General features: G+C 29.5%; 2 protein-coding genes and 1 long non-coding RNA gene across 4 annotated transcripts; 2 read left to right on the plus strand and 1 right to left on the minus strand.

The window, feature by feature from the left end:
- Positions 1–14,652: 14,652 nt before the first annotated feature.
- On the minus strand, positions 14,653–75,243 carry LOC142325083 (BTB/POZ domain-containing protein KCTD3). The gene is made up of 12 exons (XM_075366407.1): positions 75,055–75,243; positions 61,774–62,087; positions 61,230–61,565; positions 55,224–55,317; positions 50,165–50,355; positions 47,048–47,251; positions 42,704–42,820; positions 34,561–34,700; positions 33,256–33,442; positions 29,557–29,653; positions 27,601–27,782; positions 14,653–16,688 (listed from the first exon to the last, which is right to left on the minus strand). The coding sequence occupies exons 1-12, from the start codon at positions 75,114–75,116 to the stop codon at positions 16,489–16,491; spliced, it is 2,124 nt and encodes a 707-aa protein (XP_075222522.1). The 5' UTR covers positions 75,117–75,243; the 3' UTR covers positions 14,653–16,488.
- A 152-nt stretch (positions 75,244–75,395) lies between these two features.
- rasp (protein-cysteine N-palmitoyltransferase Rasp) lies at positions 75,396–102,028 on the plus strand. The gene is made up of 9 exons (XM_075366409.1): positions 75,396–76,069; positions 78,598–78,770; positions 80,942–81,133; positions 83,780–83,998; positions 87,108–87,248; positions 91,843–92,060; positions 95,909–96,113; positions 99,468–99,606; positions 101,863–102,028. Exons 1-9 carry the CDS (start codon positions 75,958–75,960, stop codon positions 101,979–101,981), a joined length of 1,518 nt encoding a protein of 505 aa, XP_075222524.1. The 5' UTR covers positions 75,396–75,957; the 3' UTR covers positions 101,982–102,028.
- Positions 102,029–107,840: 5,812 nt separating this feature from the next.
- Positions 107,841–118,183, plus strand: LOC142325085 (uncharacterized). Of its 2 annotated transcripts, none has more exons than XR_012756486.1 (3): positions 107,841–108,303; positions 113,322–114,169; positions 117,820–118,183. It is a non-coding gene; the product is annotated as an uncharacterized LOC142325085 (long non-coding RNA). The 2 variants fall into 2 exon arrangements; XR_012756485.1 differs by having other exon boundaries at positions 113,322–113,650.
- Positions 118,184–121,896: the final 3,713 nt, after the last annotated feature.

Below are 121,896 nucleotides of genomic sequence, written 5' to 3' on the forward strand. Positions count from 1 at the left end.
CACTTAATTTTGTTTCAGAAAAATCAGTCTGATCATCCCATAAGAAATTGTCATCTAATAAAAAACACAGAAATTTTGCTTTGTAAGCAATAGAGTTTGTGAGCATTTTGCTTTGTGGGCGTTTATGGGAATTACTATCATTATCATTAATGGAAATTCTATACTGGAATTAGCAATTTTATGTTTACCTCAGAACCACAATGCAACAGTTTTATCCATATTTTAAGTTAAGACGGTTACAATCCATCCAGTGAATAATTTTTTAAAGCTGCACTGTTACAATTTTCAATTCCTTTTAAATAATTATCTTCAGAAATAGATACAGGTGTGTCATCTGTGAAAAGGGTTACAATGAATGGTTCAAGATTTTGAGGCAGATCATTAATAAACAATAAAAAGAGCAAAAACACTTCCCTGAGGAAGACTCAGAGAAGAGGACCTAATTTTGTAAGTGTAATCTTATTAAATGATGAAATTTCAACTGCTTGTTATTGTTTGTAAGATGACTTAAGTTATAAGTAGCTCCTCTGATACCACAGCTAAGTAAGTTATTCCATCAGTATGTTTTTATACTGGTAGAAAAAATCAAATGCTTTACTGATATATCAAAAAATTGAAAATGGAATATTATTGTTACCTAAGGAATTTAAAATATTTTCCAAAAATGGGAAATGGGTGTGTCAGTGACTTTTTTCCTAAAACCATGCTGAAAGTTTGTTAATATGGTGCACTTTTTAAAAAAAATTTAGTCAATTTTTCATTAGTTTTTTCCAAAACTTACAGAAAATAACGAATGGTCAATAATTTGGTGAATAATACATCTTGTAGAAGTGTTTACTATCAGATAAAAAAAAAAAAATAGAGTATTTTATCAATATGATAGTACATCTGCTGTTAAGCTGTCCATCAGTACCCTACACAATAAAGTCTATCACAGAATAAACATAATATATAATAAACATGAAATAAATATACGTATACCCACATTTTTTTTTAATTATCATGTGTTTTTGAGTATATTAAGTAGGTTAGAGTGCACATCTTAGTACTCAGTTCAAGGAGTAATCAGGGAGGTACAGAAAATACTTTAAGAACCAATTCAGTATATGAAAAATAAGAAAAAATCTGTTAATAAAATGAACCATTATATCTGTATTTTCTGTCTGCTTGCTTTTTAATTTTTTTTAAATTTATTTCTCAAGAGTAGTTTTGTGGTATCTTACTAATATGCAACACATTTGCTACATTCACTGATAAAACTACTAGATCTGACAAATACACCTTCATTTTGAATTGAATTTAACAATAAATTCAGCTCGAAAAAGAAATTTATTAAGTGAAAATCAAAATAAAGTAGTATAAAATGGAATTGTTGACTGTAATTGGTTGTGATAGTACTGTAATTTACATACATAATTTATAGTAACAATATTGTAAGCAGTACAGAGAAGTTACTTCCAATGTATCCCCACTTTATTTGTATTTTTTTTTTGTACACAAAAGATATTTGAAGGTAAAATGATAAAATATAGATTTTTAAGATTAAGAATTTAATACAGTACTGAGAACAAAATAATGCTATACAATAACAGAATAAACTCAGAGATAAATGTTAGGCTTAGAAGTGTAAAAAAAAAACATGAAACTGTATTTTATGTGAAGTTCCTGAGAACAGATTAGTGACAGGTGATGCTGATGATAGGTTGCATCATGAGGAGCTGGAAGATGAATTTGGTTTTTCAGAAGTTATGGCTTAATAACAAAAACTTTCCCATTACTGTACCTCTCCTGGAACTACATTACAATCACCCAAAGAAAAGCATACAAAGTGCCAAAAGATTGATTTAAAACAGGACCTTTCTTTAGCAGTCAATAATAAACATGTTAATTTTACACTGTTATGACTTTAAATCATTATTATCTGTTCACCTCATAATTTCTATTAAAATTATATTCTATGGCTTAATTGTTAAGAATTTTATTAAAGTATAATTTCAAACAATTAAGTTAAAACAGAAACTATGAGAATATACTGAAATAGATACAGACATTTTTTAATGATCAGATTATTTACTTCCATAATTTATGTGTAAGTTCCAATAAAAAATCAAACCTGAAAGTTATTTAATGACTAAATAATGTTTTCATATTGGTGAGCTTTATTCTCTTACATTTATTCATTAATAATAATAAGTGATATTTATATCAGATGAAAATTTTGTAAATACTGTACAAGAGTATCAGTGGCTGTAAATATTATTTACCAACAAGACAGTGGGAAGATATCACTTCTATCATTATTATATAAGTAATATTATTTTAAAATTTATGTTGAACCTGAAACAAAAACATACACAAAAGTACATTTAAACATCCCTACAGGGAAATTCCTATCAGTGGACCCTACTGGTACTAGGAACCTCCTGCAATTTTATCTTAATATTAATCATAATATCAACTTAAGACTATTCAACTTAATTGTAACATGCAATTTTATAATATTAAACAATAATAACAAAAGTAAGTACCTTTATTATAAAATTATCCTATTGTAAAAGAGAGTACCATGATGTAAGGAGGGCCACTTACATAAGAGCTCTCTCTTAGATTATTAAATAAACCATTGAGTTACCTGAAACAAAACAAAATAAGACAAATTCTGTTAGTGGCTGTTGGCATTAATAGTTTTTTTTTTTTGTTTTTTTTTTTTTAATTATGAAATTCATTTTAATTATGATAGTATGAACTTTTTCTTACAAAAATATTTACTTATTGTCTTAGGAATGATTAGATGGTTCATCAGTATTTGTTAATTCAGCCTGAGGTAGAGCTTTTTATACAGATACTTTTTACAGAAATACAATCACTGTCTAGATAGATTCATAAAAAAATGCCATCCCTCTTCCAAACTAGACAAATACTAAGGATACTGAATTTCTAACATCCTTAGCACATATCCAATGAAAATTCAGCCAAAACACAGAATAGATTGAGGTAGAAGGAAAAAGTAGAAGCTAGAAAAGAGTAATCCAAAAAGGACTGCTAAACAAGACAAGGTTGCTCAAAGAAATGTTTCTAAGCTCCTTTTAAAGCAGTGGAGATCCACCTAGCTCACAGACTCTTGAGAGATGAGACTGCTTTTATTACCAAGAACAGTAGCGGGAAAATTACTGATTAATTATTTTGGATTAAACATTTCAGATAAGGATGGTGACAGATTGCTTTATTTCCAGATACTAATCACTTTAGAATAGTATCAACTTTTTCTGACCTTAGAAAGAAGAGGGACAAAAGAAAAAATTGTTCCTTATCCCCAGGAATGTGTGATATATGAATGTACCCAGTTGAGCTAAAAAATTCTCAGGTGAAAGGTAACAAAAGTCCATATCAGTACAGCAACTGATCTTCCCCTTACTACTTTTCCATATTCTTTGTATTTTTTTTTTTTTACATCATACTTAAATTTTTCATGTTGTAAACTGCATTGTTTATTATCCTGGCATTTTAAAAATTTTACAATTTTATAATTCTTTTGGTGGCTTTGTTTGCTCTTGTATTTAAAATAATGACATTTTTATGTAGTATGTAGTTTGTAAGTATATTCTATAACAATTTTAGACAAAGAGTTGTGAGCATGGTTTCATTATATTTTCAAACTGATGCCAGTTGAAAAATTCATTTACCTTATTTCCAGAGCAAGCAAAACAACAGTGGTCTAAATAAAATTTCAATCTACAAAAAAGAAAAAACTGAAACCCGTTTTAAAATTGTATTTACTTCATCTATTAAAAATATGTTAAATTGAGATATTGATTTGTTTCATCTATCAAAACCCTTTCTCTAGCAGTAAAAGTAAGTATATAAAATTTGAAAAGATCCTGGCATACCAATAATTTGATTCTTATTTCACCTTTATGTTATGTGATGAAATCTCACAAGTCAGGAGCTTTTCATAGTTATTCTTTACTTTGTAAATAAATAATTATTGGCTGCCAAAGAGAATAATGTAGTTAAATAAGTATATATTACACTTCAGTTTTATTAAAGACTTGATGAAAAAAATCAAATGATGTACTGTTAAGTACTCAAAACTTTAAAGGTTAAAAATAACAATTTAAAATATGGATATTTACAGTCTTCTTGAAATATTATAAATGTAGAAATGTGCAAAATAACTGATGAAGTTTCATTGTAGTAACTAACAAAATTATTGAAAATCTATACATACAACATACATGTACAAGGTATATTCATAAAATAAAAGCCGTTTGGCCACTAAAAAAAATTAACTCATGAGAAGAAGTTTTTACTTACAGTTTTAGTTTACTACATATTACTTCACTGTTCCACATAATTGCCATTCAGTTCTAAACACTTTTTGTAATGCTCCACCAAATTCCTTAACTGTGTAGAAGTTAACCGCCTGGGAATTGAACCATACAGTATTGAGTTGCTTGTCATTTTCAAGCTGTTGTTCACCAAGCCACTTTTTCAAATAAAAGACTAGGAAGTAGTCGGTAGGGGCAAGGTCGGGACTATATGGAGGGTGATCAAAAAGATTACAACGGAAAGTCTTGAATCTTCTTCTTGGTTAAGACAGATGTGTGAGGACGAGCGTTGTCGTGAAGGAGGATTACGCCCGACGACAGTTTTCCGCGTCGTCGATTTTGGATCGCACGTCTCAGTTTGGTGAGCGGTTCGCAGTACACGTCAGCTGTAATTGTTGATACACGTTCCGTGAAATCATCCAAAATGACGCCCTTAAAACTTTTTCGGTTTTTCACAACTGCATTGGCTGTTCTTTCGATTCTGCTTTGGTGCAGGATATCCACGTCTCGTCGCTCGTTACAATGTGGGAAAACAAACCATCTTCATCTTGTCGATAGCAGTCCAAAAACGATCGTCCACTGCACATTCTTTGCTCTTTGTGATGGTCGGTGAGCATTTTCGGTACCCACAATTTGTGATATCCGAGCTTTTCTGTGATTTTCGTGTAGATAGAGGTGCGACCAACATGCGGAGATTCATCAACCAGAGAACTAATTGTCAATCGCCGATCACATCGCAGTTTTCGGTTTACTTGTTCTACGATTTCGTCGGTCTGAATACTGGGCCTGCCACTCCGCTCTACGTCATGCACATTTGTGCGGCCATGTTTAGTCTCGACACCACTTTCTAATCTTTCCTTTACCATTACTATAGGTCCATACACTAGGCTAAACTCCCGATGAACTACAGCAGTTGAAGATCCTTTTGCACACAAAAATCGAATCATAGCGCGCACTTCACAATTGGCGGGAGAAACGATTGTCGCGAAATTTGCGATCTGCATTCACCGACAGAAAAACGACTATCGAATCAAAACAACTGCAGTGGCTTCGTAAATAGCCGATAGGTGGCTCTGCATACGTGAAACTGCGTTCAGACCCGCTAATATTTAAATATAAGTCGACGGCCCTTACTTTATGAAAGCTTCCCGTCGCAGCTTTGTCCGCACTATTCGGTTGCTTGCGTTTACCGTCACTATAATTTTTTTTACGATTATTCATCAAGTAATCCGGAGGCAAGTGCAGACCAACCCACGCGGTTGGTCTAGTAGTGAACTCGTTATCACAAATCAGCTGATTTCGAAGACGAAAGTTCTTAAGTTCAAATGCTAGTAAAGGCAGTTACTTATAGGGATTTGAATACTAGAGCGTGGATACAGTTATTCTTTTGGTGTTTGGGTTTCAATTAACTTCACATCTCAGGAATGATAGACCTGAGACTCTATAAGACTACACTTCATTTATATTAATACATATCATCCTCATTCAAACTCTGAAGCAATATCTTATGGTAGTTCCAGAGACTAAACAGAAAAAGAGAAAGAGGTGCAGCCAGTCACACATATTAGCAGTGGCTGTGTTGACTGCAAATACCACATTTGAATTTTGAAAATTCGAAGATTGGTTGCAAAGACAATATTTCTGAATAACCGTGATCTGTTAAATCGAAAGTGTACCTGATGCATACAAAAAAGTGAATCTTCATCCTACTAATACCCTGATTGAATTTTGAAAATTGGACGATTGTTTGTAGAGATATTAAAAAAAAGCCCCAAGAACATCCCATTTGTTAGCAGTTTATGATGATGATTGTTTTAGCCTCCTACGAGGTGCTCTCATATCTATCATTCTAGCCTCACACACAGCGCCCAGGGGAAGCCATTATTGTTACACAGAATTTTTTAAAATCTATTTAATATTATTTTAACATAAAGTTAATTCTATTATTTTTGTAATATTATTTGATTGATTCGAATCATTCAGACCAAACCCAGCTCACACAGCTATAGATTCACAGTTCACAGTTCATTAATTCAATTCATTAAAGTTTGTGCTTCAACCAGCAAATCTCCACTAGTGCACAATACATATATATTTTTTTTTGAGATGAAATATATCTAAAAACCTTCTCACTTGTGCCAAAAAACATGGATAAAAATTTGGTTATGACTGATCAAGTAGGTTTTTTTTATCCACAACAAACAAAAATCCTTTTCTACTTTCCACAATAGTATATATAAAAATTTATATATGTCAGAGATAAATTAGGCATTGATCAAATACTGGCATTTCCTGATATATTACACAACTAAATTTCTTATTATACTGTTTCCTTTATTATATTGATATTGTAATTTACCACATAAAATTTCTGTGGCTTATATGACATTTAATGTCAGATCTGGCTAAAATTTAGAAGAAAAGTTAGAAATAAAAGTAACTGCATTATCAAAAGGGAAAGTTACTTACCAATGATGTACATTGGGGGTCTTCTAGTGCCCTGGCCCTGGCTCCTGTTACAAGATTGGTAATACTGGTTGGTGAAGCCACAGAGTAGGAGGCTCCATGAATTGGTTGCTCTAATTGAAACTAATCTTTCACTAAGAGTTGGTTGGTGTCAAGTGTCTGCAGCGTGGTAGAGATGGTTGTACCTAAGGTCCATAATGAATCCCAGAATAGATCTACCCTAAAAGATATCAACTGTTCTCAAGGCAGCACCAATTATCATTTGAGTAAGTATGTAAAAATAATGTTGTGGGAGACAAGCTATTGAACATTGAACTTTTGTTTGAAACCTTAAGCTTTTTCTGATAAAGGAGAACATGTTAGCATAAGTCATGGAGACATTACATGAATGGATGGAGTATTTTAATGACTACAAATATTATCATCATTTATATATAAAATGTAGTAAAGCATTAGTAGCACCTTAATTTTATGATATTTGGCTGCGGAACTTTACTCTTATCACCACAGCTAATCCAAAAATCAAATCCATTAAGCAGTTGAATGAATGAGTCAACCTGGTACTCTGAAGTTAAAAGATGCCATCAAGTGAAAAGTTGTAGATATCTTGAATGTATAGGAGTAAACAGTACAGTTTTACATAGCACATTTTTATTTATCGTTTGTATATTTTTATAGTGAGGAAGATAACGCTAATATCACACTTTGATCTTGATCACACTTTTTTACATCAATCACTTTATTTCCTGCCTAATTTTAAAATACGAACAAAATAGAATTATAAAAAACCATGATCAGCTCATGCCTTTGTAATATGCAAGGCAAATCTATTACTAAAAAATACTACATTTATTAAAAAAAAAATCAAATCTATTAAAAATGATTAAATTTTGAAGTAATTTGGATTTCTGTTGTACTAAATGTATTTTTTCAAATAATCACTCTACTTAAGTTTTTGTCATAAAATAATGGTAAAATATACCTATGTTGCAAGTAGGTTAATGTTTTCTTTAATAAAAAAATTAGTGAATAAAATGAAATAATTTATTATCAGCTAAACCTGGTTTTGAAAAACTAAACTAACATGCAAGCATGGCATGCTTTGAAGCAGATACCAGATGGTTGAATGCAGGCTAGGGAAAGCAAAGGGGCATTCAAAATTTAAAATATTTTAAAACAAATTTTTTAAGATTACAATTAGATAAATTCAGAATTGCTCTGCGATACCTTTTATTATTAACTAACTATCAAAAAGATGTAAGAAAAAGTGTAATGTAAGTAAAATAAAAAAATGATATCAAAGTAAAAAAAAAATAACAAAAAAAACACTGAAATTTAATATAAAAACTGCAAAATAAATATTTTCATAAATATATAAATCCTGTCTGAATGAGATTTAAAAGTCTGGATTCTACTTTTTTTTAAACACATCTATCTAATCAAGAAACTGAAATAAACTATATCTTTACTTATTTTTTAAATTTCTTGAAATTATATTTCCATAAGTGGCTAATTTATAGTTTTCTTAATGAAGTGAATAAAATTTAAATAGTTTTTAAAGAGTGGTCATTTTAAAAGGTCAATGATCATCATTTCAAACAAAATTTAAAAAAAAACTTTAAGTAAAAAATACATTTTTAAGTATTATAAGTAAAACTATGAAAAAATAAATAAATGAAATAAATTTAGTGTAGAACTGGAGGACTTCAGCCATGGTAGTGAAGTGATGAGCTGAAAAAACAATGACAAATAAATATAAACATAGAATATAAAGTTAAAGACAATATAAATATAAATAAAATGAAAACAATTATTTGAAGCATCAACATGCATATATCGCACTTATATTCACCCCTCAACCACGACCTGATACCGATATCAGGAAGATGAAAGATGGACACGACGCAGTTGACGCGGTACGAATAATTTGCATACCTAGTACTCAAGAGAACTATTTATTGCATACAACATAGATATATACAATAACAGTAATAAATAAAAAAATATGTATTTATAAAAAAAGTATATCAGATATGATAAACTTTTTCATAAACCTGATACTATTTCATATCTGATATCTGATTAGCAAGTATGTGAATAGTACACTAGGAAATACATCACCGCATGTAGAATTTGCTACCTAGAAAGCTTGATTCTGAATAATATACCCTGATTTAAATCAGAGCATATCAAATTTGCTATCTGTTAAACAAGAATATGAATATCCTGAACTGTGCTAGAGCATATCCACTTTGATACCTATTAAGCAAGATTCTGATTAATACACCCTGAATTGAGTCAATGCGTATCAAATTTTCTACCTATAAAGTTAATATCTGAATGATACACCCTGAATTGTGTCAGAGCATATCAAATTTGCGATCTATACAGCGAAAATCTAAATGACACACTGAAATTAATCAGTTATCCTTGTCAAACAACTTATTAAACAAGAATCTAAATAAATAATACACTCTGAACAGTCAGAGTGTAATACATTTTCAATCTGTCAAATTTCTCACACAAAGTTGACCTAAGGGTTGCTTGCCAGATTCAACACCATTTCTTGGAGCCAAAAGTGGATAAAATTTACAAAAACTCCCTCTCTTAAATTTGGAATATTCAACCCACTTCCAGGGGTAAAGCTATTTAAACTGAAATTGCTGATTTATCCTTCCTTTTGTTGGAAAAACAAACTCTGGATTTGGTTCCCAGATATTGTCCAAGATATTCACTTTTTTCATTAGACAAATCTTTTCCTACATAAAAACCAATATCATAAGCGTGTGGTTCATTCAACTTGAAGATGTTAAAGCTTCCAGCTTCCAGAACCAGAACAATACAGTTATCACTTCTAAACGATTCAGTGGGAAGGTCAACATTATTGAGTGATGTTGATGTACATTCAATACCAGCCAAGTTTTCACAGGAGGATGTGAAACTAGTTTTGGGAAGAATGTTTGCATCAGCATCGTCACATTGCGGCAGCGAACAAATATTTGGCAATGTGAAATTTTCACTAACATTACAAGAATCACTACCAGATGCAATGTTTTGCTAAAAGATTGTAAAATTGAACTTTGAGGTTGCTTAGACATATTAAAGAATACAGAACAATTATGTGAATTCTCTATTTAAAAATATGAACTGTGAAATGCACAAAATGTTAAACAAATGTTCCACAACAAAATCTGAACTTAGACTATCGAGTAAATACCACTCGACAATATACAATATTTCATATATGCATTACTGCCACTGGGCTGTTCCGACAATATGTTTCACAAGTAAGTTTATATGATGTCGGCCTATTTTATTGCAATGTCAGTATTATTATCATACCTTGTTAACAAACGGCACAGCTTGGATGGTCTTTCTTCTCTTTCAGTAAACAATGAGGGAGGGGTATACAACCTACCATGCCAATGAGAGCACTGCCGCCTTCTCAGAATGCTGAATGACGGCTACTGTGTCGCATGTTGAGTGATGTTCTGTGCATGTCACAGCACCGAGTACGGGGATTAAATTATTGAAGAAGGAAGGGCGGTGGAGTGGATCGTATTATGACAGTTTTTGTTACTCTGACAGTGAGAAATTAGTGGAGAGATTATAATGGATTTTTAAAAAGATACTCAAATATATGTGTAAATTTAAAATATGTTTATTTTGTTAAGGCTTAATATTAAAAAGTACTTAAACCTTCAAGGGGAGGAATTCAAACCTGGTTACTCCCCTTACATATGCCCCTGATTACACCATCATCAATGCCAAATCTTAAAATTGATACTGGTGTTTACATAAAAACTTGTCTAATGAAAAAAAACTGAATGCCTTGGACAATATCTGGGAACCAAATCCAGGGTTTGTTTTCCAACAAATGTAAAGAGAAATTTGTGATTTCAGTTTAAATAGCTTTACCGCTGGAACTGACTTGCATATTCCGAATTTATGAGAGGGAGTTTTCGTAAATTTTATGCACTTTTTGTTCCAAGAAATGGTCTTGGATCTGGCAAGCAACCCTTAGGTCAACTTTGTATGAGAAATTTGATAATAACACTGGAAGGAAGCCGTCTCAGTGAATTTCAGAACATGAGAAGTGTCTTTATCACAAAGAAAGTTTGGAGGTAGCCGTATTTTGACTGAAATCTCATGTGGGAAGAAAAAGTCTATAGATGTGCTAATAGATACTGCAACAACTCAAAAGAAAATGGAGAAGAGGAAAAACTTATTCCTATTATTGACAGTAATTTGTTTTGCGGAAAGCAATGTATTGCTCTGCAAGGCCACAGGGATTCGGGACGAATAGAAGTCGAGGTCGACCAAGAATCAGAAGAAAATGAAGGCAATTTCAGAGCACTTCTTCACTTTCGAAGTAAGAATGATACTATATTAAAAATATGTTGACGTGTAGTGTTGGAAATGCGGAGTACACTAGTCCTAGAATTCAGAATAAAATTGTTGAAGTATGCAACCAACCTGATTGTTTGAAATCTTGTGAAAGAACTTAATGCTTACAGTTGCTTCTCTATTCTCACCAATGAGACGTCAGACATAACAGGCTTAGAACAATTATCACTGTGTGTTTGTTATGTTGATAGAGAAAATTTCACTGTGAAGAAAAACTTTCTACAATTCGTACCATTACATGATGTGATTGGAAAAGGAATCACTACAGCGATATTAGACAAGATGTGTTCATTAAATATAAACATAAATAAAATTTGTGGTCAAGGGTATGACGGAGCTATGTCTATGTCAGGAAAAGTAAACGGAGTCGAGCCACATGTAAAGAAAATAATCCCGTCAACTTTATATGTCCACTGCTCAGCACATAGCCTCAACTAAGTTGTACCCAGTACTTGTGAAGTAATTGCCATTAGAAACTGCATGGATACAATATAGAGAATTTTTTAACACCCATAAAGGCAACATGTTTTAAAATTGGCGATAGGTGAAATGGAAACTACAACTTCACGCCATGAAAAACTCATTCAACTTTGCACAACACGTTGGTAGGTAATGTATAATTCCGTGGCCGCATTGGTGGAATTTTATGACCCCCTATTATTGTAATCCTTCCAAGCATATCAGAATGGAATGACAGAGACTCGTCCTCACAAGCAAATTCAATTTTATGTGCTTTGACTAATTGTCAATTTGTGATATCACTGTTTTGTGATAGTTTTCTTTAAGTCTTCAATTGTATAAATTCCTGCAGAATTTAATTATTGATCTTGTGAAAGCAGTAAACCTTGCTGAAGATATTAATATTGAAATAAAAAGTATATGCAAAAATGTTGTGAAGAATTTACTAAAATTTAGACGCTTGGTAATCATTTTTATCTGATTTTATTATGAAATAAATATATTTCATTGAATATATATATATATATAATGGGCATATTTAGAAACACTACATATCTATACTACAAACAATATTATAAAACTCAATAAGGGCTACACTGATTTTTCATGAAAAAGATTCCTTTCGTTTCCATTGTGCACAAATGACAGTAGGTAAATATTTGAAAAAACACACCAATGTTGTTAAATAAAATCATTTTAGGGAATTTAAAATAAATAAATACTGAATAAAGAGTATTACGGGTAAAACATAATATTAAAGATAATTTTATTTATTATTCATGAAACTTCTATAATCATTTCTGGTCCAGAGAATCTTATCATCAAAAGATCACATAATTTTCCTCTTCTTTTTTCATATATTTCTATATTATTTCCCAATTATACAAATTTCTGTAAAATAGGGACACATATTAGCTGAAAAGAAACTTACACTCCCACAAACATTTTTTTATAATGGAGATAAGTGGAAGCGGTTTGTTACATTCTTCCTTGTACCGAAGGGCTACTTCAATGAACATATATTTCACTCTTTTTAATATTCGGGTTAAAAAATGTTAAACAGGATCAATGATCATCATTTTGACACATCATTTTAAACAGATCGATGAGATGAGAAAAATTATACAATCTTTCTCATAAAAAAGGATGGTGCATGGGTTTGTTTGTTTAATGTATGTGTTCACAATTTTATTTTAGCTGATACTGGCATAGAGATTATCACGTGGTGCGCCAGGCAGATGCGCGCAGCATACAAACAATTCAATCGCTTAAACAATTTATATTTCTTGAACGATTTATACTTCTTTTTACAAACAATTTATCTAAAATTATATTTGTCTTCAGTATAAAAATCTGATTGGGCACTACATGACTTCCTTGTACACCTATTAAATTACATTTACATATTTTTTTAAAATGAAAAGTACATAAAATTTTATTTCATTAAAAACGCCTGATATTTTTTTCTTTTTTTTGTGATTATTGAATTATTATTTATCATAAAAATATTTTACAATGAGAGGTTAATAAATTATTAATAAAACAATATATTTAAATTATGAAAAATAGTTAAAAAAAGGAGAATCAAACCGATGTGCCTTCCCCTTGACCCAAATATATCATTAATTAAAATTTTATTTGGCTATAACTCTGGAACCAATGAAAATAAGTACCACTTATGATATATTATTGAAAATCTCTCACAATAAAGGCTTATTATTGCAGTTAGGAAAAAGTATAAATTAAAATTTTTTTGATTTTGGGCTTTGTGGGTCACTTTTGATCCAGTCAATTGCAATCAAAAGGGAAGGTGCACAACTAGTCCTAAATCCACAATTTCAGAATCCGATGGCTAATCGTTTTTGTGTTATATACATATGTACGTACAAATAGGTGTCATGCTGAAACTAGTCAAAATGGATTCAGGAATGGAAATGGATATTTCCGTTAAAATCTGAAAACTGAAATTTTTCGTGATCATTTTCGTAAAAATGTAAATGTGATTTTATATTAAAAAAAAATCCCTTAATTTACCTTACACATAGTAATTGTTCTTACTGAGCAAGATTAGCAATTTTGAGCAAAGTAGAATTGAAGATATAATTACACAAAAATGGAAAGTTAGTGTCCTTATGCAGCTAACAAGGCAATGATTAACACTGCAAGTAATTTCTCTAAAATCATTTTTTTTAGTTTAGTACTTTGTTAAAAATTATGAATAACACTATGGTATACTTTCTATTTAACCTGTACCCATCTTAAGCATATTAAATCACGGTGTAAAACCCAATCCCTCCTTTCTATACCAGAGCATGATGTGCTCAACTTTAAAATCTTAAGTTTATACAATTTGTTTGTCATACAGACAATTTATTATTTGTTTTTTCTTTAATAAATGACGTTTATTTTTCTGTAACTGGAAAGTCTAGATTAAACATTAAAATATAATTAAACTATTGAATCATTGAACATATACTGATGTTTACAGTTTCCAAGGAATGTAAATAACCCATTAATGTTTTTATCTAAATTGTGTGTCGTGTTTTAACCCACTGACTCGTTTTTAAAAGAATCTATATTCCTATATTACTTATCATTGGTACGTAAATGTTTCTATAATTATAATTATTTTTGTTTTAATAATTATTATTATTATTATTATTATTATTATTATTATTATTATGACTACAGGACTCAATAATAATTATGTACTCATGCATTAAGAAATAAATTTATCATTAAATATCTGTTTAAATTCTTTCCAAGAAAATGGATGAAATTATTCTAGTTTTATATTTAAATTTTATACGGAGAACTAGAGAATCTTAATTACATAAACATATGCAGCAGAAATACAACCAATCACTTACAGGTTATAGGGATAGTCACCCTCCAAACACAAGCAAAACTATAAAAAATACTCAGATTTCACTGCATGTAAATCAAGGGTAACATGTAGAAGGTACATAAAATAAAATAACCCTCATTCCTTATATCGTTAAGCACATTTTTACTGATTGCAAAAGAAATGTTATAAATAATTAACCAATTTGGCAATATAAACAATAAAACATAATTCAAAATGAAAATATTTTAAAATAAAACAAATAATTTACACTGTGTTTTGCCAGAACTACGAACAAATCTTACACAGCACTGTTCAGCAATTATATATGTCAAATTTTTACACTAGATGTCACAGAGTTAAAAATGTAATATGTTTTTCAAATTTCACAGGACATTCCATGACATCACTACAATAATTAAGTATGGTAAATTAAAATGATCCTTGACATCCTGTAATCATGGATGGTTTAATATGCATCAGTGTAAAAAATCTCACATTCTGAATATCAGATGGAATGAAATGATCAATTAGAGATACATGAATTCACATCAGCAATTCTAACAAATGACTAATGCACTGTCCTTAGATTCAATTTATTTATTAATTTACACAATTTATTATTTTTATAGGCACTTTTCTAAAATGGCTTTTTGAATATTTTTCTGCTATTTTTATTTGTTTTTAACTTAGTATTGATGAATTTTATTATTGTTTAAATGAATTGCCATTTATCAATTACAATACTTTAGAATTCTCTCTCTGAATGAACTAATTATTTTGAGTTTACACTGAACTTGAAATTAATGTCCTGATCACAAGTTATACTTTAATTACTGCTTACGATTCTGCAATGAGAAGAATCTATGAGTTTTTGATTTTAATAGTTTTTCCAATAATCGAGATTCACATCATGATTCTTGTGTGCAATATATCAATTATGCACCAGACTGGTTAAATTTTTTACACTAAATTGATTGCTTTTTTTGACTAATTATCTGAATCCTGGTTTTATTCATGGTCAGAGATACTTGAAATATGTAATTCTATGAAGTAGTTTGTAGTTTTATGGAGTAATGTATTTTTATGAATCAGTTAAATTAGTTTTTTTTTATTTATTAATTTTTTCCTTATTTGTTTGGATAGAGATCATTTTAAGTTATTCATTTATCATAATTAAGACTAGCGGAAAATTTCGCATTTTTTCTTTTAACAACAATTACAATTCATCATAATAATCATACTGCTCATTAATTCAATAAAATTTATCCAATAAGTACATCTACTATAACAAATACTATTATAAAAGAAGAAATCTTTTATAAGTAAGCTATGTAAGAGTAAGTTTAATTTTTAATATTTAATTATGAAAATTAAATAAAACTTCAAAAGTACTAAGAATTGATAAGTATTGCTTTTACTTTGTAAAGTGGTAATTTTATAAAAATTGTTACAGTATAAAAATAGTAATAAAAACTGATGTAAAATATGAGACTACTGTTCACTACTCAACACAGAATAGTGTAGCCACCTAATTTGTTCAAATGTTAACAAACAAGCACACATACACATGAGCATACATACATATTTAAAATCTTTTCTGAAATCATTTTAGCAGTAATACATTTTTAATATCAAACAGTAAATTTCAATCCATTCAAATATATTATTTAAAAACATTTTTAATAATACAAACTACAATTCTGTTTCAATTGACAAATTCACTTAAACACTTAATTGCTACGTACATCAATAAAAAAATTAACAGTTCAATTAATTAATGTTATTTTTACTAAGCTGTAAAAAATATTTAGATTTACTATTAATTATTTTTAGTTAATGTGCTTCACATTGTGCTAGTAAACTCTGATTATATCATTCTGGCTTATAAACATTCTTTCACTTCAGTTAACACATCTTTGGATAAACACTTTTAAGTCATAGTTTAGATTATTTTGAAATAACAAAAAACACTAATGTAAATCAGCATGGAGTTCCTGCATGATCTTGAACTTGAGACTGATTTAGGAATGCAACATTGGAAGCTTTTATCCTAGCAGCAGCACCTACTAATGACGGACATGGAGATATACAAGGAGTGGAACAGTGGCTATTACTTAAATCACACTGATCTAAAAGTTTGAGCAATTCCTCTGCTGTTGGACCACCATTACTTTGGACAGCTGAAATGCAGAAAAATATAGTTAAGAATATTTCCAAGGCAATTACTACAATATAATAATGAATGATACAATAATGAATACTGAAAAATAATTTTGTAAAAATTAATTTCAATTATAATTTAATGTGAACCAACTAAAGTTTAACTCCCCTTTTCTTCTCTACTATTATTCTGTTCAAATTAAAACTTGATATGTAATTAATACTTGTTCTTTTTAAATTTCTCCAGACATGATTCTTATATTTTCCAAATCAGTTTTTTTACCAACTAAAAACTAAATGGCCATTACTTTTTTGATTCATTTCTCTTTATTTATTTTTTTTTGGGGGTCCCAAAACCACTTTAGTGTTATCACCCAAGTCAAAATAATAACAAAACGTTCTTCTTAGATATTAAAATAAGGATAAAACTATAATAATAATAGGATTAAAACTAAAACAATAAAAGAAACATAACCATTAGGATAATATAACTACTAACATGAATAACAAAATAAAATCAAAATTTATGGTTGGTTATCATTAAGTCTTATGAAGTATATTGATTCTTCTTAGAAGTAACAATACCCAGCCTAAAGGATATTCTTATCCTTTCCTAGGTTGCGATGAATGTCTCTCAATAACATGAATTTGCAATGTAAGGCCGCATAACATATGCAGCCCACAAGGATGTGGTACACAGTCAAGCAGCAGTCACATCATACGCACAGTGGTGCATTTTCTGCTGATATCAGGTATCTGTGAGTTCTGGTATGTCCTAATCACAATTTTTTTTTTTGTTGAAAGAGCTGAAACCCTGTTCACTTTCACAATCTAATCCAAATCTAACATTTACAAAATGAGGGGGGGTTTATTCACATGATTACTAGTGAGTTAACTTAAATGTTCTATAATATAATAGTATAGCATTGTCCATTTCTCTATAGAATATTTTTATGATTACTAGTGAGTAATTCATCAATAGTGAATATGATTACACAAAAAAAAATTCATTAACTTAAATGTTTTATAATATAATAGTATAGCATTGTCCATTTCTCTATAGAATATTTTTTCTATCGGTTAGATGTATAATTCCACTAATACTTATCAGTAAATTACAAAAAAATCTACTTTCATTTCCCTTAATTATTGAAATGTCCATTGTTCATTGCAACACAAAATTTTTTATTAATCACATTATAATATTATTACCTTCAGTTCATCAATTTGTGATTTCACTAACTCCGAATAAATCAGTAGAAAAACTGAAATAAAAATTTCATTTCATATTCCCATGCACAAGCTTCAAGTTTATATGGCGAATTAAACATAAAATAAAAAAATAAAAAATTCAGACTATGTGATATAAACAAATTGAAATGTTGATATATAGTATAAATTTCTTTCTTACTGCAGAAATTCATTGCAACTAAATTTCTGCAGTAAATAATATTTCATTAAGAATCATAGTAAACTTTTTTTCTTTTTTTAATATATATTTTAAAACAATTTTTTAAATAAACATATTCAATATTTTACAAAATGAAGGAATGTATGAGGGTAATTTAATAATTAAAACACAAATTGCTTTGGGGCTAAAACTGTTTATTTAATCAATGTGGCCTTTTTTTCCATTTTTCAACATAAACTCTGGCAACATTATTACACTTTCCCCATCTCTGAATCAGTTAAGGAGTGCCCAGCGCAGAGCATTAATTGTATACACTGGTGTTTTTAAAACAACCTCCTACGAGGCTACTGTTGTATTGGAAAAGGCTTTCCCAATCAATTTGGTGGTGAAAGTTCGGGCAGCCATGTGGAGACTGCAAAGAGGCCAAGGCCAAGGTATTAGGGATGCGGTTTGAGCCGGGCCAGTACCGGAGCGGAACGGTGATCACAATGCAGCGTATCTAAATTTTGTTCAGTTGCCTATCACCCGCCTGTGGAAGAGATTGTAGAGCCTCATGATGGAAGCTTGGCACAGCTGGAATGGGACACCATGACTAAGGGAAGATCCTTGTATAAGTTTATACAGGATCTGGGGGGATGGTATGCCTCAAGCTCGTTTTTAAGGGCAACAGGTACCCAGGTGCTCACCAACCATGCTAACTTGAACCAATATCTGTTTCATTCTGCCTGGCAGCTGATGAGCTGTGCATTTGTAGGGAGATCCAATCAAATTAACACCAGATGTTTGACTGCCTGGCTCTTGGAGAGCCAGAGACTGGGCCACCCTGGAACTTAGAGGTCAAGTGGAAAATTGGCCACTCACAAGCAGCGGAGTCAATGTCGCGAGAGCCACATTGTCAGACCGTGTGGGAATTCCTAGATGCAGTTGCTTTGTTCAACCGGCATCTGTAGTTCACTTAAGGGAAAGACTCTTACCGCATTGCCATGGGAAGCTAACCTTGTGTATGGCTGACCATCAGCCAATTATTATGGCTCCAAGCACTATAAAATAGTGGACAGGTACTTGCTGGCATTCAGCGACCTACGCGCATGGCAGTGAATTGCTGCCTAGATGAAATAAATTTTATTATGGATGTTATATATATTTTTATTAGTTGATAGGGTGCGCCTACACATTTTAGCATATGACAAGTGAGCGGTTGGAACACGTAAGCCGATGGTGTATGGCAACATGCTTAGTCCACTCAAAGTTCATTTACACTCATACATATAATCCTCATTCATCCTCTGAAGTAATACCTGAACAGTAATTCCTGGAGGCTAAACAGGAAAAAGAAAGAAAACTGTTCAAGGCTCAATTGCTGTTTGTGACACAGACATTCAGATTTATGCTTTAGGGCGACCAAATGGGATGGTGGCAGGAGAAATGCCAAGCAAACCAGTCTCTGAATCTGCTTATTTATACCTACTGTAAAGAAATTTTTCTTGATTTCAGAGCCAATTTAGTACATTTTCTTTGATAGAGTCATTGCCGTAAAGCTTCTTACTAAGTACCACCTCACTGAGTGGACCAAACAAGTGGAAATCTGATGGGGCCAAGTCAGAACTGTACAAGTAATGAAATAATACTTCCTAATACAAGTTTTTTATGGTTTTGCAAGTTACCTGTGTGAGGCCGGGTGTTATTGTGAAGCAGAATGATGCCTTTATGCTGAGAACAAAAGTGTTTTTTAACAATGTTGAAAAACATTTCACTTTGTTGATAAGCATGGCAAATGTCTGCCAAGGCATTTACATCGGTGGTATCCCGACTGAGGTCTGGCTGATGACTGTGAGATGTAATCAGTTAGAGGGTCTAAAGATGACCTCCGGTAAAGCCCCTCAAGGCTTGGAACAGAAGGGGTGGTGTGGCGACCAGTAACATCACAAGGTGTGTGTCTTCCCCCTATGGGGTTGGGATGATAAGCATGGCACAATAGTATGTATTTTTATTGTTTGCTGATCTAGTAAATTGACAAAAACTGGGCGTTTTGCAGCCCAAAAAGATTGTCATCGTGATTTTTTCCCCAAGATTGTCATCACAAGGTTCAGAATTTTTTCTTCATAGGTGGACTTGTGTACTTCCCACCAATCCATGCTATATCTTTTTGATTCTGGTTAAAAATGGTGAATTCACATCTCATCACTGGTTAGGACACAGTAAAAGAAACCATCACCTTCCTGCTGATACCATAGTTTCAGCTCTGTGCATATACAAAGTTTTGTCTCCTTATGATGATCTGTTTACTTTTTTTGAACCTACCTTGTGCTTGTTTTATGTACTTGAGCTTCTTGGTGATAATATTATGAACCATACCAACATTTATTTGTAATTTTTCAGCTATAATCTCAACTGTAATCCATTGGTATTCTTGAATGAGAGAATATACGTGAGTTTTAGGTGCTGAATTTAAAACTTCAATTGAATGTTCAAAACAATGCTCGTCAGTTACTGAAGTTTGACTACCTTTAAATCTTTCTACTCTTATACAAAAATTTCTGCAGTTCATATAATTCTCCCAGTACTGTTTGGTTTTACAAGATATTATCCAGTTTTTCACCTTCAGAAAGAAAAAAACCAATCACTGCAAGCTGTTCAACTAATTTAAAACTTCAAGAGAATCGCCATCTTAAAAAGAGATTATCAGATTACAAAATGATTTTTAGGTAAACAAAAGAATTTTATTCAAACATCTAATGAAAAGTCATCACAGGATTGCCATCTGTATCATAACCTTCTTTGGGGAGAAAAAGCAATTCGGTCTTTCCAAGCTATTTGTGTACTCCACAGTTATTTGTGTCTTTAATTACACAAGCCTGCAAAATTTGGGTTGCGGAATGTTTTTTAACTTTTGATAATTGATTCCTATGTATTTTTTAGCACTGAATCTGAAAATAATCATAATTTTTTCCATCATATCAGTATTTTTCACAAATCGCAAATTTCAAAACTTGTAAAACTTAAAAAGATTGTGAAATGTGATACTATAAAATAGACATAAAAGTATTTTATTTATAATAAATTAGTATATTAACTTTGGCTTATACAATGCATTCTTATAACTAAACAATTGTGTGGTCTGAAGAGGAGGGCATTCCAACCCCGTAGGGGGAAGGCATCCACCTTGTGATGTTACCAGTCGCCACACTACCCCTCTGTTCCAAGCCCTGACAGGCTTTAGACCCTGGGATTGTTTTTAGACCCTCTAACTGATTACATCTCACAGTCATTAGCCAGGCCTCGGTCAGGATGCCATCGATGCCTCGGCAGACATTTGCCGAGTAAATACATATCAAATTTTGCCTTTATGTAGGCTTCAAATGGACATCTTCACTTCCAACCTAACATGATTCCTTCAAACTAACTAACGTAAACCGTGGAAGCGCAAACCTCACGCCTAGTACAGATTTGACAACACCGTTTGTGATTGTGAATGCCTCAGAAAAGGAACGAGTTTAAAGTTAAATCAGTGCTACACTAATACCAATCAAAATTGTGTTTTACGCAAAATAGAAATTCAGACCTACACCCAAATAAGCCGAGTAGTTTAGGTCACCGAACAAGGGGAACGCAACCGCATTCCAGTCTGCGCAGGAGCCGGGGACAAACCCCGCACCCCCACCCGATCCCATCATGGTGTCTCACATGACATTACCAAGTTACGATCAGCACCGCCGCCAGTGGAGGGAAGCCATGTCGGGGACAGACAGAGAACATGATCCACTGTATCATCAGCTCACAATCCGGGCATTGACTTGAATCCACCAAACTAAACCTAGCCATACTCACCTGAAAGGCACCATGCCTAGAGAGAAACTGTGTGATATACCGATTGGGGGAGACCCATCTAATCGCACCTAAATTAGACATTACACGAAATGTACCATGCGTGTAGCGGACCTGTGGGGGATTCATCCCACCTGACCTGCCAAGGCACAAGGCCCCAGTCTTCAATCTCCTGCTTTCATTCTGATGTCAATAGGTTATTTACCTTGGAAATGTAGCATTCCTTATGCTCATTAGCCAAGATATCTATTGGTTTGACTCTGGCTATAACACAGACTGCCTCCTGGGAGACTGTTCTGTGTCGCCTATAACAGCCAGCAAGAGGAGTTGCTGGGCCCTCAGCAAAATGTCCATGCAATACCTAAACGCCATGCGGTGAGCTCAGACAGGCGTAGCATACAGCATAACAGCTTCGTTGACACCTTTCTGAAGGATATACATGGTATGGTAATTCAACCACCAATCAAAATGAATGACTATGGATTTCATAAAAAGCATCACCAGCCTTTTTTGCCACATACTGTAGATGTTCCTTGAACCGAAAATTCTCATCAAGGGTAACACCCAAGTATTTTGAGTTGTAATGTACCGAATGGAGAGAACAGCCATCCGAACCCGGATTTTGTTGGGAAGCAGCCAATTGGCCCTTAAGCAACATCATTGAGGTTTTCTCTGGGCTGAAAATCATCCTATGTTGGAGACTCCACAGTTGGAGTGTCTCACAAGCACAAGCAGCTCGGAATTCTACATCGTTACGTGAATCCCCTTCAATCAGTAGCAGCGCGTCATCAGCATAAGTGATCACACGACAACCACGTGGCAACCTTAAACACAACATCGAATCGAATTCTATGATCCAAAGAAGAGGGCTCAGAAAGGATGCCTTGAGAGCATCCTTTAGTTAAGGTCTTATGAACCTCCGAGCTGTCATCACACAGGGAAACAGTCCGATGGCTGAAATAACTTGAGAACACTTCTAGTTCATTTCGTGTACACTACATTTCTGCATGTGAAACAGGGCAGAGGGCCACTATTGGTTGTTAAATGCCCCGGATGTGTACAGAAAAATCCCTAATCATATTTACATGGACTGGAGGAAGCTATATCCGTCACTAGTACGGCATCCTCAGTGCTCTTGGCCAGTCGGAAATCATACTGGTTGTCCATTAGCAAATGATCAATGGCCAATCCAACATTAATATACAAATATAGGACCTTCTCAAAAACCTTGCCAATCACGGGCAAGAGCGTTAGTAGACAGTAAGAACTAACAGCGGAATCTTTGTCGCCACCTTTGAATAACACCAAGCCTCCACGCTTCCAACATACCAGAAAGGGCCGGCATAGAGAAATCTATTATATATTCTAATTAGAGGACTAAGGACCATTGGAAGCACTCAGATGAGGAGCTCCACTGTGATACAATCATATCTGGGGGCCTTGTGCCATGCCATGCTACAGATCACCTGCCACACTTCTGCCTCAGTGATCTCAGAAAATTGTGTCAGTCTCGAAAATCGCCACTTCCCACCTGACACACTGGTGGAATGAAACCTCAGTCACCATAGTGTCGTCGGAGCAAATCATTCAGCAAAATATTAAGGTCACAGGTCCTTATCAATTACCACATCCTTACAGGTTGATAAAACTGACAGGACATCTTTCCTGCACTTATGTCTAAGGATTTTATACACAATACTCCAAGGGTCTCTGTTCCCTTGATCCTGAACGAAGGAATTATGCTTGGAGGACCTAATGCTATGAAAGTACCTAGTCCTTGCTCAGCAGTAATCTTCAGTTAGGGCCACATGCCGATCGGGATCACCCTCTCTATGCACAGCCCTTCAGAGTCAGTTCACAAACTGCTTCATTGCTGTCAGATTCCGAGACCACCAACCAGATGTACATTCCCGGCCAGTGCCTCTAGGAATGGTGGCTTCAGCCACTCCCACCACCACAGAAGGGATATTTTCTGCCAGGACATCTAATGACAGGCCGTCAAAATCTCAAGAAAAAATCTCCAGTCTGGATTCCAACAAAGAGAAGAATTTCGGCCAGTCTGCCTTCCCATGCACGAAGCACCCCTAGTAAACAGGATCCTCATGGCCATCGGCAGCTCATCCACTATTTCAAATAGTATCAACCAATGATCGTCGACCACAGCCCAGACAAGAACCCTGCTAAGGGTGTCCCTACCAATGATGATGTCAATATTGTACCTGAACAGGCCCATCGGGCGATGTAAGTGGCCAACTGGTTTCCAACATTAAAGATCTCAAAATTGTGCTGAACAATGAAAAAAAAAATCAGTGATCCAGAAAAGCGACTTTACATTAACATCGGCACCAATAAGGACTGGACCATTGCCCACAATATGTAGGGTCCTATCCCATCTCGCTAGGTGTTCATCAGTGGGATCCCTGTATTGAAAATATGAATTAGCAAGTGTAAGGTTCTGTCCGTGAATGGCAGGTCTGATGACAACATGATAGACAACAGAAATCTGCCGTATGAAAATACTATCAAGCGACTTCCTGCACAGAATAGCAGACATACAGGTATTCTCTATACAAAACTTTTTCCAGCTGCGAAAGCCTGGCAGATCACCCCTAATTACATATGGGTGCTGCTGAAGGACAACATTGAGGCTCCCTCTCTCTACAATCTCACCTGCTCAGCCTGGACTACATAAGCACCCTGGGCATTTAGTTGACCAAACCTAACATCTAAGGAATTAAAATACAGCGCAATGACCCTTACATAACAGCCACACTCCTTACTAACATCTGGGTACTCATGATTCTTATGCAACCTCTTACAGTTAGCACAGGCTGTTGCCTCAGACCTATGCGAACAATCATCACGTTTGCGGCCCTCCTTGCCACAATGGGCACACGCCAAGGCAAACTTACAAAATTTAGCCCTGTGATCATATCTGCAACACTTGAAACATCTTTGGACATCTACGTACGTACTCTTTTAGTTGGCAGGACCCTAAATCAATAAATAGTCTGCCTGCAGATGTAAATTTTTGAAAGAGACCAGAACTTACCTCAAAGGAGGGTAGATGGGGGTTGGGGTTTGGGTTTGAAAATGACAAGATTGTGAGAGAGTTGGCTCTCTCACCATCAGTGAATCAGTTTAGGTCAGTGAATGCATGGTGTCGACAGTTTGACCGACAGGTTGTGACAAGACTTAACAAGATATAACATGCTCACTGGCAACTATCCACACTACTCATGCACTGTGCAGCTACTATCAGTGCTGTTTAAATGTGTATAAATCAAGTTTTTTTCCATCGTCCATGATCAAATGCATTTTTTCGGCAGAAAATATATTTTCCAGCCATAAAGCAAACTTTCTGTTTTCAAAATGGCTTCAAGAGGCTGCAAAAATTCTGCAGATTTTTTTGTTATAGTTGTGGTAAGTTAATGGTGGAAAGGTAAAAAAAGAAATATAACAAGTTTCATTCGACAAGTGCACCTCACATATTTCAGAGTGAAAATAGGAGATCAAAACAAAACTTGGGCACCCCGCTATGTTTGCTACACATGTGTTGAAAGACTTAGACAGTGGTCAAGGGGTGAACAAGAGGCATACAGATTTGGAGTTCCATTGGTGTGGTGAGAGCTACGAAATCACACCAATGATTGTTATTTTTGTTCAACTGGTGTTCACAGTTTCAATTTGAATAAATAAAGAATCATCTATCCAAATATGCCATCTGCTTTACACCCGGTTCCTCATGGTCCAGATATACCAGTGCCAATTCCACCAGAAAATTTACCTGAAATAAACGGTTCCAAAAGTGATTTAAATGAAGATAACATCGAAGGGTAAGAACCTGGAGATAGCTGTGCACCAGAGCTTTATTCATAGTCTGAACTAAATGATTAGGTTAGAGACTTACATCTGACCAAAGAAAATTCACAATTGTTTGGTTCAAGGCTTAAAGAGAAAACCCTGCTAGCAGCTGGCACTTCATTTTCCTGGTTCAGATACAGAGAAAAGGATTTTTTTCCATATTTTTCAGAAGGAGAATTAATCTTCTGCACTGAAGAACATGGACTTTTGACTTGATTTAACATTCTGTACATAAGTACCAATTAGAGACTGCTCATAGATTCGTCCAAAGAAGCCTCAAAGTTGTCCTTCTTCACAGTGGGAATATGTACTCATTAATACCAGTCAGACATTCTGTCCACTTAAAAGAAAGTTACAATAATCAGGAATTCGTTCTCTATACAATTAAATATGACAATCATAAGTGGATTACGAGCGGCAATCTCAAAATAATATAGATACTCCTACATCAGCAAGAAGTATATACAAAGTTTCCTTTTTTTGTGTGAATAGGATAGCAGAGACAGAGAAAATTATTGGAAAGATTATTATTGGAATTATAAGGAAAGATTGGCCAAAAAGAGCTTGATAAGAACCTGGAACCAAAAATATGCTCTGAAAAGCTCTCATAGCTGCGAATAAAGTTCTCCTTCCATCTCTGGATATCAAGTTAGACTTGATGAAGCAATTTGTGAAAGCCTCACCAAAAGAAAATGTTTTAAATAGATCTATGATAAATTTCCAGTTTATCAATCGTCAAACTAAAAGAGGGTGTCTTTAATGGTCCTGACATCAGAAAACTTCTCAAAAATGGTAATTTTGAAAAACAAATGGAAGTTGCAGAAAAGAAGCCTGGGAAACCAAGTTTCTAGACAATAAGAAGGATCTGAACTTCAAATCAGTCGTTGAGAACATGCTGCAGAAGCACAAAAATTTAGGCTATTCCATGAGCTTCAAGGTACACTTTCTAAATTCACATGTGAACTAGTGCCATTAGCAAAGAGATGGATGAAAGATTTCATCAAAACATGAAAGAAATGAAAGGAGGTATCAAGAAAAATGGACTACTACAATGACGGCAGATTATTACTGGATATTACAACAAAATTAACCCTGTACAGAACAAAGAAGGAAAATTGCAAAGCAGAGTATAAGCTGTCCAAAGAAACTTTGACACATAGAATAAAATTGTAAGTATTTTACACACTTGTCATTAAGGGTGGGTGAAGAGGGAGAGCTGTTTCCAAAGGCATGACGTACCTCATAAAAATTAATTAAATAAATAAAAATAAATTAATTTAAAAATGCACTACAATAGAAATTTGGCTTATCTTGTGGCAATTTTCATTACAAATCACGGGGTCAATGAACCACCCACCCTCCTCTTCGGACAACTCAACTGTTTAGCAATAAGAATATATAGTATAAGGCAAAAAAGTGAATATATTACATTAATTTGTTTTTAAAAAAAAGTCTTATATCTACTTTATTGTTTTCACAAATTTTTACCTTTTTACAATTTTTGAAATTTGCGAAAAATCCTGACGTGATGGAAAAAATGAAGGTTTCACATTCGGCGCTAAAAATTACATAAGAAATAATAATCAAATACTAAAAAACACAACCATCGCAGGCTTGTATTATTGAGTGACCCTCATAAATAAAAACAAGCATTATATAAAACATTAACTTAAGGAAAAAAATATTTACGATTTTACCACATTTATAAATTTAGAGAGTACTTATCAACATGGATACATAACTTCACATCAGAAGAATATTTCTTAGAAGAAAATAAATTGCATTGGTAAATATACAAATAAAAATGATAAAAAAAAAATTAATATACTTACATATTTCTCCTTTTTTAACAAGATCTAATGCTGTTGTTAAATCCCACATTTGTAATGCGCCATTGCTATGACCAGTAAATATAAACCTACGAGGACGTGAACCCATTCTACTTGAGCCTTCACATTCATGAACACAGAAAGATGTTATAGTAGTCCCATCAACTGCTCGTATTACACACACCCTACAAATTGTCAAACCTGAATTATTTTCTTATACCAATGCAACACATTATTTAATGTACATTTATAAAAAAAATTCATATTTATATGCAAATTTTCATAAAAGTATTTATAACTATAAATATATACAGACAATTAAAGCAACCTCAGACAATAGTCTTAACTTAAGAGATTAAAGTCTAAAATCATATATACAATTGTAATTTCATTAAAAAATCTCTTGATAGAATATTCATATTTCTTTACATAAACAGAAACCTCTTTTATGATTAATTAATAAAAACGTAAAGTTTAGTATTGGTGCATGTCACACGCCTTTATTTCTCACAGAGAACTTGAGGTGATTTTATTTGTAGAAAATAAACATGGATACTAATACAAATCAAGATTATTTTCAGAATCTGAAAACTCTTCCCAATATTATTTTCTTGTATTTATATTTCTTTTTAGAACAACAAAAATTAAACAGATCTTCAGCAAACAGTATTTAATTAATTATTGAATAAATTCTTGCAAATAGATCTTCATTACTACTTAACAAAGCTACATAGAATAAATGAAGTGCTAATAGAACCAATTTAACTGCATTTGTAGTTTAGCATCCTAGCATATTATAATAATTGTTATCAGTAATAAATAAAATAAAATACCACTTCCTGCGTATTTTTAAAAAAATTCTTTCACATTAGTGCTTTCGCAATGTTCATCAAATATATTAATTTTTTTCTTTTAAATTAAAAATTTAATAAAGAAGGATGTTACTCCTTTTTAGTCAGATTGTTAAACGGTTAATTGAAGTTATAATACAAGATCATTCAAAAAGGACTTCACAACTTTAAAATCATATAAAATTTATTTAGATAACTTACAGATTTAGTTGAGGTTTCAATTAATAGCACATAAAGTTTAGACTCACATAGTTCATTAGTATCGAATTCAGCCACCAGTATTCACCAGTGTTGTTAAAAAAAAATATATTTACTGATGGTGAATGTGCTCACTATGTGAGCACATAAACCAGAAATGTAAATTTCAAAATTTATCAAAAACACCTTGTCAGTTAGTGAGCTAAGTACTGTTAGTGATATGGTTAAAGTTACATAAAGAATAATTATGGTAACAAGAAAAAATAAAAATCAAATACAAATTAGAAACATGGATTTTTTTTAATAAGGTATCACTAAAAAATCTATAATACAGCAGCTAATAAAAAAAGATCAATCCTAATAAAAAAAAAAACTTCAAAAATAAAAAGCACTTATATCAATTTAAAAAGTATGAAACTGGTTGTTGAAACATGAAATTAATTAACACTAGATGCCAGTTTCAAAATTTGACAAAATCCAAGCAAGTTTTTTAAAGCTAGAAAAATTTTAATGTTGAGTAATAATATTTATCTTAGTTTAGCTTAAAAGTTTAAAATATTGAACAAGATATATTTTAAACTAATACACAAACCAACAAATAGAAATTGGTATAAAAAACTAATTAAAAAAGTATATTTTAAACAACAGATGATAAAAAATTATTCATAAAGAGTATTATTTACTCTATATAAAAAGGACTATAAATACAACTGCTGAAAAATATTTTTGTAACACTTAATGAGATATAATTGCAAATAACAACAGTACAATTATCACTTAATTAAAAAAGGAATAATCGAACAATTCTTCAATTATAAGCACAAACCAGGAATAACTTTAATTAAATTGAATACATTTCTACTCTATAAAAAACTTAAATACTATGGGAGGAGCCCAAGATTTTATTTACCTTTTTCCGTTAGATGCTAGTCTTACAAACAGTTCTGGTGTCTCAGGCACAACTTTCTGTACAAATACTTGTTCATCATCTTGTTCTCCAAAAGGTCCTGCAAGGGGTTCCAATTTTTAACATAATTCTGCTTAGTAAGGTAATATAAATACACAAAAACATGTAATAATAAGATAGATGAACCTAAATTACAGCACTGAATTCAAATTATAAAAATGAAAAATATTAAGAAGCAATGGAACCTCTTTTAAATATATTTAAAATTACATATAAAAAACGAACAATAAAATACCCCTTTTATCACCGTCCATTACCACATGTATGGGTATATTAATTTGTAATATACACATTGTACTATTAAATTATTAAAAATTATAACTATTTTGCATTAAGATGCTAATAAAGTAGCAACTATACTGTCATTTTAAATTTATTAACTTTAAAACAATAAATTTTTAATGTAGCTTCTTTTTAACAGTACCTAAAGCTTTATGTAACACGAGTCTGAGGTTCAAATATAGAAATGATGGAGATGAAACAACAAACAGCCTGCAGATCCACAAATTAATTTAAATGTTTGTGAACTAAATGTGTTATGCTTACAAATTAAACAATAATTTCTGTCAACAATTTTATTCATTACTTAGGGGTATAGATACCTTGAATAAAGTTTAATTTTAATGTGGTAATACATTAAAAGCATACAAAAAAAATTAATAAGAATAAGAAGGTTTATTAATAAAAAAGCATAAAAGTCAGGGGCTAAACAGTAAAATAAGATTTAGGTGCAAATGATGTTATATTAATGTCCTTTATCTTTTTAGAATATGTCTAAATTTAGTACCTGGATTAATGGTCCATATGCTAAATTTAATAATTCTATAAATACTTTGTTTTAAAACAGAAAAGAGTACAAGGAGAGATTGCCAATCAAGGTTAATGTTTTCTTGAAAACACTACCATATACAAAACCACAAAGAATGAAAAAGCTTAGCTATATTCAAAGTACATTAGACATTCAAAGACCAAAAGAAACATACAGTTAAAATAAATGTTTGTGTAATATTTTGAAAAAAAAACTACAATTTTTTAGAAAAAACTATTCAGAAAATTGGTTGATGAGGTCCAAAGTAGAGGTAGGTGTGATCCTTCATGTGATAGCTTTCAGCAGATTGAAGGAACTGAACTACACAGGAGATAAACTCTGCAGCTCACACTGATTTTCATGATTTTCACTATAGAATGACCCATAGACTTCCTTATGACATTATATTAAACTATGCATGATGGAAACTTTAGAAAAAATAACTACTCCAAATGATAATCTATAAACAAAAATCTACTTTAGCAACGGGAATCCTTAAACAGCTGACCCAAAACAAACATATTTCAACAATATGTTTATGTGGCATAATGAGAATAATACGACACAATAAATTTCACAAACCGAATAATATACACAAGCAATAATAGCAGCATTAAATACAACATTCAAATAACTGCAGTTTATGCCTTCTCAGTTCAGTATTAGTTGCTCAGTATTAGTTTTTATCAGTATTTGCTCAGTATTAGTTCAGTATTAGTTGCCTGAACCTGATATGAGATAATTGTTCTTGAAAATAGCTTAGGAAGGTAATTTTATACTTCAATGTCAATAAATATTGCAATTATGGTACCTAGCAGATAGTAGATATAACAAATGAGACTATATATTCAGTGTTTTTAATTATTTATCTATTTTTATTTATTTTTTAATACTTATACATATCCACAATAATAATAATTATTCACCATTTGCTTTTTGTAATACGATTCTTTCCAGAAACAACTGAAATTTAAGCATTTTGCTGTCATACTAAAAAATTATTATAACATTCATTATTTATCTATTCTGTAATGACAAATTAAAAGAAAACCATCTTCTGAATTCATATTTTACAGATAAATAAGTTAAGAAAATCTGAAACGGTGCATAAAAAAAACTTAAGAGGAAGAATCCTGCTGAAAAACTGATAGCAGTAAATGGTGAACAAACATACTAATTAAAAGATATAGTATGATGACCATACTAAATGTGGTTCAGATTATTGATATCATAAACTGTTATTAACTAACAAAAGTAATTTGTTTTATACAGTAAATAGTCTGTTTCTTTAAATTCTAGTTTCAGTGTTTCAAGTATCTATACACTTTACTATATTTGTAGAAAAAGATGAACACAGTTTTTTCTATTTGATAGCTATGTGTATTATGTATGTATTTTTTTTTTTTTAATGTAAAAGACTTGTTTAAAGACATAAAAGGACATTTGTTAAAAATGTCTATTTTCAATATAAAACCTTAAAATGTGTAAATAACAAAAAAATAAAACAATGCATCCTAAATGTTTTTGAAAACAACCACATACACAAAAGCTTAATATTTATGAAGAAAAATAAAGAGTAATTAAACATATAAAAAGAAACGGAAATTTGGAAATCAAGTGTTCTGCAAACCTCTCAACCTCTCAATTGTCAGTACATCTTATTATATATTTGAAATAATTTATTCTTGTATAAATCTTACTCTTTATCTACACAAACTTCATTAGCTAAGATTTTTTTATTACATATATTCATTCATTCATTCAGGCATTCAAAACTGATGTAAAAAAAGAAATGAAATCTCCATGCAATGAAAACTGACGCTTTTAAAACAGTAATTAATTGATTTACTTAACTGGAAGTAAAAACATAAAAATACCTAAAATCTAAATACTTATTATAACACTAAATTCTTATTAAATACAAATAATATGGGACTTAATTACTTGATTATTTAAGAGAAAATTGAATAAAATTACATTTAAGTAATATTGGTATAACTAGCAGACATCAAACATAATCAAAAATTATGATTGCTGATTTGTATACTATGCAATATATATGCTAAAAAACTACAATAGTTATTTAAATAATTTACTCTCACTGCCATAACAGCCCATAGAGATTGATCTAAATCACACAAACAATAATACTGAAACACAAGAAACTGGCTTCATTAATTATCTTACAGCTGTCAGAAACTAAAATAATGTGTCATATATTAAAAAAAAAATTGTTGTAACATCTTCATACTGATAATATTACAGAGAAAAGAGACTCAAAAAAGAAAGCATGCTCTATTTTATTATTTACTGAATTACTTAGAACATATATGTTATTTGGTTTAATTCTTGCACTTCATGAAATCACAAATTTTCCACTGTAAAATTGTAACTTCAACTCTTTTGCAGAGTTGAAGTTACATTATTAATTACCAATCTGGTAATTGATAAGGTAAAGTGATTCAGAATATTAAGGGAAGGGCTAGGGATTTATGAAGCATTTTATTATACATTAGCACTATTCAAGTTTAATGTACAAAAAATAGTAATTGAACAGATGCTCATTAAAAACATGTAAAAATCCCTAATTTTTAACAAAACATTTGCTGAGATATAATAAAATTTAAAGTGAACACATTTAATAAAAATATACGAACCTACATTAAAGAGATCTGAAATCTCAATTATACTTGAAGTTAAATACTACTTAAATAATATACAGCTGTATACTATTTAAATAAATAATTTTACTAAATACTATTTTAATTAATCTTTACTATACACCGTTTTTATAAAATAGAAATAGCATAACTTTAAAAATGAATTATATTTACCACAGTCATTTCCAGCCGCGTAACTAACATAAGGCTCAACTTCTTCTAAAGAAAGAATCTTAAAGGAGGCAACTGGAGTTGATCCTGGTTGAGTTGATATCATACCACGAAACCTGGTAACACTCCATGTCCGGACATGATTGTATTCACAACAAACTGATACTAAAAATTTTTCTGATAACATAACCTGCAAATGATGTTAAGATATGCAAGAATTAATTAATTTCAGTGAAATTTTTTATTACTTAGAAAGTCATTGCTATTTTAATTCAACTATTTCTTTTAAGTAGCAACTGCTACCATTATTGGCCACTACATTATGCCAACTGCATGCAATGAAACTAAACCAATTATTCTTTAACTTTGGTAATCTATGGGAACCACTTTGTAAAACTGACTTCAGCTGTTGACATTTTATTCTTATTTCAAATCCTACTTTAATTTCCAGGATGTCACTCCAAAAAAAAACTTCAGAATTGTCATGTTGTAAGGGATGTATTTTACAAACTTAACCAGGATCCCAAAATTCTTAGCGATTTGAGAACCTTAAAGCTAAATGTAACCATTCATAGGAGAGAAAGAGATAAAAAATATGACAGCTACCTGAACATAAATAAAAATTAGTTTAGATATAACAAAACGTTGGTGAGGTAACAGATACTAGGAGGCAATCAACTTTTGTTAAGTGCTTCTGGATTTTTTTCTTACACGCCAATCTGCGTTCAATAATTAACAAAAACATATTTTATTGCAATGCAGGAAGAAAATTCTTTAACTTCATTAAATACAAATGCATATCACTAATTAATTTATTTGTTCAACTTATATACCTCTTTCAACTTTTATATACACATGAAATTTTGCTTATGAACAAATTATAGTAAAAATTAATTAAATAAAAAGACTTTTTTTAAAAAATATAAAAGGGAAATGATACATCCTTTTGTAATCTTAAGACATCCTAGCAGCAACTGCAAAACTGAATGGATATTTTCTGACACTTGAAAGTAGGAAGGCACAGAGTTTAGGAATTAAAATATAAAAAATTTTGAAAAATGCTAAAAATGTTTGATGTTTTAATACCTAAACATAAAGAAAATAACAAATGGTAACACAATGTAGGTCTTTTATCTTTTAATACCAGTTTTTTCCATTTTTATAGCCTAACAAAGCCAACATACAGAAGAAAGCGGTATAAAAATTTGTAGCATGTGAAAAAATGCCCAGCCTGATCAGCATTTTAATCTGAAATTCAGATAATATACAATGAAACAATTACTAATTTTTTTTATGCTAAAAACATACCTTAGTAACAGGACTCTGGTGCACTGTAAATGTTTGAAATAACTGAGGTCCATGACCAACTGTTTCAGGATGCTGTACAATAACTCGTACTGTTCCAGAGCTAGTTCCATATGCAATCTCAATCCAGTTTCCACATAAACCTGTTACAACAATCAAAATAATAATTAATATGTAATTAATTAAATTAATTACACTACAGTTGATATTAATAAATCATTTAGTTGTTTTTTTAATAATGTAAAACAATATTTACAATAACAGTTAGATGTATATTAATGAAAATACGGTTTAAATAAGAAATCGAATAAAGTAGAAGTGTTAATTACTTATACAAAAGCTCTCTCTAAAACATAGGAAAAAATTGTGTAAAAATCTCCCAACATTCTGTCTAATCTATCACAGGTCAAACTGACAAAATTAAAGTCAATTACACTTATCTACTTTTCCAAAAATTAACAAAAAATATATTTAGATTTTTGCCTAATGTCTGTAATTAACATTCCTTAAATGTCCAAAATTAAATTCACAAAATTTCCTAGAATTAGCAGGAAACATTTTACAAAATGTTCTTCTCAGTAATTTCAACATGAGTCATTCCAAAAAATTCCTCTTTGAATAACTTAACAGTATTGTTTATGCAACAAGCTTGTGACAAACTGGATCTAATGAAATTTAAGATATTTTTTCAGAACTTTAACACTACAGATAAGTAAAAATAAATAAATATATTTATTTTAAACATTATTTTTTATTATTATTTAAAATTATTATTGCAAACAAATAAAAATAATAATAAATATTTTATTATTCAGTCATAAGAACATCCCCCAATCATAGGCAAAATGATTAAATAAATTTTCTTTGACTTTAAACTCTAGGTGGTATTTTTTTCTCAAAAACTATTTAAATAAAACTTTTAATATGAATAAAAACCTAAACATATAGAAATAAACATGAAAAATTAATATAAGCTAGTTCCCATGTGAATTATCAACTTACATTTCTATAACTGATTTGTAAGGTACAACACTACTTAAAATACCAAAAATACTGCAAAAATTTAATTTTTCTGCATTATTATTTGTTTAAAAATTAGAAAAAAAAATTGTTTAACAAAACTAGTCATTTGAGAACACTAAGTAGACTAAGTTTCTCATTGTTGATTTAGTCCCTAAAGTCACTGTAATATCTTAAAACACAGAACATGATCTACCTTGTACATCAATCACAAAATACAAATAATACAAAGATCTATCATTTTGGTAAGTATTAATTTAAAAATGTACAGCCATAAAGCGTTATATCAATCACACATAATGTACAGCTCAGAAGGAGTTGACAATCATTTCACATATTCTGGAAACAATGCATGGGCAAGTATCTTTTTTTCACTGCAAATAAACATAGTGAGATTTAACAAAAATTGTGAATTTCAAATATATAATATATATATATATACATACAGAGTATTCCAAATTATAAAACGTAAAACTTGTTTTTACGTACCAAGGATTTTATAAATCTAAAACAAACTTTTAACAGCAATCAAATGGTTTTTCTGATAATTTTAAAATTATTCATTTAGTGACTTATTATTGCATAGAAATCATGGTTATTTTCACATACAGTACAATTAAAAAAATGTAATATCCTACCATATAAACACAGGTATAACATACACCTATGTGTGTGGTCACGATGCTCTGTTGTGAGACAAACAATAAATGATGTTCAGTAACAACTAATGGGTTTTAATACTGCTTGTAAGAATAAACCACCTTTCAGTTAAATCCATACCTGTTACCATGAATAATCTACATCGAGTAATAAAAGAGTTTCTTTCATTTTTTGTTTGCGTCTACACACCATCTTAGTTTTACCTAGCAGGTGTATATGAAGGAAATCTAATAAATAAATATGCAGTCTCATAAGACAAACAATTTTATTTGTGATTTCTATCATTTGAGAATGTTGGGTTCAGTTCACGTTATATATAATCTGAAATCAGAAATTATATTTCTGACTGAAGGGCTTATTTCACCTGTGCTATTCAGCATTTTATATCACTCCATCTTTTGTAATTCTACTTCCCAAATAACAAAATTCTTCTACCTCCATAATCTTTTTTCCTCCTATTTTCACATTCAGTGGTCAATATTCATTATTTCTACTATATTTCATTACTTTCGTTTTGTTCTTGTTTATTTCCATGCAGTAGTTCTTGCATAGGACTTCATCCATGCCGTTCATTGTTCAGAATAAATGTATGAAATGATAATTATCTTATTTAATTTCACCCTTCTACTTTCCATTATGCAACATATACAAGTCATTTTTAATCACTGTTGGTAATTCATTAAATTAATTATTCCTCAAAATTTATAAATTTAGTATTTCTTTAATTTTTCTATTTATGTTCGGTGAAAGAACTGTAGCAAAATTAACACATTACATCATTAAAGAGAATTCTCAAATTAAAACAACTTTATAAGTATAGAATTTATTTCAAATCTATTTCTGCTTATAATTTTAGAAATACAATAGAGAGAATTATTTTGCCAGTAATGAGAAATCGTGGGAAGTGGGGGGGGGGGGGCTTAACCCCATATATATATATATATATATATATATATATAATTATGCCTAACCATTTTAAATATTTCAGTCCTGTCTGTCTTGACCCATTTATTTATTTGAACATCTGAAGGTATTACACTTTCTAAAGCTTTCTGCTGTTCAGCAAAATGATTTTTTTCGAGATATTTAATGACGAGCAGTTGGTAGCATTATGTTCTGCATAATCTCTTCTGTAACCAGTTCTTGGATTGTTGATCTTGATTAGTTTTCATGTTATTGTTATTTGAGTGCAACGTGTTAAGTGTAAGTAGCAATTTTTCTAATGTGCAATTTTTTAATGACTGAATTTTTGTATCAATGTCACAGCCGTAAACCCAGCTTTCATCTCCTGTTATATTCCTTTACATGAATGTTTCATCATCATTGTCTTCAAGAAGTTGTTGAAAAATGTCCACTTGATGTTCTTTCTGCTCTTCTGTCATCAAACGAAGAACAAACTTTGCTGCGACTCGATGCATGTTCAATTTTTCAGTCAAAATATCACAAAATGATCCAATTGAGATGTTAGCCCCTTCTGTAAAATCTCTGACAGTCAATCGGTGATTTGCATGCACCAGATTGTTGATTTTCTGAACAAGGGTGTCATGAGTTGAAATGGGCCTTCCTGGTCGAGGGTCATCTTCAATTGACTGATGACCACTTTTAAATTGTGAAAACCTTTTATAACATTGCGTATGACCCAGAGTATCATCTCTGTAAGCTTGTTTCAAAAGTTGAAAAGTTTCTGTAAAAGTTTTCCCCAGTTTCATGCAAAATTTTACGTTGTAGCATTGCTCCCCAAAATCGCACATTACAAAAACTGCAATTAACACTTAAACACATTGCATTCAAATAACAACATGAAAACTAAATGATATCAACAATCTAAGAGCAAGTGGTTACAGAGAAGGTAATGCGGAACACAATGCTGCCAACCACACATCACTGACATGAATATTGGTTGGTGTGTAATTAAAAATGTCATTTACTTTCTGAACAGACCTCGTATGTTAGGATTAATGCCAAACCTCATTGTTAGAATTAAAAAAATTTCATTTAATTCAAAATTTTCATCTACTGGAGCCCAAAAGCTATTTAGATTTGGGGCTGGCTGAGGGCTATTTGCTACAATATCATTAGGCACAACCATACTTGTGTCAACATCATCGTAAAAAATATTCTAAGTCCTAAGTTGGGTTGTAATCACTATCATCCCCAAACAGGCTTTAACTTTCACTTAATTGTGATCTAATATATTTATTATATTGTTATCATCCGTAATTAAGAATTTAAAATTGAATCAAACAACAAGAAATATTTGTAATTAAAAAATCTTAAACTAACTAATCAAATCCTGGAACAGACAATAAATCCTTGCATATAGGTTTTTAACCTCTGGGTCTGCAGTTAAGGATTTTTTCTGCAGAGGATGAGATGAATGTTTTGTAACATGTGTGAAAAATGCTGTGCCTGACCAGGATCGAACTCAGGACCTCCGGGTGAAAGGCCAAGACGCTACCACTCGCGCCACAGAGGCCAGCAACTTACACACTATTAAAAAAATTTAAACAACAGTTCACATACACTAACAGATTAAAAAACACCAACATCAAAAAATTCACAATATCCAATTATTTTGGCTATTTTTTAATGTTGAGAATGAGAAAAAAAGATCCTATGTTACCAACTTAAGAAATTAAAAATATAATATATATATGGCCAGCAAACAAAATTAATAACAAAGTATTATTGCTAGGAGATGTAAATGGTTTTTTTTCATCAGCCTGTAAATCTAAAACTAAAAACATTGCTAACACATTAAGGACATTTTTGAAATTTGCGGATGTTATTTATAATATATCACATGAAAAAGTCATGAATAGTGTGCTACAAATCGATCTCTCAGTCTTCAAAGACAAAGCTGCAATGAGATATTAATCCATCTGTCAGTGACAAATTTGGCAAAGATACTTGAGCAATACGTTTCTCTCCCACAGTGGTTCTGGCGATTCCATACATTTTGGCCATGGTAATCAACCTGTTAATATTATATCTGATAATATTGATAATGTTCACAAACTACTTACACAAAAATCAGAATTTCCTACAATTATTGTGAAATTCACTCAGCAGTGAAAAAAACTTCCAAAAATGAGCAAATGGGTAAAAAATTGGTAAACTTAAAAATTTAAACATCATATTAAGAAATGTGCAACTAGAAAAAATATTCAATGTGCAAATAGAAAAAGTATATACAGAAAAATATTATTTAATAGAAAAATTCCAGTTTCCCAGAATCTTTTGTTTGAAATCTAATATTTTGGTTTAAAGACTGTAAAATGATGTGGTTGTGTCAGTAGAAACATCTACAACACAATTAACTTATGACAATGCCTGAAAAATAAACGAATTAAAAATGTTTCTTGTAAGATGATGATGCTGGAAAATCTTGAAAATAGACTATCAAACAAGTAATCTTCTTGTCTGAAATAGTATCCTTTTTGATCTTCTGAATTGAAATCTGATAAATAGCTAATGCATTAATTAGCAACTGGCAACAACATAATTCATGCTGATTTTATGCTTCTTCACTTAAAATTTGTATTTATATATTTAATTAATCATTTTCATATAATTATAATATTAATCACAAACTGACAATGCAGGATAATCATGAAAGTTAACTCTTGGAAGTTTATTAAATGTTTATATAACTGTACAACACATGATAGACTCGCTGCTTAATTTTAGATGTATACGTCTAAAATATTTTTATTTTATGAAGATATAAATTGCAGTAATAGAAAGAATATGAGCTCAAAAAATACAAAAATAGATCCGTTTCTGGATCGACTTTTACAAACTTAATCTTCCAATCAACATATTAAAGCATCCATTAAACTAATTTTGGAATAGTATGTAATACATAAACATTTTTAACAAAATGTAAAACTGCTACTTGAAAAATGTTTAAGAAACTGGAACACTGTTAATTGTTATTAATTAGTTGTAATTGATCTAAACTACTAACTAAGCATCATTTTGTGACACTTCTTCAAGAAATCTTACATTTATTTCAAAACGGCTAATATACTAATCAGGTTTTTCTGATATACACTTATTAGTTTTTAAATAAAAAAGGAGACTATATTTTACAATATACAAATAAAGTTATACAATCTTCTAATAATATTACAAATAAATAGAAGAAATGATGAGGAATCAACTAAATTACTTTATGCAATATCATCTATTTAAAATAGTCGACAAAAAATTCAAATCACAGAACAAAAACTAGGAATTAAAATTTTTTCACAAACAATAAAACCATTACAATTAATCCAGATTGTTAAATATTTTCATTAACTTAGTGGAATAAAGAAAAAAAATCAGTTAAATCAATTACGCACTTAACTACACAAATAGAAAATGCTACATAACAGTAATTTTTCAATCAGATTAGCAAAACGGGAAAATTTCAAAAAAAAAATAAATAAAAACCCTTATAGGAAAGTAATAATACAATGATATTAAAGGAAAATTGTTAGAAAACTTATTTTACAAAAAAAAAAAAAATAAATAAATAAGAGTATATAACATTTCAACAAATGAAGCAAAGAGACATGATATACTTTTTTAACAATAATAAATAGATTATAAATATTAGAGGGAATAATATAAAGTACTGATTTAAATATTTTTCATACTCACTTTGAGTCTCTTATGTATTGAATTAAAAAAAGAAAAAATTATTTAAGAAAGAAAATAAGTCAAAACATTGTTTTGTAAGTGTATATTTTCATTGCAATATCACCCCAGCACAAGCTAAATTCTATCTTATATTCACTGAGCTGAGAAGACAGATTTTTTTTTATTATACTGTATCTATTACCTCTGCTTATTTGATGCACATTACAGTCCAGATTTTATAGTATATTTTAACTTAAACTTTAATCCTCTAAACTTCTCAACAAGCAAATTAATAGACTAATTAACAAGATTATTAATTACTTATAATTTGTTAAAATACTGAAGAACCTGACAACCATCGAGATATTAACATTCTAAATATTAATAATTCTGTTCCCTTCTATTAATGCGGTTTGATAGAACTACGTCTGTCTGTTAGAAAGTAAAGATGCTCAGCTCGACTCGTGCTCGGGGGCCGATATTTTACATAAGCTACTGCTAAGAAACAAAGGAGATTTGCCAAATACTTTGTGTGTTTAAAATAAGGATTACAATACAATAATATTATTTAAAAACTTCTGATCTCAAAATCTCTTAATATGATCGGGAATTTGAATCTGTAAGATAAGAGACAAGACTTTAGTACGTATTATAACTTAACTAAACTACTCATTACTCAAATATATTGATTTTTTTATCTGTGATAAACAGCAGAACTTAAATATGTTTGGCTTCAAATTCAGGACCAGATAGTCATAAAAAATTACCCATTACCCATTAAAACATAATTTCTACCTAAGTACACTGGAGACCCAATTATCTACAAGCGGTTTAACCGTAATGGCTCTCAAATTAAAAAAAATTTAAAACTTATAAAGAAGCTAGAAATTTAAAAGTTTTTAAAGTTAAAAAGCTTTTTCATTGTTCTGTTATAGGTTTTATTCCTTCATTCATTTACTAAATAAATGTATACTATATTTCGTTATGGATATATATGGTAGGATGATAGTTCATTGTGTGATATTATTGTGCTACGCAAACTACAAAGTTTAATTAAAAGAAAGTGTTTTCGGTCGACAACAAAACAATAATTAATCGTATCTTAATTAAGGAAAAAACTCTGAAAGAGTAAAATGCACAATTTATTAATTTTTTACGTTTAATCTGTAAGTATTTAGCTACTTCACGTTCAGTATTAGTAATAGTGAAAATTTGTTACATGATAATATATATTTTGAATAAACTTCTGGATATTACTTTTACTAACTACATAATAGTGTAGTGTACTATATTTTATTTTATTAATTACCGTTATACCTTAACATAAAAGTGCATGTATACTATACTCTATAACAGCAGTATAAGGTTATTTTAACACATATTACTCAAATATTATTTTAGGATCAACCACATGCTGATTTAGGATTATCCATGATCTTCTTCCTGGTTATTATTGTGGATAATTGGGAGGTGATACAATGTTAATGGAATGGTTTACATCAAAGCCTAAAAATTATTTTCCCATTTGTGTACTTAAAGAACATTAATGTAAATTTTAAGCGAGAACAGTCAGTCCTACTTTTGAAGAGCATTAGTATTTTAAACTTACAGAAAAACATAAAATGTTAAAATATGTTAAATTTAATTTACTAATTTTAATCGGAACTAAACAATGATTTTTAATGAAAGGCTCTCTCACTTAATGTGAACATTCTAATTCACTTTTCTAAATCCTTATGAGTGAGTACATGTACACACATAGACACACAAACACATGAGCATGAAAACACACACACACACACACTTTTTTAAATATATTTTACAAAAGATTACCAACTTGTTTTAGGTGTGAGATAGACAGAAATAGCAGTAATAGGATCATGTGATGGATCTCTATACAGTTCAGTTACCAGAAGATCATTATCTTTCATCCGTAATGGAAATTTTTGCATATCTGAAACAAAAAATGTAATTAGTAAAGACAACCTGTAACTATTAACAGATAATGTGCTGATAAATATCTTCTTATAATTTAATGGATGTAATGTGGATAAATTTAATTTAAGTATTAATTTTATGACAGAAGTTATCAATTTAAATATATCTGAAGAAGTTTATATTATTTTATCTTTAAATAAATAAAATATACATCATCAATAATAAAAGAAAGAAATACGATCAGCAATAGTAATTCTAGTTATATGAGATTTATTAAAAGAAATATATTTATATATATATATGTTCATAAACAGATTACTATGTGTAATAATAGACTCATAAATTTATTCCATACTTATATCCTATAATACATGTATGTGTAAAGTATAGACTAGCTATTCTATAATATTACTACTACTACTACTACTACTACTACTACTACTACTACAGCTGCTACTGCTGTGTAACTTATTTGTTACTACCACAGTAATTTGACATAATGATAAGTTAATAAACCCTACACATACACACTGAACAATAGTCAGTAATGAAATCAGTGCTAAATTAATTTTATTTTTATTTACTTTCTAGCTTTCAATTTTTTTTTAAAAGTGGTATTAACTACTATGTGACAAAAAATACATGACAACATGAAGTGCTGTCTTTGGTAAAAAAAAAGGAAGTCACAGAATTATCTCAGTCAATGATGTAACTAATGTGCCAAGATGAATGCCTTATTTTTTACTAAGTACAACAATATTAAAGAAGACTACATAAATTATTAGAGTAAATATTGAAACTGTTTACTATTTATAAACAAAAGGATAATTTTTTACATATGTTTTATATATATTTAAAATGAAATGAGATATAAACAACCAAATCACAGATAATAGATCAGTTAAACTTACTATGTTAATTCCAAGAATTGATTTTCACAGATTCTACATCTTCAGTTATTATATATTTGCATTAAAAACATATTTATTTATATTTTGTTAATTTGTTGAAATTGTTTTCTTTTTTGAGAATTTTTAAATTTATTATAGACAAATACATAAACTCTACTGTCCAGTACTGGAAGTTATACATTTACCGTGTTTTGATGGTTTATATTTCATTTTATATTAAATTGTATTAGCACATTGGTTAATATGTTAGTGAATTATTTGAATTTTCAACAAAAAAAAAGTATATGTATGTATATTATTTTTCTAAAGTCGATCCTATCGAGAATCATATTCCTCTGCACTATACAAATTATATTAATCCAAACAACCTAAGTACAGAATTAATAAATAAAATAATATGATACCTATCTTATTCCATACTTCATGCAAGAGCACTTTTGTGAGTTATTCGCATCATCAGTTGTTCCATGTAATTTTTTTTCAAATTATTCATATCAAATTACATATTACAATTGAAATTAAAAAGCATCCTATGATACTATACTTAAACATTGTTAAAAAATCCTTTTACAAATTAAAATCAAAACAGAAATAAAACTAAAATTTTTTAATTTAAAATTAAATATTGCATATACATATATATGAAGTCATTTTCTAAAATTAAAAGTTAAAACTAAAATCAATAAAAAAAACAAAATAAAATAAATAATTTAAACAAAATAGAAATCTATGTGGACTAGCAGCTAGCCAAAGTTACGTGACTGTACAGAGTAGAATATTATGAATTATCAATGTCTTAAGAATGCTGCTATCTACAGCAGGTTTTATGATTGTGTCATCCTCATACTATGCATGTAGGTTGTCAAATTAAATTTACTTTTATATTTATATATATATAAAACCTTTCTAAAATGTCAAAATCCCTATTATTTGTACTAATATTGTATTGCTTAATTTCCGGTACTTCTAAATTAGTATGATTATCAGATATTGAATGTGTATTATTAATAAGATGATCAGAAACATTGGAGGAGCCCAATTTTCTACTTTTATAATATCTAAAATGTTCATCAAATCTAGTTTTAAAAGATCTAGTGGTTTTACCTATATAAATATTGTCACAATCATTGCACTTTTTTTCTTATTTTTAACCTCTGGGACCACCATTATGTATTACTTCAGAGGATGAGATGAATGACAATTAAAATCAATGAATGACAATTTTTGTAGCATGTACTTTATTTTGAATCATGAATAAAGCATGCTACGTTATTTTGAATTTTATGAATCATTGTACTTTAATTTTATAAATACTACACAAATTGTGTAAACCATATGAAATAGTACGTGTTTAAAATTTTTAATGTTTTATTAAATGGTTATTTATATGGTATATAGGTTTTAATAAATTTTTATCTACCTTGTTATGTTTTCAACAATATTATCAGTATATACATATTTTAAATATACATTGTCAATTTTTTGTGTGTTACTTACTGGTAATAAATATATATTATTGTTATTTTTGACATTTGTTTTTTGCATATATTATCTACTAAAGATTCATTACAACTATTATACTTAACAATTTGTTTAATAATATTTATTTCTTTATTTAATTTATTATTTCTAATATACTTTTTGTAATTGATTGCTCTTATAACCATGTTCAGATACACATTAACTTTGTGTGTGGTGGTTTTGTTGGTTGTTGGTTTCCTATCTACTGAAGTTATGGACTGATTATTTTTACTATCAATTTTGATACCAACATCTAAGTAATTTATTCTATTTTTAACAATTTCAATTCATTATGTTAAAAATTAAACGGGATTATAGACCACAAAAATATCATCAACATACCTAGCCGAAAGTAAAATATCATGATCATAAGTAATGCTATAAACAATTTTACTTTCAAAAAAAAATTTTATTTCTTTTTGATTTTAATTTGGAAAAAAATCTTTTAACAATTCTAAATTTTAAATCTTAAGTATAGTACAGGATGATTTCAATTTTAATATGTAATTTGATATGAATGATTTGAAAAAAAAATATATGGAGCAACTAATGATGAAGTAATTCGCGAAAGTGCTCTTGCATTAAGTATGGAATAAGGTAGGTGTCATTCTACTTTATTTTATTTATTAATTCTGTATTTAGGTTGATTGGATTAATATAATATAATATATATATATATATATATATATATATATATGTTAGAATATAGTATTTAGCACATGCATGCACTATTATTGGAATGTTGAAGCCTTTGTCTTTTCTATAGTTTTTCTTTAGTCTTGTACTTGCATTGTTACAATGAACATCTAACATAAGTCTTACACTTGCTTACATGTTACAATGAACATGTAATGTAAAATCTCTTTTCAGAATTCACTCTGTTAGCATGTAAAAGCATAACATTGTTTATTTAATTTGTATTTGGAAAGTATATCCAAAATAATTCAATACTACAGAAAGAATATCTATATGTGAAATAATAATTATTAAGTGTAATAAAATAGTTTTTTTTAAAAAAAAAAGAAAAGAAACTTCATTAAGAAAAGACTTAACTTATATATATTATATAAATCATGATTGAAAATGATCTAACAATTAAAAGATGGCTCTCACAAGAGAGGCGTGTTCTGTTCAATATATATACTTAGGAAGTGGGGTTAACTTACAATTGCTAATATTGATAATCAATAAAAATGATGAATACAAAATTAAAATTATTCTTAAAAAGTATACATGTCAAACCCCAAAAAACTATGTCTGAGTCCAACAGTCTGTCTCTTCTCGCCACACAATTTCATAGGCAAGCAAGGCTTTGTTAAGGAAGATGAAGTCTGTTCTCAAGTGACTCCTTAGTATCTGACGAAAAATCAATTTGTTGCAAGATATATTTAAGCTTGTCAATGTAAAATCAATCATCAGCAATGTGTTTCTCCCATTCTAAGTAATAATCTCTCCAAGAAACATGGATAGAATGGATGGGCATACATTGAAGGTGCCTTGAAATGCTCCTTTGGCTGGAATTATTTGTTCCAGCCCCTTTGTGAGTAAATTGTTCTTCTTCACCCGAATCAGTACCACTCCTCTTATTTACTGTTCCCTCCACCTCTACTTCTGATATTCTTTGGGTTAGATACAGACTAAGCACACTGACTCTGTCAGTGTGCTTAGTCTGTATCCTTATTTGGTATAAAAAAGGGAAAAAGTAACAAAGATTGTGACACAAACGGACATAATTAGCAAAATATAAACTAACAGAGATTCAAACTAAAATATATCTACAAAGTATAAATTATTCCTACGTTACCACTTACCTATGTAGTATATAGAACCATTATTACACCCTAGTAGTAAAAAAGACCCAGCTGTATCAAATGAAGCAATAGGAACAACATCTTGTATCTGCCAGTGCTGTGTCATAGCATGCCAAACACCAATCTTTCCAGTAGGAGATAATGCTACTAACTGGCTTCCAATAAAAAAAAGGCACTCTACTCGGACATTCAGATTAAATGTACCTTAAAAAACCAAACAAAATTACACAACAAAACAACTACATAAACACATACAAACAAATACAACACAACAGCTGTTAACCAAATATTGGATGATGTGCTGTAACATTGGCTGCTTTAAAAACCAATGGTTTTCAAAGATTTTCCTATTTTGACATCTTAATTTTCTAATGAACTGTATGCTTTACTCTCACATATATAATCAGTAGCTTATATTTATTTTATTCAAAATTATATGCAGCAATTCTAATCCCAATTATGTCTGTAAAAATAATTTTCATGAATTCATAAACAATTTTTTATATGAAAAGCAATCTGATACAAATAACTGATATATATAAATATTCTTTTAATTTGAATTCAGTATTGTGTGAAAGTGAAACGTCAAATCAACAAACAAAAATATTTAATTAGAAAAGTAAAATTAAATTATATAAAAACATATAACTCCTTTGCAGTCCTAATCAAATTTTGATGAACTTATATGTACTATATAAACAAGTCAGTATCATAGAATTCTGCACAATTACCATATATTTCTGCATATAAGACAATAGTTGAATCATAAAAAAAGCCCCCAAAATTCAGGGTCATCTTATAGGACAGATACAAAAAAATTAGATTGAAATTTATATAAATTGAAACCATTATAAAATAAAACAAATCACTCACCAATGTAAGTCCTGCAAAATTCTCACATTCATCATCTAAGGCAAATAGCTCCTCCTCAAGTACATCCTCACTTTCACTGTTGAGAAGCTCGTCATATGGGTCTCATTCTGTAACTTGCAAGTCGATTTCTGCTTTGTCATCAGTACTCCATAACAAATCGTCCTCAGTGTCATCCATAGCAATAGAAATCCTACATTTTTTTAAGGATTTGCTCGCTGTTTCCGCTTTCACTTTTTCCCATGATATGATCACGAAATCACACAGCATATCAAGTGACATAACCCACATAGCTCCATCTTTTGTAAACGAATTTTCACCAATCATCACACAGTTATTCCATTGTTGATGCATGTGATCTCTGAATGGTTTATTCAGAGAGTTGTCTACAGGTTGTAGCATCAAAGTTAAACTACATGGTATAACAGCAATCTTAGTATTGTTCTGTGCTAAGCGATTTTTAGTGTTCTCAGTTATGCGACTGCAAAACATATCCCATACCAACAAACTATCTTGATTTCGTAGAGCATCTGTTCGCCTCTGCCACACATTTTCCATCCACAATTTTACACCATTCTCGTCCATCCATCCTTTTCATGAAAATGTACGAAAATGCCTGGTGGGAATTTTATTTTAGGAGTAGTTTTCCTCTTGAAAATGACCATGGGTTTTAATTTTGTTCCATCTGCCATGTATGTTAATACAACTCTAAACCTGGTCTTTTCATTGCCTGTACGTCTTACTTTAACAGTTTTTATGTCATTTTTTTCCACAGTTCTACTGTTTATCATGTCGAATTTAATCAGTGTTTCATCCATACATTTCCAACATAGATAATGGAAAGTTGCATTTCTGCCTCATACCAATAACTAACTTGTGAAAACTCCTGACTCTATGGTCAAGATCTTGTGCTAACTCCTCACAATTTTTGTTTTCTGTCATATTACCAGATTTTTTATGTTCATGAAACGATTTCACCAACCGACTGTTAATTTAAATTCTTTGCCTTTTTCTGGATTGGCCTGTGCCCACTTCAATGCATAAGCCCTAATCATATTTCTTTTAACAACATAACAATTCTGCCTCTCTTCTTGTACCTATTCTGTAATGTCATTATCTAAATCTGGCCGGCAAGCTATTCCTTTCCTCATAGGACATTTTTTTCATTGGCATTTTTTTAATAGCATTTTCATTCTTTCTCCAATTTCTTAAAATCTTTGTTATATCAAAAGCCCTTGCTGCAGCACAGCTGTTCGATTCTTTAGCCTATTTTATAAGTTTTAACTTGAAGCTTGCTTCGTATTTTCTTCTTTTCATAGGTTCCATGATTAGGACAACACTTTACAAATTTTACGCTGATTACACTTATAGTACAAATTATTTGAACACACGATACAACCTACAAAATAACAATGCTAAAGGAAGCTATCCCTTTATATGTGCAATTATTGACCGCAACTGATGTTGAAAATTATTACAACTTATCAAAAAATCTATTATATTATTTAAATATGTTATATGACATTACATTGTAATAATAAAGCAATACTAAAGCAAAATATATATTAAAAGTTATGTTTACTGAGCTACTGAGGAAAAAACGGACAAATCGTAATTCTTTACTAGTTGAGAGTAGGGTATATCCACAAAATAGAATAGTCTATACAACGCTTTTATGAATAGTCAAGGTCATTTGTGCCCGAATCAGTGTAAATAAGACATAATTCCATATACGCTATACAGTATTATTATCCAGATGATGATTGCCGATCTAAACTAAATTCATAGGCCATTGATAGTTTAGGAGTTGTCTTATAGGACAGATATATCCTAAAACTATAAAACTTGGATGAAAATTTATACCTTTCTTATCTGAAGATCGTCTTAACTGCAGAAATATGCAGTAGTAGTATCTTTATTTTTTTATTAATTTATCTATACAGAAAACCAAGCAGCCTGATCAAATATTATTAAATAAATTTTTTATTAATAATAATACTGAACATTTTTAATATATTAAATATTTAATTAATATTAGTAATTATTTATTACAGCACATTGTGCGACCAACCCACATCCATAATGCAAAAATATCCTAAACTGTTTATTTGAATTTAATTATGAAAATTGTTTTTAACACTTAAAACATATAAAGAAACTTGAAGACAATCATTAGAAAATGTGAAAATAAAAGTAACTGTTAACAAATAAATTAATAATCTGCTTTTAGGTTAAATATACACACACCTATATTTGTCCGTCCTCCATGCTCAGATATGCCCCATAAACGGATATGACTTGCATATGAAATAGCAACCATTTTAGATGCTTCACCTACTCCTCCTTGACCAAGTTTTGCATTAACAGCTACCCTTTCTATACAACTTTCTATATGAGGAGATGTGAATACATGCTGCCAACCTGTAGAATCCTTCAACCTAGAAAAATTACAAAACACATGATAAGTCCTTGTTTCCTATTATTATTATTAATTCTACAAAACAGCAACATTAAACAATAATTGAAATAACTTTCATAAAACAATTTTGTCTATTATAATACTTTGATTGTTAAACATTCTCTATTAGTATGTTATTTATATATATTACCTTGGTTAAGTTGAAGTTGATTCATATTGGTTTTTATTCTTGAATATTCAAGATTTTTTTGTGTTTTTAGTAAATCCACTTTCTATAAATTTGCTGTGACATACTTGTTAATTATGATCACTGATAGCCAGATTAGTCGTGCCCAGAGACATCTTCAATCTTCTCTCACAAATATGTTCAACATGCAGTAGGGATCTCTTTCAGTATGTTGCTAGGGACATTATATCCAGGTAGATTCTTCAAGGATCAAGATGCTCATATCACAGGCACACACTATCATTATTTCCCAACAGAGTTCAACATCATTTTCACTTATTATGAAATCTCTAGTTTTATTATCACAATTAATACTATAAATGAATCTTTCCCTCAAGTTAATGTTATTTACTGTTTCATCAACAATGGAATCTACAGCTTAACAATTAACTGCCATTATGCAATGTTCACATAATACGTGCAAAGAAGAAAGGCATTCTAAGCTACTTAGCAATCTTGATAAAACTGTGAAATATCTACAGAAGAAAAGTGATGTGTTATATAGGATGTCCCACAAAGAAACTTTCAGGATAGTTCTGCTGGTGAAGATAATGAAAAAAGTTCATATAAACATAGATCTGGAAACGCTTGGTTTTCAAGTTACGGCTAGCAAAATATTTTGCCAGGATTTCAGCTATTCTAATAAAAGACAAGCTCTACTGTAATTTTTGGGACCCAAATTAAGGAGTATAAGCTGGGAAATAGGATAAAGCAGGTTTCAGAACTGTAACTCCACTAGTTTTAAAATTATCCAACATAAAACACAAAATGCAGGGTATAAAAACAAGTTTATTTTAGGTTTGTAGTACAACAGTTTTGTTAAATGACTAATAAATGCAGAAGATTTAGTAACAAAACTTGTACAGAATTTAATTCTGAGAAAATTAATTCAATACAGCCAATAAAAAGTATATAAAAACTTTAAAAATTTTTGTTTTGAAGCAAAACAGATGAAAAAGGTAAGAAGATTGTATTATTCTTTCTGTACCTAATAAACATTCTTTTTAATATAACAAAAAAAAAAATAAATAAAATACATGAAATGATAAATGGTAACAGAATAACAAAAATGTTACAGCAATAGTTTAAAATTCCCTCCTTACAATGTACACAGCACTCTGCCAGATGTAAAATATTTCTGATGGCTATCTACATCATCTCAGGATTCTTTTGTATAAATTCAATAGCATTTCATATTTCAGTGAGAAACTCTTCTTTAGTATTAAGTTTTTGTTGATATACTACCATTTTCAAATGGCTCCAAATGAAGTGATCTAGTGGTCTTAAATCAGGTGATTGTGGTGGCCAATCAATTGGTCCACCACATCCTATCCAGTTTAAGAAATTAGCATTCAAGCTACTAAAGAAAAATGTGGCATTAGCATGCTGGAAAATTATTTGCAATCTTGTTTCTAAAGGTACATCCTCCAAAAGAGCTGGCAAATTATTTTTCAACAAATGAACGTATACATCTCCTGTAAGGTTTTCATTGAAAACAAATGGTCCTAGAATTTTGTCATAAATAATGCCACACCAAACATTAATGTGAAATCTATGATGGAAACTAGTTTCAACAGTACCATGTGGATTGTCTTCGCTCCATAAATGACTACTTTTAGAATTGAAGACTCCGTTTCTTATAAAAGTGGCTTCATAGGTGAATAAATTTGAATTTACCTTATCAACCTACTCTAGAAGCCAATGAAACAAGTTTAACTGCTGGGGGTAATCTGTTGGCCACAAATTTGGAAACTTCTGCAGGTGGAAAGGAAATACATTTTCTATAGGATCATAGGATTCACCACACTTTGTTTTTAATCATCATTAACATGATGATTTACTTGATCTTCAACAGAAAACGATGTTGGAAATGATCCATTCATTTATAAATTCTGATATATGAATGTTTAAAAAGAACATTTATTAAGTACTGAAAGAATAACACAATTTTCTGTGTATTTTTGTTGTTTTTCTTCAATAAAAAATCAATTTTTAAAAGTTTTTATATACTTTTTTTGGCTGTATTTACATTAATTTTCTCAGAATTAAATTCTCTACAAGTTTTGACACTAAATCTTCTTCATTTATTAATCTAACAAAATTATTGTACTACAAACCTAAAAAAAAATATTTGTTTTTCAACACTGAATTTTATATTTTATGTCAGATATCTTAAAAACTACTGGAGTTACAAGTTCTGGGACCTGTTTTATTGTATTTCCTGGCTCAAATTACAAAAGAAACCATCAACTTTACTCTTAATTTGAGTCCTAAAAATTACAGTAGATCTTTTTTTATTAGAAGAGCTGAAATCCTGGCAAAATATTTCGCTAGCTGTAACTTGAAAATAAAGCATTTCCAAACCTATGCTATGTTCATATAAACTTTTTTCATTATTTTCACCAGTAGAACGTGTTCTGAAAATCTCTCTGTTTGTTTGTGGGACACTCTGTATAATTATTTTGTTTTTTCTTATTTTGCACCTTTTTAATTGTGCTACAGATTCCCTGGGTATAATGCAGAATTCACATTGCTTAAGATCTATTCTAAATGTTTCTGTTAAAAATAGTTATGATTATGTATTTAAATTAAATTCTTTATATTTATATAAATATATTCCAATCAGGCATAGCATTTTTCATATGGTACAGTTTTCAAATCTCATGTTCCCATGCACAAGCTTTGAACTTTTTATTTTTTAATGTTAATTTCATCCAAAAAATTAAGTCATCCAAAATATATATATATAAATATATATTATATGTGTGTGTATTTATAGCCAGGGTCTAGCAAAGAATTGGAAAGAATTTCAGGGCATCTTTTACAAGTGAAAAAATAGAAAGAAAGTTCATATAAATGTGAATTGGGAAATTTTTTTTACCATAATTTTTCCATCAATGGAATTCAGAAATGTATTCAATTGTAATTTTTACTGGTCCATGGTCATCAATTTATTTTTTCCTAGCTATGGTAGACGATAAAAATTAAATGAACAGATTTCTGGGCTTTGCAGATATAAAAATTTTACATTTAAAAAAAAAAAAATTATATGAACAAATTTAATTCAAACCATGCAATAATTTATGAAATTAACCATATGCAAGTCTACTGAATTGCTAAGAGTAGTAATCTGAACATGCATATCTGGTAATAGGTCCTTGCATGCCCATCTACACCTACAATTTTCAATAAATTTCAGTATTAAAAATAAACAATCTAAATCTTTAAAATATGCATGCTACATATGCATGCACACAAATATACATGTGTACACATACACAAACTAGGATGTATGATACAGTAAAACTTAATATATTTTGAAATTGTAAAACCATTATAATATCATTAAATTTGGAAATAAATATTTTATTTTATTTTATTTATTCAACATTTAGCAACACTGATTTTTATTATACAATGCATTATTTACATTGTAATATATAAAAAAAAGCCTACAAAAGCTATAAAAGTTATTCACTGATTGATATCGATAGTCAGAAAATCTTTGAAATAAATTTAAAAAAAACGTTTTCCATTATATTTAATGATGAAGTCATGTGTAATATTAATATAATTTATTATATATTTAGAATAACATTGCTTTAAAATGTATAAACAATCCATCTATATAATTGACTCAGCAAAATTAATTCAGTTTTATTTTAGTAGACATTCAGTTGAGCTTGTTTATGTCCAGCTGACCTTTGATAAAATGTGAAGACAAAAAGGGTTGTTTCTATTTAAGGTGGTATTTCAGCAGTATTACTAGAAGGCAATATTTATTTAATTGGCCTAAGAGATCAGCACCCACAATTTGTGTTTTTTGTTAACAGAGGTGAACATATTGCAAGAGTTCCAGTTAGGATACCTTAAATAGGAGAAATTCCATTCTGAAAATAGGATAAAAAATGCCCGACCTCTGAAGAAAATTAAATCCTGAGCCTGATAAGAAAGCAACAAACAAAATGGCTTCTTAATGAATAAAAAAGTATATGCTATTTCTTACAAAAAGAGAAGAAAACTAAACTACAATAAAAGAGAAGTTTTATTTCAATTTTGTTGGTTCATATAAAATAAAATGTTGCTGCTTCAAATAAAATGTCATAATTTGAATGAAACATATGTGAGGGAAAAAACAGATTACTCAACAATACATAGATTATTATTTATAACCTTTATATATATATATATATATATATATAAAGGAAACCCCCCCCCCAAATTAAGTAAACGGCTCCTCATACATCAAAACATAAAGAAAATTAATTTTCACCCCTCAATCCCACCAGTGACTGAAAGTAACATCGTACTTTTCTTTGAAAGTTAGTAAAAAAAAAAAATATATATATATATATATATATATCACCAAGTAAGCTCTGAACTGCGACTGACTAAATAATATTACACTTCACTTTATAAAGTTACTTCAGCTTAATTCAGAACTGGTCATGACTGAGAAGGCAAATTGTTTTAAAATTGCAATATGATATATTACCAAAAAATTAATTTTCAGATATAAGTTTTATAGTAGTAAAGAATTGATTTAGAATACTATTATATGAAAATGCTCTTTTTAAAGTAAGTACTCTTAACTTAATGTTACTGTGCTTTATCAGTCTACTTAATACTATACTTATAATAAAAAAAGATTTTCAGAATACCTATAGCAGACAACGAAATGAGCATAAGCAACAACTATCCAATGATGATGAGCTTTAATTATCTGTACACGAAGGGGATCTGCCCAGCTATTTCCTGAAATTCAATTTTTTTAGAAAATTAATAACAAAAACAAATTTAAGTAATCTGAAATAATATATCATTATCATACTTCATGCAATCTATTTGCAAAAATGTGCCTTTAGAAGGAAAAAAAATAACAAATGAAAAATGATTTTAAGTAGAAAGAGATAGAGATATATGGTGAGTTTTAATTTATGGTTAACAAAAATATATTCATGAAAATTCACATGTATTTTGTTGTTTTGAAAACGGTATCAGCAATAAAAACATAAAATAAAGGATTCTATACCAGATGGATGATAAATTAAAAAAATTATCCAATTTATATACAACAGATGATGCACAAATTAATATCATACACAAATTATCCAGTATCTACTGTAATTGGTACTGTCATCTTTATGGATACAATTATATAATGTAAAACTTAACGATCTAAAATCATTTATTCCCATGTCTGTATTAACAATGTAGTTTGTAAAATTTCTGTAAGTTAAGGTAGTTATATTTCCTATATACAACATAAAACAATATAATATTGTACCTACACATTACATATTGTACATACTGCATAGCAGAGTCATTCTAGCAAGGTGCTTTCCTCTCTACTTACAGCTGTACATCTACTCCCCTCTGCAAGTGCCTTGCTATAATAAAAATATTATCATATTTATCTAGTAAAGTAATTTCTCCAATCTCTTGTATTTACAAGCTACATGACAGAGTACTATCATGATGAGTTTCAATACCTTCATGAGATACACTTGTTTGTTATAAGAAATAACACATGAGGTTGCAGGAGGTATCTTGACTGCTTGAAATCAGCTGCTCTTTACTAGAAAATAATTTCTGCAGATTCATGTAAATACATGATTAACAGACTGTCTTTTTGAAAATATTGCTCTTACTTCTGATAAGAGAAGAAACAAAAAAAAAAATATTCATGTTTTAAAGCAAATGAGCCATAAAAAAAATATTACCAATTAATCAAACATGCCTCCTCTATGAATCATGAGACCTTGCCGTTGGTGAGGGGGCTTGAGTGCTCAGGGATACAGAGTAGCTGGACCGAAGGTGCAACCATATCGGAGAGGTATCTGTTGAGAGCCAGACTAAGGAATGATTCCTGAAAGAGGGCAGCAGCTCTTTCAGTAGTTGTTAGGGGCGTGAGTCACAATGACTTAAACGGCCGTATCAACATCACTCAGTCCTCTGAGTACTGCGCAGCTGAAAGCAATGGAAAACTACAGCTGCTTTTGTTCCAAGAAAATGTGGCTCTCTGCATTTTCACATAGCAATAATGGAGGCGCCTTCCTTGGTAAAATATTCCAGAGGTAAAATAGTCCCCCGTTCGGATCTCCGGGTGGGGACTACTAAGGAAGGGGTCACCAGAAAATTAAAAAATAACATTCTATGAGTCGCAGCGTGGAATGTTAGAAGCTTAAAAAAGGTTGGTAGGCTAGAAAATTTAAAAAGGTAAATGGGTAGGACAAATGTGGATATAGTAGGAATTAGTGAGGTTCGGTGGGAAGAGGAAGGCGACTTTTGGTCAGGTGATTATAGAGTAATTAACTCAGCGTCAAATAATGGGCAGGCAGGAGTAGGTTTCGTGATGAACAAGAAGATAGGGAGGAGAGTGGAGTATTTCAAGACGCATAGCGATAGAATCATTGTAATAAGGATAAAATCAAAACCTAAACCGACAACGATTGTTAACGTCTATATGACTACAACCGCCCATGATGATGATGAGGTAGAGTGTGTATACGAAGAGATTGATGAAGCAATTAAACACGTAAAAAGAGATGAAAATTTAATAATAGTTGGAGATTGGAATGCAAGCATTGGAAAAGGTAAGGAAGGAAATATAGTGGGTGAATACGGGCTGGGCAAAAGGAATGAAAGAGGGGGCCGACTTATAGAGTTTTGCACGAAGTATAATTTAGTAATTGCCAACACCCAATTTAAAAATCATAATAGAAGAATATACACTTGGAAAAAGCCAGGCGATACTGCAAGGTATCAGATAGATTATATCATTCAAATGACTGAAGACAAAAAAAAAATCAAACATGTTACACGATTCAGTCATTTTCCTATTATTTTTTTTGTCTGCAGTCCTTTGACTGGTTTGATGCAGCTCTCCAAGATTCCCTATCTAGTGCTAGTCGTTTCATTTCAGTATACCCTCTACATCCTACATCCCCAACAATTTGTTTTACATACTCCAAACGTGGCCTGCCTACACAATTTTTCCCTTCTACCTGTCCTTCCAATATTAAAGCGACTATTCCAGGATGCCTTAGTATGTGGCCTATAAGTCTGTCTCTTCTTTTAACTATATTTTTCCAAATGCTTCTTTCTTCATCTATTTGCCGCAATACCTCTTCATTTGTCACTTTATCCACCCATCTGATTGTTAACATTCTCCTATAGCACCACATTTCAAAAGCTTCTAATCTTTTCTTCTCAGATACTCCGATTGTCCAAGTTTCACTTCCATATAAAGCGACACTCCAAACATACACTTTCAAAAATCTTTTCCTGACAGTTAAATTAATTTTTGATGTAAACAAATTATATTTCTTACTGAAGGCTCGTTTAGGTTGTGCTATTCGGCATTTTATATCGCTCCTGCTTCGTCCATCTTTAGTAATTCCCAAATAACAAAATTCTTCTACCTCCATAATCTTTTCTCCTCCTATTTTCACATTCAGCGGTCCATCTTTGTTATTTCTACTGCATTTCATTACTTTTGTTTTGTTCTTGTTTATTTTCATGCGATAGTTCTTGCGTAGGACTTCATCTATGCCATTCATTGTTTCTTCTAAATCCTTTTTACTCTCGGCTAGAATTACTATATCATCAGCAAATCGTAGCATCTTTATCTTTTCACCTTGTACTGTTACTCCGAATCTAAATTGTTCTTTAACATCATTAACTGCTAGTTCCATGTAAAGATTAAAAAGTAACGGAGATAGGGAACATCTTTGTCGGACTCCCTTTCTTATTAGGGCTTCTTTCTTATGTTCTTCAATTGTTATTGTTGCTGTTTGGTTCCTGTACATGTTAGCAATTGTTCTTCTATCTCTGTATTTGAACCCTAATTTTTTTTAAATGCGGAACATTTTATTCCAGTCTACGTTATCGAAAGCCTTTTCTAGGTCTATAAACGCCAAGTATGTTGGTTTGTTTTTCTTTAATCTTCCTTCTACTAATAATCTGAGGCCTAAAATTGCTTCCCTTGTCCCTATACTTTTCCTGAAACCAAATTGGTCTTCTCCTAACACTTCTTCCACTCTCATCTCAATTCTTCTGTATATAATTCTAGTTAAGATTTTTGATGCATGACTAGTTAAACTAACTGTTCTGTATTCTTCACATTTATCTGCTCCTGCTTTCTTTGATATCATGACTATAACATTTTTTTTTGAAATCTGACAGAACTTCCTCTTTTTCATAAATATTACACACCAGTTTGTATAATCTATCAATCGCTTCCTCACCTGCGCTGCGCAGTAATTCTACAGGTATTCTGTCTATTCCAGGAGCCTTTCTGCCATTCAAATCTTTTAATGCTCTCTTAAATTCAGATCTCAGTATTGTTTCTCCCATTTCATCCTCTTCAACTTCCTCTTCTTCCTCTATAACACTATTTTCTAATTCATAACCTCCGTATAACTCTTCAATATATTCCACCCACCTATCGACTTTACCTTTCGTATTATAAATCAGTGTACCATCTTTGTTTAACATATTATTGGATTTTAATTTATGTACCCCAAAATTTTCCTTAACTTTCCTGTATACTCCGTCTATTTTACCAATGTTCATTTCTCTTTCCGCTTCTGAACACTTTTCTTTAATCCACTCTTCTTTTGCTAGTTTGCACTTCCTGTTTATAGTATTTCTTAATTGTCGATAGTTCCTTTTACTTTCTTCATCACTAGCATTCTTATATTTTCTACGTTCATCTATCAGCTGCAATATATCATCTGAAACTCAAGGTTTTCTACCAGTTCTCTTTGCTATTATAATAATATAGTATTGCAGTCATGAGGATTTTCAGGCAACCTTATCAAAAAATTCTACAAATGAATGTATATATCCACTTAAGAATTCAGACTTAATTTTTAAAAAAAACTATTATACATAGTTAGAATGCCACAGTTAAAATTATGTACCATCAGTAAAAGACCACATGTTTGTCAAGTAGAGAGGTCTTAATTCTTACGTTACAAAAATCTTATTTGCATGTACTATTACATACACAACCCTAGATGTAAAAATGTACAATATATCTACATACGATAAGAATTATCTGAATGATATAGCAGGAGAAGAAGTCATAGTCTCTCACCACTCCTTAATTTATTGTTTATTAACAACCACTAATTTATTGCTTATTAACAACCACTATCCTGAGCACACCAATACATTCACTATAGGTTGTGATGAACTTTATGTATTACAAACCTAATTGGTTTATTACATAATTCAGATTCACTTTGAAACTTCTGATATTTTTGCCACTTTACTACATGACTACATTGTAACAATATTTATTAATGAAACTAAAAATATCACTTGGTGACATTAAGCAACTGTGTATTCCTGGGCACAATTGTTACCGATTAAATTTACTACTTTGCGATGTATATGTATTCAGAAATCAGCACAAGGAACAACTAGTAGAACTCACTTTAACATTTTAATGTTTTATAATGAATTTTTGAAAACATTTGTTGTTTAATAATATAATATAGTCAATTCAATAGATTTTTAACAGAGTCTCTGATTACCATAGTTCTCATTGGCATCATAAGGGCAAAATTAATGTTAATGGCCTAGAAAAATTAGTTTTATTGTATTTAACTAAATAAACTTGATACTACTACAAGACCAATGAATATTATTATATAGAAATAAAATATGTTTCATACTGAGATGTAACTCATTTCTAATACTCATTAGTACAGAAAGCAACAAAATAAAATAATCTATAATATGGAAACAAAATATTATGTCTTAACTAAAAATAAAAACTTTTTTTTAAATACAGAAAATCATAAACTATACTCTAAAAATTTGAAAAAGTGGTCACAATAAAAAAATATTTTAAAAATTTGAAGTATCTTTAGTTCAGACTTACATACGTGTTCAATTATTTTGTGTAACTGTAATAAATTAAAATTTGGCCTGAAATATTATGAAGAAGACTTATAAAATACTGTTTGGTTTGTATGTGATATTCCATGACATACGGATATCACATACAAAATACAGAAGAATGTTGCACGATATCTAATCATGTTGAATGCTTAGTAACATTTTTAACTAGTGCATTTATTTATTCCCTTTGGCAATTATAGGCATTTGATAACAGAAAATAAAGTTCTTTTCCACTGTAAGTCAGAAAATCATTAATTTTATTTAAAATTTAATTAATTTAGTGTAGATTTTAACAGCTCAAATGAATGCTACTGTTTTATTCTTACCTGAATGAGAAACTGAAGCCTGGAAAAGGAATTTATCATAATCAATATATTATATTAGTGACTTTTATTCATTCAAAACATGAAGCAATTTCAACATTATAAGTAAAGACCATCAATTTTCAAATAAGCTAATCATGTTGAAAATTTATGATGGGCTTATGATGATTATCTCATATTATTTTAATAGTCTAATAGTTAGTTATATAGTCTAATTATTACAAACAATAAAAATAAACTTACTTAACAACTAATTGTACTAAAAAAACTTATGTAACAAAATCACTTGTTCAAACCTGACTATAAAAGTAGATGAAAAAAAATTAAATGAAATAACAAAATTTAGTTCAATATTATTAAGTTTGCCAGGTCCAGTGATTAAAATGTCAACTTAAAACTAATAAAGTTTAATAATAAACAGAAATATACCTGGATTTCCACCAAATACAAGGCCTAAATCATTCCTAAATAATTTATTTAAGTCTGCTGATGAATTTCGAGTGTGCCTAAGATCGAGGGATGCAGCTCTTGAATGACATCCTCTTCCAGGACCGCTTCGAAGTTCACTAGAACTACGAGAACTAATTCTCATGTCAAGAGATGAATTTCGGGAATGTGTATGTCCAGATCGTGAATGAGTATGTGGTGTCGGCAAATAGGCAGCATGTCCTGGTGTTTGTTCAGGTCGGGAAGGACCTGCTCTTGTTGGACTTTCTTCACTATTCCCTGTTGCTGATCCAGGACCTGGATCATGTACAGGAACACCTGAAATTAATTTAATTTTAAATATTCTTCATATAACAAACCCATTTATACATTTCCAACCATAGCTTACTTAAATGTAAGTATATTAAATACATAATCCTAGGATTTAAACAAAGGTAATAATGAAATGATAATCTTACTTGGAGGAGGAAGGTAAATACATACTCCTAGGATTTAAACAAAGGTAATAATGAAATGATAATCTTACTTGGAGGAGGAAGGTATCCATAGAAGAACACATCACCACATGAGGATTGATTAAGATCTTCACAAAGTACTAATCTTTTGACTAGAGGAGTAATTCCATAATATTCAGCTTCATGCCTTAATGAACGGATTTCTGTTGATCTCAAATCAATATCACGAGTTCTTAAATAATTTAATATTATTGCAAATAATCTAGGATCTCTATCGATAAATATAGCACCAGTCTCATCTCTCAGACTTGATATTCTTCCACTAAGTAACGCAGTGAAAAATGAGTCTGGGATCCACATCAATGTTTGACGTGAAGTTGAAAACCTAGAAAATAAAAATGAAAAAAACTTTTAATTTTAAAGTACAGAATAATAAATTATAACATATCCCTTAAAATACAAAAAAATTTTACCAGCAAAATAAAACCTTTACACATAATACATTAAGGTGTAAAGAAATAAGGATAAAACGCTAACAGCCAAAGCCACGTTTAATGTGCCAGTTCCTAGATAACCAAAAAGAAAAAAAAATGATTGAAATTTTACCTTCATGGTGTTGTCAATTATTATTATGATTGATATTAACCTTTATTGTAGATGGTGAAATGTACAGGCAGTATTAACCATTAAAATGTCCTGTTGCTCCCACCCTCAGCAATTAAAACTTCTAACTACTTCTACACAAAGAAAATATTTTATACATACATGCTCTTCCTGTATTTGCATGAGCTACAAGTATTTGAACATGATATAGAAGCATTTTTAGTTAAATGGATTCTTCTGATAATACAAAGAGTCCACCACATAACTCTAACAAAAGAGTCGCATAACATAACTCTTCTTGAAACAGGACTTCTTGTCATAACCCTTCTCGTATTACCATAACTTAATCAAACAAAAAAGCGGCAGTTACAAGATATTACTCAGTAATCTATTTATGATAATTCTTTTCGTCAATAAAAAATAATTCTCATAAACAATAATAATAATATCCAGTATCCTCATGTGAATTATTTTATAATTATTTTTTAATTAATAATAATTAATTAAAAATTAAAAATGTTTAATTAATAATTAATAAATATAATTATTTTTTCAATTAAATCCAATTTTTAAAAAATTTTTTTAAGCAAATTCATTCCCCTACAAAAAAAATCCCTATGGTAATCGGCAAAATAGTTTTGTTGTCAATTATTCATTATTTTAATAAATTTCATAGCACATTTCTGAAAGCAATCTTTTGAAAATTTATTTACTTGAATTCAATTTTACTCACTCATTTTTTATAGGGTTTCACATATGATGAATTAGTTAAATTATTAAAAAACTCTGTTTTAAGTCATCTGCAATGATCCAACTAATCTTTCCGTATACAACTTTCAAATAATAGTACAAGTTAAAAATTTCTATGTTTATTATTTCATATTAGTGCCCAGAAAAAATTACTCCTGTCAGAAAAACAACTGTTACAAATGTCAGAAAAACTTAACCTTGTAAAATCAACATTACTTAAATTAATCATACAAAATCAATATGTTTCTAAATTGCATTACAAATGTAGTCATATTAAATGACAATTTGACAAAGAATATAAAATAACAAAAATATAAAATGACAAAGGAAAAAATTAAATGAATACATAAGTTGGTTCTATTTAGCCATAAAATAGTTCATTTTACAACAAATTGAATAAATAATAATTCTTAATTAAATTAAGAAATTGGTCCATTATTCAACTATTAAAAAAAAATCAAACTAAAAATTGTCTACCACAACTGAATAGTTACAGGCCATGTGAAATGATACAAAAATAATTCTAAAAACAACAGGGCTAGTGAATATCACACTCAGTAACCGAGTCATACAAAGTACAGTGATATTAATGGTATATTTTTGAGTAAAGTTCAGTGCATGTTGTTGCTTGCAAAACTGCTACCTTGACACTGTTATAAATAGGATATAATCACATTTTCAAAGCTCCTCCAAACTGAAATAATATTTGTTACTGGGATCAGAGCGAGCCCTAGCATTTTTTCCGCAATAGGCAAATCCAAAAATGCTGCCCCTCAAGCTTCAAAAAACTTCAGATTTTTCAAAAAAAAAAAAAACAACTATAAAAGAACCATGTTAACCAGAATGATGATATAATTGAATTATGACAATAATAGTAATACAAATTTACAGAAATCTGTTTTATTGAAAAATAAAATTTACATTTTTAATGAGCTAACGACAATGAACTTACAAACTAAAACTACTACCTATTATTTTCAGAGATAATTTTAATATATTTTTACAACAATAAACAAAATTATTACAGTAATAATATTACTGTACTAATAAATAGTAAATAATATTATTTTCTAAATTCAAGTAATCAAAATATTTTTTGTGGGTCGTGTTTATTATTTTTTTGCACTCTAGTTCAGGTGGTTTTGTCGCTGTAGGTAGTCGTCTACCATGCCCACCACTTAGGGCCGGCCCTGCTAGGATAAATAGTTGAAAGAAAGAAGAAGTCTACTGAATAAGAAATGTTCAGATAGATCTTTGCCTGGTAATAAAAGCATTCAAAAAATATGAGATGATTGTCTATATAGTCCCAGAATACTTGCTGACAAATGTATTTCTTACTAAAATCTGATAAAAAATCTGTTTAAAAAAAGTATCATTATCTCATGGGAAATATATTCCAGTTACTGCACTTTATTGTATGGATTTATCCAGTCAATAACCTAAAGAAGTATGAATCTTTCGTAAATACTCTCAGTAAGATTGACTAATGTTTTTTTCTGAAATAGTAATTTCCTGAGAGAAAAATGTTTATTTCCGAGGGATGTTCACAAGATACAATGTCAGGATTTAGATAATAGAAAATTCACATGAATTCACTACACATGAATGAGATTCCCCGTTTGGTGATCACTTGGACAAAAGCAAATAATTGAATCTCTTCTTTTTTTGTGAAACCAACTACTTGGACTTGACTGAACTGTTAATACTTCCCCAAATAGAACTGTTTCCATTTGCTTTTCGCAAATAAAAGTATCATTCAACAAGATGATCCTTCTCTGTGCTACACAAACCGCATTCATGATTTCCCCAACAATGGACTGAAAGAAAAGGATAGAAGCAATTACCCTCATGTTCTCCTGATCTTTAAAATTTTATTTAGGGGTTTTGTGACAATAAGTAACCTAAAACAATGAATCAAGAAGGTCATTACAACTTGTTTTATATCTCCATCTTTTCTTTCAAAATTACAGTAATTTACAAATGATAATTTTAGACACATCGTACAACTCTCAGAGGAAGCTACTCTAATTGTAATGCTCTGTACTTCAGATACTTTACACAAATACAGCTACAGGAATGACTGAATCAGTGTAAAACAAAGTATTAATGTAGCCTATTTTTCTCTAATAAAACAATGTAATGTATAAACCTTTACTAATCAAAGAACACTAAATAAAAAGAAATAATAATAAGGATTGTAAGTGAATCAAAGAGAGTTGATTTCAAATGAAAAGTAAGGCAATTTTTTTCTCTCCTCCATCCAAAGAAAGAAGACAGCAGTATAAAAATAAAATTTACATGTTCAGATTTATTTTTTCTCTTTTCCCAATTTAGGTTTGTCAAGATTTTTCTTATTGTATTATCATTTAAAAATCTGTTTAATTCACCTGTTCATTGGCTGTTCAGTTCCTTTTAACCTGTTTTAATATACTTAATGTACATTAATATACATTTTTAATGTAGATTATGTTTATGAAGAACTATTATAGTATCAAAGGTTAACACATTTTTTAAACAAATTATCTTAAGATTTTCTTGTCTAGAAATTTCATCTAAAAATTATGATAACTTCTTCATATAACGTTGCCTTCAAATATTAATTATCTCAACAATAAACATAAAACGTGAGTCATTTCAACAAATTATATATGGTATGGTATAATTTAACAAAAAAGTCATTCATGATAATAACATTTTTTTTATACCTCCATTTACCATACAATTTAAAAAATTGTATGTAAGTGTACAACTGTAATAAAAATTTTAAAATTATAATATCTTAATAATATATTGTTATTATAGGTCTGGTGGCATGTTAATAATATTAAAAGTTATTAAGAAGTAAATAAACAATATTTATTCTTAGTTATAATATTTATTCATTTCAATAAATAAATGAAAAATGATTAAATTTTTTATACATAAAAAAAAAACAATATAAATTTATAGACAGTTAATTCGTTTACGAAAATTTACATGTTGTAGTAGAAACTTTTACAACTAAGATTAAAAATAAAATATTTTAAATAGCTTCCTCAAGTAAATTAATACACAAAATAGATAATAATATTTTATTCAAATTGATTCAATTTCTTGGAATGATAGCCTATTTTTTCAATTTTTATGTATAACTACAGTAACTCCCTTATTAACTTGGCCCTAAAAGTGAAACTGCCTTGAAAATAGTTAATTTCCAATGATACAAAAAGTAGAAGGAAGCATATAAACCAAATTTTATCAAAATGAATGATGAAAACGTTTCTTAGAAAATAAATAATTTAATCTAAGTTAATTCTTGATGAAAAAGGATTAGAGAAAATGGGACTGTTTATTTAACAGGAAAGAGAACTAGGTTTTCAAAGTAAACTGATATGACAAGAAATGTAATTTTATTTTTAAAAAAGCATACATGAAATAATTAGGGCATTAGTAAATAAAAAAGGTTAAAATATAATGTAGTCAACCTAAATGTATAATGTTGACTTTTCCTAAACTACTTACTTTATCAACAGAAAATTTGAATACTGACTTGAGGTAAATATTAACAGCAAATAGAAATGAAATTCTTGATAGTTCTATAATAATGTATCAGAAGTATTAATGTGATATATGAGTTTCAGGTATCAGGAAATAGGATTATTGCTTACACAGATAAAAGAAAGGATTACTTGAAAAGTATTTTCTTTTTAGAAAAATTCATTAACAAATTTAGAAGTGCAACTACAAGAATTTAAAATTCAGGATAGTCATACAAGTGATCAACATTCTGATTTAATAACTAATTTTATAGTAGAGTTATAAACCTAATCTATGTAGCAAAGAAAAAACAGAAATATTATGATGTGCAGAACCATGTTTAAAAAAAAATCTAAGTAATACAAATAAATTATAAATAATACATTATTCACAATATAAAACTCCAGCAGAATTATAAATCAATAAATATTAAGACTTTTAAAACCTCATTAACTGAACAGCAAGTTTGACAAAGATCAACAAGAAAAGTTATAATTACAGATATAAAAAATACTTTTTTTTTGTTTCTCTAAGTGTGATATCTTTTTTCTACGCACTGTTTTTTGTGTAAATTACAGATTTGCAAAATAATCTTTCTATCACCCTCAGTTTAATACAAATGGTACATTGAAAGCCTGTAGAAATTATATAACTAAAAATGTTATGGGATGTCATATACTTACATTAAAACTTCTTAACAGAACTTAGCCAGTAGTCTTTTGTAGGCAGCCAAAATACAACCAAAATTAGTCCAACAGTAATCAGCAAGCATAAAAGTTTTCTGATACTGATAAAAGTTTTCCAACACTGAAATATCTTGGTGGAAACGTTCACCAAGTTCATTATTTACTGCCCAAAAGTTTGGCAGGAAGAAATACAAATGTGAATGCAGGAAATCAACTTTTAGTGACATATTACATCCCAAAGTTGTGTATGAATTTATCTACAATATCCTGATAATTTTGTGATCTACAGACACCCAGAAAGTTTCCGCAAGTGTTTTTAAATACTCTCCAAGCAGTGAGTTCTACATCAGTCGCACAGTTATAACTTTCATCTCTGACCATATCCCTTATTTATAGGCCAACAAAGATCCCGTCTTTAATTTCGGCTTCACTCACTCTTGGAAATTTCTGTCTTACGTACTAGAATTTTTGTCCTTCTTTGTAGCTTTTACAGAATTTTTTTATTAATCCCAGTTTGATATGAATGGATGGTAAAAACTTTTTCTGGTTTAATGAGAACTCATGAATGTTTTTTTTTTCACCAAGAGTCACATTTCTTCAATTGTTTTACTACATAATGCTAATCCTCGCTCGGCTGTCCCATTCACAGATATCAAATAATAATCTAAAACTTAAGCTTAATTTTTTGATAAATTTAATCTCTTTCAGAGTCATTTAGCTCATCTTGTGATATAAGATGTGGCTCACTGGATTGTAATTCAAAATCTGAATCATGATTGTCTTCTTCCATAATGTCCACTTCTTAATTCACAAAACAAGTTATCAGGAACCTTGGGAACCGGAATGGATTCACTGCGAGTTACAAGTCTGAGTGCAAATGGCAATGAAGGATAGAGTAAAGTGTGTTTGACTTTTACAAATTCCAGACACATTAATTAAAGAGAAATAACAATTGCTTAAATGATCTTTTGGTTCACACCAAACCATAGGGATACCAACGACAAGGCCTTTCATGCACCTTTTAGCTGCTATTCTTCTATGTTGACCACACAATTATATTATATGAGAATTAATATAACTTGTTCTTATCACAGATTTTAAAAAGTACAATTTAAAAGTTTTTTTAATTAAAATTGTAATGTTTTACTTATGTGATTTTATAGTAAACTCAACACATTTAACAAAAACTATCCAAATCATTTACATACATATTAGGCATTGTAAGACTTCAATCAGTATCACAATAACTGAAGAGATTATACCAAAATCAGTAATGAATTAAATTATTGTTTTATGGATAACAACTGATTAATAGAGTTAAAAATATATACTAAGCACATCAATATAAAATAGAGAAAGAAATGTATTCATCATCATCGTCAAAATTAAAATTTTGCAATTTTTTAAAAATGTAGAGTGGTGGAAAAAAATGTAGAGTGGTGGTCTTCTGATTTGTTTTCAGCATTAAAAAAGAAATTGGTCTCATGTAACACATGTTTGGAAGAAATAAATCTGTTTATCAGTGTAATTATAAGGGTAATAAAGAAAGAGTACACAAATGAGTATTATGAAAAGTAGAAACTTGGGATGTAGAAGCCCATGGTACAATTACAAAAATAACCTTGAAATACTCCTATCATAGAACAGTTTTTTTTTTGGATGAAAACGACACTTTCGTGTTATCATATGGGTCAAAATAACAACAGGTTTGTTCTCAAATAAAATATTAGTAAAACATAATTAAAACTATGATGAAAACTAATAAAATAATAGGGATAAAATTGAAATAGTAAAAGAAATGTAACAATTAAGATAATACATGAAACGTGAATAACAAAAAATACCAAAATTTTGACAAGTTAGATCTCATTAAGCATATTAATTCTTTTTAGAAGAAATAATATCCGGTCTAGTACATTGTTGTATTTCCTAGGATACACCATATATCCCTCAGTAATTTAAATTTGTGGTGCACAGTCAAGTGGGAGATGCATCGAACGCACAGTGGTGCGCTCTCTGCTGACATCAGGTGTCTGTGAGTAGCTCTGGTGTGTCCTAATCAAGATTGACACAGGACCATTTTCTCTTGGTGAATTTTCTTGCATGAAGAGTACCATGGTAACACTGTCTTTTATGTATTGGAGTTTAATATCCGCTGTAGTCATCTTGCCACCTTTTTCAAAGTGTATCTTTAATGGAATTAATAAAATCAGTAGCTGTAACTTGGGTTGAGAAAGACAGTTGGCTACATGCATCTTTAGCAACGGAATCCATACATTTGTTACCCAGGATTCCCACATGGCTAGGGATCCAGTAGAAATTTGCTAGTGTGTTGTGAGGATTGTATTAACTCAGCGATTGTATTATGTATTTCGGTGACAATAGGATGTCTGGAATACAAATTCTCTAAACCTGGAGAGCACTACAGGAATTGCTACAGATAAGGATGTAACAATATTTTGATTTAATAATAAGGCCATTTTGATGGTGATCAGTTCAGCATTGTTAACACTTGTAATACCAGGTACACCAAACACAAACGTTCTGTCATTTAAACAAATCAGCTGATTTCAGAGTCAAGAGTTTTAAGGTTCAAATCCTAGTAAATTACTTTTATATGGATTTGAATACTAGATTGTGGATACTGGTGTTCTTTGGATCACCACCCTGCTCAGATAGCATTACTCAGTCCTAGGGATGCCATAGCCTCAAACCTCCCAGGCGACATCCTGGCCCAGCTAAGCTGGGCCCACCACAGGGTACCGCCCGGTAAGCCAGGACTGGGTCTTCTCTTCATTGCCTTACCTCTAAGTGGCAGGCCCTCTAGAGGGCCCTCCACCCAGGACTCTGGTCTTTTCTTTTTACCCATCCTATGAACCCCAGGAGTCCCCGCTCACTCATCAAAGTAAAACACCAGAGCATCACCACCCTCCTGAATGGGGCTCTCCGCCCATCCCTAATCTACCCCAAATCGCAATCATCTTCCTCCTCCACGAATTTATGATGCATTATTCTGCTCACCATAGTACTTATTATGTCCCAATTCTGAGGTCAATCGTCCGATGAGCTGCTCCACCTCCAACCTGGCATAATCCCACCTTGCACAACTGAATATGGTATGCTCCACATAATCTACCTCTTCACAATAAATGCACTGGTCAGAAGCACACCTATGCATCCAATGCAGATACTTATTATCATTATCATAACTGCCACGGCCGGTAAGAAACTGTGTGAGCTCAAAGCTCAACTTATCATATTTCCTACTGAGCCACAACTCCACCTGAGGAATCAACCTCTTAGTCCAGCTGTCTGACCTGACACCATCCAACTCTGCTGCCACTTGTTTAGCAAATCCTTGTAAGCAAGACCCTTGGCTTTCCCCATGGCTCTCTCCGTGGTCTCCTCCGCCAACTGCATCAGAGGAACAGACGCCACCACAAAAATCACCTCTCTAGCCACAGTCCAATAAGCACCAGCCACACCTACAGCTAGTCTATGCTGATGCTCCAATTTTTGCACCGCCGTACTCTGCCTCAAAACTCTAATCCATACAGGAAGAGCGTATAATACCACAGATTGCGCCACAGAAACAAGTACTTTCCTTTTAGATTTGCGCGACCCACCCACCCTACTCATAAGCTGAAGGACTGGAGCCACTGTTCGCTCGGCCTTGACAAGCACCTCATCTAGGTGCAACCTAAAAGAGCGCCTTCTGTCAAGCCAAACACCTAAGTATTTGGCTAAGTAACCGGCTCAATAGGCACCCCTCTCACTGTAAACCCATTAGGTCACAACTTCCATCTACCAGCCATAACTACGACCATTTTCTCCACAGCCAAAGAGAGACCCCTTGCCGCATCACCTTTCTCAACAACCTCCTCCTCTGTTTAGTTATGGTCGAGCTGAGACTGAATAATACTACACTTTACTATACTTTATTTACATTCATGTATATCATTATCAGAAGTAATACTTTACAGTGGTTTCAGAGGCTAAACAGAAAAAAAGGAATGGCATTATTCTGTTTTGACCCAACTTTGTATACTACTGCATCTGGATTTGTTTCTGATAGAAAATGGTGAAATGTTTGCTGAGAAACTAAAGAAGCTGTTAATTTTTTTATATACAGTGAGTTCATAAATAAAATTAATGGGGTTGAGTCTCCACAGAGGATATGTACAAAGATAGGTTGGGAAAACAGAAGATGGGTCAAAATGTAACAGGTACGTTAGTCATCAGGTACGAACACCCATTGGTGATGTATAACATGGGTGGTTTTCATACCATTTGAAATGAAAATTTCCAATGGTATAAAATTAAAATTATAAATTTTTTTTTATCAACATGAGATTAACTCTCTCAACATGCAAGTCTAGTTACAATAACCACTTTTTCAAACTACTTTTTTCACCCTTCTTTTACAAACTACACAAGATTACTACTGCTTTTACCAAAGCAGTCCGGCCAAAGTAGTCTTATGACTCAGGTCGACAATTCCTGAACCAACTTTGTTTATTAAACCCTTACTGTCAATGTACATCAGTAAAATTGTCATTTGAATGTAAATTGTAAATACACATAAAAATAACTATACATTTAGAAATATCTTAAGAATAGCAACAAAAAGAGCTGACTGGTTAATAATAATACTCATACAATCTACATGTCACAAATAATAATATTTTCATGTCTACCAATCCTCAAAATTAACCCTTTTCATACTAGACCGAAGAGCACGACGGCAAGAAAAGAGAAACACAAAGTGTTTACACAAGTTTGCAAAGGATCCCTAAATCTAAGATTTAGAGAACTAGAACAATGGGTTTTATTTTTAAAGCTACAAAATATTTATTTTGGAGAAACATATTGTACAACACTGAACATGTTTCAATACAGAATTGAAAGGTGAAAACAGATGTTTAATTTTTTAAAACATTTTTTCTATATTCCATAAACAATAGGAGTTTGGAATTCAGATTTCTCTAGAACAAGTGATCAAAAAACGTTTTCCAAGTGGATAGACATAGTAGCGTCTCGGCTTTTCATCCGGAGGTCCCGGGTTTGAATCCCGATCAGGCACAGCATTTTCACACACGCTACAAATCATTCATCTTCATCCTCTGAAGAATGCCTAACGGTGGATCCGGAGGTGTATAAACATGAAAGATCCAGTTGTAGAGATTACATTCTTATCCATTATATTGAAAATAATATAATCATATTTTCACCAAAATTGTGTTATTCTTTGAATAATAAAATTCCTAAAAGCAATAACTTCTAAATGATGTTGAGTCTTTCAAAAGATAATAGGAATACCCTATAAGACATGGAACGTATTAAAATGTAATTCAATGGAACCAATTACACTAATCATATAACATAGAAATCATGTTTTGTAACAGAAAAATACTACTGCTAGACAGAGACAATCTAGTTCCCATATGCATCCTCAAGAAGAATTTGAATAAATCTGAAAAATAAATTCTAGTACAGTATTCATGGGTGAAGCAAAAGATATCATTGGTGGCACTGCTTAATTAAATAAATTGAATATGAATGTACATTGTATTTGGTACACCAATACAACTGTATAATCCATAAGAGCCACAAAAGGCAAAAGTTAAGTAAATGTAAAATGCAAGCCATAACTGGAAATGAGACTTTAGGCTCAACAATCACCTAATTATGTTAATAATAATTACGCAATAAAAAAATTAAAAATAAATAATGCACGAAATTCTTTATTTTTTAAATGAACAGATCATTAAAATCAACAAGCTCAATCAACAAACAAAATAATAAAAAGAGAAAAAAATAAATCATAAACAACTGGATTATGAAAGATGAATAAAAATAATGATGTAGTGCCTTTTTACCATGTAGCGACATGGTAAAAATTAATATTTCATAGTTAAATTATTTCTACACACCAAAGAGTGATTACATGTTCTAAATATTAAAAATATATAGGCAAATGAAATGAAAGTATTAAAAAAATGTAACAACTACTTAAAATATTAGGATCTCTAAGGTAGAAATAAATTAGAATATACAAATGAAAGTAAAATGTTAACTAAGAAAATTCATTGATTAGTATTATAAAATGTCATAATACTATAAAAACATTTAAACATTACTAGTAATTCAAGTTCAAATGCTTCTGTACAATTTTTTTTGGGCTAATAATGAAACTTATGCATTAGCAAAATCAACAACAGTACTGTTGTTAATGACAATCACTTTAATGTGATTAGAAATCATATCACTGTAAATATTTATTCACCCAAAGAACATGTTTAACAGAAACACGTTTGCTTACTTCATAGAAAAAGAGCAAACCCCAACATACAAACTTTACAACTAGCACATAAAGATGAAGATCTCAACATAAATGGGGAAAACCCATAATAAAGGAACAAACAAAATATATCATTTTATTACACCATGAGTTCTAATAGTTAGGAAATTTTAATTTAAGTAGTGGAAAAGAATTTAAGTATGTTAAAATGAGCATCATTAACAATATAACTAACAAAACACCAATGATGAAATACTGATTAATTATTTTTTAATAGATCAATACATAACTACAATACCAAGAAATTTGAAAATAATTCCTTAGTATTTTGTTGTATATTTAAAACATTAATTAATACTACATTTATAACAAGAGCAACTGAGTACAAAACTATTAAAATAATTTTGTTATTAAAATAACAAATTGACTAGAAAAAGTACAAGTGATTGTTTAGATGTCATTAGTAACAAAAACTGTGGCAGCTGAGGAAGCAAAGGTAAAAAAACATATTAATTGATGTTGGCAAGCCACTGTTCCTTAAATTAAATATTTAAAGCCAAATTTCAAATAACCAACTCTTACAAGAGAAAAACTATCATATAAATAGAAATAATTTACTTTTAGGAAGATTTCAAAACAAAATAGTAAAACAGAACCATGAACTACAGAACAGGTTTGTAAAATCTTATTCACAAAACCCACATCTCTGGTAATTCACTATAATCACTCATTCATTTTATATACAAATATTAATAGATGCTTACATAATATGTAAACCATTTTTCTAAAAATTCAAAACAGCCTACAAATTAGCAGAAAAATGTGTAAATGAAGTATCAGAAAAAAGGCTGTTTAGTAAACAATACTTCAAAAACAGTTACCATGCTAGAAAAAAAAACAGTATGACTATTATTAAAATGATAAACTAGAAAATGTTCACTTTGACAGGCGAGATAAATAGAAATACATAATGGAATAACAGAATATAGATAAACTGCCTTCTATCTCGGAAAGGAAACAATATAATCTTTCTAGATTTCAAACCAAGATTTTACAATATCAGACAAACATAAGTATATTTTTACATTTAAAATCAAAGACTTGGGACATCATCTAAAACAAGGAATTTGATTCAATCAGCAAATTATTTTATTTTTCATTAAATGAAATTATTATTTCTTAAAAGTAAAACTGCAGTGACAGATAGTAGTTATCCACAGTAAAGTAAACTCCAATATCATTCACTATTTTTTATGTTAACAGCAACAAAAAGGAAAAAGAGAAATTTTTTGGTTATTAATTTTAACTTGGGCTCATTAGTCAAAATATCAACAACAATATAAACAATACTTATGGTTTTATAAACTGAAGTAAAAAGTTTAAAGATAAAAATTAAAAGAGCGGTTTTCTTAAGTAAAGTGAAAATAACAGTAAAACAGCTGTTTCAACAACGCAACTACTAACCTAAGTAAAATTAAATTTTAAAACGCACGTACCTTGTACCTCCAACATTTAAATGCACGATGTCACCATTATGGTTTGGGTATAAGCTTGACATATTAAGAATAACAGTAATAAATAAATAAACTAAATAAACACCGTAAACAGACGACACATTCCTTCACCTTCCATCTGTTTTTAACTTTGGTTATGCTTAACAGTTCCCCAAGTTTGCACAGATGGAAATCGTGAACTAGTCGACTCTACCAAAGAGGTTCTTATTTCAAATTAAAATTATGAATTATTGAAATGAAAAAAATTACACTGACTGTACGTTTTAATTTAATAAACTATCAAAATAAATTTAAACAATTTGTCAGATTAAGAAATTCAGAGTTATCATTTTTAACATCCGTACTCTTAAATCATAACATAAGTAACCCTTTTATCTAGCATCGTACACCTTACAGAAACACAACTACCCTTACGTTGAATAATTTTAAATTACTTTCTCCGCTTAAAAAGTTCTAATTCGTTGTGAATACCTAGCTTTTACTAGAAATTATTTTTTTCTTTCCAGATCAAGTACTGCTGTATGAATTACAGTTTCTTAAACTAGTAATAGATTACTAATATATACATTGTTTGTAAACATTAAAGAAGGTTAGGTGAAGAAAAGCCGGGCTGTTCGTTCAGGTATTTTAGAACGTTCTCTCCAAACGCAACTGTTGTCTTCTATTGAATTTAACTGTTCCTCATGTTAATTTCAGTTTTTTTCTCGATTTATTACTTCTAGCAGTGTTTATGTGTATTGGGTTAGAATTATTGCAACATAAAATGAATTATGTAATAAATTTAAATGCGACAACTTATCTGATAAAACTAAATGATCAAATTCTGTAATGTTATATATTACATCATTATGATAACAGTTTATTTCCGAATAACGTGATAAGAATATGATATCCGAAAGACGCCAGATTCTTCCAAAATGTGAAGTACGTATGTGTTTTTTAATTTGGATTTCAGCCTTGATTTATGCATCGTATCATGTGTATGCTGCCGGAAAATGTAAGCATTTTTACCATATTTTATTCCTACTTTAATTATATAACAATTTAATTTATAATATTATTGATAAGGATAAATGTGAGTGATAATGTAGAGCTTAGTGAAGTATTTTAGAGTTAATGTTTTTAATTTAAAGAAGTCGAAAAACAAGTTGCAGGCAAAAATAAAATTAATTTATTTTAAAATAGCATTAAAGTTTGTTTTAATGAAATCTGTAACGCCCTCCTTCACATTAAATGTCTTAAGTGAGACACAATTTCATTTCTTTAAAACAAACAATTTTGTATCTGTAATATTTGTAAAAAGTTAAAGCTAACAATGTAGTAGTCTATATAATACTAACAGAAATAACCTGTACTACACAAAGTTTCGAAGAGATATATAATTAGATTTAGATCATTCACTATGAATTTTTTTTTTAACAAACATTGATTTCAGGAAACTTAAGTCTATTAAAACAATTATTCAAATAATTGAAAATGATAGAAATTTTCTATTCTAATTTCTGGGATTTAAATGAGATGTTTGAATTTCATCACAGGCTTATCTAATTAAATAAAATATTAAATTGAGTAATAAATTAGAGACTGTAGAATCTAGAGAACTACCTCTAAGATAGTTTCATTTTTTTCTTATAGAAAAGAGATCGTAGTAATTCAACAGCCTATTAGTACAATATTTGTTTAATGTTAAACATGCCATTTTTATGATCTTAAATTATATATAAAATATGGTAACACTATTTCATTAAGTTATAATAAGTATTTCTCAAGGAGGCAGAATTATTTTACATTGTGATATAATTTTATGGTATTAGAGGACGAAAATAAATAGTAAATTAAATTAGCTTCTCAAGTATTGTATATTATAAATATTAATAAGTATTCTGTGGTAAATTTAAAACAAAATTAAGCAAACTTTTCTCAAGTGTCAAATTATAATAAATGGTCAATTGATGGTCCAGTTTTGGAATTATACCGAACATTTGGTTGATGCAGAGCAAAAACTATCCAAAGATTTATTTTTAATAGAAAAATCAATAAAACCAAATTTTCCAGTTTCACTTGCAACATGTTTTATGGGTTTTTTTTTAATTGAAGAATACAACTTGATTATATTTTGAGAAAATTTCATTAATAAATTTGAAAGAATGTTCAAAATAGAGGAGGCTGTTTGTCATATCTGTAATATACAAACAGAATCTTGCCAGGGAAAAGTTCATTAAAAGTTGAAATCCATCTCTTACACTCAGTTAAGTGAATTAAAAAAATTCAATGTAATTTGTTACTGCTAATTAGAAGGTTTTATTATTTTGCATGACCTCCTATTACAGATTGTATAAAAACCCACAACAGTTTATCAGTCCTAAATTACATGGGACCCAGAATTTTCTCTCAGCCCTCTGATGGAATAAGAGTTACATGTTAGTATGGAAATAATGGAATATGTTTTATAGGTTAATCGAGTAAGAGCTGAAGAAATTATTAATGTATTTGGAAAAAAGAAATGGTTAAAGAAAGGCACTTTACAGTAAAGAAATGTGTTTAATCCTTGTAATTTAATTGTGGTTTTATGTAATTTTTTTATTATGATTTTGACTTGCTGATATCACAAAAACTGGTGTGTGTTAAGATGTATAGTTTTGTTACCAACTTAATTTTGGTATTATTTCAATAGATGCTAAAAGAGGTTTCATATCTTTTTTAAGATTTATTGTTGGATACCAAACAACTTTCATTACAATATTTTGTGTTATTACTTTTAGAGGCTGGAGATGATCATTGACAAAATAATTTCAGTTCATGTGATATAGTTTAATAAATCATTGTCAGTATTTCTACTGCTAATTTTGTACCATACATTATAATTGTAATAACATTATATTAGGCATAGATTTTAACATTTATAAACATCATTTCTTAAACATTCCATGTACTGGTATTTTAAAGATGGATGATTATTCAAATAATTGAAAAGGATAGAAATTTTCTATTCTAATTTCTGGGATTTAAATGAGATGTTTGAATTTCATCACAGGCTTATCTAATTAAATAAAATATTAAATTGAGTAATAAATTAGAGACTGTAGAATCTAGAGAACTACCTCTAAGATAGTTTCATTTTTTTCTTATAGAAAAGAGATCGTAGTAATTCAACAGCCTATTAGTACAATATTTGTTTAATGTTAAACATGCCATGTTTATGATCTTAAATTATATATAAAATATGGTAACACTATTTCATTAAGTTATAATAAGTATGCCCTCCATGAATCAGACCAACTGATCTAAAAACTACCATGCTAAATACTCAACCAGGCCATTTAGTTGGTTCCTTTATTAGATTTTAATTTGTAGTTTTTATTTAGAGGTATATTGTGTGTATGAGGAATAATATCTGTTAATTTTTGTTCTGTTCAGTAAACTGTAAACAGTAAACTGTTAAGTTTATATAAACATATTTTTTGGAATCTTTCATGTAAATCATTTTCAATATATATCTATATATTTCTTTTTTTTAATTTTTAGTGTTTGATATGTCAAAAAATGGAGATGACTTTAATAATGGTTGGTTTCTTGGCTATAAAAAAGATACAGCTGATTTTGAGTGGTATAACTGGATTCCTATGATAAGGTTGCTTATGCCATGGTATCTACTTCATATAATCCTAACAGAATTCACCAGATGGATATTGATTGAGGTATATTTTGTTACAGGCCTACATATTGAATTTTATCTATATTTGAACTTATTTCTTCATTTCATCTCGGAAGGAATTAAGATTGTTTAAAGTGCTCTAATGATTGATTTAAATAAAAGTGGCAATGTTTTTATATCAACATTTTTAGGCAGTAGTGTGAAAAATGCCCTATTGTTATTCTGTACATGGAGTTACATGAATTTTTGGATTTTTAATTTTTGCAGTCTTTTTGTGTGTAAACATTGTTTGAAGTATATAAGACCAGATAGTATCAATAATGACCGTTTTATAGAAGTTTGAGTGGCGTATGTCAAGATTTAAATTCTGTTGAATATAAAGTCTGCAAGTCCCAGCATGGGATCACTTGGGGAGAACCTCCTCGGCCATGCCGGCGAAGGACGACTAACACCGACCCAACACTGCAGGGCTCTGGGGACCACTACTGCCATGCTGTAGTGGGGACCCAACTGCCGCTGAGGGAAAGCTCAGTCTGACTTCAATGGACGAGCCACAACTCCCCAACTTCACTGGAGATCAGCTTCCAGACCCAACAGTTCTTCTCAGAGCTAATGCAACCTTGTGGTTGCCCCACCACAAAGTTATGAATTACAAGCCGTCGAAGCCATTTGGCAACAATATCTATACATCTAGGAGTTTTCTATAACCAAATGACTGTAATGAGGTCAGACAAGTACCGTTACAAGCTGTACATAATAACTTTTTTCCAATTAAACTGTTATTTCAGACAATAAAAACTGGAGAAATGCATGAGATCATTCTAACAAATTATGACTTAACTACAAAATAAATAAATGGAAATCTATATGTTTTTAAGCTGTAAAAGGTACCTAAACCATTTTACTTAGGGATTAATGACTGAATAAGTTAAGATATGATTTTATTTCAATGTTTTAATCATGATTTAATCCTGTGATTGTTTTAGTGACTAACTTACTTGTTTCATCCAAGCATCCTTGAATTTTGTTATTTTTTTTGGTAACTCTTGATTACTTTTGGTAATCAAGTAACCAATTACTAATTGACAGGTAAATTTTTAACTTACACTTAAACATAGAATACTGAAAATAACAAGAGATAAATATTAAAAATTAAAAAACATGACTGCCAAAAAAACATTGCTCTTTAATATAGGATGATTAAAGAGCATATGGGTGACAATTTTGTATATAGTGTTTGTATGTAGTATAATGTTTTTTAAAAAATCTTTTTAAATTTATTTAAACACACACATATATACATATAACCTATGACACCTGGTAACGTAAGGATTCCAATCCAGGGTCATATATCTAAATCGATTCAGTTGTTGCGCTGCTACGGTGGACAGTTTTTGGGCAGTCATACAATAATAACTACTATGCAACACGATCGAGAAGAACATCATTTAAATCGCTATAATTATTATCATAATTTGCTGAATTACTTATTTTTTGTCGTTACTAAATCTATCTAATTGAAAGAGTGGTTGCAAAGATATAACAACATTTTCGAATAACCGTAAGCACTGGATCAAGAGTGTGCCTGATGCATGCAAAAGTTAACCTTCAACCTATTAACAAACACCCTGTTTGAATTTTGAAAATCAAACAATTGTTTGCAGAAATTTTATAAGAGCACTCCATTGCACCTCCTAAAACAGCGCCCCAGGGATACTACGTTTGTTACCAGTTGATGATGATTGGTCTAGCCTCACACATGGTGCTCGCATCACCTCACCACTCTAGCTCCACACGCAGTCCCCACAGGAAGTCCATTATTATTAAACAGAATTTTTTTAAATTTATTTAATATTATTTTATTTAATGTAAATTTAATTCTATTATTTTTGTAATATTATTCATTCAATTATTCAAATCATTAGTTCAAACTCACAGTTCATTAATTAAATTCTTTATAGTTTATGCTTCAACCGGCAAATCTCCGCTATTATATACAGCCTATGACACTCCCAGTAATGTAAGGATTCCAACTCGGGGTCACACATCTAAATCAATTCAGCTGTTGAGCTGCTACAGTAGAACAAACATATATACGTATACTGTAAATAAATTACACTTCTTTTTGGGCAATCATGTAGAAATTACAAAAAAATAAAAATATTTTATTGTCTTTTATAATTATATACTATAATTCTTTGTTTTTTTTTTCAGGCTCTTCCAGTTTGCTACATCATGGTTACTAATCTTATACTGTTTCATTTGTTTGGATTAAAGATAGTTTTACTTGTATTTTTAAAAATCTTACTGCATTTTTTAACTCTCTGCACTCGGTCAATTTTATTAGTTTGGATACTTAATACAAGTTTTCTTCTATTCTTATCTTTTGTTTTAACATATATTATGGTAATTTAAAAACACTTATTTATCATTTTTCTATTTGTAAATTTTTGTAATTTAATTTGTTGTTTAATTTGTATTTTTAATTTAACTTAAAAAGAAGAAAGTTTATTCATGTTACTGTAAATTATTTAAACATATAACAGCATTACATATAAAAATTAGCATCAACAAGTTCTGGTTTAGGCACCCATCTAATAGTTTAGTAATCATTATTTAGAAATTATTGTTTCCTCTGTAAAAATAGCAAAACTGTATATATGAAATTACAACCTTATATGTTGTCATTAAATGCAGGTCAAATGTCATATTTTAGGATTTTATTAGAAAAAATATGTATTTCACATATTAACAGTACTTGAAAGAGAGTATGGTGAAATAGAAATAAAAAATATTAGTTTATGGATGACCCAAAAATTTCCATGAGGCTGTTGATATTTGTTGTGGGCATCACCTTTATGTAACAAATTACCAAAATATTAAGCATGCTTGATGTGATAAAAAGAAATCTGCTGAGGAAATAGCATCACAGTTTGGATTTTAGTGGAAAATTGCTATTGTATTCTCCATAGCAATTTGAAAATGGGTTGTGTCAATCTATATATTCAAAATATGTTGCCAGCACATCAATTCATGCTGATCAAGAAATACTTATTTGTCTGTATATAACATCTGTGTGTTATCCAGGTGCTCCCACCAGTACTAGTTGATTTTTATTATTTCCTTGCTTGAAACTGACCCTGAAAAGAAGCTTATACTCAATAATGACATTACTGAGGGTTTTAACAATGATTGATTAGTTTCCAAAAAATGGGTGGATGACGGCAAAATTATGTAACTGCCTAAATAATTACGAAAGACTTTTTAATGTACATAATTTTTGTAAAGTAATACATTCCAAATACTTTGAAGTTACCTCATACACATTATAAGTATATGTTTTTTTTAATATGTTTACAATTTATAAAACAGGTTGTTTCTTTGATAAACATGGAATTTAAAGTAGAAAATATGTCATAAACCATTCAACAATACTTTTTAGTGATTTTTGGCGGGTTACATATCTAATATAAAGGAATATATCTTTCCATTTAGGGAGGAAGGAGGCTCCTGCAAGATGAACCACTTCACTAATTACAAATTAACTTGTATGTTTGAGTAGTTGTCCATTTTAATTATCCTGAGATAACTTGTTCAAGATTTTACTTGTATTTTGTATTTTCCTTTTCATTACCGTGTAAGCAAATAATATGTTGATTATTATTATTCTCATTAAGATTTTCTTGCCATATAAATTATTATCAATCTATTTTGAGTTATTTCATGCATGTTCTATTACTTGTGTCTATCAGTTTGTGTAATATTTTTGACATGTTTTAATTAATTTTTTTATAATCATTTAATTTTATTTCTTTGTAATTACTATTTTCCCACCTTTTAAGGTGAGAGGAACAGAATTTAGTATGGCCACATACCCTTTCTTATATGAGGGGAAGTAATATGGACTTTTTACTTTATAAAAAAATTCCATGTTTAATCAGGATTTGATCCTGGAACCTCCAGATAAAGATGGTAGCACACATTCTCCACCATGGAAGTTGCCAATTTTTAATATTTTAAGTGCAGTATTTTTTATTAATAACTATTTCAATGCTTTTTCATTAAAAGAAAGTTATAATTCAAAATTCTTAAATTTGTGTTTTGTTAATTTTTAGGTTTTGTATTCAGTTATTTATGTAGGAAAGTTTTTATTTGCCAGAAGTCCTTATTTTTTTTAAAAACAGCATCCATGAAACTCAGAATAATATTTTACTGATTTTTTTTTATTAATAAGTTTGTAAAATAAAAAAAACATAACAGCTACTTTCTGTACAAAGAATTTTATGATTAGGCCAGTAGTTAAACTTGAGCAAACATTTATAATAACCTGTTTGTTTAATTAATAACAAAGTTTTAACTATATCAATCTGTACAAAAAAATGTTTTATTTTCAGTTTTAGAATGTGAAGATATATTTTGTTTTAAGATAATTTTAGTTCCAAACATGAAACCTGCTAGCACTAACAAGAGTATTTATAATGTGTATAGAAATTATATGGGACCATTAGCATTATAAACAATAATGTTTATAATGCTCTGTTTCATTATTTGTTTGTTTCCTTAAATATCTATTACTATATGTAAATTTTGAAGTAAGGAAGCATTATTCAAAATGTTAAATTATCTTGTCTTCATGACTGAAAATAGATTAATACATGAAGTTCTCAGGAAAACTATTGTAGAAATCATTTAACATTGATGGCCATATTATTATTTTTCTTATTATTATTATTATTACATGTTATAGTAACATCTACAAAGCAATTATTGTAAATGCTTTAACAGTTAAGTATGAATATGTAGTAATGATAAATGTGCTGTACTCATACCTGCTGTTAGTTAAAATTCATATTCAGAAAAATTTTCTTGTGTTTTCTTTATATATATATATATATATATAAATACTTGTTCTAAAATAAAATATAAAAAAGAATAATAATGCATTAATTTTTTTTATAAATGGTTAAAATTCTAATATACATGAATACATTTAACCTATCTTTTTTTAATTATAATAATAATGGTGATTTAACAGAATGATTTTATTTGCAGGATTATATGCGAGTAAAAGTTTCTGGAAGTGATTATTACTTTGTTGTTGTAACCTTTGCTTGGTTACAGTTAAAATGTGCAAGTTTTTCATTTGAATTTTTAAAAAAATCGTCTAAAAAATTAAATTTTCGTATACTGCTGTCTCTTTTAGGATATTCATATTATTTACCTTTGTACTTCTTAGGACCTCTAATGTTATATAATGAGTATGAAATTGGGGTAAGATCATCATATGTTTTTGTAACTGGTATATTTGTACTTTCATTATATTATTTAATTAATTAACTAATAATTATTACTAATTAACTAAGAAATTAAACTGTTTAATCTGCATATTTAAATGTGGTGTTAGATTTAATTACTATTTTTTCAAGGATTGAGTTTTACCTTTCTTAATTGCCCATTTAAATTCTGTTTTATGTAATATAACATTTTCCATCATTCCATAATATATGTTACATTGTTATTAACAGTACAATGAATTTCAGTAAAATTCCTTTACACTTTATCAATTTCGGCGTACAAAAAACTTCACTTGAATGTTGGCTAAATTATGAATATTTTTTCTGTATTTAATTAATGTGCATAATTGTCGTTTATGAGCAGCTGTAATCACTTACATTTATTTGTGTATTTCCATTTAATAACTGCTTATGAGTTATGAATTTTGTAGTGTGTTTGAAATGGTTAGTCGGATTGGGATTTGAATTTAGGACCTTCCAAACTTCGATTTCTGTACTAATATTTTCCTGGCAGTTAATGAAATATCAAGAAATGCAAAAAAGGAATAAATTTGTTGTTCATTCATGTTTGTGTATGTAGGTTTGCATATGTTTGGGTTAATAACTTGAGATTGGCTGGACTAAATAAATACCTTCAAATTTGATGAATTCTATGCATTGGCAATTGATGTAATTAAACGTTGGAATGCAGGGTCTCAAAAGAGTAAGGAGAGAGAAGAGGCTGAGACCCTATCATGGCCATTTGTTGGGAAAGTTAAGCAACATTATTTACGACAATATATATACTGCCATATTGATTACTCATCTATAAATATGCTGATGCTAATATTTACTTTTAATTCGTATTTTATGAAAATATTAACATAAGTAATTTACTTAATATTAGAGAATTAATATATATGTGTGTGTGTGCGTGTGTGTGTGTGTGTGTGTGTGTGTGTGTGTGTGTGTGTGTGTGTGTGTGTGTAAAAAATGTGAATTATAGGAAAATATTCATACTGTTAAAAAACTGGCAATGAATTGCATAACTTTTCTGGCTAGGAAAGGGGTATTATTTTAGTGACTTTATTATTTAAAAAACTACATTCTGAGCATTAAAAATATGAAATTGTAAAAACAAATCTTCATTTTGGGGGGTCCCATACTCAACATTAAGATAAAATTAATTTATAAGAAAATAATTCCTAAATGATGATAATAAATCTAAAAAAAGAAATTAAAAAAATGATTTAAAAAATACAAAGATACAACCATAATTCTAAATAAACAAAGTTATAAGTTTCTAAGAAGGGGGTGTGAACATTTTTGGTTAATTTGTTTTTTCAAGAATACTAAAGGGTAAGGGCTATGGCTATCAAAAATTAAGATTTTTAAACTTTAAATGCAAATGTGTAACTTGCAAGATGGATTTAAATCTAAAGAAAATTTTTTTTATCACAGACCATTGAGTGCATGGGCAAAAAATTTTGTAATGGTTTAAAGGCCTATTGGTATAGAAAATTTAGTTGCAAAATACAATTCCCATTAACTCATTTTCTGAACAAGATATAGCTAAAAAACAAAACAAAAATATATAATTATTTTTTAGAGAGTGGGTGAATATTAAATAAAAACTTTTGGTAATTTGTGATCGTGATAAAAAAAACTACAACTTTATTAGGAAAAACTTTTGCTAAAGTTCCTCAGCAAAGATTTGAAATTTTATTTCAACCAAAACACCCCCACTAGTTTTTCTAATTTATTGTAAAAATTTAATACAGTATTTCCCTCTGAATGTGTAGTACCTGTCTACCAAGTTGGAAGAAAATTTGTCAAAGAGGTCTGAGTATAAGACCAAATACAGGCCAGCATACTTATACACAAACAGTCTAAAATTTTTTTTTTTTTTTAACTTGAGAATAAAAATTTTTTTCACAGATTATTTACAGTTGACTTAAATTTTTTTTTTTCAATGTCCCCTTAAGGCACAAAGCAAAAAAAAAACAATTTTTATAATTTTTTCCCTTTTCCATTATTGCTATACTCAGGAAAGTAATACTATTGATTTAAATTATGATGAATAATGCTTCAAAATATGAAACATTTGGCCATTAGTTTTGAAAGTTAATAATCAACTAAAGTAGGATTCAGAGCTCTAAAAATAGCTCTTTTTTCAGATTTACATTAAAAAACTGTCAAATAAAATGTCCGAAAATTTGTAGACAATCAACAAATGTAAAACAACTGGCTATTTTTTTTATATATGCTTAAAGAAAATTGAGTTATCCATTTCCACATTATTTGTAATTTAACTAAACTGTACATAATAATATTAATCATGTACTGGGTTTCAGTTGAATAGACTGCTTTTTTTTTTCTGTTGAACAAAGTGAGTTTAGCTTTGTTTTACTGTATATAAACAATTATTGTACACATAAAAAAAACAGACATCTAGTCATATTATTTTTCTTCGGTATAAGTTACTGACCAGAGGAAATAGTAGAAATTTATAATAAGATATCTGAAATTGGATAATAACCTGAAAATTTTGTAGACAGTTAGAATAACAATTTTTAAAAAGATAGGCCCTGATAAGTATGAGGAACATAAATTGTTGTAGTTACAATATTTTTAAAATTTCTGAACTGAAAAATTGTAAGAGTAGTGGAAGAGAATGTAAGATCACAATTTGATTTCCAAAAAAGAAGAGGGGCCTGATAAGTAAATTAATAGGGATGACTAGAAAAAAGATATAGAAAAAATAAAAAGTTCTTGTTTCATAGATATAGAAAAATCATTTGATAAAGGTATGCAGGGGAAAATGAAAAGCCTTAAAGTAAAAATATTATACTGGAGCGACAGAAGACTAATCCAAGAGCTGTAGTGAGGAAAAATATAGCTGTAAAAGTAACAAAATTATCACTGATTTTATAGCGCTAGGTAGAGGATTAAGACAAGACATTACTTAATTTTTATATTGAAGGCATGATGTAAATTTATTACATATTAATCTCCGTAAATAGATTATTTTGAGTTGCTTTTCACTACTTGCAATTTTCTTTTATTATGATAAATGTATTAAAAAATTGCTTATGACTATTTTACAGGTTAAACAGCCATTTAAGAGGTGGACAGTAAAACGCTTATTTTCTGCTTTATTAAATATATTACGTTATATAATGTGGATTGTTCTGCTGGATTTATTTTTACATTTTTTCTACATTCACGCACTTGAATACAATTTAGTTGTAAGTAGATTTCTTAAAATTTGTTCACAGTATCAATATCTAATATTAGAAGAACTGTTAAAATATTTTTCAATCGGCAGGTAATAATTTTTTTTAAACTGGACACTGTTTTAAAATTTACATGAATATGACATTAAAAATTGTGTACTTTATTACTTAATCTGGAACCACTTCTGGTGTTAAGTTCAGTCTATTTAAAAAAAAAAGATTTTTGCTGCTATAGAGATAATTAATTTCATGTAGTGTTGGAGCCAGTTGTATGAAATAGATGCAGTCTGATTTAATGTCATACTGTTCAAATTTAATACAAAAGTGATTGTACTGTTCATCCTCTTCCAGTAATATTATACAGAGTGTCTATAGTCTTTCCATGATTATAAAAAACTATTACATTTACAGCTGTGTGGTTTGTGGCAAAAAAAAGAAAAAAATATCAAATTTTTTTACCTTATCAATAAACTTCAATATGTGCGCCTTTTTTTGCTCGTAGAATGTCCAACCGAAAATCAATTTCACACCATGTATTGGTCAATATTTCTTCAGTAACACTAGCAACAGCTTCAGTTATTCTCCATCTCAATGTGTACAGATCATGTATGAGTGTCACATAGACTTTGTCCGTAACATAAACCCAGAGGAAAAAGTCTAAGGGAGTTATGTGGTGATTGTGGTGGCCAGGGAGTGGGACCGTCACGCCCAATCCATCTGCCATGAAATAATTCATTCAGAAATTCCAAACTAGTAATCTCAATGTGATGGTACACCATCCTGCTGGAAAACCACCCTAGGTTGCAAGACATTTAGTTGAGGTATAGCAAAGTTTTGCAAATGTTATCTGTTGAAAAAAAGGGACCAACAATTATGTTGGGCATAAACCGCACCACACTTTCACTTTAGGAATCTAATATTTTCCCTGGGGAAGTATGGATTTTTCTGAGCCCTATATTCTCACATTTATGCCTGTTTTCTTTTGCTTAAGTGTGGAAAGTAGCCTCATCTGAAAAACACATGCTGCAGGTACTCATTGTCATTATCAGACCATTGCAAAATCTGTCACAAAGGCAGCACAACGAGGGCCATCATCTGGCTGTAGATGTTGCAATACCGGAACTTTATATATGTGCAACCTTAGTTTCTTGTGTAAAATTTTGTGCACTGTTGCCCGTAGAATCTCTAGTTCACAAGTTGCACAACGGGTAGATTTGGAAGGGCTATCTAGAAATGCTTGCTGCACAATCTCAACCTTCTCTTCACTAACAGATGGTCGCCCTGTTTCCAAAAGGTCGACTACATTTTCACTCTCCTTAATCTTTGCATGCCACGCAACCATACTCGTGCTATCAGGTTCTGTTATCCATATTCCCTTCTAAAATTTTGTTGCACAGTAATCGGTGATTTTGACTCATGATAACACAACACACGTTGCGCTTTCTCCTGGATTGATACCATTTTATAAAAAAAATTTGATCACAGTGCCCTCTGTTCTGCCTCTACCTGCAACAAACCAACATAAAAAATTGATAATTCTTTCTTTCTTTTGCCACAAACCACACAGCTGTAACTAATAGTTTTTTTGTAATCATGACTTTATGGACATCCTGTACAATTTAATATTTTCATTCATCATCATATTTCAACCTTGTGCATTTACAAAATTACCCTTTCCATACAGAATATCATATATAATGTACACTGACTTATGAGTTATGATGTGTATATGTTATAGTTCTTAAAGTTCTGTATTAGTTCCATTATAAAATTATTACTTCCTATCAAATATTCAGATTATCAGAACAATTGTTATTAGTTAAATTAAAATTAGAAAGTATTTGAATAAATGAAAAAATAATAATACAATTAAGTTATTAGAAAGGAATTGAAAAAAGTTCATTTTTCACTACAAGAAATATTAATCAAAAATTGAGAGAAGTTAATATTAAATCCTCTGTAAGAAACATTTTTAGTACTATGTATTTATATTTTCAGATTTTATTTATTTTCATAATATTAACATAAAAAGTACTTATGTCCATTTAATTTAAAGCTTTTGTGCATGGGTATAAATACTGAATAAAAAATTTAAACTACATAAAAATATTACCAAAGTTTTCAGATATAAATATAAGTTTTGCTACAAAAAAAAGCAGACATATTACTTTGAAAAGAATTGAGAAAATTTTCTTTACTCTAAAAATTATAAAAAGAGCATGAAGTAGAAATAAAATAGTAATAACAATTGCCAATCATTTATATGTTTGGATGTATCAAGAGATTTAAAAATAGATGTGTATTCCACTCAAAAAATATTTTAAGCAGTAAAAAATATTTATAAATTTAATAAAATTAAAAATAAACTTGAAATTGTAAAATGTTGTTATTGCTCATATTTTGACTTTGAACATATTTTACAAGGGAAGATGAAGTGGATGAAATGATAGTTGAAGATTCAATAAATAAAATGATTCCTTTATATATTTTAACTAAAATATATGCCTGTTTTTAAATTGTATGTGATTGCAGTTTAGTAATCACATTTTCTGTGATTGCCAAACTGGACTATATGGTATAGTATATATTTAATTTTTGTATACCTTGCTCCACAGCTGTGTAATTGTTTATGTGTTTTGTAACCTTCTTAGACGAAAATAGCCAGTCTACTACCTTTTCCTTAAATAAAAGATCAATTATTGAAATGTTTTAAAGTTATTCAGAAGATTTTATTCAAGTACTGAGATCCAATATGGTAATTATGTAAATTGTTTAATTTTTTTTTAAGTTAATAAATCTTGCGTAGTTTGGTTGGTGACATATTTAGGTTGCAGATCTATAAAAATTACATCTTTAATTTATTAAATATGTACTTCTTGTTTCATCAAGAATTCATCAGACTGAAACAGAAGGTTTTTGTAAAGTACTGATTTAATATTACCTCTCTGAGTAATGTAGTGACTTAGAGATGACATTTAAAGCTCATTTGCAAGTTGTATCTGCAAAAAGCTTAACTTATTTTGGAAATTTGTTAGGATAGTAGGTAGGGGACTGGGACTAAACTTGCTTATAATGCTACTTTTATTTATTTATTGTAGATTTTGCTGAATGGCACTTTGTGTGGTGAATCCTTTTGGACTAACAGGCTAAATTTTGCTATTATAGTAGGATTTTATTTTTTAAAAAAAAAAAGCTTAATCCTTTTTTTTGTTTTGTTGATCCTCTAAAGTTGATATTGTTTGCACTGTATGTTTTATCATGATGTGCCCCAATTCATCTGAAAGTACTCTCTTGTAAGTGTTTTTGCATTGAAAAAAAAATAGCAGGTAGATTCAGTATAGTGGCTCCTAGGGCTATAGAACAAAGAGCGACTGAATACATTGGGGATCACAGAACTTGCTAGTAGGTTTGCAAATTATCTCATTTTATCCATTTCTCAGAGATTATGAAAAAGATGGGTGGCCATAGACCATTTATTGACATAGGTGTTGACAGGATTAAGGAAATTCAATCATTGGTTTTAGAAAATGAGAATTTATGAAATTGCTTTATGTAAGTTATATGGGGTCTACTGCCGTGTTAATTTGATATTTCTACAGGTAGAGATTTTGCAGAGAAAATTGAGTTAGAGTATGTCTCTGGAAGAATACATGCAGTTACAGATAATGTTCCTTAGAAAAAAATCCAGAGTTTAGCATTATTCCATAGATCTATTGTTGAAGTTGTGGACATTATACTCGGGCAGTTTAACTACTCTTCATTGGTTTACCTATAACTTTTCAGGTCTTTGGTTACACAATATATTCTTCAGATTTATGTTTAAGTAATATAATTATTTAGATGTAAATAATAACACAAATAAAACATACAAAAAAATTTTTTTTGCTTACAAAATTCTATTGACATTATATAATTGTTGAAAACTAATGAAGTTACCCATTTTGATTTTGTTTCCAATAATAAATTGTTTCTTCTTGCCCTTGGGCAATGAATCTCAGCTATGTTACAGGAAGGAAGGATCTATCTGTAACCAGCATACTTGGCTTAAGATTGAAAGGAATAAGGTATTTCAAGAATGACTATCATTATGGCCAGTAGGGTAGATACATTAGCTTAATTGGACATATCTATAGTTGCTTTTTTCCAATGGGCATCGTCCCTCTTGAAATTATAGTTAGATACATAATAGATCCCAATTCAAAATCTCAGAATAATTAATGGTGTTTTATTTTCTCTTTTGTGTAGTAGAAATTACAGAAGTTTGATCTACTGAAAATCAGGATGAACAAATTCTGTTGTAACTGAATGAAATAGGATTAAAAATAAATTTATTTTTCATCTCAAGAGTTTGACCTATAAGCCAAATATTGATTTACTGCCAGATAAAATTATATAATACAAAATTAATATACTCTGCCATGTTCTGACATTAATCAGCTACCATCATGGCCTGTAGCTATTAAAAAGAGATTATACGTATTGATTTAAATTACATTTTTTGTTTAATGTTATTTAGTAAATATATTTCAAAAATTCTTATAAAGTTATTTTTAACCATGAAGAATAATTAAGAAAATAAACAAAATATTATTTTGTTTATTTACAGAAGGTGAAGATGCTTGGTGTTTGGCATCTAAATGGACTGGGGTATCTGTTAGCAGCATTTTTTTGTGTGAAATATATTGCTGTGTATGGTTTAATGAGAACCTTGGCTGCTATTGAAAGCCATAATCCTCCTCCTGCGCCAAGCTGTGTATTTTATGTATATCGTAATTCTCAAATGTGGCGCACATTTGATGTTGGTTATTATAAATTTATTAAAAGGTAATAAAATCCTTTTTGTATACTTTTAAAATATGCACGTTAACTGTAGCTAATGTATTTCCTATATTTTGTTTATTTATCAAATAAGTACATTTGTTATGTAAAGTACATATGCAAAATAAGTGAGTCTTACATTATAACTAGCTGACCAATTGGTGTAGTGGTAGCATGATGGCTTCAGCATCAGTTGGCCACATGTTTGATCCTGACAAGAATCTGGCTATTTTTATGAAAAAATAACTAAAAAGGACTATTTCAACTGTCTCATAGTCCTTTTTAATAGAAGTGAAAAAGCACATCCAAGATTATAATATTTTTTTTACTTTCACGTACCTTTAATTCAAAATCCATATGTAGAACCTTAAAATATAGAATTTTGCATATTTATTCAAAATGATGTGTATGAACAAAGTTGTATTAAAAACAAATAAATTCACTATGTTATGTATCCATACAGAAAACAGTGCATTCCAGTTACATTTTATATAAATGTGCTATCTGTTTTAAGATAAGAACAAACGTTTATGCTACTGCCATCCGATTCTCATACTACTTAATAGCAATCTGTAATAAAAAGACACTTTTTACCTTCTTTTGGGTATCTTAGTAATTTTTAATTTATTATCCAAAAACATAAGAAAAGTGTTTTTTTTTTTGTTCAAATATTTTGAAGTAAATGATCATAAGTGATCGCCTCTTGTAAGTATCATTGTGGAAATTAGCATAAAAAATTGAGTGAAACAGATAGTTGACAGAAACAAATGGTTATTTTCTGGAAATGCCTCCATGTTCATTAACAGGTTAAACTGAATTTGTAGAAAAATCTAGATTGTTAAATGAAATCCTCTTACCGTTTTATATTTGTTCATTTAGAATTGAAGCTTCTATAAATGTTTGTTTGTTTGTTTTTAACCAGTATGTTTTTAGCTAAAAGAATATTTAGTTTACAAAGAATTATTATGCTTGATATTTTTTTGTTTGAAGATGACCCTGGTTTAAAAATTCAATTCCAAATATGAGTTGATTAAGCGTTGTTTTTTCATTCAAGTTTTTTAATATGGTGTCCTAGTCTTAACAAAATTGACATAATGCATTTTAATGAAAATCTATTATTCTTATTTATGAGATGAGTTTTATATCACATCTATTTTTTTAATATAAGTAAAATAATAGTAAATGCCAGTAGTCAAAAAAATGACTCAAAAATGTATTGTATCAGAAAGATTGATCTCATTAAAGCAATAATATCTGTATGGTTTAATGCTGAAAAAAAATTATCATATACTTGTTGAATCTATGCCAAATTTTACACTTGAAATGATTAAGAATAAAGGAGCACATAATAATTGCTAGATATTTTTTACAAATTATACAGGTATGATTTTTAAATAATTCTTTGTTCAGATTAATTTGCCCACCATTGTAAATGTACTCTGAATTCTGTTTAAAACCTGTCATGGAATTTTGAAATTAAAGGTTTTACTGTATCACCTGGAAATAATGAATCTTATATGATCTATTTATCAGTAATTTTTTTTTTCATCATTTATGACTGAGTAGGATCACTGTAGTCAGTCCATTATCCAAGTCTTTTTTAAAGGGACTGTTCAGGCCTTGCAGTTGTCCCAGTACATTTTCACACATTCCAATCTCTGTCCCCTTTTTGATGTTGAAAATGTTTGTGTTGTGAGTTGGAGTATTTTTTACTTAATATTTTTGTTTAATTTTATCTTGTCTGTGATGTGAAATTGGTCGGAATGGACCAATTTCCTTCAGATCTCTCTTATTTCTCTGAAATATCTGCATCCTGTCTTGGTGTTTTCAGTCGGGATTGTATTGTACCAGCTGTTTCAGGACTTGAATCTTGCATCCTCATGATATGTCCAAAGAATCCCATCTTTTTTTATACAAGATATCAGTGATGGGTTCTAACTCTTCGAACACGACTTTGCTAGGCACGATCCATCCCATCTTTCTAGCACTTTTTGTTGATGCAGGTTCTTCCACTTCGTTTTTCAATTTCCTGGAGTCTGTCGGACTTTGATTGTTCATTCAGCTGGAAGAGTATTTCTGATGCATATGTGGCTTCCAGTTTTATAATTGTGCTGTAGCGTCCTATGTTCACATTTATGGATAGACATGTTTTACTGTAAGTGTGCCAGGTTAATTTTTATGCATTAGCTAGTTTTGATTGAGATTTTTCTGATTAGATTGTTATTATTTCTCCGAGGTATTTAAATTGGGTTACTATTTTGACTTTATTACTGTTTATGTTTACTTCTTTTAATTTTGTTTGTTTTTGGGGCTTAATTTCTGTCTCTGAATGATATTTTGAGGCCAATTTTATTTGCAATGTTTTGAATTTCTAATATCTGTGTTTTAGCTTTGTCAATGTCGTTGCTAGCAGTGCCAAGTCATTGGCGAAACCAAAACAGTTTATCTTGATTTTTTGGCCCATTTTTACTTTTGTGGACATTTTGTTGGGCATTCCCACATTACAATTTCCAGAGCATAGTTGAATAGTAGCTGTGAGAGTCCATCGCTTTGGCGCTGACCAGTTTTGATCTCAAATGGTTCCAAGAGTTTGCCTCTAAATTTCACTTTTGATTTAATGTTTGTTAGGGTCAGTTTTATCATGTTTATTAATTTGGGATGTCTGAGGTTTTTTAGTAGGGATTCTCTATGGATGCAATCATATCCTTTCTTGACGTCTACAAACATGTTTCTGTTTCTTTTTCTGTTGTAATCCATTATTAGCTTGAGGCTAATGATCTGGTTTGGACAGCTCCTTTAGGGTCTGAAAACTCCTTGGTATTCTCTTAGTTATTTCTTGAGTTGTAAACTGATACTGTTGAAAATGATTCTTGAATGGGTTTTATATGTTGTGTCTAGGAGTGAGATTCTCCTATACTTGTTAGGGTCTGTTTTGCCCACGTTTTTTGTTAAGCAGATGGATGACGGCTGTCATCCAGTGTTCTGATAATTCTTGATCCAGATGTTGACAAGCTGTTCATGAAGGGCAATTTTTACTGGTCTTCCTGGATGTTTCCAGATCTCTAAACGTCTGATCTTCTGCTGCTTTATAATTCTTCATCTCAGTGCTTGGTAGACTTCTTTTATTGTGGGAGGGTTGATGTTTTCTAATGGTGTTGTTATTGTGGTGCTGTTGTCAAAGTTTTAGAGTTCTGTCAGTTCTTTGCAGTTTAGGAGTTTAGCTGGAATTTCCACATTGTCTTTATTGTTTGGGCCAGATTATGGTTTTCATCCTTCACTAGGAGGGTTGGGGGTTTATAGTTTTGGAATTGTTTTTTGAAGGTTTTGTGGTAATCTCTTGACTGTGTTTTGTTGAATTCGTCTTCTATTGATTTTAGTGTATTTATGGTGTTGTCTTTTTATTTTCCTTAGAGTTCAAGTGGTTTCTTTTCTTTGTTTTATTAGATTTTAGAAGGATTTTTCTGATTTTTGGGATTGATGTAATAGTCATGCTTGATGTCTCTTCTCCACTGTTTCGTTGTATTCACTGTTCCACCATTAATGCTTTTTACAGGTTTTTATTGGGGTCAGTTTTTCTTTAATTTGTTTAAGATTATTGACTAGGTCTTCAAGTTTATTCATGATTGTTATTTTTTCAGTTACTTTTTGGTAATCTTCATTCTTGAATAGTTGGGTAGGATCTATTTTCTTTTAGTTTTAGGGGTTTGGTTTTGTTGCTTCCTTTGGTGAATTTAATTTTAATTTTGACTGTATAATGATTTGAGCCTTTGTCTACTACTCGGAGGAATAAAATTACTTTATTATAAAATGCAAAAAAAGTTTTTTAAATATTGCTTCTTTTGTATTTGTTTTAGATACATATATGTTCCTCTTTTAAACGAGTCTAAGACTGTATCAAGACGACTTATTGCAGCTGCCATTACATTTTCTTATGTATATATTTGGCATGGTACTCATGCTAATATTTTTTGGTGGAGTTTATTGAATTTTATTGAAGTCTCAATAGTTGAGGCTGCATTGTCAGAAATATACAAGAATGACAGGTTTCAGTATTGGTTGGTGAGTTAGTTAATCAAATTAATTCAGTTCGCATGAGATCATTAAATTTTTCTAATTAAGTTGATAAGTATTGTGTTCCTGCATTTGTAATATGACAATGTAGTGTGTGTGTCTTCAGTTTGATGAAAGTTATAGTTCACCAGTAATCTATAAATATAAAATTTAACTTGCAGGGGGATGCTGGTAGAAAATATTTTTCAGTTTTAAAATTTTCATGCTTTCATCTAATATATGTTCTGATATATAATTTTGGATTAGTTTTTAAGATGTTGAGTTTGATGTTAAAAGAAAGATCGTAGGCTCCACATTACAAATACTCTATAATTATTATTCATATACTTACATACATATACATTATACATATACATACTTGAAATTTCTGGGTTGCTAAAAGTATGGTAAAAGCTGTCTTCCTCACTTACATTTTTCATACTGATAGTTGTAAAAAGCTTTTAAATGTGTAATTTGTACTTACTATTAATTACATTATTACAACATTTGCTTCTAATTACTAAAAGCTTCTAATTTGAGTTCTCTGCTGTAACTGCTGCTCAGTTACCTCAAATGAAATATAATCTGTCACTTTTTTTAGGAGTAATCAACATTTTATATAATTTGTGTGCAGAATCAGTTTCTGGCTGACTGATACTAATTAAACAGATTGTGGTGAAGATGTCTATCACTATAACATTTGTATCTCATACGATGGATTCTGTAGCATTATACCATTCCAGCTAATGCATCATACACTGTTAATGTGACTTTTTAGTGCGGGAGTAAAAATAAAAATGATATGCATAGAATTTAAGAAACTTTGTCTAAGCCAAAACTGGCTTACATGTAAGTCATTTACTGATAGTGGGTAAAGTGACATTAATTTTTTGTTTAATTAAGAAATGTTTAATCGCATTCTTTTTCTTGTCTTAAGAAACAAATGTTTTTTACTCATTCCAGTCTGTTTATTTTTCCTACTGCCCATAAAAAACATAATTGCATTTTAAATTGTGAAAATTGTTTCTCTCTTTGCTGATGAAAATGTTGATTTTGTACTGGATAATAACCATACACAAAAATCCTTTTTTAGTTTATTTTTGACAATCATTACTCACTCTAAGCTCCTTGTTGTTGGTAAAAGTGTTTCAATTTCAATAGTGCTTCCAGCACTATAATTTTTTACTCAAAATACTTTTGTGATTAGGAAAAAATGAAGCAGGTAATTTTTATAACATTGCTGCTGAAAAGTGGGCTACAGCTTATTTCCAATTATCATTAATTTAACAAAGAAAATCACTTTTGTTGAGTATCATGGAGAATTGTAGTTTATTTAAAGAGAAAAGGGTTAATAAAGTTCTATTAAATTTTTGAAATTCTGATGGGGTTGAAAGAATTTATATAATGGGATACTATGTCACAAAGGTAGTTGGACTACTCAGTGGCTTTGACTCGGTTTATGTACTTTTAAACTAATAAAAAAAATAATATTGGAATAAAATTAAATAAAAAAATTAAAAAAATAATTTGAAAGAAACAGCTGATTCCTGAAATGTGAGAAGATCATGTTTTTCTAACTTGAATGTTTCAATTTCTTAAATTTCTTTACTTTCTCTAAATAAAGCTTATAAGGGTGAGAATAGTTTTAAATTTTATTTACAATATAGATGATGTAATTGGGTTAATTTTTAAGTAAAAGATTTTCCTTTAGCATAAAATATTTTTATGATTTGGGAACAGCAGAATAATATATCATAGCTCAATGTTAGAATTCTGTGAAGTTTTATAATTTTATTTTTACTAAATCTATCTTGAACAATATTGTATTTTCTTTAAATTGTACTTTACTTAAAAAAATAACACGATACATAAAAAAAAATAAGTAAATAAGAAAATAAAAAGTACCAGGAAAAAACTGTTTCAACTTTTGTGACTTCAATTTTACTGTATATGCAAGTGCAGGGAACACTGAGCTATACACTTACTAGCATTTTTCTGTTGGTTGGATGCTAGTGGTGAAAGACAGTAGACAAACAAACAGTTAAAGAAACATAAATGTAATAAAAAGGATATTTTTTATACCTTATGGATCAACTCCCATGACCATACTACCTGTATTATTCAGGGTTGAACTCAAGATTTATGTTACGAGATGGACTAACTATAGCAGCATAGGACATATCTGTATAGCAACACACCATCACCACCATTCTTCCAAGCACAGCATTGTTAAATCACCTACTACTGAGATGCTACCTTTCAGATACAGTAGTGCCAGTTCCTTGCAATGTTACAGTGTTTACTGGTAATAAACTTATATTGGACACTATAATGGCTATTTTAGAGAGTGAGTGAAATATATAATCAGGATGGTAACATCAGTTCAGATCAGCCTGACCATTCTGTTTCAAGTAGAGGTAACAACTACACTCATAATATGAAATCACCATTGCAAAGGACGCTGCATTCAATAAATAACTAATGATCTATGGGGATTTGTTCATTAAACATTAATGATTATTAGATTTTACTTATTTCATGCATTTTAACTTTCTAGAATATTACTCTATTAGGTATTTGTGCATTAAAAATATCAGTTTGTAACGGGGTGTAATTTAAATCGCACCAGGGCTAATATTTTTTTGTAAATTAAAAATTGAAACAATTTTGTTATGGTCATTAATAAATGACAACACACATGCAATAAAAGTGCAGCAAGTGTTAAATTTTAGTAATCTGCAGGAACTAGTTTTTATTAAATATAATTTTAGCAATCTACTGCATTTTATCCTTAATTCACACCCTTTAGTTTCCAGAATTTATCTTTCTGATACTTTTCTGCCTGTATTAATACCATTCTTATTGTTTCTTTTTCTACTTGTTATCACAAAATATTATTAGTTTTCACATAGATGTAACACTGTTGCAAAAGAACTTGTTATAAAATTTAATGGAGGACTGTTGATATGTACTATAAAAACTCTATTGAAATTGAGAAATTGAATTCAAAACCTTTTTTTTTCTCGTAGGAGTAAGAAAAATCTCTACCAGCCACCGTCCACCCGCAACAGAAGGTAATGTCGGGCTCTCACCGACTAAAAACTTCCCCCTTCTTCCCATAGGAACTAGACCTAGCTGCAAGGTTTGAACACGGTTCCTATGTTTAAGCAAAGAAACATGCTTATAATATGAGATTTAATGAACTGTTTTTGATCATTTACAGCTTTTTTAAAAATAAACTTTTCTATTTTTCAAAGTATTTTACTTATTTAATAAGTATATTTTTTGTTTTATGTAATAGTATTTAATGATTTTTTTTTACCTTTCTGATATGACCTATTAATATTATAATTTTTGTTGCAGCATCACACTTTTAATGAGGCTAATGTAGAACGTTTAACTGCATTAATATTCGCACCTTTGTATTTATTCTTCATATTTGCTAATTCATTTTTTTATGTAATGGATGGAGGCTTTATTTTTATTTCACAGTTTTTAGAAGGTATATTTACTTACTTTTCTGATGTTATACAGTGTCCATAAAGTCATGCAATCTTTATGTAAAATAAATTAAGTTTTATGACATGAGTAATTTAATTATAAGGTATAGGAAACTAAGGTGACTGTATTTATTTATTTATTTTTTTTTTTACTTACATGTCACAATCAATGTTAAAAATGTCAACTTTACCATTGATGCTGATACTGACTCATTTCTTTATGCTCAATGCAACTTTCCTTAGAGTTATTGCATTGATCTAAGAGATGCTGTCTTTGATGTTTTCTTTCAATTCATCCAAGTGTGTGGGTTATTCTTGAAAACAATATTTTTCTGATGACCCTTAAATAGAAATCTAGTGATGAGAGTCCAAAGACTAAGGAAGCCATGCTCCATAAGAAATTACAGGATCATCAAAAGATTCACGCAACAACTCCATAGTCGAATTGTTAGTATGGCAAGAAGCAGTACATTGTTGTAATTATGAATCAAATATAAACAGTATTTTTTTTAAATAAATTTATCGATTAATAATATACACAATTCATACCTTCATCATTTGTCTATATAGTCAGTTTCCTGCACAATCTATACACTTTGCCAACGATTTGGAAGTTTGAATATTCCTTATTCATAAAAAGTTTGAGGATGAGTCATCAACCAATGTGCATGCACTCCTCAATGTCGTCATTGTCTTTGAATCATTCCCCTCCAAGTGATTCTTTCAAGGACGCAAACAAAAAATAGTCACAGGGGAACAAATCTGACTGTAGGGAAGGTGGTTGAGGGTTTCCCATTGCATTTTTTCCATTTTATCCCTTGTCATGGAGTTTTCCCTTGCCCTTGATGTGCAGTCTGGTGTTGTCATGGAGAAGGATGACATTTCTGATGGGCATGCCCTGTCTTTTGTGTCAGTAGGTATCTTTTGTTAACTGTAGCAGCTGGCAATACTAAGCCACATTCACTGTTCGTTGATTGTGGAGAAAATCAATGAGTAAAACTCCCCTCGAGTCAAAAAAAATCATTCCAAAAACTTTTCTGGCTGACAGACAGGTCTGGCCTTCACTGGGCAGCCCTCATCCTTTGCCACTCCTTACTCGTCATTTTTGACTCTGGAGTGTAATGATGGACACATGTGACGATGTGTCCCAAAATATCATCCCCTTCTAGCTGAAATTGATTCAGAAGCCTCACAGATCTCCAACCAGACCTGTTTTTTATTTTCGGGCAGCAACCTCAAAATCCACTGAGCACTAATTTTTCTAAAGCCAAGATGATCAGTAGTAATGGATTGAGCACTCCCATAGCTGATACCCTTTTCTGCCACGATTTCTTGAACAGTGAATAAATTATCATCTTCACTGAACGGTTTTAAGCTCTCTAACGGCACGAATGTTGTCAGCTGTGAGACTTGACTTTGAGCATCGATTGTGACTTTTGTTTTCTACAATTTCTCGCCTGCCCTTTAATTGTCTGGTCCATGTATACACTCAGTTTTGGGACTGTGTAGCATCCCCAAACTCTATCTTTAAACGAGTTAAAATTTCCACGTGTTTAACACCTTCATTAGTTAAAAAATGTTTATTATATATTGTGCAACAGATGACGAAATCAATTGCTCACTCATGGCTGTACTGACAACAGAACAGAGCAGAGGAGCTAACCAAGCTGGTTTCCCCTCTCTAACACACCAAACATTAACCCCCCCCCCCCCCAGAGTCAAATATCCAACTCAAAATTGCTTGCTGCGTAATTAGCAAAATTACCATTCAAATTTGATTCATCCTCATAGCAGTCTCACCCTTCAGTTTCAAGCAAGAGTAAAGAATTTGTGATAATTTCTGAATAACATCCTACAGTTAATATTTTTGGGGGAAAAATGGGTTCAACCCATTTTTTTCCAAAGAATCCAAAGGCCTTTCAGCAAAGGGCATGTGAAATGGCATGCATATTGTACTGCTGTGAATCTAGTGACACTTATGGAAGGAAAATAAGTCATGTGTTTTGACCTTGTCTAGTGCATTTTCAGCAAAATATCTGCCTTATCAGGAACCTGTAACAACAAACTTATAAGTGCAGGATCGGCATCCATTTCAAGTTGCATGACTTCAAGAACTCCCTTATTTTTGTTTTATTCTACAGTCAAATATATCTTTACTGTAGTTGTATATATGTGTTTATATTTAACTAAAATAATGTATTCATATTATAAGTTTCATTACAATTAGGTTTATAATAATTTTTTAATTTTTTTTTCAGCCAGCTGGAGATTTAATGTATGTTCCATTTTTATATCGTACTGTTTCTGTATAACAGCAATGAATATTAGAAATTGTCAAAAGAAAAAAATAAATTTTGAAAATATTAAAGTAATATAAAAAAAAGCATAAAGATATGTATATAATATAAAGTATTAAAGAAAATTTATTTATACTTTTCTAAAAAAAGTTGTTCTTTATACATTTTCAAGTAGTCTATAAAAAAAAGGACTATTGAAAAAACCTTAACTGTTTATTAATTACTGTAAATTAATTATATTATATTACGTATATTAAATGTAACATTCACAAATACTGCAGTGTTGAAGATAGTTTCAGATGTATAAATATATACTTTAATATTCAGAGCATAACAAACATTTTAATCTATTTTACATTGTCTTTATTATTATTCTCCATTGCTTTGTAAGATTATTGTGAGGACCAGAACTGAAACCAAGATGGACTTTCATTTAGTTCAACACCATCATTTTATTTTCCAGATACCTATCTTAGTAGATGTTTTTGATGCTCAAGATTTTAGATAGATATTGCAGTAATTCTCATACATAACTGCTCCTACTTTCTTTGATGGGTAATAAATACTTTTTTTAAATTCTGAGTATAATCTATTCTACTGCCTTATTGTTTATTTTAAATCTTCAGAAAACTGCCAAATTCTCATAAAGCTGAGTTTCCTCTGATGTCATCAAGAAGTTTTTTCTGTTTGTATAACATCATATAATATTTATTTCCTCTAAATAAAATATTCTTTACTATAGATTATTACATGATATACATTCTTACAAACTGTTAGCTCCTTCTATCCTTAGCAGCAATTTTTCCAATACCAATGCATCTTGAGTTTATTGTTCCAAAATATTCTCTTACTTTTTTCTATTTGCTATATGTAGCTTCATATTAATCATTTCTTTCTGCCTCACCACATCTCTCCTTCAGTCAGATTACCTTTGCTTTTTTCATGTGCATTAATTGCATTTCTAAAGAGTACTTATTTCTTTGCTACATTTATACACATTCTAGATTCATCCATCTCTATTTATCTTTTAAATCTACCTCCCCTTAATAGTACTTTATATCAATTGTTACTTTACTACTTACAGTCTCCTTTCCAGCTATAATTATTTTTAAAAATACATTAAAATAAAATGCATAACAAATAGAATTCTTATATGTTGGAATTTTGTTTTATAAATACGAATATGAGATGCCAGAATGTAGAACAAAATTGGATGTAATTACAGTATCAGGTATTATGTAAATTTATAGACATTAATAAATGCATGTTATTTAATGGTTGCATCATTCCTCCTATTATCATGTTGTATGGAAATTAACATGACAATTCTACTTCATCAGTCAGCTTAACTAAATTATCATTATTTATGCTGTCATATGAAATAAATATTTTATTTATTTCCTTTCTTTCCAATAAATTATTTGGATAAACTTAATGAAGAAGCAGGCATGAATTTAAAAAAAAATATTATATTGAAAAATATTGGGCAAATAAGAACTATTATTGGTAAGAGGTACAGTAGCGTGCAAATTAATCCGAACACAGATGTTATTTAATAAAAAGTACCTTTTATTTACAAAAAAATCATACCTGTACTATTTGTGAATATCTAGTAATTAATGTCCTCTTTATTCTTGATCACTTCAGGTAAACACAATTTGGCATAGATTCAACAAGTGTACTACACATTTTTTTGATTCTTTGTCATGAAACGTGAAACAATACAAATATTATTGCTTCAATGAGGTACAATTCATTTTTGTGAGTCAATTTTTGATTATTGGCCAGATTTTCAATTGGGTTTTAGTCTAGAGAGTTGTCTGGCCTCAAGAGCACTGTAGTGTTTCATTCTTTGAAAAATGTCTCCACTTTTTTGGCATTGTAGCATGGTATCAAATCTTTAAATGTGTTTTAAAGGTGTGTCACAACCCTTTCTTTCAGAATCTTGATGAACTTTTTAACATAACATCTATTGAAAGTAATGAACAAGGGCCTTCAAATGTGAAACAACCCCAAGACATTTTAGAAGGGATGTTAATTAACATCCCTTCATCCCATTAACTGATTGTTGGATATGTGTTGGTGATGTATATTTTCATCTCATGCTTTTCTAATATATGGAACCCTTTGTCTTTACAACATAAAATTTTTAGTCTTCTTTGGTCCAGTTAGCATGTGCTTCGACCCACAGGAGCCTTTTTTTGCACATTGATGGGGTTAAAAGCTGCTTTTTAGCTGGCTGATGAGCTTTTGGTGTCTGCAGTTGTTAGTTCAACACCATGCAGAAGCTATTGTTGTGTCATACTGTATGTTCAGAAAGAGAAACAATTTTCAAATGTTTTCTTGGAGTTATGTAAATTTATTATACATTCAAGATACACAGAACAAAAATTTTGAAAATGTGATTTTGTAATAAAAAATGAAAAACCTTTCACAAAGCACTAACAATAAGATTGATAAATAACCAAAGAACAATAGCCTCACATTACACAGACAACTTCAAGAATGAGTGTGGTCAAGCAGTATAGCCATAACATAGAAATAGACAAAGAATTCCCTTTATTCACTATTGTACGTGTATGTAGAAAGAAGTAAAGGAATAAATGCATGTTTAACAATTAGAAAATCCATTATGTCAAATGGAGTGTCTAATGGAAGTATTGAGAAGCTAGCTGTTAGACTGGAAAGAGAGAAGATTAATTTAAAAATTACTTAAGCAGAAAAGAGATATGAAAATAAAGGATGCTCAAACTAAGTGGTTTGACATAAGAAAAGGAGTAAGGCATTGTGCTGCCTATCACCAATTCTGTTTAATATATCTGTTCAAATATTTTTTATGAAAAATGTGATAAAAAACGTAAATGAACAAGATATATTCCTCACTATAGGAGGAAGGAAAATAAATTTTATAAGCTTTGCTGATGACATTTTTTTAGGAGAGGAAATACATTCAACAGATGATTTCAAAATTAGAAGACACAATAATAAAATATGAAATGAAAATGAATGTTGAGAAAATTTAAGTAATGAGGATGGAAGATAATATCCTGAATATCTGCGCAAAAGAAGCAAGAATTGAATAAGTAAAATATTTAAGATATATTTAGATACCACATTAACTGAACACTGTTATAGTAAAAGTCGTTTTTTCTCTATCCGAGTTTCACATCCTTACTTATTGTATAATTACTGTTCTTTCTGTTAAATTCTTCCTTTTCCATTGCTATTCTGGTTTTTATTTCATTTTACTTATAGTTCGGGTTGAAGAAGCGTACATTTGGAGTGTAACTCTGTACTTGCTTGTATTTATATCTCTTGAAATAATAAAAACATCTGAAAAGTGGAAATTAATCACATCAACTCATACTTAAATAAATACCCCACTGTATGACATTATATTTTCTCTACCCATTAAACAGTAGACTTAATAAATCAATTTTTTTGTATTTTTACTTGCTTTATTTTAACTCAATGTTTTTTCAATTCTTTTTTTCACGTTTGTCCTCAAATCTTGCAACCTTAATTTAACATACTTCCTGGCATTGCCTGTTGATGAAATTTTACAGTTACTAAGGTCATATGATAAAGCAATATTCCACCATTACTTTTGCAAACATCTCCCATGTGAGAGTAAATTTGTAAAATGTTTATATATGACAAAAAAAGTTTTGTTAATTAACAGTTGTATTTCAATAATCAAAAACTTCACTATTTTGTTACTTTGTATAGTAAATGTTTGATTGAAAATTTGTTTGATATTTTATAAATATATTAGAAATTTCAGTATATTATGTTATCTTTTGAAATACGGATTAACCTACTAATTAAACTCGTGCAATATATGATAATAGTTTGATTAAAGTAAGACTAAAAAGCATAAAGAAAGTTTTTAAAAATGTTTGTAATATTAATATTATTATTTGTTGTATCAAATAAGATAACAGCTGTAGTATAACCAATTTGATTTTGTCACATTTTATTAAGAAAAAAAAAATTATGTATTTTTTTTTGTAATACAATTTAAATTTAAATTTTAGGCAGAGCTGGGTCCAGACTTTTATTAGGAAAGCACAGACTGCTAAGGTTTGGTCCTTAGCAATCTTCCTAATGAAAGTCCTCTAGTCCTAAGAAGAGTTATAGACTAGATCAGGTTTCATTTAGGCTAGTTTACAACTTACTGCATGAAAATAAATAAAATATCATTAAATCGTTGGAAAATTGCACAATTATGGACAGTTATAAAAATTTTAATGGTGATTGAAAAAATTAAACAAGCTTGAAAAAAAAGACTTTTTAAGCTTTAACTTTTAATGTATTTTTTCAAAATTAGTTTTATTTTTTAAATAAGTATGTGCATACAAAGAAAATACTGTTCTTGCTAAAAAGATGATAAAAAAGAAAACATTTAGATACCTGGATATTGATAAAAATATAAAAAGAAACGTAGAGAAACATTTAAAATGATAACTACTAAGCTAGAATAGAAGAGCTTAGTAGTAATCTTTAGGATTCAAAAATCTGTAATATTTTATACTTAGTATATACACATTTATTCACACAAAATATAAAGTCAAAAGATTTTTTTTTTTTACTTTCTATATTTACTACTTCTTAACACAATTTTTCACAAAATAGCAAAATGATTCCAGGCTATGTACCATTGTGCTGTAATAATTTAATATTAAGCAATGATAACAACAAACAAATAGAAAATATCTTTAAACTGTTTTCCGTGATCATATAATTTTTATTTATATAATGTACCATGTAAATTATCTAGAATACAGAACCTCCAGAAGAAATTTTTCTATAAAATAGCAGAGAATCATTCAAATTGGTGCAGTTGGTGAAAAGTAAGACTTGAATGTACATTAAAAAAAATATATTGAATTGAGAATTTCCTCCTTTAATTGGTTAGTTAATCATCTGTAACACAGTATATACAGTAGTTTAATCAGTGGTATGTAGATGTTTAAATCATACCATGTTGTATAAATACGTAGAGATATTATTAATATACTGTATAACAATCTCTTTAGCTCTACCTACTTATATTGAATAACATAATTAAGTAAAAAATTATGGATTTTCTTTTGTATATGCAGTAATTGTATAAACAATTCCATTCAAATAATTAAATAATTAATATTTTGTTTAAAGTATATTTCTAACATTAATCCTATTATTATTCCTAATGTATTCATTGTAATCTGTGCAACTAGTGCATATAATAAGCAACCCTCCCCATGGCCCAATGAAATGAGGATGATATGTATCACATGTAAATGATAATATTTATGACATTAATCTAAAGGAAGATTTATGTTTATATATAATGATACAAAAATAAATATTTCATTGATTTATTTCCTCTTTCATCTTATAAATTTTAATCATACAGTACAATATACACCACTTTTGTTTAAATTTCCTAACAATATAATAATAATAATAATAATAATAATAATAACCAACAACTGATTGATTCCATAATAAAGTGTGTTTCACAATACTTCTATTGGCACCACTATGTTTTACAACGTAATGAAATTTGCTGATTGGAGAAGTACAGTTGATAAGGCAGTAAAAAATATCTTTTTCCCATAATAATGAAATAATGTTAGTGAGTAAAATTTGTATAAATATACATGTAACACTTATAAGTTTAGCTAATAATAATTCTGATGTGAGAAAATAAAAATATCAAGTTAACCCATCAGCTGCATTCTAATATATTATAGTAAGATGACTTAAAAACTTTTTAACAATAAATAATTTTATCCTATAAGAAATACATTGAAATTTTAATGTTATATATTTTCAATAATTTAACACACAAAAGAAATATGTTAACACAAAAAATAATATAGTTCAGATTCAGTTCTCTTACATTAATTGATAAAGAAAAATTACAAAATGCTTAAGTATATTTAAAAAAAAATACTATTTGATATGGATATCAAATAACTCAACAAAAATAACAGAACTCGATCAAAGTATCACATCACCAGAACTGTAAAATTTGCATAATGATAAACTTATCTACTGTGATACTAAGAATCAGAATATTATATGATGATGTTTTAATTGTAATGTTGCATTGAAGCTTAAAACCCTGTATTGTTTGTGACATCAAAAAATCTTTAGTTATCTAATAAAAAATAACCTTAGAACAAATAATACCATTACTTATAAGTTAAATCCTAACAAATATGATGATTCAAATTTTAAAAGATCTTTGTATATACACAGTTCATTGACTTCTGGCCCTTAAGTACTAATAGAACATAAAAGATCTAAAATAGAAACAAATGTGTTATATATTTCCACAAAAAAAACCTGAAAACAATGCTACAAGAAGAATCTTTTGAGCACTTATACATATTAATACATAGATTAACGGTAAGTGGAAACTATTACATAAATAATTTTTTTTATACATAAAATATTCATTTATTACCATATTGTTTTAAGTTTAAAAACACTACATACTTCATTTTTGTTTATTTTTTTTTTTAATCACGAAGAGTTTTAAATTCAAAGTAATTTACTCAGAAAGAATGTAATAAATAGAATAATTATAATTATACATTTTGTTTGCTATTATGACTTAATTTGTAGTAAATATAAGACAGATCAAAAGATAGTTGGGTAACCCTTTTCAAATTGTGAAATTATTACTCAGAGCATTATTGCTTATTTACAACTGTTTATAAAAATCTGATTGAGAATTCATTAAATGTTGATGCCTCTTGTCATCACAGTAGTATGTAATAAATAGTAACAGCTGTCTTATTTTTCAGTATATGAAAATGCCAAATCATTCAGTTTGATAAATTTATCAGTAAAACATAAATTCAATAAGAAAAAATGTAAAAAAATGGTTCTGTATAGATGACATTGTCACAGATATGCCCTTTAGAAATAAAAGGAATTAAATAATTTACTGCTAATGAACAGAGAATGCAAAATCTGAGATGTTTTGGACAATATTGTATGCTTCATTAAATCAACATAAAATAATAACATTTTACACTTATAAAATTTGCCTATATTTTGTAAAACCAATTGTAAATTTTAAAGCTTTTGATACTATACAGGTTTTTGTAGGGAATTATAAAATTCCCAACAAAAACCTGATTGTTCCAAAACACCAACCATAAACTCGCATAATTTTACAACCAAAGCCACATTTAACAAACAGGTTCTCAAAAACTTGATCATTGCAAGGTGCAATTTATCACTGAATGAGAATCACTGCATTGTACTGGATTTATCACTAAACTGGAAGATAACATTCGTTATCACTAACAAAAGAAAAGACATTATTACTGAAATACCTTTATAAACAACTATGATTGCTAATTAGAGGCTCATTATCAAGCAATCCTTACTAGATGTAAAATATATTTTTATTTATAATAAATAATGAATTACAAAGAAGAAAAAAGATAACATACCAGACAAAATTACAGTTTTAAATGTACAACCTTACATTTGGTAATCTCAATGAGTTAAACACATATAGAATGAGTTCACTTCAATGTTGAGAGTCACACAAATAAAAATTGAAACTATATTGGAAGAAATGTTCTTCAATAAAAAATACATATTTTCTAAATACAAATGGAAAAATTAATAATAAAATAACCATAAAAGCTTTCAAAAAACATAATTTATCAATAAAGTTTCACCTAAAACTAAGAGTATTTTTTCACCATTTCTTCATACAAAGACCAACTAATGTAATTTATTATCTTAACAAGTAATTGGATCAAAACCACACTGAAACAGAAGAAGGTGAATTTCTGGTTACTGGGCATAGATGGGAAAGACAATGAGTAGTGTAACCATTAAAATCTACCTAGTGAATAAGAGTGGCTTTCAAGTTCAAGATTACACACAAAATGAGAAGATAAATTCAGGAAAATGACTGTTAAAATAAAAATCTGTTCTTATTATAACCATGTTATTAAGCAAAGGTCATGTACTTGTTCTATAGCTCATCTGTTTTTTTTTTACTGGCGTTTTAGTACAACAATAGAGTGGGTAAATCATATTTCTCATTTATAATTTCATAAATTTTCACACAAATATTTGGCTACCGCATCATATGACTTCACACAGCCTCACCGAAAATTTCTACTTTTCTGGGGTCTTTACTTAAACAATGACATTATTTTCAATTATTTATATAATTTTGTATTTTAGATCTTTTTTCGGTTCCTCATTGCTAATAATCTTTTTAAATACTTATGCTATTAAAAATGCCCTCTTTGCGTAAGGTAGCAAAAGTAAAATTTAAGTGTTTTATTTTTGCTTATCCTACATTAATATTTTAAGAGAAATTATGATTAATCTTAACCAAAAACTTTACTGATGACTGTTCTATAGACAGAAGTACAACTATTTTCATATATTTATGTATATCCACAGACCACACTAATCTGATCAGTGTTTTATACCTGACACAGTCTTCTTTACAGTTGATGTCAACCGATATCAGAAACATAATTTAGTCTGCCAAATTAATTTATAACTAATCAGGGGTCTAGATTTCTGTGGGAGAAAAGTCATGCCATAAATCATAAAAATTAAACTGAACTGAAGTGGAAATATAAAAAAATAGACATAGAAGAAATTAAATAGCTGCCTAACAATAAACTATTGAATAACAATGTTCTTATACTATTCTTAAATTAGTGTTTACTTAGAGGTATTCATTCATTCAATAAGCACTAACAGGTTTGCTTTCATTCATTAATATTCTCCCAATTCCAAACATGAACCTTTTTCCACTATGCAGTTTTACAAACAACTTGCACTTTACAAAGCATCTTATCCTTAATTTACTTTGTTTTTTCAGTTAAAGTGGAATTGTACCTTATTTAAAATAAGTTTTTTTTTCAAATTCTTCATGTTACTTCTTTTTTTCAATTTAATAACGTCATGTTTATTCTATTTAATCAGGTAATTTCATATTTCATCTGAAACACCAAAGAACTATTTAATTCTAATAAAAATGAAAAAAAAAAAAACATGAACTACATAACTTTGAAGACTAAGAATAAACTGAATGCACATAAACAAATTCATACTCTTAATTCTTTACGTGTTAAACCTTAATGTTTACACACTACTAAAATTATTAATTATTTTTAAGCAAAATTAATCTTTACAAATGTTGTTGTTTTATGAACAGAAATAAGGATAAGAGATTTTAAGTGTGTTTGAACATAAAAAACATTAAATAAATTCAAGATTTATATTTCCATAATATTATAGTAAAAATACTTGTCCCACTCTTTATTTGAATGACCGATTAGCTTAATTATTAGCTTCAGTGTGATACAGCAGCAGCCACATACAAATCCAATTTGAAGCTGTGATCAATGTTATTGAAATTAAATGCAGTCAACATTTTTTGAATGTTAATTTAATCACTGAAATTTGCCCATTAGTTGCATTAATGGGTTTATAGTTAGAATTGCAAAATAACACCAGACTAATCCATCAATTCAAATGTTACTTACACTTACAACCTATTATAAAGTAGTACAAAAGTAAAGAATTCCATCTACAGACTAATGAATTAAATATTTTTGCAAGTAGTGAAGTACAAAAGTGATCAAATATTTGGAAAAAGTATTCATAATTTGTAAAACAATGTTCCTTAAAAAATATATAAGAGTTACTAAATCATGGTTTTTGACTTAAGATGGATGCACTAGTAAACAAATACCATGAAAATGCCAAATCATAAATAAATGGATTAGTATCATTGCAACTTGCAATAGTACAACAGATAGTGAGAAAACTACTTTTAAGTAGATATCATAATTATTTAAAGAAAACATTTACAGTGAATAATGCAACAAGAGAGCTGAAATCAAATTCTATAAGTCTAAACCAAAAGCATAGTTAATTTTTTCTTGGATAGGTTCATGCAGTGGCAGTATTTGCAACCTATTGTCAACCTTAATCATATTTGGGAAGCATTAGAAGGGTTGAACAACATTTTATGTCTATTCAAATAAAAATTTAGTTATATTATTTGTGTAATAAACTATAATTTATTTTAATGATACATGTAATTTTTATAACTTACGGATTCCAAGGACTGAGATTAAATGGAATTGAACTGAAGATTAATGATTTAAAAATATATATATACATAACAATCAGTTTTATGACCAATATAAAAATCATTTTACTTTTATTGCTATGATGGGCATGCTAAATCAGTATTTTTGATGAAATGGCAGTTGAAAAATGAAAGATGTAAGGCAATTGGAAATTTTGATGACACAATTCATCTATAAATAATTGTTCATTGTAACAAAGAGTAATAAGATTACTAAATTAATAAAAAAGTGGTTAGTATTAATTCCTTTAGATCTCTTTATGTATATAATGGTCATTCATTATATATTTTTTTAATTTCAAATTCACTGGTTCAGAGTTAAATTCTTTTTAATGAAAAATTTAAACAGATTTAGGTAATTTAACAGGTATTACACTGTATCTTAAACACATTAAATTTAGTAATTCATGAAAAAGTACTATTAATAATGTTATCCTCGGCAGTGCACTGCCGAGGATAACAGGATTTACTCATTATTAATAAAATATCTTGCTATGGCAAGATATTTTATTTGAATAATGAATAAATAAAATGACCAAACATCCAATTATAAGAGTAGGTGCATTGACAGTAGTGACAGGTGCGTTTAAAAGGCAATTAATCTTTTCTAAGATTAATTCCTCTTGAAGTTGAGCCCTGAATGAGGGTCAAAAGGTTTATGGTGGTAAACAAATTTTGTTGATCAATCTCTTTCCCAATAAAAAAAAACCAGACTTATGAGGTCAGGAAATCATGGTGATCATAATCCTATATAAACTGGTCTGTTCTAATAAAAATATTAAGGGAATCCATTGTAAATTGATTGATATGGCAGGCATTAACCTGTTATAATTAAGAGAATTGTCAACATTCACAGAATGTAACATCTCAGTCACTTTTAAGAATTGATAACAATTCACTTTACAATGATTGGATGTTAGTTTCCTAAAAAAATTGTGAATCCAGCAACTCTGTTTCTTATGAAATGCCAATCAACAAAAAGTACTTTTTCTACCAATAAAAGCATTTCATCGATACAGTACTAGGTTAATGTAAAGTGTTTCCTGATATTCTGGGAGCAAGTCAACATTATCTATTCATGTTGTGGGGCAATAAGCATGCTGGTCAGTTCATATGCAGTCTAATGTTGTGTTAGTCCATTACCTGTATTGAGTGATAGTGTTCATTTTTGTGATAAGCTATGGAGGTTCCTGGTAATATTCTTAATTTTCATTATTTGTGTAAATCTAACGAATTGTGTAATTCTTTCTTTCAAATGTGTAATATTTTGTTACAGGAGAAACATGTAATAGTGGATACAACAAGACATTAATGTAACTGAACGGGTGGTGCTGCAATAAAATTCAGTGTAAACAAGATGTTCAGTTATGGCCTAATTCCTAGTTAGATCATCTTATCGGACAGTATTGTTATTTACAGTTGAAGCTATGAGGTGATAAATATCAAGTTTTGCAAGTGTGAACTAAGAATAACAGCTGTGGATCGGTAAAACTATTTACAAGAAGTGTGTTGTGCCATTAAAACTTTTAGAAATACCCAAAGTAGTGCCAGAGTTAACCATCAAAATCGATAAACTTATTTAAAACTTCTACATCTGATATATAAGTAAACATGACATGTAATTTTCTGTAAATCAGCAGTTTGAACTTATTTATTTATTTAGCGTATGGTACCAAGACACAACACCAATTACAGTCAAAAATTACAAACAAACATCTAAAAAATTAATATAAGCCACTGATTTTGGAGTCACCATCAGAAAATCTTTAGGAGTCCCTTCGTAAGCTGCCCTAGGGCAAACTTCTGTGAAGTGTTTAACGGTTTGATTTTCGCCACACTTGCAAAGGGGCATCAGTGTTTTATCACATTTATACAACAAATAGGCACACCTACCATGCTGAGTTGATATTCTGTTTAACGTTGACCATATCTTACGTGGCAAGTCAAAACCCAGTGGCTGTTGAGCAACACATGGAATTTGGTTATTCTGCTTTGTGGTTCATTCTTGATGCCAGGCGTCAGTCAGGTTGAATTCTTCCTCTGTGGTAGCAACTACTGTTTTGAAAGATTGCTTTCTAGATCGAAGGCGGCCATGATTGGCATCCTCTATGTCCTCATATACTGGTAGGTTTCGATGGTCCATAATCTTCTTGTACACTCTTGTAAGAGCATTTATACAGTGCAGATTTGGGGGTGGTATGTGGCTCAATACTGGGAGCCATTTCACAAGAGTAGACCTGATAACCCTGGCAATCATTCTCATAGTGTTATTAAGTTGACCATCAATTCTATGACCATAAGGGCTGTTAAGCCACACTGCCGTACAATATTCTGCAGCCGAGGTTCAGAACCAATGTGCGCAAATTGGAAGCCGATGCTCCCCACGTTGTTCCACAGAGCTTATGTATAATGTTGTTTCTCGTTTTCAATTTCTCTGCAGTTTTCATTAGGTGCTCCTTAAATGAAAGCATTCTATCAAGTGTCATGCCTAGGTAATTTGGTGCCTTATTGTGAAAGAGTCATGTATTCTCAAATAAAATTTTAAGCTCCCTATCAGCAAACTCGTTATTTAGATGGAAGCATGACACCTCTGTTTTACTAGCATTTGGTTGGAGGCGCCATCTTCAGAAGTACCTTCCCACCAAGTTTCTCTTCCAACTCTTCAAATTATCTACATTTTGTTGTTAGCACCCAGTGATTGGCGTAGCTGTGCTTTTTAGATCTTGTCTCTGGCATGTCTGCAGCATAGAAGCTGAAAAGGATAGATGCAAGTACCGACCCTTGTGGCAGGCCACCCTGGGATATATTCAGACATCAAGCAATTTGGACTGTCCTCTATAAACACCCATGATGTGTAGTGTATGAACATTCAAAAGTATGCAAATTATTTTTTACATAGATTGTGATTTAACTCAAAAGTAAAATCATTTATTACCAAAATACCCACCTCCATCATAAATCAGACATATAATTATTTTTGTATAATGTTTCCACGGTAAAATGACAAGAATTTATAATGCTTTTGTGGCTATTTTTAATAAATTATCGACCTTATTTATTTTAGTATCTTCCCAAATTAGTTAAAATATTTATTTAAGATCTGAATTTACCGCAGTTCATTAAATAAATTAAACTAGTCAATATCAATTAACTTTTAGAAGTGTATTTATATTACACTGATTCTATTTATTATCTTTACATATTTACATTACCATCATTTTGTGTAGTTATTTTTTACTTTGTGATGCTGGTCTAATTAAGACTTTTCTTAATCTTTTCAGTTAAATGCTGGGAGCTTCTCTTTTTTATCTGTAAAGCAAGCAATACATCCATCCATTCCTGACATGTCTAGTGTAACATATGTTTACATAACAATCTGAATGAAATATTATTTTATTAGTACTGAAAACCAACAGCTAAGTTGTTTTTTTATCTGGAATACAATATATCAAGTGTCATGTTGATGTTTGCAATTGTCCCTCTTATGCATATATATAATGCTGATAATCCATTCTGTTTGTAATTAAGAGTTATAGTTTTTATGACTAAAAATTGTAACACAGTTTCTAGTGATTTGAAGACTATTTTCATTATCAAACTTTTCATTATCAGTATTTTTTTTAAGATAAAAAAATACTGATCAATATTTGTTTTTATTTATTAATTACTAATTTTTATTTTTTATTTGAAGCATACTGGCTGATATGCCAACTGCATCCAAAATTGTTTACTTCAAGGATCTAAGGAAGATCAGTTTATAAAACAAGGAAAATGTTGCAATTTTATCTTTCACAAACTATTTAGTTTTTATTAACAGTGTTTAGTAACTCTGGAACTCTTTTTAAGTAGAATTATTTAGAAAAATTGATGAATTTCATAGTTTCCAAGTTAGTAAAGCAGTTCTTACAGCTACTATGATTAGGTAATGCTTGTTAATGGACATATAGTCATGGACATATTGTACAATGACATATAGTTTATTATTTTATTGTTATTTTTATATTCTACATACTTTTTTGCTGGAACTGGACAGTTTTTGTTTTCTTAACTATATAATAGAAAACATAAAATTTTTGCACAAACAAATCTTTTATAGCAAAATAACTTTTTTCCATTTTTTGAAATTGATGTAAAATCAAATAAAATGAGTAATTTTAAATAACCTTTTACAGTAGCACACTAAAAGAAAATAGATTCATATTTTACATAACAAATGCAACATTTTAAATTAAACAAATAATGAACAAATAAAGAAAAGAGAAAAGATAAAGCATTCATAATTTACAATAATCATTTCATTTCCTTGAGATATCATTAACATCTTGGCTTAGATTTATTTTTCATAATTCAGTGAAGTTATGCCAGCAAAGCACTTCATGTATGAAATAAAAAAAAACAATATAGGTTCTATACTTTGGCTCAATTACATAATCGTTAAAGAAAACTAACTCATAAACTAAAGAAACTTACCCTACTTAATACTAAAGTTAATTCTTTTAAGTTTTCTTCTAAAAAAAAAACTCCATTCTTATTTTTTTAATGTTAATAGAAATTGAATATAAAGTGATAAGGGCAAACATTTTTGCATTTATCAAAGAATAATAATAGTAATAATGTATCTAATAACAAAAATTATCCTTTATTTAGTAATATCTATCAATAATAAAATAATATCACTTGTTTAATGGAATAAATATTCTTCCGATGCAATATTCACTGTTTCCCACATGTAGTACATTTTTAAAAAATATAGCAATTATATCTAAAATGGTAAGATATAACTGATGTGTGTAATCAAGAGTCGACTATGTACTTTAGTAAGCTATGTAATTCAAAACTGTTAATAATAACAATCATAGTTATTGTAATTACAATTAGTCTTGGATAGACTCACAACTCTGAAGCCAAACAATCACTTATTAATGATATTAAAGAAAAGTGAAAATGTTCTGTTGTATTAGTTTTTGGCATATTTGAGCCATTACAAGCAAATTTTGACAAGTAATAAACCTTTATTTTAGTATTATACTGAACATTTTATAAAATATAAGAAGCATTATGTTTTAGCTTTTTAATCAATAAATTAAGGGTAATTACTTAATGTTAGTTGGATAAGTACATGATAAAATTCTAAGCTGTAAGAAAATAATTTGAACCATTAAAAATGTTAACACATGTATCACTCGAGTCTATATGATAAGCATTACTCTTGAATTGAATGGTGTAGGTCAGGTTGGCTGTTTGGTTCTTGTTTATAACTTTATGTTCATACTAAGATTGTTCATACATCATGCAATTTTTTACTTTCCTGTGTAATTATTCTGTAACATATTAAAAATCACTTCAAAATACTTTTCATCTGACAAAAATTGCTTTCTTTTTCACACTCATACTCTTTTTAACTTTAGATTTATTCATTTCATTTTTGTTATTTCTTAATAGATTTGATACAACATACTTCAGAATCATAACACTTAATTGCTTTTATTTGACAGAATTAAAGCTTTATTTTCCTATATTTATAATTATTTCAGATTTCTTTTAATATTTATGTGTTCACTTATATATTTATATTTTACCACTGATCTTTCTGAATTTTGCAAATTAAATTATAGAGGTCGATTTAAAGAATTTAGTGTTAAATTCTTAAAAAAAAGTAAGCATCAACATTATTATAAACAAATGTTACCCAATTTTAGTGTTCATTTAAAAAAAATTCATTCGATTTCAAGAATTTATTATTTCTTAAAAAACATATAATTTATTTTTTACAGATGCTGAAAATATATGATGCTCAATGATCAACATTATGGATTTGATATGGTAAACTTAGGACAGTAGGAGAGAGAGACACAGGTACATAGGGGACTACTGGCTTCTTGCAAGGAATGAATCAGAAGATCCATATGATGGATCATTAAAAAATTGTTTATATTTTTATTCATTTATTATGTCTTATTGTTCAGGATCATGAAAAAATATTTTGGTTGATGGGTTAAAAAAAAAATATTAATAATGAATGTGTTATACAATGTGTACAAATAAAGTAGATCATACAAATAAGCCATAACATAAATTTTCTGATGTTAAGTAAAATATTCATACTTAAATAAAATTACTAACAGTTTGTTAGTATCATTTTGTTTCTTTATCTTTACTTAAATTCCATCTCTTTGCATTAAGTAATTAAAACTGAATTATCCACCAGACATAATCTAAAGTGAAGAATTATCAGTCGAGTAGTGAATTTGTGGATTAACATTTCAGACACCTTTTAACAACTGGTAAGCATATATATATATATATATATATATATATATACAAGGTCTCTTCATTCCTACACAGCCTATTATTGCACATATTTTTAAATTTTCCAAGTAGAATATTATTTCTGCAATAGCGTGACCACACACTTAATTTTTCTGATGTATTCAGTATTCTATTAACTCTAAAATAAACTATTTCCAATAATGGTTATATTAATTTTTTAAATCAATAAATATTGTAAATAAAAGTACATCTTTACCTTGTATCCATAATGGGTCCATTGCAATTTTATCCCTGTTTTATTTCTTTTACGTTATGTGAGCATTACACATTAATAAAATAAAACTTTAATAAACACTAAATTGGATAAGGGTTTCAGAAGTGATAATTTGTCAGAGTGAAAATGTACTGAAAAATGTTAGGTTCCTTTTAGTAAAAAAAAACAAAAAACAATCAATTCTTAATTTTAAAACAAACTGAAACTGAATCTTAATTTTCAATGTACTGCAGTCTACAGAATAAGAGACTAGTCATCCGACTAGAATGGAAAAAATAGACGGCATACATAAAATATCTTTTGTAGCTTTAACTTAATATATAAATGCATATTGTGCAGCATGTTAAAAATGAAAATGTTAAATTACAAATAGCAGACTAAAAACTGATTCAAACATTAAATGGGTGTAATATTTGGTTATCAAATTTCAAATAACCCACCATACCATTCAGAAAGCAATATTTTTTGAAAATACAATAATTAGAAAAATGTAAATAACACTTAAAATAACACCATACAATATATAATAATAAAATTATTATTATTATAAATAAGTATTTTTATTCAAGATTACACAAGTTTACAGCAAAATGTAAGTTCAACAGTAGTCTTGTCCAGTTTACGATATTATTCATTTTCAATTAAAACATGTTTGCCACTCCTATGTCTACATCGCTAATAACAAAAATTTTGGTCTAATCACTCAACTTAGAAATTAAAAATTTGGCATGCATATTTTATCAATTGCACAACTGTTGGTCCTCTTTGAAGTAATGCAGAACACATAAACAAATTCACATTGCAATGTTCAAATGTAATTCATATTATGTTTTTTGATGTTCAATTTTAGATTTGAACAATTAGCTTTAAATAACAATGTAACAGGCAAAAACTAAAAAAAAAAAAAAAAAAAAAAAATTAAAAACACTGATCCTATACAGTATAAAACATTTCTATATAGCAGAATTATCATAAATCAATAAGTAGTAATATTTTATACGTTGACCAAAAAGAAAAAACATCCTCATAAAAGCTTTTTTTTTTAGCCTATCTGATGAATAATAAATGTTTAATAATTACTTTATAAAATAATCTGTTATGTTATTCATCTTATTTTTACATGCAATATTATCCTAATTTTATAAATTAAACCAAACAAACAAATCACTAAAAAAAAAAATAAAATTATATATATATATATATATATATATATAAGAAATAATAACATCATGGCAATATTTGTTTATATATGAAAATAGCTCAACATCATGAAAACAAGCAGTATTTATAAAGAAACCTTCAACCATGCTTAAATATAACAAATTTTCTTTTAAAATTAGTTAAAAAAAAAATGAATTTGTCATAATTATGTTTGAAAGATATTAACCAAATGAAAATTTTCCTAAACAGATTTAGAAAGGAAAAAACACTGTTACCTTTTTATTAAACTAAAATTAAATAATTGGGTTTTCAGAATAAGAGAATTACAGATAAAGATTAATTCTAGATTCTTATAATATCAGAATTGTCAAGGATCTACAATTTTAAAACCCATATGACTCCTGCTAAATGCCGTAAGCATTCAGTCTACAATCTTGTCCAAAACCGAAACATACGAAGGAAGTAGCTCATAAAACTCAAAAATATGTAATTAATAACAGAAAAGAAAAACTATTTAAAAAAACATTGAATGTAATATCTACAGAAGGAAGTTAAAATACATAGAAGATACACAAATACACCATTATTTTGGTAATCTTTCCAGGTGCAGAGTTTATCAAAAAGGATTATTTTACTAAATTTATCCTCTGTATACTGTACTTTGTTGTCAGCTTTAAAAAATGGATAGAAAATAGGTGTGCATTTTAAAAGCAACATTATAGTTGACAGTAACCTGTATGTTAATTACATAGTAGATCTTTCAGTAGTTGAGTATATCAATTAATCGACTTCTGGTTGCTATGATTTAAACAGCATTCTTCTTTGGGTGAAATATTTGAGAGCTAAAACATTCTCCAGATGGGTCCTACGAGGAGATAATCAAGAAGAAAAAATCATAAAATTTGAGAATATAGTGCCTATTTAGATACAGCATAGAATGTCAGGAGTTCACGTAAGATTCCATGTTGATAACTTACAATAAGAAATCAATAAATTAGAGTCACACTTAGAAAGAATCATCTGTTAAGGAATCTGGAAATAAAAAGCAGGATTTTTTGTCTATTTGTCATGATTATCTTAAGCAATCAAACACAAACTATTATTAAAACATAATGCAAACTATAGCATTATTGATTAATGTGCCAAATTCTTCAATAGAAGATTGAAACATAAAAAATATATGAAGCCTTATACTAGATTAAATACATAACGCAATTGAGTAGAAACACAGCCACAATGTAATCTAATATCTGGAAAATAAAGAATAATTATAAATAACTTAAAATAAGAATACAAAATATGATGAAACTGCACTGTGCTACAGTTAATAATAATCACATCAGATACAAAAATTTCTTGGTCATAAAAAAACTGATTGTTCAATGTACACAAAGTGGAAAAGTTATTTCTTATGAATGAAAAGATTAACCCCATTTGCAGAATTAACAGCCCAATTCCCAAAACTGTTTTTTATGATGCTAATACTTCAATATTTAATGAATAAAACTAATAGAAAAAGCAAAAGAAGATGTTTTATCATGGAAGAGATGCGATATATAAACAAAAATAATTACAGCAACATACATGAAAAAAAGAATATGATGAAATTTTTAAGGTAAAATATAATTAAATAAAAAATTCTCAATAAGACCTTATGAAGCTGTGGTAAAAAGTCTTTAGTGTGAATGGAAATTGACAGCGAGAGATTTTTTTATTGTTGTTGAACGGAGTGCCAATCAAAAATATAATTTAATAAAGTGCTTTTATGTGTTAATATACAGAAATATTGAATAATATTAAATATGTAACTGGGCATAAGAATAATAATTAAAATTATATAAAGTAGAACCTTGAAAAGTACAGAAACCTAAAGAATACACTAAGTTATAACTTATAAAGGCAATGGTATATAAAATCATGTTTAAAATTTATTTGCTCAAGAAAAGATATTAAACCCTAATTAACAAAGTATTTAACCATATGTGATAGCAACACCATGGTATTACCAAGATCTAACACCAGGTGGAATTTACCATCCAATAAAAATGCAAGTCTACGTTCAGTAAAAATTTACTGAGAAAATGTTTATGCATAATTTGTGACAAAAATTTCTTAAGACTACTAACAGGAAAATTAATTAAAACAA

This window comes from Lycorma delicatula, chromosome 5, assembly GCF_047948215.1.
Source record: "Lycorma delicatula isolate Av1 chromosome 5, ASM4794821v1, whole genome shotgun sequence".
NCBI lineage: Eukaryota > Metazoa > Arthropoda > Insecta > Hemiptera > Fulgoridae > Lycorma > Lycorma delicatula.

Bases quoted from the DNA above. Each gene is read 5' to 3' on its own strand.
- rasp (XM_075366409.1), top strand. From the start codon at position 75,958: ATGATATCCGAAAGACGCCAGATTCTTCCAAAATGTGAAGTACGTATG. The intron at 87,249-91,842 runs GTAAGTAGATTT...GTTTATTTACAG, and splicing joins CACTTGAATACAATTTAGTT to AAGGTGAAGATGCTTGGTGT. The intron at 96,114-99,467 runs GTGAGTTAGTTA...TTTTTGTTGCAG, and splicing joins ACAGGTTTCAGTATTGGTTG to CATCACACTTTTAATGAGGC.
- LOC142325083 (XM_075366407.1), bottom strand. From the start codon at position 75,116: ATGTCAAGCTTATACCCAAACCATAATGGTGACATCGTGCATTTAAAT. The intron at 42,821-47,047 runs GTAAGTGGTAAC...TTTTTGTTTCAG, and splicing joins TGGTTCTATATACTACATAG to ATATGCAAAAATTTCCATTA. The intron at 33,443-34,560 runs GTATGTTTTTAG...CATCATTTGCAG, and splicing joins ACCAGAGTCCTGTTACTAAG to GTTATGTTATCAGAAAAATT.